At 40.5% G+C, this 121,896-nt stretch overlaps 1 protein-coding gene across 2 annotated transcripts; it reads left to right on the forward strand.

The window, feature by feature from the left end:
* The first annotated feature begins 5,944 nt into the window (after positions 1-5,944).
* On the forward strand, positions 5,945-121,125 carry CRB1 (crumbs cell polarity complex component 1). 2 transcript variants are annotated; one of them, XM_037404485.1, is made up of 12 exons: positions 5,945-6,257; positions 40,854-41,438; positions 47,338-47,533; positions 51,006-51,145; positions 52,377-52,559; positions 76,330-77,283; positions 80,855-81,405; positions 81,774-81,939; positions 84,736-85,642; positions 87,247-87,375; positions 90,358-90,484; positions 114,506-121,125. In XM_037404485.1, the coding sequence occupies exons 1-12, from the start codon at positions 6,182-6,184 to the stop codon at positions 114,719-114,721; spliced, it is 4,230 nt and encodes a 1,409-aa protein (XP_037260382.1). In that variant the 5' UTR covers positions 5,945-6,181; the 3' UTR covers positions 114,722-121,125. The 2 variants fall into 2 exon arrangements, with proteins under 2 accessions (XP_037260382.1, XP_037260383.1); XM_037404486.1 differs by having other exon boundaries at positions 114,588-121,125.
* The last annotated feature ends 771 nt before the right edge of the window (positions 121,126-121,896 follow it).

The raw sequence follows: 121,896 nt of genomic DNA on the forward strand, positions 1-121,896 counted from the left end.
AAACTGGGGAAAGAATTAGTCTCCTGGCCCCCAGCCCAGTGCTTGGCCTGTGAAACCAAGTAGGTTGTCAGCTTTCTCTGTTTGTGAAGACCAAAAGTTGAACAACAGTTTCAGAATCACCTCCTCCTTCCCAGTCTGTCCGTATGTCTGTAATTATAATTCTTCCCTGTCCCTAGGATGATTACAGTATTCACCAGAAGTAAAATGTTTACATATATAGTGTGTGTTAAACTCAACCAACCTCGGTTACTAATCCTCCCTTCCTGGTTCTTCCTCTTTCTCCTCCTCTACTCTGTTGTCTGCTGGAGTTTTTGGGTCTGAATTCCTTCTGAAACCACTTAGTATTGATCAGGTGAAATGATGCTACATACTAACTTCAATCTTTCCCAAATGCTGTTGAAACTGTTGCTTGCCTATACAACTACCTTCTCTGAAACAGATTAGTTTTTCAAATTAATTCCAATACTTACAGTTTTAGGACTTTCTGCTTTGTTGTATGAGTTATCTCACTCTGAAGGAAAGAAAAAAAAAGAGAATTAGAAGAGTATTTGTAAGTCTGTTAACGTCTACTCTGCTGAAGTGAAAAACGTAGAAGTAAAAAGTACATTTACAACCCATTTAGCATTTAATATATCAGTGCTTTTGTAAAAACACTGCCTCATTTTGTCAAGCACTCCTGTAACCTTGACACTCAACAGGAAGATTATTCGTACAGACAGAAACTTCCTGATTAGACGGTTCATTAGCAGCAAGGTACAGAATACTAATTGCAAATTTTCATCTGCATTGACAAGGCCTGACCTAGCATTCATCTGACAGTGGAATTGCTTCCCTGGTGATATCAGCCACACACAATACAATAAAACCATGTTATTTTGCAAAAATTCATCAAAGATGAGGGTAAGTGAATCACACGCTATTGAGTTCTGCAGGTCCCAGGGGAATCTTGTTGTACCTTACAGAGTCACTTTGTTTTGCCTACTTAAGTGTATAATACTCAGGAGAGACTTCATATGAAAAACCAAACAGCTTAAACTCCTTGCCAGAAATGCAATAATTTGAACAGCATGCACCTTAACTAGTACCTGACCATGAACAAGTGCAAGGTGCTAGCAAACACTGCTTGAAATTCATGTATTTGAAAATACAGTTGGAAGTGGACGCTGGGTTATCACTCCCTCTATTTCTATCATGTCCAAAACCAGATATATCTGAGTGAATCCAATTGACACTTCTGTAACCTTTGGTTAAAGAAATGAGGGTAGAAATCCCTCATTAGTCAGCAGGAAAATGGCTACATGGAGAAGCAAAAAAGTAATCATAATTTCAAAAATTTAATTACATTTAAGGGAGTAACAGACTTGTCAACTCTTGCAAAATAACTACGTTTTCAGATAAAGCCCCTCAGTTTCATAAAAACATTTATAATTTGTAAATTGGCAGAACTGGAAGCTCATGCTCTGCTGGGTCATCTGGAAGAGAATGTTCTGCTTTGAAGTTCTACTCAGGCTGAGGAAGGAATAAAAATAGCCAAGCAAGAGTTCATTTTTTAAAAAAAAAGATTTGTACATCCTAAAATCAATGAAAAAGAAGCTCAAAAGAAGTAATACTTGTAGACTAATACAAGGCATTAAATATAGTCGTAAAATATTTATCTGTGGCAAAGCATGGGCCAAGGGAGTTTCCAATTGTCTCTTGTAGGCAGTTAGCTTTGCAAGTGTGGGAAATCAATGCACATAGTTGTTCTTGTCGCAAGTTGCCTAATTAAAATGCAAATAGATCTATAGCAGTTTTGTTAACGAGGTAAACAACTTCCTGTTACAATACAACTCTCTATCCACAAAACCTTTTAGTCAGCCCTTATTCACATTGGTTTGTCCATTGTCTGTTGGTTTGTCCATTCAAAGAGCAAAAAGCTAAAAAAAATACACACTCTATGAGCTGCTTCATAAAGAGGGTACAAGTACCATAAACAGGAAGATGATCTAGTCAGGTCCATTGTTCTAGCAAACTCCATTGTCCTGAGTTTTCAATAAATATTTCAGAATGTATTTTGAGCGTCCAAACCATGATGTCAGACCACAGTGACTTCATGCTGTCACGCTCCATAGTTTTTTGTAAAATGAAATTCTCCCAACAGTGAGCAGTGGCACATATCTGGTGACGAAATCCAGCAAGAACTTAACAGAAGGTGTAAGCAAGGAGCACTGCTGAATGCCAGCAAGGAAAGCCAAAGGCCCTAGGAAAATACAAGCACTGGTTTATAAAGCAGAAGCTTTCTGCATTAGGTATACAAAACTGGGGACTGAGCCAATATAGGCTGACACTTGTGCAGAAAATATAATGCTATATTCAAAGAATCACAGGATCGTATGTGGGTCTCTAGTCAAAGCACCTGCTCAGAGCAAGTCTAGTTTGAGCGGGTTGCCCAGGACCTTGTCAGGCTGAGTTCTGCATATCCAAAACCTCTAGGCGATATTATCCTTAGCTCAGTCACTCTTCCACTGCCATGAAATCACCCACCTGCTCCTGACTAATTGTCAGTGGTTTAATTGCCAGTGAACAAAAAGGTTTTAATAAAAGCTTTAGGTTAGTCAGCCACGAGCATTTTGTAAACCCACCATCTTATACTTGCAAGGGAATTTGACACTTTATAGGAATTATTTAACTGCTCTAATTTCTGTTCATTTTGTAGTTCAGATTAAAACTACCATAAGATTTTACATACTGGAAAAGAAGTACCAGTTAAGGAAATCACCTATAAACATATTTGACCTAGAAGGCACAGGATGCTGTCAATAAAAATTGCACTTTAAATTGGAGCAACATTGAACAATCAGAAAACAACAGGCCTAGCAGTGAGAAGCAGAAGATACACAGTACTGCTGTCATCTGAAAGTTGAAAACAGTGCTTATATTAGGCAACAGGAGATGTTAGATGATGGAGTTTTCTGGCCAGAGTTGCAGTAAAATATTTTAGAGGACTTGACACTGACGAGTATAGTCTGATATGATACCACACTGTAATTATTGCAAAGAAGCAATCAGAATGGAAAAGGGAAGCACTTAAGTGAAAGAAAATGGCAACACGAACCCTTTCTCCCTGAGAAAATGGCATAGCTTCTGAGATATATGACTGAAGAACCTCATCAAAGCTAAGCTGTGCTGAGAAATATGAAAATTACATTAGATGTTACGCTTCACTGAGTACAAATGATGTTCAGGAAGTGCCAGTGCTGCAGAAATCGAACCCTTTCCTGTAGGCAACTTCAAGGAATTGGGGCAGTGTTAAGTTAGTTTGTTCCCCATTAATTCTGGGATATGAATAGCTCATGAGGAAGAAGAAGCATTTGAAATAGGTATTGCGAAATACAGAGAACAGTTTCAAACAGAGTGAAAAAGCAGCTCTTTTGGCTATCCTGAAAGCAATTACATTTTAGTAACTTTCCAAAAGCCTAGGATTTTTCAATATACTTGCTATATTGGCTTGTAATAACTACAGAGTTACTTGGCAGATCAATTTAAATATCAACACATGTTTACCTACAGTATATTCTCAGAGTGGTGGCATATCTTCATGTCTGAGGACTGGTAATTTTGTTGAGGGAACAGATTTTACACATGCTTGTGTAACTGTCAGAAAAACATTCCGATTTAATAGATGTAACTGCTTCCATGCAGTACTTACCATATATTCCTCAGAACTGAAAACTTCATCTTCTCTTATCAAGAATTTTGGCTCTTAATTTCTGAATAGTTGAAGGATTTCTTTTTTTAAATTGGCTGGTGTATTGAACCTGTAGGTCTTCAGACCAAATATGTTCTAACAATTGATGGAAGTATGCCGCCTTCCTTAAACTTCTAGATCAGTGCAGTGTGTTTCCCTAATAAAGGTGAAGTTAATTTAATCAGCAGTTATAATCACCATATGATGACATATCAAGATCCTGTTAATGGAGACTATTTCTACAAAAACAATTTTAAAATCGTTCAAAATTATAATGGGAAATCTTGTTTCTTTAAGTAAGTTACATAGTAACAAACTTCAGCAATAATGCATTTAAAGCAGAAAGTCAGCACTGAGCAAAACTGCATAGTTTAACCCAATGGAAGAATTCCCACATGGTAGAATAGTATTTTCATGTTTTTGTTGTAATGCTTCTATATTTTACTAGGTAGTTTTAAACAGAAACTGAATAGACAGATGGCAAGGAGAGGACAATATCCGAACAATTCTAAATGTACATATACTAAAAGTGAAACAGCTGAAAAATACAACTAGCCATTTAATTGTATTTAACTTTATAGTTATCTAAGGAATTTCCAGTAGGAACCCAGTTCCTTCTGACATTCCTAGCTCTTGACACTTGACCAGGAAATCCAGCCTGGGCTGTCATGGGAGAGACCAGAGCTCTCCGAAGCCCCTGCAGGACAGCAGGTGGAGCGGGGAGGCTTGAAGGGGCTGGAGGGTGGATGCCCTGAGAAGCAGAGGTGATAGAGCTGCTACTGCCAGGAGAAGCGAAAGAGTATCTGAAAAGATGTGCCACAGAGACCAGGCGGGTGAGTGCAGTTGCACATGAATGAGGTGGGAGAAGAGGAAGGGCCCTGCAGCAGAAGAAATGTTAAAAGTACTCAGTTCACTGAGCTGAAAGAGTGGATGTGAACGTACCTTCCCATTATAAACAACTTTTAAACTCATGTTGGCATCAACAGTCTGCTCCCCACTCACCTCAGGGCCTTAGGCATATGCTTGGCTGTAAGTCTGTGCTTGGTTCAATTAAGCGTACAGTGAAGTTAAATGTATTACCAAAGGCTTCCTCAACTGCGGATTAAGATTCCACTGAACTGGGGAGGACAAAAGACAGCACCAGATTTATTGCACGTTACCTGTTTTACGGTAGTGTTAACGTAGCAACAGCTGAGTGGATTTTCAGGGCTGTTCCCGGGCTGGGAATGCCTGGGCTCTGCGTGGAGGCAGGGAGGGCAAGTGCGAAACGCTGAGGGCCAGGAAGGCTGGTAGGAGCAAAGGTGGTGGAAAGGGACAGATTCACTGCCAGACAGGCAGGCTGTCTCTTTCTTGGCCTCATGGCCTGAGTGATGCTGTGACAGTCATTGTTATGGCGCAGCTTAGCCATAGCAGACATAGACTTCATGCCTGGATTTGTGAGGTGCCAGAAGGCCAAAGCTTGTACTGGGATTGTGGTACCTGAACACAGCTGCTGGGGCAGGTTCTTCTTCCCTTCTGCCAGCCTAGACCAAGGCTTTAATATCTGTGGACAACGTTGTAGTCAACAGTTGAGGCATTAGACACTGAGACAACTTTCGGCAGCTGGGGAGGCTCCTCTAGCTACGGGCAGGCTGACTGCACCTGCGGCAGCCACGGCCGTCTAAAGGCCAGCTCTGGCTAAAGAGAAACGCTGCCATACCCTGCCCCCATCCCCTTCTCTCATCCATCATACTGTGTCATCTCCTGAGTCTGTAAGTGACTGGTTCCTCTAGGAGCAGTTCAAAATTAAAGACAACCTGACGAAGGTCAGAGGACCTGTGCCACTTCCCAATTATGCTTTTTAGCAATGGCAAAAGCATTTAAATCCAGCATAAACAATAACAACAAAAACAAAAAAAGATTGTGGAAGAGAGCAGGCTAATATCTACTTACAAAAAAGATTGAGCACATCTTTTTACTTCATGTGCTAATGGGGTGAGAAACAGAAAGTGTTTGTTAGCTGACTTTATGCAAGAAACATAAAGTGTTTGTGCTGTGAATCAGGAGGAGTGTGATGTAACGGAGGTTCAGTAAAGGGTAACGAGTGATTTGGTTTGAAAGGTTAAGGGTGCTGTGCCTTATGTGCTGCGCAGTGCCAGGCAGGCAGAGCGCACCGCTCCCAGCACGGTTCTGCGCCAGAGCCAGGGGAAGACTCCAGTCCAGCTCGCAGACAAATCTGCACCAGGTTTGAAAAATCACTCGGACCTGCTGAAGTAAAACCTTAACAAGCACCACTGCCTTTTGAATCAAAGTCTGTATGTTTGCAGGGAACGGGCTGATGAGGGGCACAGGCAGAGATGGCTGGTAGGGGACTGGGTGCCTTCATTATTACCTTCATTTCAGAGATGAGAAAGCAGTGAGGATCAGCACCAGCCTTTGGACAACAGGCAACTCAGTGGAGAATGTCCTATCAAGATGAATATGGCTCATTCAAGAATTAACTCTCTACTCATCTTCTACCTCAGTTTTTTGCTGCTCATCCATTTAAAAAGTAAGCTTTGCGCTTTTTCTTATTGTTCTGACATGTCCCCTGGGTAGATGGCTAGACGTGCACCTCTAGCAGGAAGCTTGTGTTGTCAGAAGGCTTTACAAATTTGATGGAGATGCCAAAAAGATTTGGTCCATGAAACTAAGTTGTATGTACTCGTCGCATGATAGCTTTCCTGGTCTTCATGCTTCAACTTTTTATTTAAATGAGGAATTAAAGCATTTTTAATACCTTGCTTCACATACTGAAAGTGCCATAATAAAATATTATGTTAAAACTGTTAAAGTCTGCATTTTGATAGCATTCATTCAGTAAATTTAAACCTATGTGATTAAAATCTAGGCTACTTTATCCATTGCTAAAGCTGTTCATGTTATATATTTCAGTAGCACTCATTGCTTTATCATATAAGCTTTTGTAATTACAACCTCTAAAGAAATCAGTTATTAAACAACTGCAATATATTTGGTGTTCTAAATATCTCCATTATGAGGGAGTGTAAAAGTCCAACTATTTTTATAGAGACAATATTCTCAGCAAACTTCCACATAAACAGAAGTATGCAAAATATTGGAAGTCACAATGGGTTTCCTTGATAATTGTGTCAGATGGTTGAGAGTAAATACAAGCCAAGGAGGCTAAATGGCCTCAGCTGGTGAGGCTGATATGTGTGTATGAAAAGCAGTAGCTCTTGAACATGTTTAAAAGAAAGACAGGCAGGATGTGTGTCTGTCTGAGGAGGTTGTTTGATTTGTGTCTGTTGAATGTGAATCACAGTAAGACAAAGCTCTGAGCAGCTGCCATTAAACAAGAAGATTTGGCATTAGCATACAGTGTTGTGTAATCTGGGTCACCTTCTGTTGCTGCATCACTCAAATTGTTACTTGGACAGTTTACAGCCCAACATAAATTAAAGACTGAAAAGCAAACAGATGCAGTTGGATCAACCAGTACTGAAAAAAAACCCCATACTTCAAGAAGATATAGGAAAAAATACAGAATATCACAGAAACATTGTTTTATCCTAGTAGTTTTCTTCCCTGGGGATGTACTGATGTGAATCAGGGGAGCCAAAGTGTTTTTTCTAAATTAACTTACCACAGGACATAACCTGAAAAAAGAGAGGCTGAATCTTCCACTTTCAAAAAGCATTTTTTAAAGTCTGTATACTGTAGGATGAACGAGAAAGTCTCTGAGCAAGAGTCTGCTATCTAATTAAAAGAAAGTAACAGGAATGGGTTTAGTTAAGAAAAATTCATTTATATGTGAGGCAGGCAAATTAGAACAAAATTTAAAATCTTTGGGAAAGAGAATAAAAAGTGAAGTGCTTATAAAATTAAAAAGGACACATTAAAAACATGACAAAGAAAGCATTCCTAGAATGTAAACAAGGAAAAAAGCCCCCCAAGAATCAGTTAAAAAACAAGAAGGTAAGCAGAAGTTTGGCTTTGACCTTGAGTGAGCTTTGCTCACTGCAGGATACCAAAGGAAGGAAAAGTAGTTGTATGTCATTTTGTGCCTCTGCCTTAGCACAGTTGGCTGGGATGATGTTTCAGAGGTGGCCTGACTTTTCCCTGGGTTATAGTCATATGACTAGTCTCAAGGAAGAGGCTTTTCAGTCTTGGAGGACTCTCTTTTCAGGTAGATTTGTGGCTGTTGCAAATTGCTGTGATAGAAATTGATATACCAGGATGGAGCAGCTACAGCGGGAGCCATAATTACAGATTCAGACTCAGGACCGTATCTGTGTCTATCGATGCTGCATGTTTAATGATCTTGATAGATATTTTCTCTCAAGAAAGTTTGTACACCATTTGAAACTGCTAAAAATTTCTGTTAATAAAAACATAACTGTGAACAGATACCACAGAAATAGAAGCAGAAGACAGACGGAAATTACTTCCTTACTTAAAAATTAAAGCTGAGAAAGACCAAGATAGAAAACCTGAGAATGAAACAGAACAGAGACGACTGCTGATATTTATAAAATTTACATCAGACATTATAATTTTAAAATCGATTTACTGGACTTGTCGTCCCCCAAATAATTCTAATCTTAGGTCCTGATTGACACCTTCTTTATAATTATTTATTCTAAATAATTTGGGAAATAAATAGTATTTAGAAGCCAAGACTTTCTAAAAACATATCTGCATATAATTTTTTCAGCTTGTCCACTTTCCTGACGCGCAGAGAGGTTTGCATGCATTGAGAAGTGTCCCATACAGACAGTAGGTCTTTTAGTAACAGTTCCAATGAAATTAAAGCATTTTTCAGGAATGTTGCCACATGAACACAAAATATTCGAATATAGCATAAAATGAATAGCTGAACTAAAAACAAATACAAAGTTGTTCAACATTATTAAAATAATTGTGTGCCCTCTTATTTGTAAAATAGCGTGTCATGGGTACTTTGGAATATATTATGAGATACTATCCTTTAATTCCTGTACGACACTCAGTTGTTAGACTTTTAATAAAAGTCTTCTGCCTGCACATAAATCTTCCATAAAGCTGAAGACTAAGGTATTAAAGAATGTAGTCCTGTCCCTTGTGGTTCCTTTTGAATCTCCTGGATAATTAAAAGTGGTATTTTACCTTTATTGTCACCAGTAACAACACTTAACACCAAACTGTACAGAGTGATGGGCATTTCAACCTGTAAATCACAGCCTTCCTACAAACGATATATGATTATTATGTTTTATTTCAATTGTATAAAATGCTTTTGGAAAGACCATTTGTAATTAATTTAGTCTACTGGAGCCCCAGCTGATATGTGATGCTGGCAGGTGCAGCACCTGTACAAATATGAGTATGTGCACTCAGAATTACATGTACTTGATAAATAAAAGAACAGGTATAAGTTTCATCCCGCAAAGATACATTTCCAAAAAGATTGTGGGCTTAGTCCTGTCTTGGAACAGAAAAAGGAGCCTGTTGGAAAGCCCTTGATGACTTCTGCTTTGTACACTGGCCTGCCTTGGGGCAAAGGCATCAGTCAGGTTATTCTGATGTTGCTGTCTGTCCCTGGGGGGAAGGGGTGCTGCTGGGGCAGGTGTGGCTGTCTGCTGGCAGGCCCTCTTCATCCTCATATACATTCTGTCTTTGACATCACCACAACTACGCTACAGCACAGCAAGCCTGTGGAAAGGTGTGGGCAAATGGTTAGAATCTAGCCCCAAATTCCTGTGTTACACGTCTCCTGGGGCTCTGCAAAACACATATTCCCCAGGCTGTTCCCTTCCCATACTGGCTTACCGATGGAGCTATGAATCAATTAAAAGAAAACTGTGCCTCCTTTTCTTAATTATCTTGTGCCTCTTTCTCTGTTGGAACTGTCTGGTTTGTTTACACTGGTAGATTTTAGTCTAGTGGGGCAAAATTAAATCAGATAAAATACACTAATTATCTTTCCATTGCCGGCCATTACTTTCTATACCAAAGAGTTTCTCCAACCCATAGGTGATCAAGTATTATATATGGTAGTGTATATATCTTTTTTTATAATTTCTAGGTTGCGCACTCTCTTTTTTTTTTTTTTTTTTTTTTTTTTTTTTAAAAACCCCAAAACACAAAGATATCAGACTACACAGAACCAGTTATTTTTGCCTAGGGAGTCTCTATGAACAGGGGGAGTTTGAGGATTTCTCTAAAATTGCAATCAAGTGAGTATGTGAAGTAGCACCTCCACTCCCTTAATGAGAAGATAGTGGTACAGAGCTGCAAATTCATTTATGTCTTGTGCCCATGGTTCTGAGTATTGTATGCAAGCCCTCGATACAGGTTGGTTTTATGTAGTGTATTGTGAACATAATTTGTTGCCACAAAATATACCAAATGAACTAATGTAAGATTAATCTGGGGGGGCATCTAGAGACAGTCAGCTCTGTATGGGGAGGGACCATGGATCATTACCTACAGCAGCTGACAGGAGGCATGTTCCAAATCCAGGACAACGTTGGTAACTAATTGCTGCCATATTACTGTCTAACAGAAATTGTTATCAGTATATCAGTATATAACTCCAGGCAGAGAGTTAAGAAGAGCAGCACTGGAAATTATGATAAATACAGGTTTATTTAGGCATTGATCTTGGAACTGATTCTGTCTAGGGTCACGTACAAGTTCAGAATATTTTATCTTAATCCAACAACTCTTTTTTTATTTTTTTAACAAGCTTTACAATGGATTATCTATCACTAATGCAAAATTATCTTTTCCTTTTGTCAAAAAATCATTAAAAATAAATCTTAATTTCAAAACTATTTTCCTCCATTTTAATGACTTCATGATCCTTCAGCAGAGCTGAATAAAAGTACTATTTACTTCATAATAGTTCGCCCAAATGTTCATAAATTAAGAATAAAAATTAATCTAGGATTGCTGTTAATGTGATCAAAATATCTGAGCTTTACTTGCGTCCTTTTTCTGCCCCTCTGAGATGTTAGCACTATGCAATTTTTCCCCATGGACAAGAACATTTAATTTCCTGCAACTATTCCCATTACTCACACAACTTCTAATTACTGCTTAATTACTGTGTTAGGAATAAAGGTCTACTTACAAAGAGATCTGTGGTTTTGCTCATAGTTAGTGCTCATCCCTCACGGACTCTCAGATGAGGCAAGTAGCTTTCCAGCAAAGCATTGTTAGGATGTGCATCTGCTGAGCTCAGAGCAGATTTGGTACCTCAGCAGAGCCTCATTAGCCTGTCAGAGCGGCGGTCAGCAACGGCTGAGCACCGGCACCAGGAACCCTGCAGCTTTCCCTCCATCCTAGCTGTCTCACAGTGCATCTATATTATATCAAAAATGAAATACCTTTTAGATGTTTGCCTTCGTCTTAAGTGAGTTTAAAGCAACAGCTTCTTGACCCAATTATAAAGGTGTTGGGTTTGGGTTTTTTTCCTTTTCATTTATATATTTTATTATGGATATCATTTCCATCTCTGGAATCAAACAAAATCCTAGGAACAGAAAGTAGTAATACAATAATTTTTAAACAAGAAGGTAACTTCTGCAAGGTGGATCCATTTGCATAAAAGTGACATTAAGAGCATCCCAACACCACCTGTATTTGAGCCTTTCAATGCAAGTTCTTACAAGGCATCCTTAAGGTGCTACACCTACCATTGCAATAGCTGAGCAAGACTGCCCAGTCAGAGGACCTCTCTGCTGCGTACTTCGTAAAATGGGAACCGTTGACACCAGGTACCTCTGGAGGTTAAACACTTCCCCATGTCCTCTGTTAGTCATCCAGAAATTACAATGCAAGAAAATTTAGCCCTCAAATGACACTGATTTTGGCAATATAGGATAAAACACAATGATGTATTCACAGTCGAGAAACAGAAAGGGAATTCTGTAGCAAGGATCAATCTCTATAAGCGGGTGTTGTTTGTGACTAATGACCTATTATGAAAGAGTCTGATGGGAAAGAAAGGAGGTTGAACAGGAGGGTGTTTTATCACTCATGCTCAGCCAGCAGCAGAGACCTCACAGGCATCTTGAAACACTGATATATTGTGCAGCGTCGGTGGTAACGTACTGGAGAAACCGATGCTGGAATGTTAAAGCGTGTCATACAAGCAGAGGACATAAACCTGATGTTTTAGTATATACATAAATGTTTCAAAGGTATCTCCACCCAAAGTTTATATCTCTATCTATGCACAGGCTTTTTTCCCCTGCGCTGCTTTTGATGAACCCGTGACACTGCGAGAGCCCTATCCCTGTGCAGCGGTCTGCACCTTTTCCTCTCTGCAGGAGGAAACTCAGGAAAAAAATAACACTGTTTAAAGAATGCTCAAATCTTGATGGCCAAACTGAGTACTTCCCTATTGAAAAGTTATATGGAAAGGCAAATATTTTGCTGTTATGTGTTGACAGGAAAATAACACATAAGATGCAGGGGAGTAATCAATCTGCTATTCAGCATGGGCTATATCCAGTTCTGAGTGCTGCTCTGAGTGAGAGGCTGGCAACTGGGAAAATGCTGGAAAGGGACAGCAAAAATAGGCAGATATTTAGAAAGATATGCCCTGTGAGAAAGGGTCATGGGAAGAGAAGCCTGAGGGAGGACGTGATTACAGCTTTACCTCCACAAAAGAGAACGGTAATCAAGGAAGATGATGAGATCACTTGCTCCCCGTGACCTTTGGAAGGGCAGGCTCTGCAGAATAATAGATTCCACATGCATCAGGGAAGACTTGAGTGAACTTTCCCAACTGAAGGATAATTACATCTCTATATCAGAACTTTTTAATGAGCAGGTTAGATAAATATCTGCCAGAAATCGACTAGACTGCTGTTTTGTAGCTGGCGTTAGACAGATGAAGGGCAGGCAGCACCACCCTGGGGGTGATCAGTGAGGATCTGCGGTGATGGGCTCCCAAAGGAGCACAGGTCCCTCCCTGGCCCGAGGGCTGCGCTGGCACCGAGGCTCCAGGGCAGCTCAGCAGAGCTCTGGGCTGGGCCAGCAGCTGGGTTCCCGTCCCTCCTGCACCACCAGTGGGGGTTATCTGCTGTTCAAAACAAAGGCAGCCCTGAACCCAGCCTCCTTGGTTGCATTAACAAAATTGTTGCTTTAATGTCAGTTTGAAAATAGTTTACTCTCATTCTTTGAGACATCAAGTACCTACTCTTCCTTTTTTGGTGTCCTATGCTTTAAATAAGCACTTTGGCTATTGAAGGCACTCATTATGATGGGGATAGATAGTACCTCCATGCTAGAGATCAAGCAGTTTGATTGCCAGATTTTGGAGTCAAGTCACTTATATTTTACTTGCAATTTGAGTATACTTGATATATTGACAGTACAATTCAAGAAAATATTAACGAATGGATTATTAATAGTATAAATTTTATGGTAAAAAAAAACTAAAAAGGAATGGAAAACATGGATTACTTGCTGAACCTAAATTTTACAGCTAGCTTCTCCCTCCATATAAAAAGGAACCTACTACACCAAAACAAAGATCAAGAAATTTCTAGGAAACCCTTTTAAGTGGCATTTCTGGACATATTATAACAAATTAACATTGTTCTAGGAGCCTTCACTGTGATGCTTCATCTAAGACAAGTTTAACATTTTCTTTTTATGACAATAAAAATCACTTATTTATAAAACATTAATGTTTAAAAGAAAAAGTATATATTCTGCCAGCTAGCAAGCAATGAAGGGATATGCATTAGTCCATTTTCCTTAGCTCCTGATAGTCAGCATGTTCCCTCTAATAAATAAGTTAGAAAAACAGCAATCTAAGCGCATTTGATCCTGCCTACAGGGGTTTGCAGCCAAAGACCTCTCAAGGATACTTCTACTCTTTGGGGTTTTATAATTCACACCTCAGCATTAAGAAAATAATGCCTCAGTCTCTAGGCAACCTTGATTATTCTCTTTGTGGTGGTCCAAAAAGGAAAAAAGGTCCTGATATTTACATTTTCTAAGGGAAGCCTTTAAACCTAATTGACTCATCTAGAGTCACAGAGAGTAAGCAGCAAGTAGATAAATGATACATATCATTTTCTAGATTGATATTACAGATTAATTTGTTGGTTTTAGAGACTGACATGTTTCATCAATTCTCACTGTACTTTTCTGTTTCCTCAGCCATTCGTATGAAAGCCCTCTCACGCCAGCAAATAGCAAAAAAAAACCCCCACAAACCCAACCCAGATAAACCTTTCTCCAATGAGATTCTTATGTTTACTTTATATTGATTATATTTTATTCACCCATAAAATGAGCCAACAGGAAATTGCTTCCATCTTTTGACAAATACCCCAACTGACAATGCTTCTCTGCAGCAGCCTGACAGGCGGTGACACACACCACGCAGCTGCCACTGGAGCTCTAAAGGTCTCCTCCAGGCTGAGCACAACGCGTTCCTCTCCAGGCATCAACAAAGCAACGCTGCAGTTGCTGCTGCAGCTTCAGGGTTAGGGCAGCTTCTGCCAGCCTGAAATCTTATCAGCAGAGACAGAAATCAAAATATTTCTGGGGCTAAATATTTCTAGAAAAGGGGCATGGGCTGCTAACCCATTACATACAGTGTCCCCGCTCCAGCAACCAAGGATCAGGGCACTTGTCTGGTGCATCCTTCGGTGCTGGGAAGTGCTGTGCTTGAGTAATTGTGGCCTGGGTGGATGCTCAGGGTGAAAGGGGGGGTGGGGTGGGGGAAGAAATTCCTTGCTTCTTTTTACTGCTCTTGCTTGCTTGCCCAAGGCTGAGCATACTGGAATCCTGTTCTCTTAACCTTTCATTGAATAGAGACAGACAAAACATCTTTAATTGCATTAGTCAGGGAGTCCGCAGACAGGTTTCACTTGTTCAAAGTGCCCAACCCGAAGTACTCAGGCATCGACACAAGGGCCTGACATGTCTCTTCGGTGACGGTTCCCGAGGTACCCCTATGTTCCTGCGTTGTGGGACTACCAAAGGCTGACTGTCCTCTAAAGCAGTTAAGACCAGAGCTGCTCTGACTCATGTTCAGACTGCCAGGCGAGCTGGAGGAGCAGCTGAAAGGCAGCTACTTGGTCACACTTCCCTTGACAGTTCCTGTTTTCCCTTGTTGGGAAACAGTTCCTGTTTCCCTTCTGCCATGGCTGGCCATCCATGAATGTGAACATAGTCAAATGTCCACATAGCTGAAAGAAAAGATCAGGCTCTGTTACCAGCAAAAGCCTGCTGTATAACACACCATCCTCGTAACAGCTGGTGAGAGAGCTCCTGAGAGGGTATCTGAACTAACACGTCGCCTTGCTGCTGCTTGGACATCAGCCACCTCCGGTGCAGAAGTGGTGTAGTTGTGCTAGCACTGTGCTGGCTCAAAGAGCGCAAAAAGGAGTTTTGCCTGCACCCATCTGCCTATACCTTGTTATTTATACAGGCATCTTTCCAAGATCTCTTTCCTAAATGCCAGTTGGCAATGCTAAATATACCACAGCAATCTGCTGGTGATCCCATTTTGGTGGGTTGGAAGAGTAAACGGGAGTTGAGAATTACATACAGAGTTCTGAAAATGTTAATTATGGGCCACATGAGATGCGATTCAATTGCAATGGCCGAGATATGGCCACAGGGTGTGTAGCTCATCTTTGAGTCTGCTGACTCCAAGAGCTGCAAGAAGGGCAAAACCACTGCTGAGGTCTAACAGAGTGTAAAGAAGTCCTAACTGTACCTGGTCTTCTCCAGCAGCCCCTGACCTCCCCTTTGATAACCTCATGGATAACGTACAGAGACAGAAGGCTCCAACCTTGTAAATAAGCAAAGAGAGGCTGCATAACAGAAGCAATGACAGTGAGAGAAGAAGCCAGAGGATGACACTGTTATATCAGAGATTACATCAGAGCTATTGAATTGGATGGAAATGTGTAAGGCCCTTGTAGGCTCTACCTGTCCCTGTTCAATCTAACAAGCAGAAATGAAAACAATGTTGAAAGTAAAATTCCACTGGTTCCTACCTTAAACTGCAGGAAAATACAAACAATATGTTTGTAGGAACGATAATCCAAGCCTCTTTGATCACTATCTGTCTACGGATTTGGAGCAGGACATATCATGACAGCAGAGTACAAATAGGGGCCTCTGCAATGCAACTGGAAAAAGAAAATATTTGGCCAATATTTTGTAGCACCCACCAATTCAGACTTCCTAGCTAAACCCATCCCTTCTATCACATTAAACACAGCTGACATTTGTAATTCTTTATTCACTACTAATGGTACTGAACATTTGCAAGCCTCAGTCCTTGTAAAAACGCTCTCTGCTTGATATAACAAGAACTATCTGCTCTGTTTTCTCTAGAGTATGTCTTAAATGTCTAATTCAATTTAGTCTAACATCTACCTATTTTGGAGCTCGTTGAAAGGCACAAGAGTAGAGTGACTATAATCAGTTGCCATTTTCACATCCAAAAGGGTGTTTCCAAAGAACACTGGATTCCCTGAAGAACAAGTAGACAACTCAGAACTTCCACCACTGACCATGGTAGTGAAGTAACAAGACTGAGAGGTGTTTGGAACAAAACATTCATGGGATTAAACAGGAGAAGGGAGGATTGACACTGAACACCTTTGAAGAATCTGGATAAAAGTCTTCCCAGTGGACTGATCTAATGATCTGATAAGCAATGGAAAGAAGTAAGAAAGGAAGAGCATCCAGTTCTGTGCTCTCAGCAGAACAAAACCAGATCTACTTCTACCATAGCCTAAAAGCAGTGAACACTTCTTCACATTCTTACACATTTTGCATTTTGTTTAGGGAAGTGCCCACTAGTACACAGACTCATGTGAACAAATTTCTGTTCCCACAGATCTCTGTAAGCATTCTCACTGCCCAGTGACTGAGTAATAATGCTTACAGTGGGCCTGCTGTACCCCCAAGCCGTCATCTCCAAGCCGACAGCGGGTTTGCTGCAGTAAGATACAGATGTGCTGTAGGTACTTTCAATAGTCTACAAGTAGCGCTCCACAAAGTTGATTTCAGTTTTGTTTATTCTAGTTCAACTTTGTAAATCCACTCATTTCAGTGAACATGCTGCTGTGCTATGTCCAGTCAGGACCAGCATGGCTTTGCTTTATGCAACCAGGAAGTCTGTGGTTGTAATTAAGAGTGGTTTCTTTTCAAGTAGGTTGAGAATTACACCTTTTGAGATACTTGGGATGCACCAGAAGTAGGACTATATTCTTTAATCTTAAAGAATTTGATTGGCTGGCAACAATGACCTCTGCCCATTATACCCTAGCTCTTAAATTAAACTTGAGGCAACTGCATTCTTCATTACTACTAAAAGCTAATGGAGACTTATTACACTTCACAGGGATTTTTATGTAATACAGAAGCAGCACTGAAAAAATGTGTTTGCATCCTGAGTTCTTCTTCAGGCTAGTGTAGAAACATGTTGTTGTAGAGGAAACCCACACGACTTGCCAGTGCTGTTTAATTCTGCCTCAGTTTCAGACATGCTGAGTCAACTTTTCTACAAACAGGCAAACCCTTTCCTTACTTTTATTAACATAAATGCAAACATCCAGAGAACTGAGAGACCAGTTTTCCTGTCTTTTTTTAAACCTGCGCATCTCTTATGCCACAGCTCTGAATCAGCCTAAAGAATTCCAGGTCTTCATGGGTGACTGCTTCTTTTCGGCGCTCACTGATGAGCACCAACACTTGTAGTGACCACAGGCATGTGGTTACACATGCTTAGAGTAAACCTGGCTTCCCGAAAATGAGGTTTTTATGAAATAATTATGTAAAGCACTGAGAAGTAAACATATCATAAGTAATAGGTGCTGAGCTTTCTGCTCTGGTTGATACGGATTTGAGCAAGTGGGTTGGATTAGATTATTTCCAGAAGTACTTTCCAATCCTGTCTATTATATGAGCCATTTTTAGTTTAGCTGAGCCCATTACTACAGTGCTGGTAAAGCAGTCACTTTAGGGAGTACATTAGAAGTGCTGTCCAACCAGTTCTGGAACATTATTACCATTCAGTAATGAAAAGATCATTAGAGTTTGTGGGAAGCTGGTTAGTAACAGGAAAAATTGGGAGGTGGAAAGTATGAGGAAAAAGTCTGCAAAGTATACTTCAGACTCCATTTGAAAAAAAAAATGGACAGAAAAATCAGTTACTAGCTTCATAAAAAAATTAAAAATCTAAAATCACCACTGTGCTACCACTGTGGTGCAGACTTGGTGACTTGATCCCTTCAGGACGCCCTGCAGAGCAGTAGGAACATGGACATGGTCCTGAATAAGACCCCATGCTCAGAAATGTATCTTGATATCAAGGATGAAAACAGTCTTAACACAGAGGAAAGTCCTATGTGCAGACCTGAGCTTGAATGTTGTAACGAATGTTCAGCTGCCACAGGAACATCTGCAAAACCTGTCACTTGCCTTAAAAAAAATTCTAGTGTTTTTAAGTCCTTGACCTCAAGGAGAGGTCTAGTGATTCAGCCTTTCATACTGCAGTCATGCCCTATTCCACCTATTACATGCCTCACTTCTGTTAATCTTCTCTAATTAGCTCTGCTTCTCAAGTGAAGTCTTGGAATCTAACGTTCTTCTGTGCTAATAGTGAGGGCTTTGCTTTCATGTTCAAGGTCAGTCCAGCATTTCATCTCGTAAAACTCGTTTGTCCTCCTAGCAGTTACCCTTGTACATTGAGTTTAAGTTTAGATATCAGTTTAGAGACGCAAATACTTTTATTGACTTTAAAGTTCTGTTAAAGGTGTGATTGTGCCCAAACCTGGCAGTTGTGCCAGTGTGGAGGAACAGGCTCCTTTTAGGTTCTCCCTCTTCCTTGAAAATGAGCAGAGAACTTTTTTTTCCATAAAAATACTTTCAGCTTTTCCATCGTGAGGTGTATTGCATGTTTCACAAAACGTAAGCAGATCAAACTCACAGCCTGCAAGCCGGTATTTTACAGACGAGAATGCTGAGCTGGAGAAGGGCAAGGTGAGTATCTCGCTTGCAGTGAGAGAGCTGTGAATACAACCCAATTTATCTTCCTGTTCAAACCACTAAATTCAGATCTTGTGTTTCTTACTTCGTGTTATACACACAAATAAATAGATTTATTTATTGGGGGTAGGGGGCACAAATTTTTCCAGATTTTTGCTGAGTCTGAGAAATCCATAATATGGCAAGTATTATTTTTTAAAAGATAAAATCATTTAGCATTTATTCATTCTTACAACTAAGGTAGGCAGTCTTTGTATCTGTGATTTCCACTGCTAACTGTAAGGATTTACTTTGCATATCACTCCTTTTATTTGATAACTCTTAGCTAGCTCACTTTTGTGAAGGGATAAATAGAGTCTTTGGAGTCACTGACTCGCCATCCACTATATTTCCCTTTGTGAGGACGGGTGAGACCCGGCAATCACCAGAGGCACATGATGGCTGAGGTGTGAGCGCTAATGGGAGGAGGCGTCTGAGCCACAGGCAAGAAGCACGCTCTTCTCTAGCTGATGCTTGACTGAGAATAGCAAACTATTTTCAGGTTAGAAAAACTTAACTGGGCAAGGAGGAAAAGTCAACACTCCACAATATATAACTGAGACTACAGTCAGTTTAAACAGCTTGCTTAGAGCACTGCTGCTGCACCTATGGATAAAATTTTCAGTTCATCTGAAAAAGTCACCCAAGTTTTATGATTTTTAATTCAATGTTGTCATAAATTGCAAATAGGCATAATACAGGAATAGGATAAAGAGAGGATAGCAAGTATTTCTATGGTTATTTTCAGTTCTTTCATAGGCAACAAGTAGGAAAATCTGTTAACTAGTCAACTTACTCAAACTAAATGATCATAAATGTGAATGCAATATATAGAAAATACTTAGCCTTTTCTATTTCAAATAGTTAATAACTGATTCTTGTATCTGAAAATACTACCCCTGAAGTATTTTGAGGAGTTTATGGTATGTTATTTCCTGTCAACTATTTAGAATCATTTAGGATGGAAAAGACCTTTGAGATCCAGTCCAACCATTAACCCAGGGCTGGCAAATCCATCACTAAAGCACATCCCTAAGCACTGCAGCTACATGTGTTTTTAAACACCTCCAGGGATGGTGATTCCACCGCCTCCCTGGGCAGCCTGTTCCAATGCATCACCTCCCTGTCTGTGAAGACATTTTTCCTAATATCCGATCTAAACCTCCCCTGGCACAACCGGAGGCTGTTTCCTCTTGTCTTGTTGCTTGCTGTCTGGGAAAGACCAACCCCCACCTGCCTACAGCCTCCTGCCAGGGAGCTGCGGAGAGCAGCAAGATCCTCTCTTCTCCAGACTAAACACCCCCAGTTCCCTCAGCTGCTCCTCACAGACCTTGTGCTCCAGCCCCTTCCCCAGCCTCGTTGCCCATCTCTGGACACGCTCCAGCCCCTCAGTGTCCCTCCTGCAGTGAGGGGCCCAGAACCAGCCACAGGATTCCAGGTGCGGCCTCACCAGTGCTGCGTACTGGGGGACTATCGCTTCCCCAGCCCTGCTGGCCACACTGTGTCTGGTACAAGCCAGGGTGCTGTCGGGCTGCTTGGCCACCTGGGCACACTGCTGGCTCCTGTTCAGGTGGCTGTTGATCAACAAGCTCAGGTCCTTTTTGGCCAGGCAGCTTTCCAGCCGCCCCTCCCCCCGCCTGTAGCGTTGTGTGGGGCTGTTGTGCCCCAAGTGCAGGACCCAGCAATGTTCCTTGTTGAACCTCACACAGCTGGCCTCAGCCCATCAGTCCAACCCCCCTGCAGAGCCAGCCTGCCCAGACCCCCCTGCAGAGCCAGCCTGACCTCCAGCAGATCAGCACTCCCCCCCAGCTTGGTGTCCTCTGCAAACTCACTGAGGGTGCACTCGGTCCCCTCCTCCAGATTGTCAATAAAGATATTGAACAGGACTGTCCCCAGTACGGAGCCCTGGGGCACACCGCTCTTGAATGGCTGCCAGTGGGATTTAACTCCTTTCACCACCGCTCTCTGGGCTCAGCCCTCCAGCAGCTTCTAACCCAGCACAGAGCACACCCGTCCAAGCCACGAGCAGCCAGTTTCCCCAGGAGGTGCTGTGGGAGATGGTGCCAAAGGCTTTACTAAGGTCCAGGTAGACAACATCCACAGCCTTTCCCACATCCACTAGGCGGGTCACCTTGTTGTAGTTGTAGAAGATCAGGCTCGTCATGCTGGCTGGGCCTGATTCCCCGGTTGTCCTGCAGGTGCCGTGTGATAGCACTCAGGATGATCTGCTCCATAACCTTCCCTGGCACTTAGGTCAGACTGACAGACCTGTAGTTCCCTGGATCCTCCTTCCTGCCCTTCTTGTAGATGGGCATCACATTGGCTAACCTCCAGTCTTCTGGGACCTCCCCAGTTTGCCAGGATTGTTGATAAATGATGGAGGGAGGCTTGGCTCCCTCAGTACCCTCGTGTGGATCCATCCAGCCCTATAGACTATTGCACATCTAAATGGAGCATTAGGTCACTAACCGTTTCCTCCTGGACTGTGGGGACCTCATTCTGCTCCTCCTCATCCCTGTCTTCCAGCACAGGGGGCCGGAAGCCTCCCCCAGAGGGAAGCTGATCTGACTACTAAAGATTGAGGCAAAAAAAAGCATTAAGTATGTCAGCCTTTTCCTCATCCTTTGTGGCCATGTTCCCCGCTGCATGCAGCAAAGCAAGCAGGTTATCCTTGGCCCTACTTTTGTTTCTAATGTATTTCTAAAAACATTTTTTGTTATCTTTTATGGCAGTGGCCAGCCTGAGTTCTAGCTGGGCTTTTGCCTTTCTGATCTTTGCCCTGCATAAATTAGGAGTTCATTTTTCTTAAACCTCTTCAGTGGCATTTATGAAGTCATTTAGAAGTCACTAGCAGTGGGGTGTTTATTTTTCCATAATTGCAACGATATTGACCAACACATCCAAACTTTTATATCTGATTACCTTGATGTTCAGTAACAGAACAGAAATAGTAGGACAATCCATCATTCTTACCTCCTGAAGGCTGAGGAGGAAAGCACAGCATACATGCACAAAGAGCAAATTCACAGACTTGCTGCAAGACCAATGCTTAATTTTAAATCCTAGAAACTGCTTTAAAGACTCACTCTGCACGAGCCTTCAGCAGAGCAGAAATACAGAGCTTTGGTGCCAGAATTTAGTGCCATATGAGATGTATGTCTGTCCCTTATTTGCCCTTGTGAGAATGTGCCTCCTTTCCAAGGATATTTCAGAAAAAATAAACACACTGTGGGGCTGAATTCAATATGTGCCTTAATTCTGCACTGACTTGGGAGCAGGATACTCAGCACCTTGCAGCACTGAACTCTAAATGCATCCCGCTCTAGACTGTTGCCACAATCATGGTGTGCCACAAGCAGAGGTCATCGCTCATGACATCCAAGAATGTATCTTGGAATTACATCAAGTGGGAAAACCCCTCCACCTTTCTGTAGGTGGGTAGTGGAATCTCTTTCCATGCTAAGGTATACTGTTTAGACAGAGGAAAAAAACCCCAGATTTCTGAATCCCCGTTTGACTTTCTCAGAAATGTTCTTGTTACAAATTAGTATGCCAGAAGCTTAGATCAGAATGATGCCCTATTGATAGGATATTAGGGACTGGAACAATGTCTAGAAGATAATATGGGACAAGAGTTAGGGAGGAAAGGCAGCCTTGCAAATTGCTTTTTTAAGTCCTTCTTAAGTCCAAGTTGTCATCTGGACATGTTCATAGTGCAGTGACTTAAATATCTCCACTTTATTCTCTCTGTCTTGCTTAGTGCATGATGACAATGGTTTCATCACTGAAATATTTTCTCTATGGAGCACTCTGAGTACTGACAGCTCTTTTCTCTTTCCCTCCTTCACAATGTCACCTTTCTATACTCGCCTTGACACTGTCTTCACATTGGCTTGACACTGTTCTGACAGTTATGAAAACTCAATCACCGCATCAAACAGCCATGACAATGCAGAGAAGAAAACAGAAGTGTTATGAAAATTGTTAAGGAACTGCAAAGAATTACAGACCAGTGAAAACAAGATCTTTCTTTTTCAAAGCCATATTCCTAGTGAGGTTTTATTAAAAACTGCTTTATAAAAACTTCAGCCAAGGGTGGCAAAAGCCATTTCAGAGAAGTCGCTGACAGTTAGGGATTCTGTACCTGAAATTCAGCCATTCCTAAATGACAATCCCTCTTACTGTCATGAGTTCAGGTCTTTTACAACAGCTACTTCGGCCCACCTCCTGGGGAGGGGGGCACGCTGGATTACTGTGACATGCTGCCTCTAGGGCCTCTCTAGCTACACTTTCTCCTAAGTATGCCATGTGAACTGGGATCCCTTTGGGGAGCAGCCAGGAGAGAAAGGGGGCAGACAAGGAAGAATATTTCAACAGATTAACTGAATTGGTACTTCCCTTTGCTAATAATAACATAAAATTTTGTTTTATTGGTTCACAACTTGGAAAAGAGTAGCCTAGAAAGAAAGCATCACTTCCGAGCGATCAATCAAACAAATTATGAGTATTGTGGTAACAGGCAAAAAATGCAGCACAAGTGGGGTAAGTTTGGGAACTGTTAAGTGTTCCTCTATTGAATTAAAGTTCCAAGCAACTTCTTAACTGTTTTGGGATAGTAGGGACACACTGAATTGCTCAGACCATGCATGTACTTGACAAGTTAAGCTTTTTTTGGCAGATTGCTGAATCACATTGTTACTGATTTGAGTAGGAATTCTGAAATTCTGATCATCAGGAACCATATAGAGGGTTAGGGGTTTTGGTTGGGTGGGTGGGGTTTGGTTGGGGTTTTTTTTGTTGTTGTTGTGTTGTTTTGTTCTCCACCCCTCCCCAAAAAGATGTGCCTGCATATATGCAGTTTTGATGCTAATCCAGATTCTTGGTACTTACAAGAATACCTAGGTGTTACAAAAAATACTTTTAGAAACTACTTTATATTACATTTGCATGCATACAATCTTACCTGAAAAGCATAATGAAAGTGCATCCATCACACAGCAGAACAGAGCTCATCAGTAGGGCAGACTACGCTGCTCCACAGGTGATATGTAGTGGTCCCTGCAGATCAGACAAGCACTAGTTCTCCAGAAGGAGCATACTTGTCCTGCTCTTGCTCCGTTACTGCCAGTTGGCTTTCTTCCCCCTAAGTTAATTAGGGAAGGAAGACAGCCTGAAGCTTGTTCCCTTTGCTGCCAAGCCCCAGGCCTTCCTCAGAGACCCTAAGGACAGCAGGGCTGGTGGCCAGGCACTGAACCTCTCCCCACAGAGTGCAGGCGCTTCACCAGGATCTCCTAGACTGCAGGACTAGGCTGGCAGCAGACACCCAAATGATGTGGCACAGACTTGGGCTCCAGAGCTGCAAGAAACCTCAGCCCACCCCTTCTTCAGCCCCATTAGGTCACTAAGGAGCCATGGAAGGGCAAGGCGTTAGAGGTGCTAATTTGTAGTGCTGATGGCTCTGCACCTGGCTCTGTATATCCACCCCAACAGGAGTCTGACTCACATTGCTGGGGAGCTAATTTCTGCTTTTTCAGATGTAATCCGTGAATGCAATACATGGAAAATACAGTGGTTCCTGCATATGTCTCTAGCACATGTAGTTAAGATTGCACGGTGAAGAAAATGTTAGTAAAAGCTTTTTGTGGCACCAGAACTTACAGAAATAAACCTCTCTCAGTCAACAAATGTAATTTGTTGGTGACAAGAATGAATCAACATATCTAATAATGAACACATGATGCTAAGGGTAAATCGAGCATGCACATGTACAAACTCATGCTCATCTGATTAATTTTGTGGCTAATTTTGTATGTTCTTTCACATTGACTAAAGCACTGGTAAGACAAAAACTGAACAGAGGCAAAATTAGCCAAAAGAATTATTACCAGAAACAATGTGCTTCCATTTATCCAGAGAGAAAATTAAGCTTTAAATGCATCTGCCTGACATCACTTGATAAATCATGGGCTGGATCCAATCAAGAAAAATGGCACAAAGGAGGGGGCTCCACAGAAGTGTAACTGCTTTTGGGCTATAGATGATAATCCATAGTCTAAATGCTATATTGGACAGTTATACTCCAAGTGCCCTAGCAAGCTGAATAACAAACATTTTGGCACTTCTTTCCTATGTTGTTATGCCTACAGGCTCTCTTGATTATTAATAGAATATATGTTACAGTAGGTTACCACAGTCAAATCAATTACGAAGTATCTTGAAAAGACACCACAGCTGAACCTCTAATTAAGTAAGATATTTTATTCCTTTTAAATGAGACACTGTTTGAGTAGTACAGTAACAATGCCTGGTTCTGTTCAAGGCTATCTATAATTAATAATCCCAATGATCAAAGGAAATGTGATCCTAAGAGAAAATTGCTTTTGAGAATCCCCAGGTATTAAGTACTGAGAATTACCTCCCAATCTGTTCTGCAGTCTCTCAGCACAGTGTGTTGTATGATGCCCTGTGGGATCATAAAACAAGCCCTGCCATAGAGCTCTCTGCAAAAAATGCTCCCAGCAAGATAGGCACTAGATATTTATCATGTATTCATTATTGCCATCAAATCTTATTTTTTTCCTGGTCAGACTTTTAGTATTGCACAGATCTCATTATTTATATAGCATAGTTTAATACAAAGCAGGGTCGGCATGCTGCCCTATATGTAGTCTGTACTGGTAAGTCTAGACAAGTATCATTGTGAGGAAGGTCTCTTTCTGGTATTCTTTCTGTTTTTTCATCATTGTATGGCACCAAAGTTTCTTCAGATAGAGAAAGCTTCTCGGTGTCAAGCTGTGGAGGCTTTATTTCTCTTGCTTGCTAATCTTATCTTCCACTCCCCAGCTACTACAGCACCAACATGCTGAGTTCTCCCTGTGTCTTCAGAGCAGATTTGTTGACACAAACTCTACTGTCACCACAACAGGGATGGCTAAAGCTTAACTCCAGGGGAATAGCAGGCCAGAGTATCTTTATTGTTCTCTGGATCATTTTGTGGAGTGTGAGCGCTTCACAGCTCCAGAGGCATCTGTGTTACCCTGTCAAGCTGGTGCCAGGAGTGACCTTGTGTCCTGGGGCTACAATTACTGCAGACTCACCTACCAGCCATACAAAGTTACTGTGACTTCCCTTTGCTGCCCTGTAAATCCAACTCTGCTTTGGATCAGGCCTCAGAGGAAGAAAAGAAGAATGCATGGAAAAAATCGAAGACGTAAAAGTGAGAATTAGGAAGGGAAGGAGACAAGGAGTGAGATCTACCTCTTACATAAATTAAATAAACAGAGGAAATAAAGGAGAATATTAACAGGGAAATAGAACAATTTTTTTAAAAAATAAAAACAACTCCAAGAAAGGAGACCAATATACTGGTTGCTACTGGATAGTGTTTATTTGCTCCTGTTTTTATATTTTGTACTATTTTACTGGCAAAAGCCTTGCTGATCTAATTTTGGTGAAAGCTTGCTGGAAACCTCTTCATTCGTAACAGATATTCCGTGCCCTAGTGGCAGGTGTTTTGGCTATAAAACACATCACCACATTAGGCTTACAGAAACAATTTGACTTTTAGTGATAATCCTCTAATACAAGAGAATTATTACTTAGTGTGTTCCCCAAGGAAGGCTCCTGGGCGTACCCTGATGATGGTGAATATTCTGCTTTTGCTTTATTTCTACAATGAAGCACCTTACAAAGGTCTCAGAGAAAGACATTCCTAATTACAGAGTGAGTTTTCAATACCTACTCTTGCTCTTCCTTCGGGTCACTCCTTCTCAAAGGAGACATGCACACTGGAGACTGGGATTGGTGCTGCGAAACCAAGAGATTCCCTGCAAGATCTCTGACTCTGCATGGCTCAGGCGAGTAGTTGATGTAATTCTCCCGAACCGTAGGATTCTTGCACACTGCTTTGAGCATGGAAAGTTCTTTGAAAGCACTAATACTTCAGTGTAACACTTAAAAAAACCCTCAAAAAACATATTCTTCATTTCCATGTCTGGCACACATAGTTTTGGAGTTTGAGATTTTATTATATTAAGTGAACAAAACCAGTTCAATCTGAAAGGCACAGCCAGGGAGCCACAGGTGTGGGCTGCTCTGCAAGGGAAGGGAAGCTAGGAGCCAAGTATGACAGCAGAGCAGTCAGGGCAGTGGCTGTACCTTGAAGAGATCAGCCCTAGTGGACCTGAGCAAGGCAGGCAGAGCAGGTGATGGCAGCTGGGGTCAGCCACAGTCCAGTGGTTGCCAGACAAGTCTGTAGTGATGCTGCAGTCAATCAGGCAGGATCAAAATCAGTTCTGGGGCACAGTAACCAGGGTTAAGCTGTGGTCCAGCGACCACCAGGCACATCCATAGTGAGGTCAAGCCCAGGTCAGGGTCCAGGACTGGATCAGTGGAACACATGGCCAAGCAGATACCAGGGGTGAGAGCCTGGACTTAAAAGTAGCTTCCAAGCAAAGGAGGGGCAGGTCCCTGCTGAGAATTCCTAAAGCCATGGAGCTGTCTGGTCCTGGTCAGCCCTGGCAGCCAAATACGCAGGAGAGGGGACATACTCTGTGCCCGACACGCAACAAGTTTCAATAAAATCCTGTACCTGAGTTGTGGACAACCACAAAAAAACCCCAAAAGATGAGCTTGTGATCCATCACCTCAAGTGAAGTCTGGGATAGAAGGTCAGTCCAACATCCTGCTTTTCTGTGAGGAAAGGCTCCTGGTACTTTGCGTTAGAACAGACTTTGGTGTTGTAGAGACATAAGCTGCCTTAGAAACAGCTTTGGCTATGGCTATACTGCTAAATGATCTGGACTTCTAGGGATGATGTATCGCATTATTGAACTGAGTATTTGTTAAAGTTTAAAAAAATCAGGCATAAAAAGGGGTTTGTGAATACATCATAGCTCAAAGGTTTTTTTCTGTTATTGTTATGTAGGAGACAAGGAAGGAAAAGTCACCGCAGTAGAGCATATGGACTAGTGTGACACATACAGCTTTGAACCCTCTGAGAAAGTCATCAAGTGACTCAGCCAGCCAGACAAGTGCTATGAGATAAAAACATGCCAGGATGGGTGAGAGCAGGAGATCTACAAGCCTCCTCTGGCCTGACAGTGTCCCAAGCTCAGTGCACTCTGCTGTGGTCACCACTACACAGACGAGTCATCGTGTTCTGCTGCAAAGCGAAAGGCAGCCAAATGAGCTGCACAAATAACCATGTGATATAGCCAGCTCCTTATCTGAACAGAATGGTAAATGTCAAACTGAGGAATTCTTTGTAGATACCAGTACAGTAAGAATTCTGATTTTCCTAGCAACCTTCAAAAATTCATGAACAATTCTCAGAAAAATAGTTTCTATTATCCCACAAACTCAGTTCAGTCCAAGTTTTCATATGACAGAAGGCAAGGTGACCTGCAGCTGCTATTCTCTTGGCTTTTGTTTAACTTTCCTTCTTTCATTTGGTTACACTGCATTGCCTTTGGATACAAGTGACTTCTGGGGTGTTATTGAGCCAGAGCTTGGCCAGTCCTCTCTAGGGTTGTAGTATGGACAAGCAGGGAGTGGTGGCTGTTAGGGAGAGGTGGAACAGCAACTCTCCAGGCTATATGTTGTGTTGGTGGTGGACACAGAGCTTTGCTATTAATCAGCAAACAGTTCTTTGAATCAGGGGAGAGGAAACTATGGTGGTCTGTGGACTGAGACTTGTAATTTCACATCATGTAGCTTAGAGTGTTATTAGGATCTGCTTCTGAGCTTACTCTGAAAATAAAATGTTGTAAAACCATGAAACAAACTAATTCTTCCTCTGTTACAAGTGAGTAGATTTTTTAGAATGCTACAATACGGTCTGTTTGGAGGTCAGGAAAGCTACTGCAGACTTTGTGTCAGAACCATGACCATGACAGAACTTCAGTGTTAGATGAAACTAGCATTCAAAAGACTAACCCTCTGTAAAAGTTCACAATATAGCATCCTTCCATTGGGCCTGTGGCTGATTTTTATCTGTATGAGGTCAGTGAGGGCAATTTGTGCAGACCATGGTCACATCCTTTGTTCTTCACCAATCTCGATGTGATGCCCTCGGCTCTGTCGGTAGCTGCCAGCAGGAGAGCGGACTGAAACTGCTTGTGCCAGTTCCCCGTTAGGCTCTAGCCTGTCCCAAAGTACACGAACTGCGACTTTCCCCAAGCAGCCTCTAAATCCCAATTAGTAATTAGCTCAAGCAGAGCTAATTGTAGGTGATTTCTATTGAAAATAATTTAGTAAATAACAGAAAGGCCTGGAATGTGAACTCTTCTACAAAGTTCACATTGGAAAAGAATGACCTTGCTTTCTCTGCACTCACTGTGCATTGTAGCCACACTGAAGCTTTCTTCTGATTTCTGTGGCATTTAAATTACCGTGCACTGTATTTCCAGCAACATAATTCTGATCTGCCACAGGGCTGATTATTTTTTCAGTCTGGGGAGACAGGAGAAGCAGCAGCATGATTTTGATATGAGAGTACTGTTACATAGTATGAAACTGAAATTGTGTGAGAAAAGGACTATGCATTCAGCAAGCCTGGAGGGACAGCATGCACTCCGGTGGCTATGGATATTAGTGTGATGCTAGTCTGAAGCTGGAGCTGATCTTGCTGTTCTGCTGCATTTTGTTGGCTTCAGCAACATTTAGTTCTCAGCTGTGTTACTGAGAACCTACTGGAGGCAATCTCAACATCTGCACACATCAGTACACATCTTTGCACCTAGAAACTTTAAAACATTCATTTCCTTACAGACCTCAAAGCAGAGCATAGTAAGCCAGCTGGGAAAAAGAATAGTTCTATAAAAACCCTTATGTGTTTTGTCATAGATTTTGCCCCCATCCTAATATGTTAGAAAACATCATTTTATGAACATGCATTTTGTTGCTAGAGATTTTGCTGTGCAGAAGGGATATGGTGCATCTGATATGATTTGCCTTGAAGGGATTTCTGGTTATCCAAATGCCATAAAAACAAGTGCTTATGGAGACTATGTTGAACTGGGAGTCATCAAAACCTGGCTGTGAACATAAAGGCTGTGTGATACACCACACCTGACAATAACATTTTCCCTGTTATTTACTAGTATAGTATGTTTGACCAATGAGCATATATACACGTTTTCTTGCAGCCAAAATTTAAGCATGACTTACAGAGGGGAAAAATCTAATTTTCTGAAGTCTGTGACCTGCAAAGTGGAGGCAAAAAATATCCCTCATCAGAAAAGAAATTCTTGCCTCATGTTACAGGTTGGTGTGATGCATTTCTAACAATCAGGGCTTTAAACCTGTTCAGTTTTCGCTCACAGAAAGAAATCGCACTTGGGTCAATGTTTCAGACATTTAAGGCTGCTTTAAAATCACAGCACCTTCATATGCTATTGTATATTGGAATCACTGCTGTATGCTGTTCTTGTATTATGAAAAGGACAGGTAATGAAGTAGAGGGCAGAACCACAGATAAAGGAGACTGAAGAGGATGCCGTCTAACAGCTTTCAGAAGGAAACAACACATGGACACAGAATTTGGACCTGAAGTCAATTTTGGACTCAATTTTTAGCCCCTGTACCCTAAACTCTGTAGATTAAAAGATTTAGCAGCAGTTGGCAGCATTTCTGACTACTTTTTCTTTCCCATGTTAGCAGCTGAGCACAGTGGTAGCGTGGCTGCTTGCATGTTCTGACCTAAATGAAATTTCAATGCTGCAAGTCAGTGGTAGCTGGTCTGCATGAGGGGCAGCATCTCCCAGTTCAGCCAAGCCCCAGCTCCTTGCCTGAGGCTGAATTCAGTGGGAGCCAGGAGCTCAATGGGAGCTGGGACCCTCTGTCTTACACAAAGCCAAAGTGCCATAAACTCTTGCCAGACGCCAGGGAAGCTGTGAGACCTTGTGTCTCTCAGGGTGAGATCTGGCCTCTTCGAGAGGCAACAGCTCCCTTGCTCCTTATTTTCCACTATTTGAAATTCAAACAGAACCAGGAGCAACTGGATTTCACCCAAACTCACTGACAGTTTTATGCTGTGTTACTCCCTCTGTGTTCCTGAAAATCCCCCCCCCACTGATGCAGAGAAGAAGCGAGACCACACTTTGGTCGTTCTGCAACCCTTTTCATCTCTGGCACCATTTTCTTCATTTTGCCAGGTGTCTGCTTCCAAGGTGTACATTTTAGTTGAGCCTTCCTCCTTAGCATAGTTGTGAACACAAGCAGTATCTTTCCAACTGACAGCATTGCTTTCAGTTTTTTCCACTTCCCCAGCACCACTTGGACCCCTCACCAGGTTCTGATATCAGGTTTTGGAATGCCAGATTATGCTTCCATTAATTTTAAAAGGCTTGATGCTGCCATGCTTGTACCTCTTGGGAGCAAGGCAGGAGCAACACCTTTCACAAAAGTATTACAAATCCACCCATCCAAAGAAGTTCATCTAGGCATGCTGAGAACTTCACTAAGGGCAAGCAATACAGGATAAAGTAGAAGACATAATTCACACTGCTAACTAATTCACCTAGGATGCCTCTTTTTATTTCTCTATTTCTGCAAAACCTTTTGTCTCACAGGACAGATCTTTACACACACGGCTCTGTATCCTGAGTTATATACTGAGGATGTCCCCAGCTTTAATGAAGCCCTAAGAGCAGTGCAGGCAGGAAAGGTATTGACTGAATCCTTGGGACAAAGGCATTTAACCTGCAGAATCACCAAAACTTTCCTATAAGCAATCACATTTATTACCTAAATAAATCTGTTTCAGATTTTGAGCACAACAAATTTTCAATGTTCTTTGCCTCTGAAGAGCTGATAGAATAAAAAACCTGAAGCTGGCCCCCAGGTTCCTACCACCCTGTATCACGGTTGTTGCTCACCTGCCTATTTATCTCCCATGTGCCTGTACGGAGAAATCCTGTTCTGTAGGATTAAGAATAAATTCTGCTGTGTGAATTAAATGAAAAAGAAATGTCAATACTTCTAAAGGGAGAAGGAACACCACATTACGCTCACGTCTTTATTCTTCTGCAAACTTAGAAGATAAGAATGTGGAGACATGTCATGAAACCACTTATGAGGAAAGTTATGTTCAGATGAAGCATATACAGTAGCACAGTATACCCTATATACAAGGATCCCTGTATACAGGGATTGCACAGCAGAAGTCAGTTTGGTTTCTACATCAGTGTCTGCATCATTGACTGTAATGGGTACCAGCTGCCTTCTGGGCCTTATCAGCCACTGTCCTGCATTGCAGGAGGGGGCCTGGAAATCAGGGCCATAAGTACCAATCAGTTAGCTGAGGGGAATGTGCTCGGGCTTGTAGGCCACAAACCCTGGGAGGACAAGGAGGGTGAATAGATAACAATCAACAGGGTGAGTCAGGCCGAGGAAAGATAAGGGAGTGAGGAACAGATGACACCAAGGAGAAGTAACACCTTGCTGTTAATTGATGACTGTAAAAACTTACTTAAAGTGTCCTTTGTTTGTAGTTAACCAATCAGGGATGGCCTAGTATGTAACGCTTAGCTTAAAGAACCAATCTGTTTAAAGCGCGCAGCTTCTGAAAACGTATATAAACTCATGATTGTGTACAGTAAATCGACATCTTGCTTGCATCAAGCAGCGTCCTGTCTCTTCATTCACCGCACTGCATCTTACACAAATAAAACTATCTTGTGCATAGTAAAAGTACAGTGATCATTATGTACTATCAACTTAGACAGCAGTGCTGTAGTCTTAAATGTAAAGGTAAAGCAGCAGTGGATAAACTCTTTTATTCACATTAGAAACCAGTCTGCATTGCTGAAGTCCAATTGAACTAAAAATCCTCCAAATTCAATCTGTAGAAGCCCTGTGGGGCTCCCAGGCCTGATTCTGCTTCTGTTCCCAGCACAGACACTGGGGTATGATCCAAAGGAAAGCAAGAACCAAATAAGATTTACTTTCAGAAGTAAAGAAAATATTTACCTCATTTTTGAGATGCTTATTTTTCCACTGCTGACAGCACACCTCACAGGACACTGAGCTTCACCCCGCTCTCCTCTTTTCTCTAGCACTTTGCGCTGGCTGCAAGGCAGCCGTGTGTGCGTGCACGCCAGGCAAGTGCATTGGAACTAGCACACCTCACCGCAACACGATAAACAGCCATTGCATGGCTGCGTTGTGGGAAAGCCTGTCAAATTGTTGCTGCGTTTAGGATAACCAGTCGGCACTGCTGTAAGGACTGTGGCTGCTGAAAAGTGCTCAAAGGTTAAGGAAGTCTGGGGTGGCACAAAGGCAAAAGAGAGCAAAGGAAAATGACAGCCAAGAGTAACCGCCTTCATTCTTGGGGAGCAGCACCAGATCAGTGTGAGCTTGCAGAAATGTTTGGAGAATAGTGAAATGAAAACATTAATTTAATAACCAGTTCTGTAATTTGAATCACAGGTATTATTTATTTATATATATATATATATATGTCTTAGGGTGTTTCCTGAACAAATTTTAACACTGCAATGCTATTCAGTTGTTACTCTTACACTATTATACAATACTTCTGCCTCAGCAAATTTTTTAATTTACTTTCCTTGGGTTTGTCAATATAAATGTACTTGAAAACATAATTGGTTTTTTTGATAGAAATGGAATATTTGTGTAACCACCTTTTTTCTTTTCTGCCTGTGTGCAGTGGTGGTTACTATGGTAATAATTGTGATTCAAGATTTAAAGCCTGAAATTGGTTTCTATAACAACATGCTAGGATGTTTTGGACACACAAATTAAGTTAAAGATTCAGGATTAACCCTTTATGACCACAATATTTGTAGGCACACCGACAAGTGCTTGCTTATTTGGCAGAAGTTTGTTTGTGCCTTCGCCAGGGTATGCTTTTTCACTGAGCGGACTGAGTAATAATTCCAGCTGTGGATAGAGCAGGTTAGGTGCTAGGGCTGGAGCTTCCCTCTCAGGTGAAGCCTGCAAAGGAGAAATGGCACCACAGTAACTACAAGCTGCTCATTACATTAAATAAGACTGTATCCAAATGCACTGTGAGATGGGAAGTGCTAGAATAGCACTATTACAATATCTAAGAAGTTTGAGACTTTAGTCTGGAAATCAAAATGGCGTGGAAAAACTGAAATTATTTATTCATAGAGATCTCAATGGAAAAGCTGTTTTGAGGGCTAAGGTAGCCCCTTTCCTGGCTCTGCTTTATCCAGAACGGCATGTTTTCATGTCCTTTTCTTCCCCATCTGCCAAATGATGATCCATGAACAGCATCTCTGCCTTTCAGTCCATGGTGAAGGTATCTGATCCTGATCTCTGTCACTGCTGATTATGCAGCTGTGCTTACCTCTTCCCTAGTTCTTCAGGATACATCAAAATTGAATATATATGCACAGCCACAACTTTCTAAGACCGTCTTTGCAATGATGTTATTGTCATAGTGATGAACTGTGTCATGGTGTGCTGCAGATAAATGGAGATACACTTAGTTACACCAAACCAAGCGCTTCTCAACACAGCCCTAAATGCCTTGGGCAATATTTTTATATTTCTAGTTAAAGCTAGTTATTTCAACATCTTACTAAAGTCATAGAGCTTGATATTTCACTGACAGAGACTCACACACTTGTTTTAAAATCCCAGAGGTAAGTTTTAAACAAGAATGAACACAACCGTTGAAGTTTCTCATTTCAAACTCCAGACACTGGGCTATTTAAACCCTTGCTACCATCATGTTATCCCATGACTTATTTGATGAGTTTATTTGATCATAAAGTTAAGTCTTCAATTGTCAACAAATGCTGTATGCTGCTTTTGATTCAACAGAAGACAGACTGAAGTACTAGCACTAAGAGAAGCAATGATTGCTTCATTTATCCCAATGAAATTTTATCTTTCTTGTAATTGATGTCTTGGTTGTGGTCAACCACAGAAGCTATTTAAGCAAATTGAAAACAACAAAAAGAATCCTATTGACACACATTTTCTGGGTTTTAGCTTTTTTTTTGTTTTTGTTTTTAAAGAAGAACACATTTTTTTTTGCTATTGTAATTCGATCATTTTTTTTGCTTAGGAGTATTTTCAAAGTTTCATTTCTCAACTCATAAGGCTATCTTATTGGGGTTTTGTTATATATGAATTAATAAAAAGTCAGACCTTGCTGTGAACTGCTTTATCTGCATTATCTGGCATAGCTTTTTAGCTTTAATTCAAATGTGTGAAGTAATTACTTTTTTTTTTGCAAAGAGTTAAGAAATAAAAGAATGAAATCCTCCTCAAAGCGCAGTAAACTCATCAATGTTGATGACTATATGGGTTTTAAGAAGTTCTCTATCTTTGCATAGATTTCATAGATTTTCACCACTGCCCCCCGCTCCCCCCCCCCCAAGAAAAAAGTTTGGCTTTGTTAAAAAGGTCAGAAAAATCTCTGCAGCATATGTAATATGTAAAAGACTCTGAAGCCGTTAGTGTTAAAAGCTTCTGTGAAGCTTATAGTCCTCCTTCAGGGGAACAAGGCACATTTGAAGAATAGCATTGCAAATTACAAGCAGCCTTCAGGCGCGATGAGATGATTAGAAAATACACACATGACCACAGTCAAGTGAACTCCAGTTCATAACAATGTGATTAGCAGTGATTGAAATTTGATTTTAAATTCTGCTGCTGATTGTGATATTTCACCAACTTGTAGGAAGGGTCATGTCCTGAAGGAGATTTCTGACACAAACAATCCAAAACTTTGGCAAGTTTGCTTGTGGGCTTTGAACGGCTGAGATGTCTAATCAGATTCTCAGAATTGGGGACCATCAATTCACTTTACTTTTGATTTTATCAACTTAAGATAACAGAACGTTTAAAGAAGCACACATGAACCCTCTAGGTCTCCAATTCAAACAGGATCTAGAAAAAAAAAAACAAAAACAAAACCAAAAACAAAACCACAAAAACCCCCAAACCTCCAAACTGCCAGGAAAGATATACAGATGAGCTCTTCAAAATGACCTGCTTAACTGAGGAATGTTAATTTCCTCATCAAGAGTCAGAAGATCTGTGCCAAATTGCTCTGGCCCTTTCAGAACTCCTGCCCTATTTGTGTTAACTTTCCCACTAATTAAATTTTTCCCTCCTATGCTCATTGTCGTACATTTCCAACATCCTAAAAATTATTTTGTATCACTACAGGGGTTTCTGATCACCAAGGAGAAGAATTCACTTGTCAAAATCACGCATTTTTAGTGCTGATTAGCTACACAATCTCAATTATTCATACACTAACAAGATTACTTTAATGACTTTAAATAAGCTTATCCAAGAGGACAAAAATTACTGTCTTTTTCTTGACTTTTCTTATATGTAGTAGTTCGTGGCAGTTTTTGCAAAGGATGCAGGTAGGCACGTTCCCGGTAGTACTGACGATTGGCCAGCAGATGGCAAGCTTCACTGCAAAGAGATTTACTGCCACACGGCCCATCTGCATCAGACGGCTTTAACCATGGGGTATAATGCTTGGCACCAATTCCTCTCGCAATTAGGTTAATGTACCAATGTTTATAAAGAGACTGATAATTACTCCAAGCGTCAGTCAGTGTAAATCCAAAGTGATCAGCGTTTTCTTTCCATTTTTCTAATGTTACCGGTTTAAGACTCTCTATCAGGAGAAGTCACTGCTGAAGTGACCTTAATTGCTTAAGAAAGAAAATGACTCTTCTGCATATCTGAGCTAGAGCATGAGGCCTTCTCAGGTATTCCTCTGCAACCTCACCAAAAACCAAGCTTCCCAAAACACTGAAACATTTCCATCCCTTCGAGCTCTTTCTGCAAACATAGTAAAGAATATTCTTTAGCCATCAGCTCAGAGCCAGCCTTTGCACCAAACACCATCGCACTCTGCCACATCACAGAGCATCCACGAGCTATGATCTTCTTCCTCTCTCATTTCCACATAGCTCTCAATAGGTTCCCAAATCCATCCTTCCACATCACTCCAGAGTGGCAGGGAAACTGAGTTTCCATGGGACAGGAGGGGAGGTCGTATAAATAACTGGTCTCAAATAGGTAAGAAATGGTGCTCTAACTAGCAGTCCAGGATCTAAGGATTTTCTGAAGCACTCCTGTCATACAGGAATATGATTTTTCTCAAAAAAAATCATGGGAATGTCCTGGTGAACTGCATGCCATTTCATAACCACAGTATGATAATTGCATACCCTGATGAACACCTTTTTTAGACTCAGTTTTGCTGTAGGGAAAAAACTACTGTATAGCACCCCCCTAACAAAAACTCTTGGTCCTAGCCTGCAAATCACAAGTAAGCTAAAACTCAGCAGTGATTAGGTTTCTGTTAAGACCTTTGTAACTCCTGTGTTCCTCAAGAATGATACAAATAATAAAAACCATGGCACAGCACATTAGAATGAAGATAAAACTCAAAAGATTTTATTACTTTGCTGTAAACTTGTGGTACAAATCAGACAAAAGCATCCTCTAGGGAGTATTGGATTTATTAAATTGTCTGTTGGCAATTTCTGCATAAGAAATTTGTTTTATGAAAGCCAGGAGTTGAAATTAAGATACTAGTTTAGAAAAATCCAGGAAAGGTTTTCTGTTTCATGTTTTTCCCATTGTGGTGTCACCTTGGAGACAAATTGCTTGCCTTTACTACAGACTGTGTTTTTAGGGCTTTCTTTCCTCTTCTCTCATTTTCCAACCACTGTTACTGCCTCAGAGAGAGCTATGAAGATTTTTAACCAGTGCTCAAAGCTAGTATGTCACTATCAAAACTGCAGACTGGCAAATGTTTCAGCTTCTCTCACACCAGTCATTACAACAAATTGAGTTGTTGCATGCAAATTATCTCCGGAAAAGTAGTAATAATTAACTAAATTCCTTTTCATGTCACAGTGGTCCTACTTAAGAAGCATTTGAAAGATTGACATCACCTCTTGTAGTTTACACAGTACAATAGTTATAGTTAATTTCTTCCAATTGGCAACATTTCTTCAAACATGCACTTTTAATGAATTTTAAGGAGGTAGACAGACTGAAAGGAAAGCTCTTTAGAGTTGTGCAATTCCAAGAAACAAATGGGATGCAAAAGTTCCTAAGGAATGCAGTTGCAGTTTTGCTTATTTTAACTGTAATTAACAGATTGCAATAAGCTCTGTAATTTTCCAGGCTAAAGAAAAGAAAGTAACTACATGGGTAATATAAAAAATTATGTAAGCTAGGACATCAGAACATACATGAGGGTGAGTTGAGGAAGAGAAAGGTAACATCACAACAGTAAAAATAGATCAAACAGAAACATTTATCAGGTTTTACTTATACCTGCAACACCCAAAAGTAAGCAATCAAAAAACTATTTCTATGTAATATTTAAGGCCACTGTTAGTTTGTTTTAAATCATGATGTCACTGTTACTATTGATGTAACTACAGAAATCTCTAGTCTGCTTGCTCAAGCAAGTATGTATTAGGTATTTGACTCAGTCAATGTACCTGTTCATGAGCATCAAGTTCATTCAGGTTGGTGCTTTTTATTCTCAGAGGCACTGCTGCTCCTGTGTACAGTCCTTCTTAGGCTGGCAAAGCCGCCTGAGTCTTTCCTCCTCCACTTCCCCTTCCTGGGAAAAAATGGATTAAATTATATTATGTATTAAAATACACATAATGAAAATGCATCCTCACAGTCAGTTTATATTCTGTAGCAACACCCAGTAGCTGGTTGTCATCCTCAGGTGACCAACCCTAACCTCTCACTTTCCCAGCCAGACGGGAATCTGTCCCAGGACTTTATCAGCATCGGTTTAGCTCCAGTTACCCATAAGCACCTCTACACGCCACTTTCTTTCAGTACCCCATCTCCTTCTCTATTCCCTCCAGAATCTCAATTCCAAAACCCAAGAAGAAATCAGAAACTGTTGGCAGATGGGTCTGAATTTCTCGGAGAAGTTAGCTCATCCACAACAGCCTGCTTGCACAAACATACACTGTTCTGCCATTCAGTTTCAAGTAATTGCTGTAGAAGATACATACCCTTCATATTTCCAAGCAAAACTCAAAAATAAAAATATAAACTGAAAGAAGAAAATAGGATGTTTACAGGACTAATGCAACTTTCATTCTCCAGCCCACTGGTCTTTCCCTTCTGAATCATTACCTTACCTCCAAAAGGAACATTCAGCTTTATTTCATAGATTCTTGATCAAGATATGACTGCTTTTTTTCCCTCCTGTGATACAAATAATTTTTTTTTCTCAAGCAATATCTAACAATTTGCAAAATATTTGTTCACAGTTTTGCCCTCATATTTTGAGGAGCATCACATCATAATCACATTAGAAGTCTGGTAGTATTCAGATGGTTGCTATACAGTAGAGGATTTCTTACAGTGAAAATCAGTTGCAAAAGAAAAAATCGTACTGGACAAAACCCTCCTTACACTTCAGATCAGATTTTCCAATTTGATTAGTAGGAATTAAAATACTATACATGCATTTGGCTTTTCAGGTCAGTATTTATATGGTCCCTCTCTTCTAATTGTTTTATGTCAGTAAATAATTACTTGCCTTTCTTCTCTCCATTAATCACTGTCTATGAGGTTTGGTCTGACATTGTTTCATTTTACTAGCATGGTATTTGGAGGCAACTCCATGATTTCTTCCACTAACCTCTCCTTAACATTCAAAAGCTTGGCCTTTAGACCAAGATAGAGGTCTAGAGCAAGCACACCATTTGCAATCATCCCTTTTGGTCTTACCATCTCCACAGCCTTGAGTCAGTTTATATGTGAGTAACAAAATTCCCAAACATTGCAGGATGGGTGCTGATGATAACTCCATTTCCACTGACCCATACTGAACGCGATACTGTGAGAGGAATTCAGTGTTCAGTGGAACCCCATTGCACTCCTCACCTATGACTGTGCTGCATTTGGGAGACCTGATTATAGCAGACACCAGTGCACAGGCTCCAGTCTAGCTCACTTGATGTTGTTGGCAGAGAAGCTGTGACTGGGGAGGATTCAGCCCAGGCCAACATACCTACCTCAGGCACTCAGTACTTGGCACCTTGTTGCTATTGCTTAGTATGCCTAACAAGGAGTTTAAGGCAGCAGGTATATACCTACATATGTATGCTGTGCTTACCCGAATACAGCCATTTATTTTGTTACGGAGACAATTAATCATGATTTTTAAAATTATGCAGTTTCATGGAAAATTCTTGGGTTTTTTTACTAGAAAGAACATCTCTCACTACTTTCACTGCTTTAAACTCGATCACGTTTCTCAGCTGCGAGTTATGAGCGAGGCTGGTAACACTCCTTGATTGGGAAATGAGAAGTAGCTATTGTTGTTGTTACCCACTCTTTACAGCAGCAAGGCAACTAAAGTGGCCTTCAACTACTGCCAGGAGATCAGTTCCAGGAGAGTAAGGAACATGTTTACACCATGTTCACCATGCCCTTCCTCTCGGAGGATGGAGGGCTCTTGGAGGGCTATTTTGAATCTCAGGTGTTTGGACAATTCTCTGTGGTGGAAATGCTGCACAGCTGTCAAATTACTATTTATAATCAGGAAGTGAAAATCAAAGTGCATGATGGTTTGAACCACTTGAGCTATAACTGCAACCAAGTCATTTATCTTTGTTGAAATCTAATACAAAAAACTTCCACCACAAAAGAATATAAAGTGGTATTGAACTGAAAAATGTGGTTCAACTCCTTTCTCTAGTAAAAACAATAAATTTGTCTTAAATATACCTAAATGCATTCCATATTGTTGGATATCTGCTGACAACCGCCAATACTGTTGCAACTGTACTTGTAATATAGTGTTAAGTGATCCTGACACTCCAGGCCATGGTTGTTGGAAGAGGCGAGAACAGGAAATTACAACCCACTCCTATTTTCATAATTGTTTTCATTTTACATTTATTAGTCTACTAATATGTCACACAGTTACCAGCCCTGTTTTCTTCTCAACAGCTAACGATTGGAGCTGTTGGGTTTGAAGTACAGTTGTATTGAGTTGTGCTTTCACTCTTGGTTACTCCCACTGCTGTGGAAGTCCTCAGGATTTTTTGTGTTTCCTTTCTAGAGTCAATTTGCATGAGGAATGATTCCAGGTGCCTGTCAAACTCTTGCCAAAAGAACTCTACATGTGTTGCTGGTCGTAAAGACGATACTTGCCATTGTGCAGACGGGTCAGTGGACAGCAAGGAGGAACTCTGCAATAAACCCTCTGATCCTTGCTCTTCAAACCCTTGTCTCCAAAACGCTACCTGTTTAAGCTCTGCTGGAAACCTCAGCTTTACTTGCAAGTGCCCTGCTGGCTATAATGGACCTACCTGTGAAATAGTTATCAGCGTGTGTGACACAAACCCTTGTGAACATGGAGGCACCTGCCAAAACGGCCTGGCTGGGCCCACCTGCCTCTGTAGTGCAGGATACACAGGAGCACTCTGTGAAATGGACTTTGATGAATGCATTTCTGAACCATGCCACAACGGAGCAGTGTGCAGGGATGGGGTTGATGAATACTCCTGCTACTGTGTCCCAGGCTACCAAGGCAAGCACTGTGACCTGGAAGTGAATGAATGTGTGTCAGATCCCTGCCTGAATGGGGCAACATGTCTCAACCAGATAGGACAGTACGATTGCATCTGTCCATTTGGGTACACAGGTAAGCACCGTTAGAACAACTTTTTCTTTGCATCATGGAGAACCGTCATAATTCATGTTCCAAGTTCAGCTCCTCCACCTACACACCACCTTGCCTTCATCCACCATCACCAGTGTCTGTTGGTGCATCATGCGTTACCTTATCACTGTAAACTACTGATATCACATAGACAAGGATTAAAGAAATCTCACATTTACCAGAAAATACAGAGCAGTTTTGTGAACATCAAGCTATGTCACAGGGCAGGTTATCTTTCCTTTTAAAAGAAACATTCTCAAAATGCATCTCCTCAGAGTGCTGTACATAGTTTTTGGTCCTCAGACAAAATCTATCTTTGACAGGGTTAAAAATTAGGCCTAATTAGACTTGCTTGATTTGCTAATCGTGACAAACTGTACTCTTAAACCTAGACATTTCACGTAAACTTTCTCTCTCTACCCTTCCCAGAAACAGAGGATTCATTTCCAACTAGAACATTATCTAAGTTAAATAGAAAGAAAAGTATCATCAGGTTCCTAAACCGCTCATTTTTTTATAATCCCATTTTGTGTGACTTCATTTTTAAGGTACGGGTGTGATTTTTCTTGCCTACTTCCTTTACTGGAGAGCTTATAATCCTAGCAGGAGACAGCTCCCTTCAAATTTCAAAGCCATATTCAGGGATAGGACTGCGAGAGATAGCACACTGAATTATTAAAAGGAGAAAAGGGAAGGCATTTTAGTGATAGGTTGCCAGTCAGGTAAGCAAAGAAAAAAAAAAAAAAAAGTCATACAGCAAAGTGTGTGTGTGTGGGGAACAGCTATTGCTTCAAGTGATCCAAATGAATAAGAAATGTGGTTTACAGCTCCATCCCCAAATCCCCATGCAGAAGGGGAAGTCAGGGGTAAAAAGCAGCTTTCCTGTGTCTGACACAGCACTTGTTGGAAGCCAGCCCTTGGTTAATATCCCTCATGAGCACCGAGAATGTTATTTGAAGGAAGCTTGTTACCTTCCCGCCACCCCGCTGCTGCCAGCGGGTGTCTGAGCCCAGGCCAGCTGAGGAGAAAACTACACAACTGGGGGAAAGCCGAAGAGCAGAAGGAAGGAAAAACCTATTAACAAGCAGCATGGTTACTCTGCAATGATCAGACTCAGCCCAGACCTCCTGTTGTATTCAGGAAACTGTATTTGTTTAACTGGCACTGTTAGTGGGGTCCAGGCCTGGATCCATACCATAGCCCGGGAACTCAGTTTGAAAGAGACAGAATATATACCTTAGAGACAAAGAGAGAAAACATAATAAAATAGTAAAGCCCAAACAAAAAGAAATGAAAATTTAGATCAACACAAACTGCTGGAAGAAACTTGTTCTGCTGGAGTCTCTCCACTTTCATCACAAAATTCTGCCATTTCCCAGGCTGATGCTCTCTGCTCTCAACAAAAATCAAACTGTCACCAAGTGCTCCACACTCAGCACAAGCAGAGTTAAGAAATGAGGAGAGAACCAAAAAAGGAGAAAAGGTCTAAAATACAAAACAGAAGAGGCTGCAGTGTTTTGACATACAGCCTTGACACTGCTTCCAGGAGCAGAGACTAATCGTAATAATTCTATAGAGGAGTAGCAGACTGTTCCTTCAGCAGTAAAACACCAGCTTATAAAGGCTACTTAACAAAATGATTTATCAGAAGCATTTTTTTTGTTCTTTTCTGCACCTTGTTGTGAGTTGTGCTAAATGCACAAGTCAGAGGGATTACTGGATGAGAGCCCTGAGGTGGCCCACTGGTAATAAAAACTCTCATTTACTCTGTCAGGGGATCTTGCCAACCACTATTATCCTGGCCTGACACCGTGAATTACTGTGGGAAGTCATCCAGCTTCATCTCATTTCCCTAAGATGTTAAAAAGGTTATATCTCTTGATATGTAGGTAGAGAACATACAGTAAATCTACAGCAGTAATGTTAACCAAATGCTTGAGTTACTGGCTGCAGTTGCTACTTGTTTCATGGACTATGACTGCTATTTTGTATGATTGGTATGCTGCAGCACTTCTTAAAATAGCTGAGAAATGTCACACATAATTCTTACACAAATGGAAGAGGTTAGAATGCACCAAGAGCCAAAGACTGGAAAATTTAGCATGAAATCTGCAGTTTCTATGATAATGTTCTGCATGTGTGAAATTATTTACAAGACATGTGTCACACAGCTGTTAAATAATGAAGCTCAATTGGTTTGTTGAAGTTTTGCTGGCTACCTTAATCAAATGCATTTTTTCCTCCATTGCACTAATTGCACTTGCTTTTAATTCACCCCGACAGAGAACAGTGTAAGAGCCTGTTATCACCCACGGCTAGGTACATTAATTGTCTTGCTGGACACAGCTGAAGACAGTCTTCCGTGGCAAGTGAGAATTCTAGTGTGAACTATCCAGGGTGTGTGGCAGTTCCAAAACTCAAAACAGCAGCAGGAGAAAGTATTTCAGTGACAGACAAAATAGGTGCAAAATTCTTTGTGCAATACCTTTTACTATGATGCAACCATATCTGGAATGAACCCTACAAGATAAGGAAATTATTTCTGGTAGATTTTTAAGTTCTCATGCAGTATGGATAGACCATGCAAATATTTAGGGTAGATGCATCATAAGTCTTAGGCACTTAAAGGCAAGCAGAGGCACAGCAGCTTCTACCATGGGGATGAAGTACCTCATGTACAGATGTCACCTCCCAACAAACTCAGGACAGTATCACTGTAGGTATCAATAGCAAACAACGTTGTCCATCCAAGGGCATTTCCCAAAGTGGAAAGCCTGTTTCCTTCCTCAGCTTTCAGGTTTCAAATCAGCACTCCTTGCCTTGTGCCCCAGCAAGCCTGAGCAGAGGATTCAGCCCAGGTTATCAGTTCTGCTGAGATTCCTAAGCACAAGACTGTGACGTGAGAGGAGCCCAGCAGTATTGGCCACATGTCAAAGGGTTTTCAAAATAAACATTAGCAGAGGGTGCATACATCCAAAGCATGCTTGTCACAGTTCATAATTTCACAGTGCTGAAACCTTTGATTTAGCGTCACTGTCCTCTTGCAATTGTGCCTGCATAGTGCAGTATTGTAAGACCTGTAACAACTTACATCTGTGCATGTGTAGACCTGCACACAAAAGGGATGAGTCTTGCTCCAAGAAACTGAGCTCTTCCCTCTGTCTAATTTTTGATGGCTCTCTCCCTGGCCCTTCAAAGCTGGTGCCTAGAAAATAGCTATCTGACACCCTCCATCCAAATGACAGCAACCAGGATTACTATATACAGATTGAGGAGCGTGGGGACAGTCCTCTCTACCTGCTATGCCCGAGCACAGCGCTACAGCACATGAGGGCAGAAGAGGTGACCTGGAAACCAATTTCCAGCCATACTAAGAACTTGCAGGTCTTTCCGGAACTACACTGAGCCTGCAAACCGTAGTATCTTTGACCAGAAGGTGATTTTACAATATATCTGTAGGCAGGCAAGTTTGAAAATGCTGGCTGTATTTCTTTCATCCTTGTCTGCATTTACTTTTTATTGACTGGGGCTGTACAAAGAAGCGCACAGTAGGACTCATTTGAAAAGCAAGCAGTATAAGAAATAATCTTAGCTCTTCAAAGAAACAACAAGAGGTATAAATATCACTTATATCCACCTTCCCAGTCTTTCAATTCAAACCACTTGCGCTGTTCAGTGTCTGCTGAAATACTCTGCCTGCTCTAGGGTGGGATGCCTTTGCTCACGATGCTATAGCCCCATGCAATAACTGTGGCAGGGCTTGTTGGTGCTCTTTTTCCTTTCTGGCATATGATATTTGGCATAGAGCATATTTATGACAGAATGTTAGACTGAGGTGCAAATGCAGATCTAATCTTTTCATCTCTCTTCTTCACATATAAGAAAGCCTGACAGCACACTCAGCAGAGGCTAGGAAGGAATTCCCCCCGTTTGCATGGCATATCACATTGGCTGGGTGCATTATACAGAGAGAAGTTTTCTTCTGAGGCAACGTTGCCGAAGGCAGGTTACTGGGCTTGATAGATTAAAGACATGAACCAAAACAACAACACTATGTTCTCATGTTAATTGTCAGGCTGTTCTCAGGCCTGTAGTTTTGAATTTGGCTGAACTGAGGATCAGTTGAACAGGGCTTGTTTTGTCACATGATTTTTAGTGTTCACAGTAAGCTGTTAACAAGCTCTGGCAGATTTACGGTCACTAGACATACTTCTGCAAACACATTGTTTATAATTACAGTGAATTCACAGGGCAATGACCACAGAGGGATTGCTTACTGTATCTTGATGTAATGTACATTACCATAAAGCCATAACAGAGCGTTCCTGTGCTAGGGTCTCACAGCAGGCTCTGCTAAAAGTAGCAGCTAGATCAGTGAACCTTCATCTGGAGGCACAGAACTAGCAACTTCACCCGTCCAGCGTTCTATACATAGTCTCAAGGAACTGTAAAAATATATTCTCTATCATTACAGCAGTAATATTTCTCAATGACTGGAAAGGTGAACTTGCATTTTAATGTTTAAATACAATGAAAAGTAGTTATAATTAGCATACTCAAATTTTGTTTTGGCATTTTAAGATATTTCCCAGTGTTTAACCATAATATGGATTTTTTTTTTTAAAAAAAAAGTTGTCACATTCAAAAGGGTGAAAATAAATTAGTAATCAACAGTGCTAAATATTAGCAATCTCAGTGTTTTGAGAAAGAAATTCTGAGTTAGAATGTACAAATTTCACAGCAGGACAGAGCTGGCAAAAACAGCATAAGGAAAGAATTAGAGATGAGCTCCTAAATAAATTGCCAAGATAATATCCATCATCAAAATGTGTCTGCTCCCATCTTTTGAAAGCCTGCCCCATCATCTTGTACTGAAAACTTCACCTCCCCCCCCCCAAAAAAAAAAAAAAGGAACTCAATCTCGGGGCTACAGATTCTTTTTCAAGTAGGAAATTCCCCTGAAAACTATTTACAATATTTTGGTAAGCCAAATAAAGAATACAGAAGTACACTGAAAAGCGGCCTCTTCATTATAATTTGCCATTTTGCATCTGGTTTGTGGCTGATACCGTAGCTGTTAAAACAAACTGACTTGGAAGGTGAAAATTATTTTTAAACTATCAGTTTTTACTAATACTAATAGTATCAGTAAAACTATTAGTATTACTCAAAATACTAAATAAATGCATAAATATGCAAAACCTTTAAATAATCGAAGCAGAAGCAGCAAAACATTAAGAAATTTTCTTTGTGTCTCCTGGACTGTGCTAGAGATAAGAAAAAAGGAGTGTACGTTTAACCTGCCGACTATCATAAGTAGCTGTAACTAATATTAGAACTGATTTAGTTCCATTATTTCTAAAGAGCAGCTCTGAGATTCTGACCTGTTGCAAACATGGCATCATAGACCAATTTATTTACACATTGCTAAACCTTTAAAAAAGTGAAGCAAAAGGCACAGCTAAACTGGCAACTTTCCAGTGAATTACAATGAACTGTGCAGCTTTAAATGGACTCTTCTGACATCATTAAATTACTAGTCACTTCTGTGTTATACAAATAGGACTGTAGCATGGTTTGAATAATCTGAAAATTAGTTTGTTCTGTTTCCATGTGCAAGCTAACATAAAAAGTTATTCTACCTGTTCTTGTGAATAGCAGCTGGTTTGTTCTTTTTTAAATCCTCCCAAGCCTTGAAAAAACTAGTCTTGCAATGCACACTAAAGACAAAATGTCTTTTAAAAATAGGCAATTGCTTAAAAAAACCCCAAAAAAACCCCCAAAGATTATGTGAATATTATGCTTAAAACATAATTCCTTGCTGAGATCTCCAAAACTATTTGCTACGTCTGGGGTTTGCTTGTTTTCTTTGCTTTTGAAGGTACAAACTGTGAGCTGGAAATAGATGAGTGCTTTTCACAGCCGTGCCTGAATGGTGCGACCTGCCACGACTTCCTGGGGAGCTTTGCCTGCTCCTGCGCGCCGGGCTTCCTTGGTGACCTCTGTGAAACAAACATCGATGAGTGCGTCAGCTGGCCATGCCTCAATGGGGGCCAGTGCATGGACCATGCCAACGGGTAAGTCTTCTACAACTGGGTAACGCTAATTTGAGTTGCTATTAGCTCCTGTGTTTGCAGACAGGAATGCTAGGAGAGCCTGCACTGCCAGGTAGCCGATTGCATTTCAAATTGTGGATTTCAGTCCTGGATCCTCCACTGATTTCGGTTTAAATTTAAAAAGGGTTAAAGAATGTAAGTCCAATGTCAAAGCAAATAGGACAACAAAATATTTATGGCAAAGACTGACCAAGAAGTAAATTTTCTATATTTATAGTTACATGTTGATCCTCTGGCCCTGAGGACTGTCATTTAGAGATTAATTCTGTTTCTAACACTCATCAAACTTCAGTTTCCAAGAGAGATGTGACAGTGTATAAAATTGAATTTGCCAACAGCAGCTGCTCACACCGATGGACAGAAGCATTAGAAAAGAGAGGCAGAGGAAAACTGTAATAATAGTAACCATAGTAATAGCTATCATTAGCTGATGTGTCAGGAACTTTACAGGCGTATAGGACAACAGTTCCTTAGTCAAAAAAACCTGCAGTCCATGGGCAAAGAAAAAAATAAAAACCACCCACAAATGAATAGAATGCAAGGCAGCACAAAAGTGAGCTTCTCCACCTACTGTTAATAACCCTACACAGAGGTCCAAGCATAGCCTAGGCAGCCAGAGCTCTGGCATTCATTCACCAATACCGACTTTGCATACTAAGCATGAGATTTCCAAACTGAAAATACATAAGTATAAGCTCAGTCTGAAGGATTACAAGTGTATTCATGCAGATGCTCCTCTCACCAGTATAAGATTTGTCCTCTATTGTGTATTTTCCATTTTATAAAGTGGTTCTGAAGATTTTGGTGCCCCAAAAACCAGTCCAAAAGTCACATCAGCAAAAGGCACGCTTGCTTTGAATGAGAAAGAAGAGATCATGTTCTGGGAATGAACTTTTGTACAGTGTGGTGACATGGCACCAACCTTGCAGAGTTCCTTTTCAGCAGCGCTGAATGACTCTGAATAGGACAAAGAAATTTACTATTTTCCAGTGTAGCTAAAGCACGACAGCAGGGAGAGGGAGGTCACCTTGCACCTGACTAGTTCACAGCAGACCCATTTAGTAACCTGCATGCCTTTTGAGAACACACACATGAGGTGAGCAACTGGGATGCTCATTCAGGCCAGACTTAATCCTACTCATTTTTCTTCTAGCTGCTAAAGCTGAGATACATGTAAGAGCAATTTTAATTGGCTTGTAATACTGCAGGATATCTGCAGAATGATTGAAGCTCTTACCACATTCGTTACATGATGAAAAAGGTTTGACAACAAAGCAATTCAAAACAGAAGGGTGTCTAGCAGTTTCCTTTCTTTTGTGTATTTTTGGGGTTAAATGAAGAACTGTAGTCTTTAAACAGTAGTTTTCCTTTTCTGACTAATGTTACAGTACAGCTGAGTCTTTTTTGTGTGCCACCAGCTCTCACAGAAACGTGTGAGGTGGCAGATTTAACATTAAAAGCCATAAATACAAATACTGAATCAAATTCTCCCCCAAATTCCAGACTGATCTTCCAATGATATTTCATGAATGCAATAAAGTAGAACTTGACCTCCTAAAAAAAGTGCTTCACATTATTGAACATTTCTTATTTAAACTCAGTAACTTACAGAGGTGCCTTAGATGGACTTACAAAACCTGGTGTGCATAGGCACAGAAGATGCCTCTGCATGCTCCAAGCCTTTTTTCCATAGGAAATATTCCCAGGACCTCCAATGCTCTTATGATTACATAGGAAAGAACATCTGCACGTATTGCTTTCTGCATATTGTGAGAACATCAAATAAAACCCCCCAAAAAATATGTTAGGTAGAGTATCTAAGAGTATCATTCCTAATAGAAAAAACCCTCTGCCTGCTCAGTCATAGCCTGCCCACAAGTAGGGCACCCTCCAGAATCCCTGAAAGTCAACAGCAATGTCAAACACTTACAGATACCCGAGAAAAAAGTCACACAGGTGGGGCTTCACATTAAGTAGCGAGTTGTAAATATTCCTCACTGCTCTGTGATTCTGGACCAGAGGGAAAAAGAAGCATGGACTATGGCAGAAAAAAAATATCTTTCACCACAAAGCTGAACAGCACCAAACCAAAGGCACATGGAGGAAATGTGTGAGAAATACAGCAGAAGAAAGAGACTTCTGTTTTGAGAACATACCTTGGAATGAGAATAATTTTTCTTATTCACATCTTCATTACTTTTTATATCCTAAATTCATATGCCACCTGATCCAAGTAATCTCTGATTTTGATTTAAGAATAATCCATACACTAGTAATAAAGTGGCCTGACAGAAGTTTCTGCTTATGTACACTTAAACAGCATAGTAAAAAGTTTACACTTTTTGGTCTGTTAAAGTGCAGGAGCCAGTTGTTCTCTGTTGTTCCCTTATGTTCAGCAATTTTGCTTTCTCTCCATGTATTTACTCCAAGTCTAAGACTTGGAGAGTAAACACAGAAACTATAAAATAAGTATACTTATCTCTTGTTAAGCAAGATTCCTCATGACTTCAATTGTACAATAACCAGTGTACCATTTTAAGGTAAAATAAAATGTAACAATAATTTTTTGTTTCTGATAATTATTAGACAAAGATCATCCAAGCATGCATATTTAACATAAGTTACCATGCAAAAGCCTATCTTTTCTTATGACATGTACAAGTTAGCCTTATACCTTATGACCTAAGCATAGGAGTCATACATTTTATAATAATTAGCTGACTTGGAAAAAGAAACCAACAAAAACACAACAAAAACCTCCAGATGTTACTGATTATCTGCACATTGTTGATTTATATATGCTACTTTCTTTACTTCTAAACCCATAATAGTAACATGGCTATCAAAAGGTAGCTCTTGTTCCTGTTATTTCGTGGAACTATTCAAGCAATTGACATTTTTGTTTGAACCTAACAGTAAAATATTGTTTTTCAAAGAAAAAATATCACTCAGTTGAGGAACAGAAATGACCTTATTGTTTTGCCAATTAAATTTCAACCAGCCAGTCCAAGAGAAAGGGATGCTAACACACTTACTGCCTCTGCCCTTTTCATTTTGTGAATAATGTTAGGCCTACAAAGATTGCGTTGGAAATGACAGAAACTTTTTTCCCCAAAAAAATTAAAAACAAAACAAACAAAAAAACAATAAAAAAGAAGAAAAAAACCCTTCAATAATTCTTAGAAAAAATTATGTCAAAACCAATTTGAAATCACAAGCGAGATTTTTCCCCAGACAAACCACATATTTCAGGAAAAAGCTCATTGTTCATTCCCAGTCTCTGCACTTTCTCCTAGAGCACCAGATGGAGATCTTGAGCCTGGACTCAATGCCAGCTGCTAGCCAAGGCTACACAAGCAGCTGCGCAGGTCTGGGAACAAAGCCCAGATCTCCTGACTTCCAGCTAGAGTGAACATCGCATTCTGTGTTGCAGGTACAGCTGCAACTGTACCGGTACCGGATTTATGGGCCTACACTGTGAGACCTTAACTCCCTTATGCTGGTCACAACCATGCTACAATAACGGCACTTGCGAGGACAACGCTGACAATTACACATGTCACTGTTGGCCAGGTAAGGTCGAAGTTTTCCTATAAACACTCTCTTTCCTGGTGTAGTAAAGTCCTTTTTTTTTTTTTTCTTTGCTGATACAATAAAATGTTGAAGCTGCGCAATCTTAAAAATACTCTATGGGCTTGTGTTTAGGTGGCCTTCACTCACCACGGGTCAGAGCCCTATGGGCAAGTTGCTGCCTTTTCCAGGCAGGGATTGATTTCCCTGCACAGCACAAGTGGGCAAATCCAGAAATGCCAGTACTGAGGAGCCAAGACAGGAGATAAGTCAAAGTTGGGATCCATCTCCCAGTTGCTTAATACTTCAACCTGTATGATATCTGAATCACTTCTGTGGCTGACCCTTTTTTAGTCTTTATTGCCATGACCTTTACACTGTCTAAAATCTTACTTTTTCAATGCAAAATGTTGTCTGAGTAAATTTTAAACTAGACGTTGTGTTGGAGAAACTGGTCTCTTTCTTATCACCAGTGCAAGTTGTTCTGTCTAGAAGCATAGGGTGAAACACGCTGGGCTGTGTTCTCTACTGGCAACACTTGCATACCCAGCCATTTGCTAAAAGCTCTCAGACCCCTAGCGGGGGCACAGACCCTGTGAGACTTTGTAAATCTTTCTTTCAGTGTGAGGACTAACTGCAAGAAGTCTCCCTGGAAAGTTTAATGTCCACGTCCTCATTGAGGATGCACGAGCGCAGCCCACTGTAAGGAGCCACAGTGTTGGACTATGTGGCTCTTGGTGCATTAGAAATCGAGAAGTTAGGCATAACCCTTAGCATTTTCCAGAAACTGGGGAGTTTTGTAGCACTTTTCAGACAAAGCCCTTCACAGGCACCAAATAATTTATGCTCCCTGCCCTCCTCTGTCGTAGGGAGGTGGTGCAAAAGCAAATGAAAGCATCACACAACTGGAGAGCATATCTGTACCACAACACAGCGCCTGCTTGTCCACACAGATCCCTACGTTATTTCCTAAAAAAGGACGAGACCCCAAGTCCGCCCAGCCCAGCTAGCTAAGGCAGAGTAGCCTGTCAGTGCCCTGCCGCTGAGCCTGGGCAGAGCGCCGCAAGGACACGGTCACGCTTGCAAGCGGTGGAGGACACCTGTTAGCACGTGACAGTCCGAAACCAAGCACACCTAATAATATTCACAGCATTCACTCACAGTAGTATTCTCGGGTCTGGAATGAAATGAATAATGCATCAGTTAAAGGCATTCTCCTCACGGCTCTCCACAGGCTACACGGGCGCCCGCTGCGAGGAGGACATCGGGGAGTGCGGCAGCAGCCCCTGCCGCCCCGGGGGGCACTGCGTGGAGCGCTCCTGGGCCCGCCACTACGGCAGCGTGCCTGGCCTGCCACCTGCCTTCAGCTTCGACAAGGCCGAGGGCTATATCTGCAGCTGTAAGCCAGGCTTTACCGGTAAGATTCCTGTGGTGAAAGCTTAGGAAATGACATACCGCCATATCCCGTAGTTGAGGCCTGGCTGTCAATCAACCTTTAAAACCAGTTGTGTGTTTTAAGGTGCCATAGTGCAAAGGGTCCCTCTGGTTGGCCACCATGCCCACGGCCAGTAGCCATTTGTACGGCACCAAGGGAGTTGGTTGCACGACTTGTAAGCGTATGGAGAGAGCGGCGGGCCCAGGTAGGGTCCCAAGGCCAAGGAGAGCCACCAGGCCTCTGCCACCACCCGCACAGCTCCGTCACTCCTAACCGCGTTTGCCTGAGCTACGCAATACGCTTCAGTGAGCGTCTCTTTCATCACGAGCTTGAAATTCACTTGTGCCCAGGGACTATATTACATGAATGAAAACAATGAATACTAGGTGAGAGAGTATTTTCATAAAACATCCATGAAGCAGCCCCTGAAGCTCCAGGCATTTCTGTGGGCACGCTCCTCGGGCAGCCCTGCACCGCAGCACCAGGCGCTGCCAGGAACACCCCTTCATCCGAGCAACTTTTTGTGCAAGTTTGGCAGCGGAGCGTGTTGGTGGTATCCTACAGCTTAAGTCAAAAGTAATTCCAAGTGGTGCACATAGCTGTGCTCTTAAGGGAAAAACCCTATCAAAGTTACAGACAAACATAAACCTAAAAAAGATGGGGTAAGATTTCCATTTAACACAGACTGCACTATTTAGCACAGCTGTAGACAAGTTTGGTTTGGATTGTACACTTCCAAGTCTACAGTGTTTTTTCTGTCAACTCCGTTCCCATGTTCCTCCTGAAGGAAAAAATAATTAATAGCTGGATTAATTTAACCAGCCTTCAATTTCTCATTCCATTCATCTCCTGAACAGCTTATAAACTTCTGTGTGTCTCCCAGTGACTTGTATGACTGCTGTCTCCAACGTAGTGGGTACAAAAGTATATGAAGAGCACAACTTTCTCTCTGAATTCCCAACTTGTTTTTCTTCAAAGTGGCATTGGGGCTTTGTTTGCTTTTGTTCCATCCCTTCCCCGTAACTGTCTTTCCCTGTCCTGTCACTAAGTGTTGCTGTTGTTCTTTTGTTCTGCCTAGGAGAGCATAATGTGAGGCCTCTACTAAGGCTTGGGCTATCCCCCAGGCTGGGCTGAGCACCCTTACTTCCTCACATGCCACTGCTTCCTCTTTGCTTCCTTCCAGTGATGACCAGCTCTCAAGTTTCTTTTCCTCCCCTCTTGCCCTAATTTAAAAACTTGTATGCTCTGTCAGACAACCCAGAAGGTACCTCCTTGTTTATTCATCATCCTTTATCCTCTTATTTCATTATCAATTGCCTTCACCTGGCTTGTTTGCTTGATTTGGGTCATGATACTGATTTAATTCACATGGAGTACTCCTTTACTCTCAGGGAGTACAGGCAGACTCTAACTGATCTGAAAAAAGTGTCAGAATCTATTTAAATCTATTAATCTTAAATCATTTTTTTCAATATATAAGCTCCTCAATCACAATGCAAGACTCTCCAAAGCATGACTGAGAAAAGCCTTGGAGACCCTGAAATTTCTGCTAATTTCATATGCAAATTACATTACATTTTTCAAAACCTTATGTAAGTTTAGTTCTCCATGTACCTGTTGGATGCTATATATAACTTTCGTTATTAACCGCACCCCCCTGCCCCCCCCCAAAATAGTTATTCTTACCAAACAGCATGCCCAGACAGCTGGAGGCAGGAAGAACACAGTCTTTAACAAGGATGGTTGTAAAAGCTGCATGTGAAATGTCATTCAGTAACATGCTGAAAAAACATGGTTAATCTTGCTACCCTTTTCAGGTCCTTCCCTGCCTTTGTTTTTCAGGAGGGGCTAAATATTAAACTTCTTTTTCTTTTCTTTTCTTTTTTTTTTTTTCCCTGGCCTGTGTAATGCACAACTTTGTCAAGCAATTTGCATATTTATTGAAAAAACAGCAGGATTGTTTTCACAGGCACCTAGCATCCTAGGCTCCCAGACTTTGTTCTAACAGCCCTTAGATATAATGCAGCCAACCTCCCCAGGACACCAAGTAACGCTGCAGATTTCTCTCTGGCCCTTCTCCTTCCTCCAGATAATCTGGAAGTAGAAAGTGCTCAAAAGGAGCCTCAACCTCCTTGTATGTCAGAAGCTTTGACACAAAAAGCCTATAGGGTGGAGTGGAAACATTCACTTCTGATGTTGATAAGTAATTTCTCTAATTATAGCCAAATTAATAATAAGTAAACCTCATGTTTTAATGGGAATTAAAGAAGATTTAGGATTAGAGTCGGTAACAGTAGTATGAGTCAAGGTAGCAGATGAATCCCTGGTCAGGATCTCTCAATATATGGGTGCTTATCTTATGTGTATGAACTAACAGTCAGCTGGAAAAAAGGTCAGATCCTTTCATCTGAGTATCAGTACATTTAATGAACAAAGTCCTACATTTGTGTGACTGTAGGTCAGGAGTTCTTCCATCCCTTACACCTGAATTGTTGTGTGTGCTTTAGATATAAAACCCCAGATTCCTATTGAAACAGGATGAAGATTTTCTTTAATAAATCATATTCAGTATTTTATTATGCCTCTCTCCTCAGTAAAGCACTCACAGAACATCATAATAATACTTCACTGTTCAGGGTAATATGAAGAGATAATAATCGACATACTCTGTATTGTTAGGGCCCAATCCAAAAGCCATTGAAATCAATGGAAAGGTACCAATAAATTGAGGATGTTTTCCAATTTTGTAACAAGCATAAAATGGCATCTTTGAACTTACTGGATAAGATTGAGAACAAATTACTGTAATTCAACTGAAAAACAGAATATCTACCTTTCAGACTACAGTTTTAGCCCCAAGGGCAGGAGATAATAGAGTCTAAACACATGCCTCTGTCAGGATGAAATATTTCCTTACCCAGCTGAGAGAAAGGAATAAATATTATCTGGCAGTATCTTGTTATAGACAGTGATTGTGCAGGTGACTTGAAAAATAGTCAGTAGTCCTACCAAATGTCTTGGAAAGAACAAATCTGCAAACAAAATTATTTACATAATTTTCTTCTTAAAAATAAAAAATAAAATCCCAGTCTGGAGACCTTATCCCAACTAGAAAGTCTTTGAGAGCATTGGTTATACGCCTTATCCCACATCCAAGATAGAAAATTTCTGCACAGGTTCTACAAAGGGTTAAACTTCTTCAGCTCTTTTTTAAATCAAAGAGTTTGGGGATACTCAGATTTCAAGAGGTCTCAGTACTTCTGTGGTAGCAAGCCCTCGATTTTTTATATTACCTTGGTATGCTGGCCCCCTAGCACAACAGTACTTTTAATAGATTGGGCTTTCGTTTAAAGGGCTTGTGATTTGTTACTGCTAGCTAAAGGCAATAGTTACCCTAGAACTGTGTCCCTTCATACTGTGGATATATTGTATTGCTCTAGCACTGCACATTTTTTAAAAAGATGGCTATTTGAAAGGTTAAACTTTTCACTTTGCTTATGAAAACACGTGGGAAAGGAGGAGGGCAGAGCTATGGATTTGGTAGTGACTCATTTCACCAGATTGTAATAAACTTCACACCATGTCAAAATTAAAGAGCTTCTGAACTTGCAAGGTCTATCAAGCGACACATTCTGGTGCTGAACTGAGCCCAGAAGCGGTAAGTGTGCAAGTCAGGCAGGTGCTCCTCATGCCTCGAAAGCAGCACTGCCCACGGTGCCCAGGTGGGTGGGACAGTGCTGCCAGCAGGGATGAAGAGCATCCATTTAGCTTCAGCAGAGTGTAAGAGGAGTAGCGATCACTAACCCGTTTTTAGGCAGGGTGCCTGCTGATGTGCAGACAAGTGCTGGCAGCTGAAGGCCTTACCACTTCTGGTGTCTTGTTATGCACTACGTGCCAGCTGTGCCACCAGCACTGCTGCTTGCTTTGGTATCATGAATTCCTGAGTGGTTTTTGGCCTTTTTGTTTATTTGCTTTGTTTTCTGTTTTTCCCTTTTAAATTTCCTTGGCCCCTTTCCCAGCCTGTTGGACTGTAGCAAGAGAAAATGATATGATGAGACTGGTGTTGTATGCATATTCAATTCCTGGCATATGCATGGGGGAAAGAAACTGTCTCCTGGAGCCAGAAGATGAGGCAGATAAATGGCCAGTATGGGAGAGTACTGAACACTCAACTAACTAAAGAAAACCTAACCCAGATACTGAACTGTGGACACCATGGGGTTGGTGCTTAAAATTTGAATCCTTTGGACTCTCACTCCACATTTAAACCAGGGTGAAAGTAACACAGAAGGACACAGGGCATTGGGAATCCATTTCCCTGCATATCTTTAGATGCTGCTATAGGCAGACCATCCAGCAGACAACAAAGTAGGCTGTCACAGCCAGCCATACTCCTCTCCCAGCCTGTGACAGTATTACACAGCTATAAATATTATTTATGACTAACGGGTACGATAGTAGGCACATTATCACTGACTTGGGAAGCTTAAAATACAAACATATATTGTTTTGGTTTCTTTATTTTTTAAATCCCCTTCTTAATCACCAGTACAGTGATCAGAGCTGCCATCTTTCTTAGATATATAAAGTGATACGAGTCTTGCAAAAAAGAAATTAAGTAGGTAAATAGCAAAGTTATCACCTTGCCCCCAAACTCCAAGTTTTATTTTTTCGTTTATTTCCTCCTCTGTCCTTCAGCTGTTCACACCTAGGAGTCAATCATTCCTCCATTACACTAGGTTAATTAATTTTATTTCGTGGCCTGTCATCACAGTTTACAAGGTTATTTTCTCTCGATTCTGAGACCTTAGAAGAAGACAAGACTGTTCAAGAAAAGAATGAGGATTAAAAAGGAGGAGATACAGAGAGAAAAGAAAATTTTGAAATTAAGAAGGTTTCAAGGGCACCAATCATCTTTTCAGTGGGACTCAGGCTTCTCCCACAGGCAAGGCAGGCACTCAAGTTCAAAATCAACAGGTCTTGGAGGTACTGTTAGCTAATTATTACTCCTGCACAAGCAAGGGTTCAAGAAGAAAAATGCTGCTACTCTCAAGCACCCATTCAAGGTTAGCTGATTTAAGGAGAAATTCCAAATACAACTACTACACATGTGAATTGCTGAAAAACAGAATTAGGGCTTGATGTATGTATAGGCTTCTTACCACTCTGGAACTGCAGAAAGGCTGTAACTGGGATGCAAACAGCTATCTTTTCTGCCTAAGTTTGATTCACAATGAGTACAGCATCCCTCTTACACTGTGAGACTGCTGTGAAAGGTTCCCTTACAAAATCAACTTTTGTGCCGGGCAGCTGTGCAGTAAAACATAAAAAAGTATCGCTGTTCTCTGAGCGTGGGGAAGAAGTTACTGCTTTCCTAGAGATATTTCTATAGTGCTGCCCTATCTCTGTTCCAGACTCTGTGATCTCTGTATATTCCTGTTCAAAAGCTTAGGGGGGAAGGAGTAGGAGGACCTTCTCTCACTGCTCCCAGCCACTCTTTAGCAGCTCCAGCATTTGGAGACCAGTGCAGGCAAGGGCTGCACCAACACAGAATGCCCTCAGGGCCTGGCAGGCACTTGCTGCCTGTAAAAACCCTATACAAAAAAGACAATTAGCACGTTAAAGTACTTTTTCCATCTCTACTAAAGCCTCTGATCTTGAAAGAACTTTTGCACAGGCTTTTCATGATTTTATCCAATAACATTATTTAACATTTCTTCAGTTGGTAGCATCCTGGTAAGGAGAGTCATCAGAATTGGTTCCTTCTCAGTTTCCCCCTCCTCCTTTATTTTCGCACAGAGTTCTTACTTCTCCTCTTTTTTTTTAAGTTTTGGAAACGGTCAGGATATTCTCTTTGCATGGCAGAGGGCATCCTTTAGGCCTGGTCTGTCAACTACTCCAGGGAAAGAGGCAGACAGCTCTGCAAATGGTTTCAGGCTCTGAGAATGCAGCATGCTCACTGGTTTCTTGCTTGCTTCTTTATTCACTATTGATCAAACTGCTTTCACTGCAATAAGCACTAATCATTTCTCACGTGCTTAGCTCCCAGACCAAATTCATTGTTAGGTTAGTGTAATTAGTCTTTTTCTGGATAGTCTCCCAGAAGGCAGGCTGAGATTGAACTCACAGTTTGCACACCCTATATCGTGTAATGGTCATATGAAGGAAGCATACCTCAGAACATTGACGGCAGCACTGAAATAAGCTGTATCTGGAAGAATTTGTGAATTTGCCATTCCTTTATCAGTTTCCATTTCAGAATTCATGAGACATCTCTACTTCATTTCTACTGAAGGTAGTGCTCCTCTTCAACAACTGTGAGAAATACCATTTAATGCAAGAAGGTGTAATTTTTACATTCTTGAGCCATATAAATCACCACAGCAGCTAAGACTGAATTATGTTATCCATGACAGCTCTTTCCTTAACAGCCTGTATCTTGAGATACTTTGTGAAAACCTAATAACATCATTTGCAAAAACTAATCTTCTTAGGACTTAAGTTGCCCCCCCTGCATAGCAGCGGACTGTGAAAGCAACTGTTTAAATGCACCAGCTCTAGTTGTAATGGCTACCTAATTTTTAGCACTGGCTAGAGAATTCCAGCTTAGTGGGAGACACCAGAAAACACCAGCATGTATCTCTAAGTGATATTGAAACCACTTGATAATCTTTCTATATTTACCACAATATTCTGCAGCTTGGGTTTCACCTCACTAAAATCTGAACATTTCATGAATACGAGCAAATTCAGTTGTATTTGACATATGACTGTAAACTACATAAGTATTATCCTCACTTCAGAAAAACAGAAAAAAAGACTAAGGTCCAATATGATCATAAGGTATGCCAATACCTTATAAACAGTGGAGTTTCACAACAACCTGTGAATGATGTATTTGTACATCATCAGATCCATTTACCATTTTTAATGTGCTCCAAGTAGAGACTGAAATAGTTTCATATCACAGGTACAAAATATGAACCTAGCATGGGCACTAACTATGCAGAGGACTCCTTTTAATGAAATAAAACTCAGTTTTGTTGAAAAGTTCAACTTGTCCCTATTATTCCTATAGTACAAGGAAACCTTTTGACCAAAGAGTATTTTCACTGGAAATGACAATCTGTGTTAAAATTTTGTAAAAGCTAAACCATGGTCATTAAGAAAGGAGTCCTTGAGTTTTTCATGACAACACCTTACAGAATTAGCCCCCAGACCTGACAATTTGTTTGCAACTGTGAGGATGATACTTAGGGTCCTGGTATACCTTTTTTTTTTTTATGAGAAATATGTGTTATTATGAGAAATAACTCCTTGTAACAAGTCGCAATGGAAATGCAGAAATCACAGCCATCACTTCTGCATCATTCAGAACCAAAAGAATGCACAAGTATCAAGATAGTTTGGGGTGTTTTGGGGTTTTTTGTGTTTTGGGGTTTTTTTTAGTTAGAAATATACAAAATTAAAACACTAGGAAGCATCTACAAATACTATTTTCAGAACATGTATAGAATTTAATGCTTTAAAATTTGACAGCTGAGCCATCATTACTATGATCTATTTTCTCTAGTTACACTGATATGTTAAGTTGTGTAATGTAGTCCAACATGATTGACAGAGCCTGCAAGCTGTGGATATTTTGAATCTGGCACATCTCTCTGTGTTAAACAGTGTTGCACATAAACACTTTTTAGCATGAAAAGCTTTTTTCCTTGAAGGGAAGGAGAAGGGGATGAATGGCCTTCAATACATAAGCTCCCAGATCTTCCAACACACAGACAGATGTCCTTAGATTTAAGGAATCTATAAGTCCAGAACCTGCAGAAAGTGCCTTTTTTTTAAAAAAAAAAAAAAAAAAAAAAAGGCAGTTGTATATTATTTGGCAGCAGGAATAATGCTTTTCCAGGCACCTATTATTCTCCTGACATTCTTTCCTGGTAGATCATTCCACCATATGATTGACTACTTGTTAAAACGAATCTAAATATCCAGTCAGAATTTTCCTTCTGGGGCCTTCTTCAGGCTCTGCCTACTTACCTTTTTGATTTCTTTCTTAATACTGTGAATAAACCTTTCCTAGCCTTTTTAATTGGCATACCTCAGATGTTTATAGTCTCCTACAATTCAGTTTTGCCACCTCTTGGCTGAGCTTTTGAACCCACTCAGTTCCATCTTACCCTATTGAACAATCTCTTGGGCCTTTTCATTTCTTTGCTCCAGCCCAGCAACATGCTATGCAGTCTGGAACCAAACAGGACTCATTTTGCACTACTCTTCCTGTTGTTGAAAAACCAGTAATCCTCATTTCCCTACTAGAAACAGAAACTGCTGTATATCTCCTGCTATACATCCTAGTGCTAGGTCTGCGTGTCCAGAGCACCTGGGCATTACAGATAACCCTACACGTTTACTAAAGAGAGGCGTTTCTTGCATATACAGATACATCCAACGGCAAAGACAATCACTATGGAAAGCAGAGTTTAGCGCGTGATCTAAGTGATAATCATGCACAAACCCTGCTGAAATCAAAGGTATTGGACATACTAAACTGGTAGCAGAGCTTCGCTCAAATTCTTAAGAATTTGATTGTCCACCTCAGGAGCTACTATACAGCATATGCTTTTTAGCATCATATTGTATAAACTTACATCATTCTGGTTGAATTACAGTCAAATTGCAAAGTCAAGCAGATGCACAACTTGTCCCCAAACAGGAACGAACTTTGTTTAAAGGTACACATTGTATAGTTTTCACTAATCTGGAGAAAAGGCTTAGCAAGTAGACAGTGAAGAGAAGACTTGTGCTGTGGGACTAATATATTTTACTTCCTCAATACATCCTAGTTTATGGAATATTTAAGGTCAAATGTCAAGCGATAAAATGGCCCAGTTTAGTAGTTCAGTGTTTTACTCAACAGGTGATTTCGAAAACAGCTTTAATAATCTCACCATTGTGAACCCCATTAAAATCCTGTTTATTGGAAATACAGTAAATTATACAACCAAACGTTTAAGAGACATTACTTCTCTTTCCCCCTCATAACGGAGGAACTCAGGATTGACTTTGGAGAAGTTGGAGGAGTTCAGTCAGAAACAGCACATGGACAAATAGTTCTGAACCATATGCATGTATGTATAAATGTGTGTACACATGCGTATATGCACTAATACACGTGTGTGTATATATATATGTAAACACATGCATAATAGCTGCTTCACAGTACTTTATTGCTCTGCTTATAGAAAGCCTTTCTTTGAACACTTAATTGAAAAGGTCCACAACTTTCATCTTTTCTATTTGAAGTGTACAGTTTGCTGGCTAGGTTGTTTTGTGGTAAGAATGAAAGGTTTACCTTCATTCCTTTCTGCAATATTTGCAGCTTGCCATACGTATGCTTGTTAATAAACAGAGTTTATGTTAGTCCTCATTACTAATTAATTATTGTAATTGCATGGCTTCTAACAGTGGGAAATGTGTGATATTTGCATGCCAAACCTGTATATACATTATGAAAACAATATTGGTCTATATTCAGATAAAAAGTCAAGATGCATGAGTGAACTTATTTAAGATTAAAGTATGCAGGCTGCTGTTAGCTTGCTATAGCATCAAATATAAATGGTATAATGCCATTCATCACATCAGTCTTGTAGAGGTTATGGCTTTTATGTAGCTTAGCTACTCTGTTTTCACATTCACAGATTTTTATATGCCTTTGAAATACCATTTCTCGCATATAACCATCCCCAAATAACCCATAGCAGTGGGATGGCATTCTCGTTACTTGGTAAAGGGCTTCACTTCGTAAACTGCTATTTATATTACCCAGCAAAAAGATATGTTGCCCTATGCAATTTATTTGAACTAACATCAGCATTTAGGTACCCCCAGAGCCCTGAGAGATCTAAGAGCTCTTAGAAAGCCAAGCTCTCTGTACTCCTGCTGTACCTATTAGCCAGTAGAGGGAGTATGAAATACTATGTGTAGCATCTGCTACACATTAGTAAACTAGTTTTAGCTGCTATTTCAATGCAGTCATTAGACCCTGATCTGGAAGATGCTATTTCTCAAAGACTTTGTGATGCACTGGTTTTTAGTCCAAATTCTTAACATCAATTTTTAGCTTTTGCACCACGCAGTTTGATTAGCAGAATCTTCCACGTGGAGTTCAGGAATATTGGTCTTTGGCCAGTCATGTAAAGTGCACTCAGGGCTATAAGAGCTATGGAAAAAACAAGCACTATGGTTTTAAGCACAGATCTGATGACCCAGATTGGGGCTATTCCTAGTTAAAACCTGTTAGCACCTTGGAGGTCTGGCTCTCACACAAGAAGAATAACATAGTTTTCCATCACAAAGTATTGGGCTTTACTAATTATGCCAGTGGTCCTGCTGACGGAGCTATTGGGGTGAAAGGAGGCATTCCTGTCCTGCTAAAGGCTAAGCACCCACAGCGAATTTTGCACCCTCACATGACAAAAAATATGTGTTTGGCCCAAACACTGTGCAAAGTAGTCATGCTTTCCGCTTGATCCTTAAAATACCAGCAAAGGACTATTTCAGACCCTTACATAAGGTTCCCATAATGCCAGTGGCATAAACGACATCAGTTTTTAAAGCATAAAAGGCACCTCATCTAGGCTCAGAAATGTCAGTAGTAATTACAAACTTTGTTTTCAAGTATAATCAATTCTTTATTTATGGTGTGAAATGTTTTTTACCCTTTTGAACTTTTGCTATTCTAAGCCAAGCAATATTGTTGGCATGTTCCTTTAAAAATAATTGCTTCTGGACTGAGAAATTGAATGTCAAGTTCCAACTTGATGTAACTTAAATGGGTTACATTAATAGTCTGGCCCATGGTAGAAGTGAGTGTTTCGATCCTGGGTTTGACTTCAGGACATGACCTCTTGATCACACAGGTCAGCACAGATGGGAAATACTGAAGAGGTACCCTAGGCTGATGTGGGGAAGAAAGTGTCTTGTACTGATGTATCACAAACTGTCTGATCTATTAAATAGAAGCAATGTCAGACTCCACAGAGAATAAAGCTTAGTTGTCATAGGTCATTATGCTCTTTGAAAACAAAAAAGACTTGGAAGGAAAATCACAATGATGGAAATCCTCAGGGCTGTCATGTACACATAATCTTCTAAACTTTCCTGAATTAACACTGCCAAGCCTGTATACAAGGCGAATGGAGTAAAGAATCCAAATGTTCTTAACTTTTACAGTACAAGTATGTCTCAGATTTCCCACCTGTACCTGTCATAAGGGTTTATTTAACAATGTACAGCATTTTAAATTTAAAAGCAGGATGTCTATATAGCTGAACCTCACACTTATGTGATCAGGTCTTAAGAAGAATTGCATGCATGAGAGCAATCATGTTTGCAAGAGCAGGCAATATGTAGTTCTTCAAGGGGAAGGAACAGGTGAATTGGGGAGGTTTAATTTTTTTTTCTTTGAAATGGTATCTCCTGCCTTTACAATTTACTTTCATTTCAACTTCTGAGCAACTCCAGCTTGCTCACCCTCTCCTCATGACAGATTTTCCAATCCCTTAGTCATCTTCACAGCCCTTTGCTGGACCTGCCTCAGTATGTCCACTTCTTTTGTGTACCTGGGGAGCACAGACCTGGACTTGATGTGGTCTCACCTGTGCAGAGTAGAGGTGAAGAGTCACCTCCCTTGACCTGCTGGCAACAGGTTTCCTAATACAGCCCAGGTGGCTGTTGGCCCTCTTTGCTGCCGGGGGGCACTGCTGGCTCATCTCCAACTTGTTCACCACAGTGGCTGAGCTGCTTTCCAGCCAGCTGGCTGCCAACATGGGGTTATTGATCCCCAGGCACAGGGCTCTGCAAACCCCTTTGGAGAAGTCCATGAGGTTCCTGAAGATTGCCTATTGAGGTCCTTCTGGATGGCAACACAGCTCCCTGGTGTATAAAGAACTCTTCACAGTTTTGTATACATGTATCCAATTTTAAATGTTAATAAATAAAAAAAAATTACTTTAATGATTTTGTTGGATTGGACTCAGGAGTTATAGTTTGCTGGCAATTAACAATTATTAATAATTAACAATTATAAAATATATTATATAAGTGAATATATTATTATATATTCATTTTATAATAATGATCACTGATGAGTGATCTAAGGTCTAAGGTCTTCTCAATTGCATAGGGTATGTTTGGACAGCGAGTAATAAAGATAAGCTGGTAAACTGAGCACCAAAATTAATTTTATGTGATATACTACATAAAAGCTCTTATATGAGTTGTTCCCTGTAGCATCTAGCTCTTATTTATTCAATGCTTGCTAATAGAACGAAAAAGTGATAAAGCCTAGTATTTTCATGCCTTCTCTTTTGCACTGTTTGAAATAAACTCTGAGGTGACTATAGTAAGGCACAACTTGCTTCTCTTTAGGTACCCGGACTGATTTTTTGGGGTATAAGGATAATTTCAAACAAGGTAAATTAGCCTTTTACTGATCATTTGAGTGCGGATCCCTTTAAAAAAAGATAATTCTTTGGAATTAACTTGGAAAAGGACTTCTGCTGACTGTGTAGGGAGAATCAGTTTAAGGAAAGAATGCTCTTTCCCGGCTGACAATTAACTTTGCATTTTCAATAAACTGTCTCAGAGAGAAGAACAAAAGCCTAGTATAGACAGCTAATTTATGCTGATAATTAACTGCTAGAAGTAGATTCAGTGGATCTGATTCAGATTGCTCTCCCAGAGCTGTAATTTTCCGAGTCTGGCTGCGTTAACAACACGACACTATTACAGACAATCATAAAGATCAATACAATTATGGCTGTAGTCACTGTCCTATGGGCACTATTTTCTTCTTAACAAACAGGGGTCAGGATCTGTTATTAGGCATGTTTGTGAGGCCAGAACATCACGGTAAATCACTACCTTATAGCAACAAATAAAGGAAACTATAGAAATGCTGTACTGTGAACGTGTCTACACAGCTACCAAAGTTAATTGTACCATAGAAAGACATACAAAAACTAGATTTAATCTAGCTAAATCACATACCCATAGTATGATGCAAGAAATCCTGTAGTAAGATAGCCAGCAGACCATGGCAAGCACGCACAACCTCAGCTGAATTCCATGCTGTCTCATTGCCATTGGGATTGTTACGTGACCAGCTTCAAGGTACGTTACGCATATGGAACCTTGGATAAACAAAGCCATCGTTTAGATGAGTTTTCAGACTGCAAAAGAACTGACATTGCAGGGAATGACAGAAATTAACATCACTGCTGAAGTGAAAAGAGATATACCATCTTCTGCCATTCCCACTAATATGGAGCTGGACTGAAAGATCTCCAGTCCAAAGCTTGTCTTCTGTATCTATGTCTGCTTTATAGCAAGTCACAGCTATTTACACAGGAAAGAATACATACACAAGGTAGAGTAATTGTCTTACCAAAAAAATCTAAAGTGGATAGCTTAGGGTAAAACACTTGTTTTTCTGTATTTAAAGTGATATAAAACCAGGTAGAAATATATACTGTAGGAATAAAGAAGTGTAGTTATACACAGCATAAATACAGATCATATTCATGTTAATTATACAGCTACGCCATGCACAGCTCAAAATACACACAGCTTAAACATGTTACACATGTTCACACATTCATATTTTATATTTTTCTAGTCTCGGGTCTCCATTTTCAGCTAAGGTCTATAGACCCTATTAAAACTATGATTTTCTAGCCTACTGGCTTTTTCAGTTTGTTTCAATATGGACTGACAATGGAGTTATGTAAATACAGTCACTTTTGTATGCTGAGGAGATTCACATTAGTTTTAACAAAATGAGAAATCTTGCAAATGACCAAAATTTTTCACAGCACTGTTTCCAGGGCAGAAGCCATTTCACACTAGACAGCACAGGGGCTGTGCTTGCCTACCTCAGTTATAACAAATAGGAAGCAGGCAACAAGAGACGAGGTAGAAAATCCCTTTTAGGGGAGACTAGACACAGCATACATTTCTCAATGGATGTGTTCATCAACAGCAAGCACTCTTTTAAAGCCCTTAAGTATTTGTAGGACTGAAAATTAATTTGTTTTCCAATTCCAAAGTGAATCATATGCTCCAAACAGATTTTCAAGTCAATAAAACATGACCTTGTATGATCTAATTAAACAACTCAAAGGTATTGGTTGTTTTAAGATCCCTCTGGATATACTTCAGTTTAAATGCACACACATCATCCGTATGTACAAGCTCATAAATCTACAAAAAATGCAAATCAGATCATTAATGCTGTGAATCTGACAGTCTTGACACAGTTTTCTAAAAGGTAAAACATGAAAAATTCCTGAATTATATATACTCTTTTTACAACTTCAAGAACACAGGAAAAAACATACTGGAAGCAGAACATCAGGTCTCTTTCTTTGGCTTCCAGATGTCTGGTCCATAATCAGGTATAAAATAACCAAATTCTCTGAAACCCACTTTTCCAATTTCTTCATTGGATGATGACCTGAGCCTTTGAGTGGTGCTTTGGACTAGATGATAGCCTTTGAAGGACTCTTTCAATCTAAATTTTTCTATGATTCTATCTTCCCTACATTTTGTGAATTGACTTTTCTGCTCCAGTGCATGTGACTATCTTCAATGACAAAAAAAATCTATGACCATTTTTTTCCAATTTTTTTTCAGTCTTTTGTCTTTGACATTACTTCTGTGGTCTCCTTTCTTCACTCCCAACTTTAGCTCAGAGCTCTGTGTAGACCTTACCTCTGATCTGCAGTCTTTCTAAGCATCCCTCACATTTCCTATATAGATTAATGGTCATACACTTACATACTTACTCCTCTTACTACCCATGAATGCCTGTGTGTCTAACAAGAACACTGTCTCAAATGCCAACACAAGTATCTTCAAGGATATCATTGATTCCTGTATTCCCATTTCCTTTTTTCCATTCACATTTTTATCTACTTTTTCATCTGTTTAATCTCCAAAACCTTACCTGCTATTTTCTCTTCTTTCTTAATGGTATCCTTCATAAATCACCTTTCTCCACTTTAACCTGTCACACCCGATAATTGTGCCCAGCCTCCTCTCATTGACCCTTCCTAGCTCATATCAGTGATGTGGCCACAGCTACAGACATGTTCATGAAGCCAGAAAACCTGCTTAGGAGGGATTCCGCCTGGGAAAACTGGGCTGCCACCGTTTGGTTTTCTTTCTTACCACCATCAGTCAAATGCAACAGCAGCTGCCTCTTTTACCTATATATAAAGCTAACTCTAGAAGTAGGGAAATTAAAGGAAAATGAGTGCCATGCAGGGACATATTTCTTCACCAAGTTTTTCTTTACCCCAGATTCAGACCCTAATCCTACAATTGGATCCACATGGCTGGCTGTGTTAATCGAAATATGGGATGAAGGTGTAGGCTACAAGCAACAGTTTTGCCATGCTGCCTTTCTGGGACATGGCCCCTTGCCATCCGCGGGCTATACGTGCCTGACCCCTGGCTGCGCTGCTCACGCAGCTTTGCCCAAGGAGCGCGCACGGTCTGCAGAGCAGCCTCATGAAAAAGGCTGGCTGATCTACCCAGAAGCTGAAGCCAATGCTTAACTCAGTCAGCTGTTTCCAATATTTATAAAATAAAATAAACACACCAGATCTCACTAAACAACTAATCACCTACAGCATGTACATGATTTTCTTTCTTTCTTTTTTTTTTTTTATTCAAATGAAAACTATTTTAGGTGTGACAAAATATGTGAAACAAGTGGAAAAACATTTCCAAGTACTTTTGCTCTCAGAAAACATTTAATGATTGAAGAGATTAAGGGATTGGGAAGTTTTACTACTTTAAAAAAATCAGTTTTTACTGAAAATTCAAACTACTCTATGAAGCTTCAGGCCAGCAACATTTAAAAGGGTTGAGTTACAGCATGCCATTCTGAATGTAGCACGTTATGAATTCCATATCCCTCAGCTAGAGTGACATATTTAATGATTAAGCCAAGTCACTCAACTCTATTTCTATTTTATTTTTTTTTCCTAGCCAGTATTAACTTTATATGTACATTTCAAATGGCAAGAGGAAAAATAGCAGAATAGTGAATTTGTCTCCAGTAAAGGAATAACTACCAAGGTCTCACGACTTTACAAAATTAGAGTTCTGTGTGAAAGGTATCATGTGCAAATTAGCCCAATGTTAGCAAACGCTTATTATCCTACTATTTTAAAGTATCCAGTTTTCCATGTGCTCCAGCTCTGCCCTGTATTCTGTCCTTCATTTTACATGAGCTTTTCTTGCTAAGACAGCAACAAAAATTGCCACACTAAATCAGATCACTGGTCACATTAAGTTCAATATACAATATAAGCCAGTTCTTTACTGAAGAAAATAGGAGGAAAAAAAAATCCATTTAAATGCCCCTCACTTGCTCTACACTGATGTACATAAGAGTAAAACCAACTTCCTGACCTTCATGACAACTGATTTATGCCCAGAAGCATGAGTTTTAATTACAAGGACATAGAGATGGTCAATTTATTTCCTTGCGCTTACTCACTCATGAACGTGCATTTCCTCCTTCCAGCAAAGAGTAATTATCTCTTTGCAATTATCAGCACAGATGTGGCAAAGTTAGAATTTTCGTTATTGTCTGCTAAGACCTGGAGCCCTGAAGAATATATGCTCTGCCAGATCTTTCCGCTGGCCTCAGGATTAATGAGTCCCTTGAAAAAAGTTGTTTCTGCCCGAGGTAGGATTTTGTAACAGACATTTCCAAAACTGTAAAAAATAGGTGGAGGAAGCATTATTGCAAACTCTTTGTCACCCATAAAGCATATTCTAAAGGGTATGCTACAGTCTGAGTTTCTCTAAGGTTTACTCCTACTTGTATAGTTTGACGCATCTACAGCTCAGTTGCTGGGAAATGTTTTTTTCAAGGAAGTCATAGAAATATGGAAGTAGAATTGGAAGGGATAGACATGCAGGTATCATTTGGGCTATCTATGTGTCTAAGATAGGACCAGCTGACTCATGTCACACTGCACTTTCGTCTCCAAACTATTTTTAAGGATCCAAAACAGACTTTATGGCTCCATAAGTGGATACCTTATGCCAAAGTTTTGTTGCCTTATTGTAATTAGAAATGTTTTCCCAAAGTGTGACTTAGATCTTCCTTGGTACAGCTCAAACCCATGACCTCTTCACTTGCTTACTGTGGTCTCAGGGAATGGTGTGTTATCTTTTTGTATTGCAAGACTTACTGAGTTCCATTTCCTCTGATTGCCTTTCAACCAAACAACCCTACTTTTTTAGTCTCTCCTCACAAGCCTTATTTTCTAGACCTGCGATTATTTTCCTTGCTCTCCTGTGAATTCTTCCTAACTGATCCAAATCTTCCTTGCAGTGCAGAGCTAAAAATGGACTCAATATTCCCACTAAGGTGTGACCAAGGGTTTGTGAACTGAAACTCTTGTTCCACCTGATTGCTGGCCATTCTGGCCTGAGACCGTAGAAAGCGAACAAGTTCTTCCAGAATTTAATCCAGTCAGGCCTTTTCTCCAATTTCTGATGCTCACCTATAAAGGTAATTTTAACACAGTCAAAAGTTTCACTTAAACCTGCTTTATCAGACAACGTAATAAGTGAACCAACATCCACACCTTTCATGAAAATGGTGACCAGAGCAAACCCAGGACAATCCCAAAACATAATCAACAGAGGCTCCTGGTTTGACAGAAATCCTCTGACAATTACCATCTGGGCAGGATTACGCAGGTTTTATACCCACTTTATGGTGGTTTCACATAGATTTTTCTGCTTGAAAATGTTATTAAAGACAATATCAAACCCTTACTGTAATTAGAGTAACTACCGCCTTCTGAAACCTAGGTTGTTCTTGACAGGTTTGTTCCAAACACCTGCTGGCGGTTCTGCCATGGCCTCAGGCCCTTCGCTAAAAACCTTGGTATGAAGTTCCTCTGTCTCGGCGTGTCACCAGCTCCGTGTTTTCACTGAGCTGTAACAGTGTATGGCTGTCCCAACTTGTTGACAGTGTGTATGTTCATAATCTTACCTCGGAACATTTATCAGAGTCATATTGCAAAAGGACTGACAGTTACCAAGAACCTCCAACTTTCTTTTTATGTTTTCAAAATAAAAATGCATATTAATCTTCAGGCTATAGCACGAGACATCTGATAAGCACTACTAATAAAGTCTATGCACACTAACTTATCAACATTAACTTCATTTTGTTTAAGGCTTGTTTACTTACCTTTCGAAGAGTCTGGGTGACATTCTTACCCCATGGTATTTGAATTTATTACACAAAAAATCACCCAGCACCTGTATCAAAGGCTTTTTTCTGAGCGTCGCCATAAAGGCAAGAGTGAACTGTAGATTAAATGAATCCAAAATTGTGTCTGAGTCTTTTGGTGAACCGAGAACCAAATTTGATACAACATCAGGAATTTCCCAATTAATGAATAAATGAGTGAGGGAGAAGAAGGAATTGAAAACCGCATTTGCTACAAATCAACATTTTCTTGGGGATAGGCTGAGAGAGACTTCAGGGTCCAGTGTGGAATTTTACAATGGGAAACTGCAAAAACAAAGATCTGAATCCACAGTTTGCCATATGCCAATTGGATGGTATAAATACCAACCCCGGGAAAGACTCTCTTGTTTTATAATTATTTCACTAATTATACAAAGAGATATTGCCCTAGCAATATTTTAAGGAATTCATCATGTAAATAAAGTATAATAAAAAGAAGAGAAAAAAAAACCCCAAAAAAACAAAAACAAAAAACGCTGCTACTTAAATTATCACACAAATAAGTAGTTCAATCTCCTGAACTCTGTTTTCCTCCCATTAAATTAGGTCCAAATCAAAATGTCTCGTTTAAGAGCTGAAGAAAGAAAATGTTTTGATAAATTAATTTTTCCTGTCTTTAGCACATTTAAAAATATACAGGCATGAATTTCCAGTAAGTAGGATAATGAAAGCCAATAGAACAAAAATACTTTATAAAACAATGACATAAGAAACAATTTTAGGTCTTTTATCTGTTTGTTGTGATGTACAGTTCCTCTGAATGACAGTGACTGTGGAAGAGTTCATTTGGATTAACAGACACCTTGAAAATGAAATAAAATATGGTCTTAAAAAACACCTTGCAAAACCACAAAAAGTGACAACTCGGTTTTGAAGGGATGCTAAAAATGTGCCTTTTTGTGAAACATAATCAAAGTTAATGTGAGCACAGTCGGACAGAACATGCTGAAAAAGAATTTATGTAGAATACATATCTATTGCATAAGCAGTTTAATGAGTCTTACTTTAAGCCTTGTTGATCTGGCTTGGGCAAAACACACCATCAGCCTCCATCAGCAGGTACAGAAGTGGAGCAAGCTAATCCTGGAGCGGAGCCTTTGCACCAAGAACTGGTTTGAATTTTCAGAAACTTCCTTGGTGGACTGCTTAAGTGCTAAATGATCTTTTGCATTCAGAAAAAGATGGTTGCAACTAGGATGCAAGTTTACATCATTTTAATGACAATGTTTACAGGTAAATATTTCTTTTGTGAAATTGTATGTGCACTTAGACTGTATTGAATGGGTAGTATCTATGCCAAGTGCTTGCTTGTACTTGTTTGATATTTATATAGTGTCAAGGAACTGGAAATGCAGAAGGCTGTAAACAGATTTCTAACCAAAGGTGTGTATCAAAAGTGTAACGTGGGTGATAATTTTATAATTGTTTAATCAAGATGAAAATTAGTGGTGTTCAACAGAATTATGCCTGAATAATTGCTTTTGTCATCCTGCTTCTGCAGGAAGCCTTTGCTGCTAAATTTGAAACTGATAGTTTAATTAAGAGGTTAACAGAAAATAGCTACCCTGTAGTAATTATATGTAAGTGAAAAAAAGGAGACAGATATGAGTGGTGTTATCAAACTGAGTCAAAGGAGCTGTTTCATTTCTGTTTTGAATACTTCACAGGAGGAAAATGTAATCATTATCTATAAAACCATGATGAAAATATTCAATTATCTGAAATTTTAGGTTGATGTGTAATATATTTAGTAGAGAAAATGCTGAATGATTTAACTTTTTACTTTAAAACCACAAGTATATTTAGCTGAACTAATGCATGTAAACACTGAAAAGAAAATAATAGTTACCATCACATTTGCTTTTGGTATGTTATATCTTTTGAGCATTTTTTTTTTTTTTTTTACATTCTAAACTTCTCCTCCAACCTGAGCTATTTGAACTGCTTATACAGTTCTATAAATATTGACTAATCCTTTTATCTAGAGTGCTTTTATCTTGAGTGACAGTGGTCTTTGCTTGTATAGCAACTGGCAGATAACAAACACTGCTTGTAAGAACAGCTGATTTATGCTTGATATGAAAAAAATGGCTTATTATTTGTCTTTTGTTGTGACCTATATTTATGTTTGTGATAATCTTTTATGAAATAATAGGCATGCAGATGTTAAGTGTATACATGTGTGTGTATATATACACATAACGGTACAAAATAATTATTTTGCAACATATTATGAATATTATTACTTTATAATTACACATTGTATTCAGACACTGAAATGCTTATGAAATTACACATATTTAAATGGCTCTATGACAGTCACTTTGCATTTAATAACTAGTGCTATTCATTTTCTATAGGCAAGGAATACACTAACAGCAACACGTGTACCTCCTCATAAAACTAATTTCATTGCTTTGTTAGACATTGATGCTTTTGTTATCAAATGTGTTTTCTAAATTTAAAGGTAGAAACATATCTGATTTCCAAAGAAGTTTAGCATCCTTACAAAATCGTTTCACTAGTTTTATGTTAATTTGGTGAAGCAAAGAACAACACAGACAGTAAACATTATTTTGTAAAGTTGGTTTTAGTTTATGTGTCTGTTTCATCCTTTCCAGAGACAAGCCACTAGTGCAAGGTATGACTCAGACCACAAGCTACAAGCAAAGGTTATACCTTGCAGGTTCCGTGGGATAATTAACTAATATACACAGAGTCATCACACATTACTGAAAATGCAGCGACTAAGTGTCTAGCCGTTCACTATGCTGATTTTTTCTATGAAAGTTTTTATAGGGGCTCCCCGTCTGTAAATCCTTAAGCGTGTTCTGACCATTCAAGGCTAAGTACATCCCTGATCCTACTGCTTCTTGGCTGCTCTAATTTTTATCTGGGACACAAAACCCTAAAGAGACCTTCATTTCTATAGCTGTCACATTAAGACCGAGTTGTATACAAGACCTGTGGACACATTGTTCTCAATGTCAAAGCAGGGAAGGGAGCAGTATCAGGCAAGACATGGATTAAAACATTGACCAGAACAGGAAACAGCTCACGGTAACTTCACTTCTCATGTACTGATATAGCAAAAGCAGGACAAGTCACTAACACAGAAATTGCCACAAACTGGGCAAAGCAGACATCATTCTGGCCCCCAGTCAGTAACAGTTTGGAAAGTGCGCTTCACTTTGAGAAAGTCAGTCCCAATGAGTCATATTTCTGCCAGATGCCACTACACATTAAGGTACACATAGACATCTTACATCAGAATAAATATGAGCCTGGCTGCAAAAGAGAGAGAGAATGCTGCTGTAAAACCCCACTGCCAGACCTGGAAGATAGCACTAGGTGTGTTTGATAATCTGAGGCTTCAAGTGGAAACTGTATGCTATAACTGAAGACTGATGAGTGAGGGGAATCGCTAGAGAGAGGCTTTTATATACATGCTATGACCAGTTCACTCTGGCTAATCTTTCAAGCAAATCACAACCAATTCTCAGTTCCCTTCTGGCTCTCCTGTAACTTACTGCTCTCCGAGATGGGGTCTAGTTACAACTGTGATTGAATAAAGTGGACAGGCAAGGAATTAGCCTGAGTAACTACATTTATCTACTGCTATTTGAAGCAATTCATTGTGGCTGAATGCTGCTCTGTAATTTTCCATGAAAAATGGCTGTGTTTTGCTGTAAAAATAAAGCTCAATGCAAATTTGTACGTAAAGCTGAATGTGGTGCCTGGTACCTAGTTGCAACTCTGTGAGTCTCAGCATACCTCATTATCTAATTTACAGGTACCAGTTTTGCTGTGGGAAGAAGAAGAGGCATAATTATGCCTATTAACTGCTTTGTGCTGACGACACCAGTTTGAAAACTGACTGCAAAGCATTTCTTATTTTTTTCTAGAATAACTATGAAGGGAAGTGGAAGAATTAGGAGTTGCACTTAGCATGAGTTTTCAAAAAAAAGTATTTGGATATTTTGACTGCTTCCGAGGGAGATAAGAAACAGATTTTCCCTGATCCATTGCATACATATCGGTCACTTGATTGCTCAAGGGAGAAGTTGCTATAATTACTTTATAGATGAACAACCGTGCAGAAGGATAAACAGATTAGTTTTACAAGAGGAACAGATTTGTTTTTATTTGTGACGCCTGATCCAGTAGACATACTTAGGTCACATTTATCAAATTACAATTAAGTTGAGATTAGGAGCTCTCCTTTCACCCAGTATGTCAGAAGCCAAGCATTACACGAAAGCAGAGGAAATATGAGTCTGTATTGTCCATCTCCTATGGAATTGCTGTCATCACCAAGCTCTCAGACACTTGAGAAAATATTCCTTTCATCTTTTCTTGCTTTACATTTTCTATATAGGAGAGGTAAAGAAAGTTCCACGGTAGATACAAGGCAGCAGAAATATTCTGCTGGGACGTACAGGTTCAACCCCCTCCAACAGCTTCTCTCAGATCCTCAGATCCCAAGTGAACTCTCCTCCGAGTACGAGACCATGGCTGATGGACCAGAAGTCACTGCTGTCTTGGTTTTGGAAGAATTAATATCAGCTGTTGATTTGCGAATAACTGCAGTAGGCACCTAACCCTGAGCTGTGGCATTGCCCACTGATTGTGGCCGGGGTGCCTCTCACTGCCCAGACCGCTGGTAGGGTGTAGGTTTAAGCGCTTTGCATTTCTTATTATCACACCACGCAGCTCCCTGCTGTGAATTTCATTCTTCAGATAGCCAGCTTGTTGTACATACATTTTGCAGGGATATTCACCTACTTGTCAGCCTGTCCTACTATAGCCCATAGTGCTTATAAGTCTTGTGGCTCTCAGTAGAAGGTTGTTGCTCCAAGATGTTTCATATGGGACCAGGAATACTAGTCTGTAACACTTCTACTGTTTGAATGAATGTGAAAAAGGAGAAAAGACCAGCAGACTGTACTCCAGCTCATCAACATACTTCATTATGAATATGAATTAAGCAACAATTGTTGCCTTTTATATGTGATAAATAATTCAGCTCCTCTCAAAGCATTCTAGATTTCTACCACAAGATAGGTGGGATACAATTACTTGGTCACATCTTTTGGAGATGATGTTTATCTCAATTTCATCACATTATCCATGGCAAAACTGCCACTTACTTTGGTTATTTTCTCCAAAATGTGATTATTGCTAGGGTGTTCATATAATACTTTGCACAAGAAAACTGTAGCATGTGAATGGCATTTTTATATTTAACATATTTTAGACTTGTGAGTCAGTCAATCATCTATTTCTCAAGACACTCCCCTCTAATTAAAGATAATTTAGCAAAACAAGTTATTAAAAATGTCATTCGGGGCTCCAGTTATACAATTCAGAGTGTCTAATTCTTTGTTTATTTTTCAGGTACTCACTGTGATGAAGACATCAACGAATGTTACATGAACCCTTGCCAAAATGGTGGAACCTGTGAGAATTTTCCTGGGAATTACACTTGCCATTGCCCACCTGCAGACAAAGAAGGGATTTATTACGGTGGCTGGAACTGTACAGAAGTTCTGCATGGCTGTACTGATCAGCAATGCCAAAACAATGGAATATGTATCCCACATTTAAAAAATGGCCAACATGGATTCAGCTGCATATGTTCACCTGGGTATACTGGAACACACTGTGAAACCTTAACCACATTTTCATTTCAAGGAAACAGTTTCCTTTTGTTGAAGAATCCTCCGGCCCCTAAAAAGGAATTTTTCTATAGTATAAACCTGAGGTTTCAAACTGTGCAACCTACAGCTTTTCTATTTTACCGAGGGGAGAAAAATACATTTGCGAAGCTGGAGTTACTGAATGGCTACTTACACTTATCTGTGCAAGTCAATAACCAGCCACAGGCTCTTTTGCATATTTCACATAATGTCAGTGATGGAGAATGGCATTCAGTGGAGGTAACCTTGGCAAGAGCTGTTACTCTTAATTTGCTCGACAGCTCTTGTGTAGAATTCTGTCTCAATAAAACATCTGTTATGATAGAGAATGATCACGTGATGCTTGCATTTCGGAGCATGTTTTTGGGCAGCTTACCAGTGGGGAACATTAGTGGCAGCTCTCTACTTAACATCTATAATACACATTCTGCACCTTCATTTGTAGGCTGCCTTCAGGACATTGAAATAGACTTGAATATTATTACTCCAGAGAATGTGTCACCTGAATCATCTTTCAATGTCAGGACAGGATGTACTAAAAAGGACTGGTGTGAAAGCCACCCTTGCCAGAACAGGGGCCGCTGCACCAACCTGTGGCTGAGCTACCACTGCGATTGCTACCGGCCGTACACGGGGCCAAGCTGTGCAACAGGTAAGGGAGTGCTCCTGGCATTCGTGTTTTAGGTGGTTGCTGAAAACATGATCATAAACAATCCTGTTTAGCTGGTGATAAAGCAGCATGACCCTTAGGATCTCTGGAGCTTAACGTCAACTGGTAAGAAAGTGCAAGAGGTTAGTAGTAGCATGCCTTTGTTATTTCCTAGTTACTATCCCAGGAAGGCTGCCTTTCAGCCTGACAAAAAAAGTCAGGCTAAACTGGTGGATTCCACTCTTCCAGTTTTAAAATCTTCTTAATGTCTTAGCATGCCATAAACTCTGGAACACTAGTTCACTGGAGGTTATGCACCCCGAGTAAAATTTAGAAAGCAACCAAGTCACTCAGAGTTTAAGTTACTTTCAAAGCATTCTTTGAAAATTTTATCCTCCAGCTCTCTAGCCTTTTATAAAGAAACTCCTTTAAGGCAATGAAAGGCCAGCATAAGTACTGCAAGTTAAAAAAAGATTCCAATTTTTAAAAATGAACAAGATTATACTATTAACTTAATCTGATTAGCTCAAGGAGAAGGCAGGGCTTCAGAGGCTGCAAACGGGGCCCATTCATCTCCCAGCTGCTCCCAGGGCAGCTCTGGACAATCACTGGCAAAGGTGTCCGTTACCAGGGAGCTGTTTAGTGGCCAGAAGCGAACAGGTCCATGTCTCGGGAAACAGGTCAGTGTCTCAGCAAACAAAAGAGCACATCTCAGCAAACAGCCTCCCTGGCAGTGATGAGCAGGAGTACAAAAGCTGCAGATGCCCGTAGTGCTTTCCCTGCTACGAATGATCTTTCCAAGTGCAGGCTGAGGCAGAGTGGAAGGACAACAGGAGGTCCCTGCCCAGTTCCTGGCTGTACCACATCTGGTATGTGAAACCCTCAGGGACTGTAAATACAGAACCCCTCAGGAGCATTGTGGAGTGGACTCTGCAATTCTTCCTCAGCAAAACTTCTAAGGATTTCAAACAAGCAGTTATGGTTAAGAAAATTGTACAGGACTGAGTCTTCCAAACAGTGGCTTTGCCCCTGCTTCCCTCTCTGCCCCCTTACTAACCATCCACGCATGGTCAATCACAGCAATGCTCAGGGAGGAAGAAATACATACGTACATACACGTATGCATACACACATATATTTATGTACATATATTTGCCAAGTGGACTGGAAAAAATGAAGTGCAACAGCAGAGCCATGGTCGGATTGGAACGGACAGATCCTAAACTGGTGTAAATTGGCGTGGCTGTGCTGCCGCCAGTGAAGCTACGTTGATTTACATCAGCTGAATGACTGGCCCCAGGGGCTTATTGAATGCATTGCAGCAGAAAGCTGTAGCTTGAAATACATTTCAAAATGTTTAAATACAATTTCATTTTGTGTGCTATACTTAATAGTTATCAATACTTTTCAATAGTTTTTCTTTTTGGTTTTATTGCAAAATGACAAAGTCTGAGAGGTAATTGTAACAGACTTCTTTGAAGTCTAGCTGTAATTTATCCAAAGATTTGGAAAGCAACTTTGGAGTATAGGACAACATCTGGTAAATATGTTTGCCTCCTTATATGAAGCAAAATTAAAACCAGTCAGGGCCAGGAGAGGCTTATACTGGCATTAGAACTGTTGAGAATGATTAGAAAGCATGCTTTTTTTTCTTTTTTTTCCCCTGCTGACCACAATATTCCTTGAAAATCATGGCACCATGCCATTTTGATACATAGGTTCTAGCTATATGCCATATTTAAAAGAATGTGGCAGGTTTCTTAAAAGCCAAAGTGGGGGAGACTTGTGGTAAAGGATAATGTAAGAAATGCTAGTGTCTTTTTGAAGAAAAGTTGCTGCCAAGTATTTAATTGACAAGAGGCAATATTTTCTCTACATATACAAAATAACAAACAGATGTTGACTCATTTTGATCAACATCCAGATGTTGTGACCTAAGAAGTTAATATTGACGAAGGTGATACTAGCCATCTCATCAAACAGAAGATCAGATTGATGACATATATATATATATAAAAACAGAGAGAAATGCAACAAATTGTAAACACAAAATACCTTTTTTAAGATCGATGCTTCTTTCTAATGCTGCAAATGTGCAATCCTCATTCCGGCAGAAATTTTCTTTTTACCCTCATGAAAAAATGTCTTTCTCTAGTACCACCTTACAGAGAAGATATAACATAAAGAGATTTAATGCCTCAAAACACCCACTTCAACAAATATTTATTTCTACATACCAGAGTTTTAACAAGCAGATGTAGATATATAGGTAATCTTATTCATAGAATTAAAATATTTAAAATTGAATTTATTTATGAAATCCTCTGTTTAGGAACAAGTAAGGGATTTATTCCTGTTGCTAAATAATATTGCTGCACCACATAGCAGTGCAGTGTGATTATTAAGGGCCTGTTGGGGCTTCACAGTCAGTCCCCTATTTTCATTGTGTTTTTTTAATGTAGTCATAAAAAAAAGTAGTGCTGCAGGCGGAAACTTGGCCGATGAGGTCTCGCTCTAGGAATTTTACTGCACGAAAGAGGACTGACTCTTTAGCTGTGCGAGCATTTCAAAAAAGCTTAGTTTATTCTTTCTATGAATTTGATATATTAAAAATAGCTCTCGAAAGTGTTTAGGCAGGAAGTCAATAATATTGAAGACAAGATCACGAAACTTGAAGTGTAAAAATAGCAACACTTTGTTGTGCTTTAACAAGATGATTCATCAGAATAAAATACAGTTTGGACTAGATATTTTGTATTCTTACAAGTCTGAAAATCATTACTGAAAATAAAGACTAAGGGAGAGAGAGACAGATGGTTTTGGTTTAATCGTTTTAATTGATAAGCACACACAAAAAACCAAAAGGGCTTACTCGATCCTGGACCCTTTTCCTGCTGTGACACCACAGCGTTGTGGGCACTCACAGGAGTGAGCAGGATTCGTAACTGTATACGAGTTAATGTACATGGTGCGTGTTTAGCCCCAGCCACAGAGAGTATGTTGGAGAACTAGGGAGTCCTTACAGTGTCAGATAGGTGCCCTGTTCAGAGGTTTTACGGAAGAGAGGTTTGCTGAGGAGCTTTCGGCTATTTCTACAATTGGAATCAGTGCAAAAAATATCAAAAGTTCCAGAATTATGTTAACTTCCATGGTCACCCTAGGATCAAAGCAGCTAGGTTCTTTTCAAAATGATCTTTCTGAGGATCAATCCAGGAAACTATAGAAATCTGTGCTTGTTTAACCATTTGAAAACACCATTACACAGAGCATGATAAAGGGGAAAAATATGCCCAATAATACAACATCTGGTCCTGTACTGGTGCTTAATGCTACAGCCATGGAAGCCAACGGGACTTTTGAAATAGAAGCTGTTTACAGCTGGATCAAGTCTTCATTCATCCATAAATACCAGCACAGCTTAATACCATACGTAAATAATACCAGAAGTAGCTATTTAATCATTGCATTGGCTCCTTGTCATAAAGTCCTAACTATGTTATTTCTCTCCCTCTTCTCTCTCTCTTTTTTTTTTTTTTTTTTTTTTTAAATCTTTTCCCATTTCTCTAACCTCAAGAGTATGTTCCAGCCCGGTTTGGATCTGAGGACTCCTCAGGCTATGCTGCTTTTCCTGTTGATGCCACTCAGAATGAAAATTTGAACATATCCATGTTTGTCCGAACACGCAAATCTTCTGGTTTGTTACTGGCTTTGAGAAACAGTACTTACCTCTATGTAAAAGTCTACTTGGAAGGTGGGAAACTCACAATGTTAGCTCTAAATTCCATTAAGTTGTTAGGGAAACACTCCATGAATGATGGAAATGTTTACTTAATAACACTAAAAATAGAACCAAATAAGATGGAATTGTTCCAGTCCTCTCAATACCTAGGCTTTATTTCTACTCCAGTACTAACCATCCAAAGGAAGGATATTCTTTTCATAGGGGGTCTACCAGGTAACACAGAAACTGATAGAAACGGCAGGTATTTCAAAGGCTGCATCCAAGATGTAAGAGTGAATAATCAGCCACTGGAATTCTTCCCCATCACCAATCCACTGAATTCTCTTATCAACCGAACTCTGATCAATGTCACCCAAGGCTGCACTGGTGACAACCTCTGCAAGGTAAGCATTGTCACTTGTTTATAATGGGGAATTTCTTTTAATGTTTCGTATGTTCCCATGCATTATTTGATGATAATGACACCTTGGGAAAATATGTAAAAACGCTAGAAAGAGCAGATTTTGTTGAGTTATGCTACATATGATAAATACCAGCAGCAAGTTGTATTTGCATTGGGGAGAATTAAAATACTTCAGGGTTGAAGTACTGTTTTTCACCAATTATTGAACATGCTGTACTGTCATAGTACTGGTCTTTATCACTTTCCATGTAAAATAAACAGAATTATTTTTGCCAGTCACCCACCCTTACAGCTGGGAGTTCACCAGCTTTTATTCATACTTAGGCTGTCTCCTCTCTTCCCCCACAGTCCAACCCTTGCCACAACAGTGGTGTGTGCTATTCTATCTGGGATGACTTCACTTGTACGTGTCCCCCTAACACAGCAGGGAAGGCATGTGAGAAAGTTAAGTGGTGTGAGCTTGGGCCCTGTCCTCATGAAGCGCAATGCCAGCTGGTGCACCAAGGATTTGAATGTAGGTACATTTCAGTTATTCCTATCATCTTTGGAGATTAGAAACAATTGAAATTTTCATCAGCATTTCCTTAAAACTCAATATTCACTGCCTTTAAAGTTCATTCAGTTGTTACTTCTGTATTAAAATAATAATAATGTCAATTGTAATTAACATTAATGGGAAGAGCCTGCCCTATGAAACCCAGAAATTTTCAGCCAGACCCCCTGACACAGACACCGATGTTTACAGGACCTTTTCTTTTGACTTATTCAGCACAACTTGTCGAGGTTGTACAATAGATAAGTACATTGCCAGAGTATGAGTGCATCCCTCCTACTTCCACCACAAAGAGATAAGAGGATATCCAGTCTTGGATTAACCTTAGGATGTTCTCCACCCTCCTGAAAAGACAAGCTACATGACGTACCTTGCATCATTTGATTTTCTTAAATGTTAAATATCTTTGAAAAAAGTCACCTTAATACCAGCAGTACAGTTATTTAACTAGTATCTCCATACGAAGCACCTGCACACTGAGCAGCCTATCTGCAAATGGATGACCATTAGCTGTCTTAAGAACATTAGCTACTCTGCATATCTCTTTCCTTCTCCACTTTCCTTCTCCTTCCCACCCTGGAGTGGAATTTAAAATGAAAGGAAGGATTTTGAAGCAATATTTTTTCTTTTTGCTATCAAAGAAAGCCCTAAGAATGCTGTGAAGGAAGATAAATACACACACAGTCTGATGGAAGCTATTAGAATGGCTGACCCTTAGGAATGAGAAGGTTGGTCAACAAAAAATTTCTATCTTAGACAATTTGCTGACAGACCGATATGATGCTATTTTCGTTGAGACTGTTAGAATCAGCATTGCAGTACTTGTAAAAATTTATAACTGAAATTAAAATAATTGCACCTTCTCTAATAGACATCTTTAATGATAACATCAAAATATATTCTTTCATAAACTTTACTGTTGCATATTATGGTACAACATAAACACACAGAGGGGAGTGAAAAGTATCTGAACTGTTTCCTTTTGCTAAACTCAAGGTCATTTACACTGTTAGATTACCTTTAGATTTCTGTTCTGTTCTATGTGGCAATAGTGGGGAGTTTTCCTAACACATATGCAAAAAATCCTACACTGCAGACCTGTATTTTTAACTGGTTGTTTTCTTAGCTACAGCATAGACTACTTGCCGTTCAACACAGAGTAATGAAAAAAAGGAATTTTCTTGGCCAGTGAGCTCTCTGCCAGCCTGGTATCTTATGCTCTGGATACCATTTTAAGCTAAGGCAGAAAAAGAGCTTTTTTCCAGGGGCTGTGTCTATAGTTCCACCTGGATAGCTACAATTAGCCAGCCCTTTAGGAAAATATGCACTTCAAAAAAACAAAATAAAAAACAAAAAAAAAACAAAAAAACAAACAAACAAACAAACAAAAAAAAAAACCCAAAAAAAGAGAAAAAGCCAATGCAAAAAGGTGATGTGGAGAATATTAAATAACAGCAAAATTGTATGCCCGGTGTCACAACTGAGAATAAAAGCACATTGAGATGGCTTGCTGTGCTCAGGACATGAAGTTCTACAGTATTTTAGCTTTATGAGCTTCGAAAAGTCAGCTTTGTGAGACTTAAAAAATGAGAAATAATTTTGAAAAGCTCTGAGTTTTATTTTTAGTATGGTTTCCTCTAAGACAAGTTTTCCTATGAGTAAGGTACCACATTTGATGAGCCAGGCAGTGTAGTTACAAACCCGCTGCCTTAGTATCAGGATATACAGTCAATAATTTCATGCTGGGATTCCCAGGGGGTCTTTTCATTAAGATATACTGAGCCCAGAGGTAGTTCAGGAGCCCACCTTATCTCATTGCTAGGATCTTCCAAAGCTAAATTTGTCTGAAATATAGAGAGAAGCCATTCCTTCCTGTCCCTCCTCCCTGTCTATAACCCTTGTCTGTCTCCAAACGTGCAAATTTACAGCCCAGCGAGTTAGTGCATTTTAGTAGAACCCATGCTAATGAAAGATGTCAAATACCTTTGTGAAGATGTCCATAAAACTGCCACAACATTGCCCATCAATTTTCACTCACAGCAGTGCAAACTGAGTATTCTGCTGTCCTCCCAGTCCCACCAGCACCAGCTTGGAGCCGTCGGTAGGGCTGTGGCAGTGCATACCCAGCAGGAGAGTCTGGCTTTAAATGTGACAGGCACGCCTCTTCTTACAGTAATTCTGAAGGGGCTTTTGGCCAACTGACTTCAATTAAATCCACCCTTTTTGCATCAATGATAGTAAATGGGGATCCAAGCAAATGCTTTCTAAAAGCTCTTCAGTGCTTTACCTAAGAAAAGAGTAATTGAGAACAAAGGTTCAGCCCGTCCAGATCTGTCATCAGAATAACTATCCGCCCGTACTTAGGCGACAAACATAAAATGACAAATACGTATCTTCTTTGAAATACCCTCTCAGCCTCAGGTTTGAGATGTATACAGTCATGATCACCTCCTTCTCTTTGTCTAAAGCGGAAAAAGAGAGATAACTCTAATGTACACTTGTATCTTTAGAACGATAACTTGAGCTGGTGAAAAGCTGCACACTTTTGATGTACAGATATCTGGTGCTGGCGCTACCCTGTAATTTCTATACCCGTAAGGGGCAGGCAAGGATAACGGAAACACTGGTGGAATTTGACTGTTTTTAAGCAAACCCAAGAGGACTTACATGACAGGGAGCAGGGGGAACTGGAGAGACATTGTTCCATGTGTATTGGTTTAAAGTTGGCCTGGTTTCTCAATTATTATCTTTGCACAGGTCTTGCTAATGCAGTGTTTAATGGCCGAAGCAGTGCGATATTTTACAGAAGCAACGGAAAAATCAGCAGAGACCTCACCAATATCATATTTGGCTTTCGAACTAGGGACACTGACGTGATACTGCTGTACGCGGAGAAGGAGCCAGAGTTTGTTACTATCAGTATTCACAACTCCAAATTACTCTTTCAATTGCAAAGTGGCAACAGCTTTTATAAGCTGACCCTTGCTAGTTCACTGCCTGTGAGTGATGGGAAATGGCACCAAGTGATGGTCTCTATGGTAGAGCCCCTGTCCCAGTTCTCTAGGTGGCACATTGATATAGACAACAAGAAAGACACTGCAACTAGCACAACTGCCACAGGAAGCCTCAACTTTTTAAGAGAAGAGACAGACATCTATGTGGCTGACAGGGCTTTTGACAGTTTGGATGGCCTGCGAGGATGTATGAGCACCATAGAAATCAGTGGCATTTATCTCTCGTACTTCGAAAACGCTGACATCCCTACTAAAAAACCTCAAGAGGAGCAATTTCTCAAAATATCTGCAAACCCTGCTCTTACTGGATGTTTGCAGGCAGATTTCTGCAGCTCAGATCCCTGCATGCATGAGGGGCTATGTGAAGACTTCTATACTTCCTACCATTGCATATGTCCCAAAGGATGGACTGGCACTCATTGCGAAGTCAACATCGATGAATGCTCTTCAAACCCTTGCATTCATGGAAACTGCACTGATGGCATCACCTCTTATGAGTGCAGTTGTGAACCTGGTTACAGAGGGGTAAACTGTGAAGAGGACATAGACAACTGCCGTGGCCACCAGTGTGCAAATGGGGCCACTTGCGTTGACGGGATTAATGGATATTCTTGCCTGTGTGCTGCTAACTTCACTGGAAAATTTTGCAGGTACTATAAACAAGACAGATCCATATAATCTTGTCAGGTTTCTTCTGAGTTATTACATCACTAATGTCTCCATTTTAAACACAGATGTTATGCATCCATCTATATTTCAACCATGGCTGCAGAATTATTATAAAGAGTCTGCAGTATAGAAAACTGTACAGATCAATTAGATGTGGACCCAGGCAGTGGAGAGCAGGCAGCTCAGGCAGCGACTGGTGAGGCAAGGCGGCAGGGAACAAGGCACAGCCCCACTGCCCAGCTCTACTCCAGCCTGGCTCCTGCAGCTCTCTGGTAACAGTATTACAAGTCTGCCAGAGCTCAGAGACATGCGTTACATCTTTGTCAGGAAAAAAGGACTTTAAGAGTTTTGAATCTCCAAACCTATACATTATTAGAGTAATAGAGCTCTAGAACTATAAGTAGAGAAATTCAGAGTTGGTGGTTAAGAGAAATAACAATGGAAGGGCTTGCAAAGACATTTTTCTCTCCACTGACAGTACCTTTTCTAGGAGGGTCTTTTCCTCCAGGCTTTCTCTCTCAGCCCAGCAGTTCTGGTGGCTGTAAACACCACACAGCCCACTCTTTCCATCACTTCTGAGACTCTTCGTATGCCTCTATTCTATTCTTCTCAGACACTCCTCTGTAAAAGCTACAGGCTCTTCCCTGGCCTGTCTCTCCTTTAATTGCCCTTCTCTGCACACCATAAACTTCTCCCTTCTCAGCATGTCCCATTGCTCTCAGAGAAGGCAAAAGCCTCTTTATCCTCCAGAGGACTCCAGAAAACCCAGTCTGCTGCAGCCTGAAGGATGTAGATAGGCAATTGTCTTCATCCTACCCAACCACAGTCTTTTAGGCTATAATTACACAAACGCCAATTTTTGTTGAGTTTTTTTTTTTTTTAGTGGTGAGGACATCCTGAGATTTGAAGATGCCTTATATTGGCCTGATATGGTCTTTCTTCTATGCTAGGTCTCTCTGAACTCTTCTACTAAGTTGTCCCAGTATCACATAGAGCCACATCAGTAATGTAGGTAGAGTGTTGTCCCTTTCTTTCTTTTTTCTTTTTTTTTTTTTTTTGCTTGCTAAGAAGTGAATCATTCACTTGCCAGTAAATACTTGGGAAAGGCCAAATTCAACAAATTTAAAAAAATAAGCAAAACATGAAAAACCTCAGTTCCTGCTGTCTTTCCTTTGGGTGATACCCCAGCCAGTAACAATGTTGGTCCCCACTTCAGTTGCTGCCTGCCACCAACTATAAGCACCCCAAGTACCGCAGGCAACAGGCATGTCAGTGCATACAGATGTGAGGTTTCCTTTCCAAGGAGGCACTAAGTATGTGCAGCCCTGAAATTGTGTTCATTTACAGGTAAAATGTAATGCCTTTCCCATTGGTATTGAGTAGTATTTGCCAGCAGGAGCACTGCTGGATATTATTTGGATACTAACAGTACTAGATTCTGCATTCAAATAACAAAATTGGAAGGACGATCTAAATATTTTCCACTAAAGCAGTGGACTAGAGTCAAATGAAAAGCTGAGAGAGCACGAGACCTCTAGAAACAAAGAATGTGCAAGTAACTGCCCTTGCCTTCTTATTTACCTAGATACAGAAGATTACCATACACAGTTTGTGGGAACGAAGAGAGAAACCTCACATGTTTCAACTATGGCAACTGTACTGACCTCAGCGGCGAGCTGGCATGTGTGTGCCTGCCAGGATTTGCTGGAGAACGGTGAGATGCTTCGCCCAGCAGATCTTTGCAGAGCAATTCTTCCAAAAGCTGTTCCAGAAGGGTCCAGAGGGTAATGGCCACAGGGGTTTTGACCTCCTGCAGAAATACATACAAAGCAGTTGTTTAGGTTCAGCAGTTCCTTGTTTGACTGACTTTGATGATCTGAAAGTATAGCAGCTTTACTTAGACAAAAATCACAAATCAATGCAGCAGGATTCGATCCAATATAGCACCATTAACTCCAGTGCAAGATATTTCTTAGCGTTATAAGCTTGCTTCTATTTGCCTGCTTTTGGGCTTCCATGCCTATTTTGTATATGACAAGCTAAAATGTTATCTTTCCATAGGTGGGGACACATAAACACACATATTCTGCTCATATATAAAAATCAGACATGAATATACAAAGCTGTTTCATTTTCACATGCATGTGCTGAGAATATGCAATCTGTTCTTTCACAGGGATGGTATGAGATGAAATACCTGGTGGTATTGCAGTTTGTTACTTTCTTACTGAATGCTGAAACATGAAAACTAAACTCTTATTTCAAAAAGAAGTTAAGAGATACTTCTTACGTGTTATAGTTCAGCCTGAAACAGAGGGGCCTTCCTCCCAGTGAAATTTGTGTCTGGTAGCATACTGTCGCAATTCACACTTACCATGATAACATTCTACAAACAGCTCTGGAGCAGGGAGGCCTGACAGCCTCAGGGCATTTAGGTGCTGTAGAAATGTAGGAAGACATTGTCCCAGTCATAATATAGTCTGAAAAAGTAAGGGCACCTTTTTGGATAGGACAATGGAAATACTGTATGTGCTTTTAGTGAAATTAGCATTACACCAGAGTGTGATATCCAAAAGTTCAACAGGATCAAGGTATGCTGGCTCTGCAAATCCAAAGAAGTTTTCAACAAAAGGTTTTCTTTCAAAAACTTATTAACCCACTGATCTTTTGCAAACAGTACAGTAAACTATAAAGGATAGATGAAAATTTCTACCTGCTCAATCTACAGTGTAGTTGGCAGACAAGTCTGCTTGTACTGTTTCACTCAGCCAGAAGGTGTGTGTACCACCTCACAATATTAAAAAAAAAAAAAAAAGAAGAAGAAGAAAAAAGATTATTAAAAAGTAAAAGCATATTTTTAGACACTTCTTTGCTATGTATATTCCTTGGGACTTCAAAGTAGGTAGAAAGTACATTTCCCTTCTTCCTTCCCCTGCCAGGCAACTTGCTAACTGCAGCTTTGGGAATGAGCCTTCCTCACATCCATCCCACTGGCTGGCAATAATCTCTATTTTATGATTCCCATGATTCTCATATTGAACAGCAGCCTTGTACCAAGCGTGCTGCACTTTAACTGACTGTCGCAGCAAGGCGTTCTTCTCCAATGTCTAAAATGGACTATTTGTCCTCTTTTCCTCCAGGCTGCCAAACCATAAACCAGTAGTACTCCCATGCTTGTAGAACTTAGTACATCAAATGAGAAACTGTCACCTCTTCTTTTTTTCAGAACGAATGCAAATGTATCAGTTAATAAGTAACCAAAACTCTTTGTATATTTATGTGTTAGATTGATAAAGCAGGCTTTTTCCTTTAAGACAGTATTTCAAACCCTCAGAAAGCCACTGATGCACAGTATGCAGAAAATAGTATCCTTCTCTGCCAATCTTGGGATCACAAAAAAAGAGCCCAATAAACTTAACAGGCAGAAAGGAAAATGTGAAAGGTTATTCTTCATTAAAGGAGATATAGCTGTCTCTTGAAAACAAAGTTTTCATTCAGTTCAGGCCAGGATTTTCAAAATTACCTAAGGAGTTAGGCTTTTAAGTGTCCTGAGACTCAGTTGGGTTCAGGTGCCTAATTCCCTGAAAGATTTGGGGAGTTGTGTTGTGGGGGTTTTATTTGCATAGGTAAGTTCATAGCTATACGATTTTTATACAATGCACAAATACTTTAATTTAGCTTTGGGAGTATATGAATATAATTTACTATTGAAGGGAATGGTTGAAACACTTTAGAGATTAAAAAAGAAAATCAGATAAAATGTGTAATATAAAGAACTTCTTTTCTCTAATGGAACACTAAAAATGCATTACATGGTTGTGAATATGACTGAACAAAGCAATTCCTTAAAATTCAGCGGGTGTTTCTCACATTCTTCTTCAAGAATAAACCTGCTTTTTTATCTGGAAAGATTAGGATTAACTGTTAGCACTATTTGAAATAATGGAGCAGTGAATTGAAAGAGAACATTGTCAGAGCAGAAAATCACCAGATCATTGCTAGTTGTCAGACAATCTCACACATCCCTCATTAACGTGCAGTTTGTTGTCTTGAGAAATTATGAGAACTCCAATTTCCTTTATGACCAGAATTAACTCAAAAACATTTAGCAATACATATTTAAGCTTAAAGACCTGTGCTGCACCATTTTCACCATTGTTGGGGCCCATCACAGAGAGTCCAAGTAGGATATTATGCTGGGATCTATTGGCATTTTGAATTGGGGGTGGGGGGGTGGGGGGGAAGCAGGTGAATATTCCCAGGAGCTCTCAGCTGGGAAAAACATGCATTTGTTTGACTTGCATCCAGACTCCTGAGAAGGAAAATGTGCCTTCAGCTCCCGGGAACAATGAAAATGAATAAGCAAGCTGTCAGCAGGACTTGTGCGAGGTCCAGCTCTGAAATCATACACAAACTTTCATTTCACCTTGCTAAGCACCATTAACCATGAAATGCTTTACAGAGTTGAAATTTCCAGCGTAACTTTTTGTGTTCGAAAAGAATACAGGAAGTGCAGGATTTGAGTGTGGCTAATCAGGTAGTTAATAAAATCATAAACACATGTGGAAATAAACCACAGGTTTCAAATAGAGCATCCTCCTCTTCCGTCCTCCAAAAGCTTCTGAATTGAAAATGCACCTGTTGTATGCATTTGGCTTGTGGTTTGAGATGCTCACTGCTTGCAGTCTTTCTTTAGGTGTGAGAAGGATGTTGACGAGTGCAGCTCCAACCCGTGCCTGCACGGGGGCCTCTGCCAGGACCTGCTCAACAAGTACCACTGCCTCTGCGACGTGAACTATGCTGGAGACCGCTGTGAGATAGATGTAAGCGACCTCTCCTTTTTTGTCTCTTTACTGTTGTGGCAGAATCTGTTTCAGCTTCTCTCCTATCTTATTCTACGCATGGATGACGATCCAGCAGTCGAGTGGGGTGAACAGGAAGAGTATTAAGCAGGCTTTAAACTTTTGTATTTTAATGCAGCAGAAGATGCCTTGACCAAACAGCTTAGCAAAGCAATACAAACATCAGTGTTTTAAAAGCTGTTTTATATTTCTTTGAACAATTTCCTATGCGTTGCTTTGAATCTGGTTGGATTCTTTCACTTAATTTTAGAACAATCTGCTAGCAGATCTTAAAATGTTTCATCCCAGCTCCACCAGAGCATTTCACCGCATACACACTGCCAGTGGGCAACAGCGGGACACGCCAGCAGGCAGTACATACTAATGAGAACTGTCAGATTTACCAGTAGGGACATGCAAGCCCTACTGCAATGAGTGGCGAAGACCCACTGCCTTCAATAAAGGTAATTTTCCTTTAAATCTTACAGATGGTCACTATCTTAGCACCACATACCATGTTCATTGCTGAGTTTTTAGCAGTTAAGTCTCACATCTGTGAAATCACATTGGATATTTTGGGATAATGAGATAATGGCTTGGATTAGCAATTGGGAATATGCTGAGGACACTCTCACATCCATTTGAATTAGTGTCAATCCTGCAGTGATATCACTAATCCTGAATCTCTACTCCAGTAGCCCGTACACCTCCAATATATTATACTGAGATAAAATACAGCTGTCTTGATCTTCATCATGAATCCTCTTTCAAGAAAGGCCCAGTAAGTATATCAGACTATGAAAATCACGGAGTAGTTGTTTATTCAAAGGTTTCTACAACTTAGTAAATCAATGTTATCCATCAATAATTCTGAGCATCATCAGACAAATATATGAGATTTTTCCTTCTTAGGAAGCAAACAGGGTAATTCAATTGAACGCTTGTCCATGGATTCTTTAAAGAATGAAAATAAGGGGCCTAAAAAATATGAGTACGTGAGGTTCAGCAAAAAATATTACAGGAAAATATCTGTATAGTTGCCTTTGGGAGTGTAGACACAAATGAAGTACATTGTTAAATACAAAATAGTAGTAAAAAGTGAGTTTTTGTTTTTCTGAACAACTCGTTAAGGCAAAAATAATTTACAAATGGTGCAACCATTTCTTTGGGCATTCGAGATCGTATTTGTATACATTCTGTACGCCTCTTACCTTGAGTGATGATTCAAAGAACGACTAAGTATAACGTGGTGTTTTATTATTAAGTGATATGGCATGTAGCAGAGTTATAGCAAAGACTAACATTATATACTAACACTATACAAGGTTTTATGACTGCAGAGAGAACAGCTGATCTTTTGCAGAAGTCCTTGAGCCCACTGATATGTTTCCCCCACGTTAAACCTGACCCCATTTCTTCAGTCCTACCCAGCTTGCTGTGGGTTGGACTTGGAGGGCTCGTGAAGAGCAAATCCCACCTTTAATTCTACAGTTGCATTAAGACACCTTAAAATGTGTATAAGCGAGACATTAAGGTTCCCATTTTGGCACAGCAGGATATAGCAGAAGTCACTGCCTGGGGATCAAACCTCAATTTTTTTATTTCCTGCCTTTCATAAATGTCCTGAAGTTATTTTTTTTAATATCATTTAGTGCATAATTGCAGCAACACTCATGTTATTAAAAAACGTACTCCTATTTTCAGAGGGAAAAATCCCGAACACACACATTGTTTCCACAAATTGTGGACAAAATCATGATTAATCCCTGTGGTATGTCACATATTCCTGTCTCGAGCACCTGCCTTGGTATGAAAACTGAAGCACAATATAATTACTTACAATAATTGTATTACATAAGCATAACTTCTCTGCTGTCTTTACCATACCAGTAAAAGTGATTTGGGTTGTCTTGTTAATCTCTTTAAAATAAAGATAGTAAAAAGATATTTTTTTTTTAAATGGTTCGGCTAAACAATCCTTTCCTCTTTGTAAGCAATCAATAAACACAAGATGGGAATGCATGTTCCAGCACTAGGATGAAATTAATGTCGCAGTGTCAGATACAAAACTGTATACTCTATCAGAGGTAGGGCTTAGTTTTCTTGCTGGGAATCGTATGTAATATTGTGAATGATATAACACAGGCAAAGACAACAAAACAAAACCAAACTGGATATCTTTTTTCCAACGAAAATACAGTTTTTGAAAATTGTTTTTTACTCCAGATAAATACTGTAGTCAATCTTACAGTGTCAGAGGAAAAGATTATTTTTTTTTTATTAAATCAATATTTGTGTGAAGTGTTTGCATTTTGGTTTAATATTTTAAAGTAAGACAAACCAAAATGAAAACATTCACCTTATTTTGAGTTAAAATGTCAATTTTATTTCATATGGAGAAATTTAAAATAATAAACAGGATATTATGTTGGATATAATATTCCAAACTGTAATTTAATCATAGCTAAAAATGTTACTTGGTTCAGTATTATTGAAATGAAAAATGAAAAATTCAAACACAAGTACTTGAAATAAAAGCTATCATATCATTTTAGAAAGCAAAGAAATAAGAAAGTTTGAAAATTCAAATGAAAAAACTGATATTACTAACCAAAGCTGTTCAAATCAAGTTTTTTAACAAATTTAAAATTAAGAAAACCACAATAAATTTTGGGGGGTAGTTTCTCACTGGGTTTAGTTCAGCTCCCACTTAAGTAAGTTGAACTACTATGTACTTTAAAGACTATATGCTACAGGATATACTACAACAAGCAAAAATTTCACCCTGATATTAATGTTGAAGAAAACTAGAAAGCAATACATGTAATAACACTGTCTGACATACTATAGCTATATGCGTAATACAAAAAACCCCAAAGAATAAATCTGTATAGAGATTCCAAAACTCTTTATCTTCAATAGTAGACACTTGATATAAGAGTGTCCATACAATATTAAATACAGGTTTTATATGGATTTACAGCAGTATGCAAGTTACTAATCTAGAATATGTTAGCAGAGTATAGGTTCACTCTTTCTTTCACTGAATACATACCTGTAATTGAATTCTTTCCTTTCTCTAATGCCTTGTCATCATGAAACATCCCCTGACTTCAGAAATGCTGCTCCTTTCTTCTTTGTACTTCTGTATTCTCAACCACATTGTGCACGCGTACATAACTTTCCTACCTTTATACACAAAATAAACCTTCTGCCTTTGTCTCTATATGTCTGCTCCTCATTTTCTGCTAATGACTCTATGCATTCGCTTTAAGTGTGCCATGTTTTCTGAACATTTGCACTTCACAGGTACTTCCCACAAGGAGTAAGGTTGCATCTTTCCCATGTGTTCCCAGGAGCACTGACAGTGCAGGGCCTGGCAGCAGCTTCCCAGGGAAGTGGTTCAGCCGCTCAGACCACTTCAGCTGCACTCACGGGTGATGACCTCTGCTGGGTACCTCTCGGTACCTTACGGAGCACAACTAAACACACATGCCCCCCGATCAACAGTTCAGAGAGGAAAGGGCTTTATCCACATGGCTTAAAGTGCCTCTCATTACTTGGGTCCTCCTTACGTCCTGTCAGTGCTTACACAGCCGTTGGCCGTGACAAGGTCTCTGATGGCATTTTGCTGGGTCAATCCCTTCCACTGAGCTACCATAGCCCATAGGCTGGACCTGTCCCACGCACAGGTCTTCCAGCACATCCAGTGGAACACAGACTTAATATTTCTAGATTAAAAGATTAAAAAATAAAGAAACAAATGCCAGATTAATTAAAATAACTTTCTTGAATATAGCTTTTTAAAAAAGAAATGCAGGTGCAAGACATTTAAAGGGAAAGAGTTATAGAAGCAAACATGAAAAACACAGCTGGATGAATAATCACACTGATTTTTTTGCAAAACATACAATTGCTAAGATTTTTTAGAACTCAAGGGGTTAATAAAGTCATTATCCATGTCTAATATTAAGGTATAACAGCAAGGTCTTCATACATCTCCAGTGTTGCAATTTTATTGCAATTTTTTTGATACTTGATTTTTTTATTTAGAACACAAACTCCCAGACAAGTTTCATGGTTTTGTGAAAATCTCAGTATTCATGGAGAAAAAAAAAAAAAAAAAAGACAGTATAAAAAAAAGGATCATACCACTTTGGGTGTTAAGAAGAGCTTGGAAAACCATGATCTCGATATGCTTAGAATTAGAGGAGGTATATAAGACATGCAAATGAAAGAAAGTAAACAAACAAGGTCGTGATTTTTGGAGGTATAGCTTGTGATGCTGAATACTGATACTATCTGTAATGGATCCCTCTGTATTTTGATACTAAGATTCAAATTGTTTTTCAGATGCCAGTGACTATCATTCAGAAATACAGGTAATGAGAAGTAACAGTGTTAGGGCTTGAGGCAGAATTAAGATTTCTGAAAAGAGGGGAAAGACAGCAGTGATAGAGGTACTGGAAGGGAGAGAAAAGGGATTTACATGAGCTGTGGGGTGAATGAAAGTGTAGTCTTTAATGTGTTTGGCAAATACATGACAGTTATTTCACTGAAGAAGTATTCACAGGGAATGACAGATTTGCTTTATTGACCATAGTTCCTACTTCTAACTCTTAAAAAACAGGCTCTGACTGATCCTCCTCTGCAGGTGCTTTTATGCAATTTGGACTCTGCCAGCAGTCTCCTATCACAACCCTAACTACAAAGAGCCCATGTGTTTGTGAATTTGAAAATATCCTTGATGTTGTATGTTTATTTGGACTCTCTTACTCCAAGAACTTTTAATTTTTAAGAAACTAGATCCAATGCTCAATTTACTGAGTGCATGTGACTACATGCAGTGAAACTGAAAACAGGAGGAAAATCTGCTTCAAACTGGCAGTGCTGAAATCAGGTTTCATTCCTTCATTGCAAATATTTTTCCTGGCCTGAGAGTCAAAAGTTCATCCAAAGGGACACCTTACTTGTATCTATTAACTTTTAGCACCTGAATTCACATAATAATATCTTGAGTTTGTAATTATCTCTAAAAATAAGGAAACTTTTGTTGGCAATAAAAAAAATCTTCACAATTTCTACTTCAAGGACCACAAAGCATAGTTCTCAGAACTATAAACTAAGAAGGCAACAAAAAACTCTAGTAAGTCTTCTGTGTTAGATTACTATTACCTGAAATAGACCTCCAAAGACAGAAAAAAAGAAACAAAGCGCAGAGACTGGTTGGTCACGTTACTTTGAGTTTCAAGAGTGCCCTGAGGCCCCATTAGACTCAGGAGCACATCCTGCTAGTGCTGAGTTCTGCTTGTGCTCGCAAAAGGCAGGTGCTTCCCTGCACCGACGGGCCAACAGCTCCATCTGTACTTTGAAATTGTTTCCTGAACCAGCTGCACCTGTGGGACAGCACTTCCTACCAAAGCACACCCTCTCCTGTTGCGCATGTGAATATACATGAAACTCGAAATTGGCGGTGGATTTTCATGCCCCAGAATTAAAGTTCTGGTTAAGGTAGCTCCTGCTGTGTGCTCTGATGTGCACCACTGCTGCTTTCATACCCTCTTCCAGCTAGTAGCATTCCATCCTCCCGGGTGCAAGGACAAGCATCATGCACCGGAGGTTATGATTCACAGTTAATGTAATTAAAAATACACTGATAAGCATGTAAGATACGTTCAATATTGAATCTAAATTCAATAAAACTCTCTCAGGCTTCCATAGCACAGACATACAGAATTTTGATTGAATTACTTTACAACGATTAACTAATGTATTCATTAACTGCAAGGGTTAGTAATATGAATGTAGCAAAAGATACTTAATTACAATAATTAATGCCTGGTGATTCATGAATAATGCATTCCATAGCTATTTACATATTCAGACTTATGAGGGTATTAATGGATAATTATCATTTGACTGAAAGATGTGGACATCGGGAATGTAACAATGACACCATTTTCCCACAATCTCACTGTGGCTTTACCTGTTTGTCTTGCTCTTGTATACCTCTATCTTGCCGCTATACACAGAAATATAAACAGTATTTTATTTTCAAGACCTGTAGAGCAATATAATGGCAAATACAGTCATGCAGGTTAGTTTTCATGCTGCACCACTTCTGAGCCAGTACTCTCATCAGTTTATGCCCTGAGGTTGTAAAACAATTTAGAAGACTTTTAGGATATTATTTGAAAAGGGAAAAACAATGTTTCACCTCCTTTTTCCAGTAGAAAATGTCTCAAACATTAGGAGATGGAGTGCAAGTGCAGCATTAGCATTCTGCTTCTTCAAATGTAAAAAATAGAAACAAAAAGTTCCAAAGACTTTTACACACTTGTAAGGGAAAGTATTTGTTGAAAGAACTTTGCTGTCTTTGTCATCAGCATATAGTTGTTCTTGCCCTGAACTTATGCTCTTTCCTATCGCAGATAGTTAAGACACTTCCATACTTCAGACTTTGTTCACTTGTGACACTAGGGTACCAGTATTGCCACCTTCAATCTGGACAAATGATTCTGCTCTAGACGGATGGCATTTATGCCCCAACACACAGATTTCAGCGTCCATGAAAGTAGATAAGTCGCTAGCCCTCCCAGGCTTGGAGGAGACTTTAAGAGCCACAGAAAGGCGCGCACCCCCCCCCCCCCCCCCAATTATTTTAAAAAAATATTTTTATCTTAATATATAATTGTTTTAAGGCAATATAATTATTATTATTATTAACCTAAGCTTGAATGCTCAGTGTTGACAACACTAAGACAATAATATTTAGCTGCCAGCCTCAGGAGTGTGGTAAAATGCTGAAGTAGAGCTTGGTAAGTCAAGTGAAACTGGGAAGGGCTACCACCCCCATTTTCAGACAAGCCACTCACTGTTTCTCCACAGCATCAGCTGAGGAGCTGTGGTTGCTCTGTGTCACTGGAAAGCTTATACCAGTGGTCATAACCTGCAGAATGTGAACAGAGGGTCTCCCCATATGTGGGGGTCAGCTCCAGGTTCCCCTCGTGGTGTGGCTGAGCAACTCATGACTCCAGGCAGCCAGATGACATCCCCAAGACATTGGGGAGCATCAGACATGTCTTAGTAAGTGAGCACATTTTTACCTCCTGTGACTTTGGTCTTCTCCAGTGTTCTCACAGCCTGTTGAAAGAGACGAATATGTACAGTAAAATATTTTCAAAATTAAATCATTTTGCTGAAATTCCCTGTCCTGCATAGCTAACTCCACTGTTGAGGTCCTTACCTCACACCCCATAAAATCAGAGGTATGTAAAACCACTCACTCACATGATTGAAAATCATCCTGAAGCTGGCAGTGCTTGAGGCCAAAGGAGGGAACTGAACCCCTGTTCAGAACTGATGCCCTCAGCCTCCAGCAACCGCAGTCGGCACAGCCAGCCCATGGCACGCTCCTGCCGGCTTTCTTTCCCAAGTGGGGAGCAAGCCATGGGTCAGAAGAACTGTCAGTGAGCAGAAGCCAGCTCTCACCTATCAGCGTTCTTGATGCCCCTAAGATCTAGGCAGGGAGCAGACCGTGGGAAAGACATAAGCCGTCTGGTCAGTATAACCTACGTGACATAAGGCTGCTGCCAGGAGCGTAAAGGGTATTCCCTGATACTCCTGAGTTACTCTCTGTAGCACCTTACTTCAAGAAAACCCTCATCATGTCAACCATTTGGAGAAAAGGGCTGTCCAGCACCAGTAACGATGATTAGTTTGATGATACAGTCTGATGATAGGTCATTGAAATAATATTATTTCGTCAACTGAAGCAAGTTTTTGCTATTATTATTAGCCTAGCAGAGCCAGTGTAACTGAGCTGGGGGAAAGATGGAATTTGTTTTCACGTAATTCGCGTGGTTGTAAGATCACCCACCGTGGCAGAACTGTTACCGCTGATGGTAGAGGCCAGAAAGCCCAGCTTTATTTCTGTGCCAGGTCAAACATGGGATAAGAACAAACACCTTTAGATTTGTACAATGAGCAGCTCTGCTTTGGAAGTAATTGGAAATGTCACAATGCCATTTTTACAGCTGTTTTTCAGAGCAGAACAACCTCTTAATATCCTTTGCTATTTTCTATTAGTCTGCATTCAGAACACAGGATTTAACTAAAACTTCTAAAAGGATATTGCAAGAAACACATTTAATATGTGTCATAACATAAGGTACAAAAACATCAGGATGTAAAGACAATAAGGTTATCTGACGTGTCTTAGCTGGGGAAGACAAGAAAGCTCCTCACAAGGCCAGCATTACTGCACGCATCAGTGAAAAACAGTTGAATATTTAATGTGTATGGCAAATTTAAGCAGAAAAGGGAGCCCAGATGACATATGACAGCATAACACTGCAGTATAGGAATCAGCTCAAGTACGGTATTCACATAACACGTTCAGTATTCAGACTAACACGTTTTGTCTGTATACCATCCTTTATGTTGCAATGGCATTGTTTTCCTTTTCTCACCTTCTGACGTTTTCCCTGTGGGCTCACATTCACATCACATGGGCATTTACTTCAGTCATTGCTCACTTTATAACACATTCATGCACTTCATGCCTGCATTGTTCAGATACTAATTTTTACATTTTTTTTCATACGGTTCTTGAGACTTAATGTTCTTTTTAATCTATTTTTTCTATCTTCAAATAATGCAAGACTGAGGCAAGGTATTCTGAAAGTTGCTTTAAAACAATTAACTCATAAATATAAAAATAATACTCTACTTTTACTTTTATTTCTTTTTCTTTTATTTCTTCTTTTTTTGGTAAGAGCAGGAACAAATACTCCTGTCTTTGAGTTATCCCTGTAGATAAAAAGTGTAACTCTGATCTCATCCTAAGAACTACCCAAATGCAAACAAACATTTTGGTAATTCTGGTATTTCACCGAATCACAGTATGGACAGGGCTGGAAGGCACCTCTGGAGACCTTCTTGTCCACCCCCCTGCTAAAGTAGGGTCACCTGGAGCAGGTTGCCCACAGTTGCGTCCAGGTGGGTTTTTAATGTCTCCAGAGAAGGAGAGTGGCCAGCCTCTCTGGGCAGCCTGTCCCACGGCTCCGTCACCCTGAAAGTGAAATAGTTGTTCCTCATATTCAGGTGGAACTTCCTCTGTTTGTGCCCGTTGTCCCTTGCCTGTCACTGGGCACCATGGAAATAGCCTGGCCCCATTTCTGACTATTGCTGTCATCTCATGTGGAAACTGCACATTTCCATTTGCTTCTTAAAATACAATTGGACCAAGGTGACCTGAAATGAAGCTCGTTCACAACCATTACAAGTAGAAATACCAAAAGATACTCACACCTTAGGTATGTTTATATATATATATAAAAATATATATATACACACACACACAAAGGATGCCAGATAAAGGGTAAATGTGGAGATTTACCAGGTACTACAGTTTAAGCCCTTCAGAAAATCTACCCATATTTATTCAGGCCTGGATGGGAACCATGGTCCTCAATTGCAGCCGCTACTTTATATACACAGTGATAGCGCTGTAGCTCCTTAATAGTGTTGACATATTAGCTCATAATAAATACGTCTTGTAGGCTAGTGTTAATGACTTAGAAACTAAGCATATGCTTAAGATTACTATCAAAGGTCTATGACATGACAGTGTTTCCAGACAAAACAAGGCCGACATGTTAGTCTGCCCACATGTCTCTTGATGAACTCTTAAAGTACATTCTTGTGCAGAGCATTTTTCAGTTCTTGTTATGAAATTCTCTACCTAATAATGTCTGAAAAAAAAATTTGCACTATTTACTAAGCTTATAGAATATTTTCCAGTAAAAGCAATAAAAATAATTCCTGTTTCTGAGGATCTGAGAAATATTTTTGTTTCCAAAGATCAGGAACACTTATCTGTTTTGATACAGAGAGCCATTTAAATGAGAGGCAGAGCTTGTTACACAAATCTCTAAGCTTTCTACCAAACTAACTGTGCACCAAATACAACAGTCCTTAAATGTATTCAAACAATATTTGTTAGAACAGATTATTCACTTTGAAAGAAGAATAAGAGCACTGAAATACAAAAGCCATGCAATACTGCTGTAATTCATTGGAAAGGACAGAAGAATCAGCAGCTTTACAAATGTTTGTAAATTATTTAGAGTGAGCAGATTCTGCACCACTGCAGACGGCTTTGGTAGTTGTTGGACCCTGTGAAATACTGGGGTATTTATATATATATATATGAGACTGTCGGGCACATAAATAGTGTCAGGTCTATTTTATCCATTGCAGAAATAAATGGAAATATTTCTATTTCTGTCTGGTGCAGCACCAGTAACATTCACATGCTGCATGCACCCTTCTTACCTGCAAGGGACAGGCCCCTCTGTTCCCCTTCCCCAGGCAGTAATCATTTGGGGGTGAAATCAAAGAGGCTGCTGTTTCCTGATCATCTCATGACAAGATTTTTGCTCTCCCGTTGACTTTTTGCCAGTTATCTAGGAAAAGGGTGCATGGGCTGAACACAGTAAGCCTGGCTGACACCTGGGAGCTGCTAATCCTGAAACACAAAAAAGCCCCCAAACCTGCTCACAGTTCAGATCAATGAGGAGATAGCAAGTGGGCATTGGGGGGGTGGGGGGTGGGGGTGGGCTGGCAACATTATGTCTTCTCCGTGGCTACTTTCAGTTTGTGTTCGCAAACACCAAAACGTAATGTTCGGTCCTCTTACCTGGGCTGGCCCAAATCCCTCAGTGAAATGCAGGCATACATCTCCTCCACAGAGTTTGTATACTGATGTAACAGTTACATTTGCTGTCCCAAAGTCTGCTATTTTGTGAACTGATAAGGTATATCACACACGAGAGCCACACAAGACTCTGTGCTGTGTCTCGTGGAAAATTCCATTTGGTCCTTTCTTACTTTGTTGTTTCCTTTAATCAAACCCAAAACTCATTCAGGCCAAAAGAAAATGCTTGATTTCTATACATACGACACTGTAACACGTCCTTCGTGGTAGACCTAACCCCACTAGTGAAAGGTGGTATCTTCTGTTGCTTTCTACAGATCTGGAAGTTACCATTCCCATAAAAACTTTTCTCCATCCCTTGTCAGGGAACCTCAGCGGCTGCTGAATATCTCTCTGGAGAAGCCAGAGCAGAGATGAGTCCCAAAGAAAACCTCAGTGCTGTCAGTGTTGCCTATCATCCCTGGAAGCCATCCAAAAAAGGTGGTTTTGGAGGAGATCCTGGAGGCAGAAAGAGATACTGAAGGAAACTAAATTACACAGGTAGTAAAATAGATTTGTGGAAATCATAGAGACGGGGACAATACTGAACACTTGGGCTGCATCCTAGCTCAGTAAGAATGCTTGTGGCACATCTGTAAGGTACAGAAGTTTTGTTATCTTGCCTTTACTAGGAACTGAGCAGAGGGAGAGAGACCACAGTCTACCCCAGGATATTTTAACCACGACACTTAAAAAAACCAAAAGCATTATTGGTATAACCTGATGCTAAGCAACAGTCACTGAAACAGTGAAGTATTCTTCCAGAAGAAAATACTGATGTGTGACACTTCCGCCAAAACTATACATAACTTGCTTGATTTCATGGTTACCTTACTGACCTTGAAATAAGTGTAAGACTGGGAAAAATTTAAGGAAGCATGCAAGTTATCAATCAAAAGAGTTACTTGGAGACATAAAGAAGCATCTTGGAAACCACTGATTAACTTACCAGTTGAATTAAATAGTTTGTGGTATAAAAAGTGAAGACAGTGAACAAGCAAAGCATCAGATCTGTGGGACTTCAGAATGGGATTTTGGCAGAGGATGAGCTATCCCCAAATATTGCAACACAGCCACAGCCAGGTGCTCTGACAAAATGGGTCATCACTGGTTTGAGGCACCTACAGGCAAAGACAGTGATAGAGTTAATCTGTTCAATATCTGAGTATTTAAAATCCAAGCAAGACCCTTCAGTCATTTGTAATCTGTAATGGTCCCAGAGGCATGGAGCTGAGCCCTGGGGCCCCAGCACGGTGGGGCAAGGTCTGCGCTCGAGGGTGTTTGCCTGAGGGGAGCGACTGGCCAGCCAGCCTGGGGAAGAGCATCTCTCCTGGTGCTCAGACAATAACTAATGGGTCACTCATTGTGGACATGGGAATTTAGACTGGTTTCAGAACGTAAACCCGTAATAGGTGCCTACGAATAATGTATTGCTAGTGTAATGCAATACTCTTGCAGTTTAAACAACAGAGAACGCCATACTTCAAAAAAAGAACACTTGTACAGTAAAAATGCCCAATTGCAACAGCTCCATAAAAGTAGACCCATCAGACTCAAGTTTTCTTGCCCGGGGCTTCATGCCTCGGTGTGCCAGCAACTGTACAAACACCAGGCCAGTGACAGTGCCAAAGACGGAGACTGGGGGGTGATAAACCCTAAGCCCGACCTTGCTAGTTCTGGTTCTCAGTGGGGGTCAGAGCCCAGGCAGGGCTGCACCGCCCTGACACGACTAGGGACTGCTCACAGGCATTGTGCGGGCAGCATTTGGGCAAGACATCAAATCCACTTACCAATTCCACCATGGGTTGCCAAACCATCATAAGCCAATGGTGTTGCTAGTTTGTGCTTCAGTTTCTCTCTCTGACAAAAGGATATTGGCCTGCTTTAAAGGTAGTCTCCAAGCTGAAAGGTACTGCTTCAGAAATGAGACATCAAGGGTGCAGTGAGAGGGAAGAACTGCTGAGGCTGCCTGTTCAGGAGGGGACAACTCTGGTCTCTGAGAGGGGCCGAATCAACAGGAGGGTTCTAGCAGAAAAAGCTTTCACCTGCAGATAAAGGTGGATTTTGACTCAACTCCACGCACTGTACAAAATGCTACTTTCAGCCTGTATTGAAGAGCCCCCAGATGTAAATTAATCATCTGGCTAGAAATGGGGTTGAGTTTCACATGTAGCCAATGCACCTTGCCTTGGCCTTGGAGGACCAGGGATAAACTCAGTGACATAAACCAGCAGATCTTTTACTATCTCTAAGAGGTATGATCTTCAAGAAAATCTTCTGAAAATGTAGAAAATCTTAAAAGAAAGACATTGATAAGGCTGCCATTACTTCCTAGCATCCTAGAGTAAATCTCTCTAATCTGAAGTACAATGTATTTTCTGTTAGTTATCTTTAGGTGGCAGTAAGGTAAAAGCATGGAGTAGAAAGTTAAATTTCTAACACATTTTTAGAGACTTTTTCCTCATGTTCTATGCTAGGTATAACATAGAAAGAGACTTCATAAACCACTTGCGTCTTCAGCACATATCCAAAAAGCAATTATTAGAGTTGGTGTCATTCAGATCACATTCAGATGCAAACCTGTTGAATGCCAGCAACATCAATACAGTGGGTAGATACTGCACTAGGTATGCAGTCCTTGATCAGGAATCCCTGAGGACAGAGGTAAGGTTCACAGGTAGAGACACGCTCATGTGTTCCTATCAACAGGATGGAAGTACACTTAAAAAAGAAGCCAGAAGACAAAATACCTTCACCAAAAAATCAAAGGTCTAGATCAAGATGAAAAAAGGTTTTAAGGAATAATTATTGACATAGAGGTTTATAAATATTTTTTTCCATTTAGCTTTTTTCATGTATGCATCTCTTCCAAAGTCTTTCCTGAAGATAAAACATAATGTTGTCTCTAATCAACTCTCTACTAGAAAAAAAGCCAGTAGGATAAAAACATACTCAAAATTTTTATCAAGGAATATAATTAGCTAAGTAACACAACAGTGTCATGTAGCGTGCTAAGGCAAGTATTATGTAGCCAATAAAGGTCTATCTTATACCATTAATATTTACAGTTGGAAGCAAGAGATGGCTGCAATCGAAGTGCTGCACCCAACAAAGGCTAGCTGTTGACTTGATAACTTGTTGTCTGACAGTGTGAAACAGTCAAATAGCTACTTACTTCATCACCACTTGACAGCACAATATTAATGTTAGGTAGCAACACATGGCTGTTTTGTAGGCTCTTAGCACCAAACAGGGAGAGGAATTTCATGGAACAGTTTTAAGAGTGTAGGCCTAGCTTATTAGCAAAGAAGTAGGGATGGAAAGTGTCTGGCAATTACAAAATAAAACAGAAATCAGAACCCTGGCTCTGCTATACCGAGCACTGCTGACCCCTCTATTAGGCGCCACTGGACAGAGCTGTTCCATATTCTCATGGCAAGACTGACAGTTCCAGCACGGGCTGCACCAATTCGTATGGAGAACCAGGACCTGGGGGAGACAGACAACCCCGCTTCACGTTGTCACAGTCAGGGACCAGAGCCCACAGAAGGTGGCTGCATCTGGAGGTGATGCTAGTCTTTGATGGGGACCAAAAATTGGTGCTGTTCTCAGAAATAAAAGATCTACCACTAGCATCACTAATCAAGGAAGGGATCTTTAACCTTAACTGTTGTGTGCTGGAAAGTAGAGTTTTGATGAACCAGTTATATGCCCACAATTCAGAGTGTGTAACTCTATTAAAGTTATTCAAAAATGACCATACAAAACATGGGTGAATCATGCCTGGTGAAAACAACACACGTGGAAACACATTAGTGAAGACAAACAACATACATACAGGTATGCACTTAGATAGGCTTTGTGCTTCCAGATTGCAAATACCTCAGCAAAATTTCTTTTTTCCCCCTGATACAGAAAAAAATGGAATCTAGAAGGAGAATGAGAGAGAAAATATGTGCAAAATTCAGAAAATGAGAAGTGTGCATTAGAAATGGTTTAGCTTCACCCTTGACATAGCTGCTGATAGCCTGATATCATTCCCTGCCCCGTTCTCTTAGCAAAACACTATCAGCCCCATCTTGACTGTTACAGCATCACCCTTCACATGCTGCTCTGCTCAACACCTATGCAATCAACGAAGAAAGCGGGTTTGAAATTAGTTCTTCTTACCGTTTTAACTATTCCACTCTGTCTACTGGAAGTCTTTTCACCATTTTCCTCAGGAACTGTCCCACCCTCATCTTCCGTGCTGTAACTTCTTGTCCTATTCTTCTCTTGCTTTTGCGTTTAACCTCCTGATCCCCTCCCATCCTCTCTCCCATGACAACTGGAGCGGACTTCCTCAAAAGTCCACCATGGTGTGTCCTTGCAAATCCCTCTTCAGGAGTCATTCCTACCACGGCAGCTGTGGGGATGCAATTAACACAACCTGGCTACATGCAGGGCAATGACAGAAAGTTACTGTTCTCAGTGATAGTCTTTTGATTTAAAATATCATCCTTTCCTTCCTGCAAGATGTTTGCCTGAAAAGGCTTTTATCCACCACCAAGATTTATTCATATCAAATCTGCTGTCTCAAAGCTGTAATGCAGTTATCCCCTATAGAGAAACACCACCTGATACACTGCGCCGTTATCCATGTACGAAAATAATTCTGTATGATACCCCAAAGCATTTCCCAAACTGGAAAGGGATGTTGCACCCCAGAGACTGACACCTTTACTAAAACATTTGTCTAGTCTACGCTTTAGCAGCTACGGGACACACTCCTCCTCAGCATAGTTTGCTGGATTTGCATCGGCTATAGGTTTTCCCTCTTATCCTTTCAGACTGCAGCAGATGGTGAAGTTCCTATACCAGAGTCTGTCGATAGAATTTTAAAAGGCATCTCATAACAACACATTGGAGCTGCACATCTAATCAGTGCTGCATCACCAAGAGGATCTTAAAAAGAGCTGGAGCACACTTACAAAATTAGCACTGGCAGTTGCTACAGAAATGCCATCAAGGAGTCTTCTCAAAGACCACAGTTTGATGGGAGCTTGCCTCCCAAACTGCCAGCCAAATCACTCCTCTGTGTACAACCAACATTCTGCTGTCTAAGAGAAAAGGCATTTAATACTCTGTCTTGTGAGATATTGATCCAGCAAAATATCCGATAGAGATTTCAAGGGGCTACTTCTGGCTTTTTGGGGTTCATGGCTCAGCTCACGTAAAGCACAGTGGCCAAAACCAGAAATATTACTTCTGCCTAAGGCAGAGCATCCCAGACCTACCACCTGTTTTCATGGCTGGACCACTTCCATTCAACTGTTGACGTAAGTTAGATATCAATACGACAAACAGTTAAAGAAAATACAGTTACTGAAAGTAGTCTGTTCTTTAAAGATTAATTCCTAAAAGCGAGTCTGTGAGTTTAGAAAGCTGCTCAGCCCAAGGGCTAATGCTGCCGATGGAAGGCCATCTGCACCGGGCATTCCTGCAGGCACTAGCAGTGAGGAGGGGGCAAACTGCTCTGATTTAAAGGCAGCACTGTTTCCAGGTAATCCAGGAATGGTCCTGCAGCTGAATGCGGGGAGGAGGAGGTCTGCGTATGCCAATCTGACTGGAAGATCAATAATGTGAATAACACCTTTGTTTAACTGGAAACCTGCTTTACAATTTAGTTGAAACACTTTAGAAAGCTCCATCTCCAATCTCCAGTTTCTTGCTTCACTATAATAAGAACAAACTTCCTCGTTAACTTCTGTAGTGTCATATCAGCGCAACTTCACGTGCCAGGAGGGAAGCTGTCAGAATTTCTTAATGAGGCACTTTCCTTGCAAGCCCAGCTAAATCCGAGACTTCAATCATCTCTGTCGTCTTCATTTTCTCACAAGACACCAGAGACTTAATTCTTCCTTGATAGCAAAGACTGCATTTTTCTGATCCATAACTGGTCAAGCCAGTTATCATTATAGCTGCTAAGACTAATTCCCTCTACATTGGTGCTTTGATTTAAAGAAGAACTGTCAGACAACTAAAAGTTGACATTTTCCAGGCAGGAATTCATTCAAACTGTCACATTTCAGCTAAGATAAATTATCCAAACCACATTTTATAAAAAACATATAATAGATAGAAGTGGTAGCAAATGTAATTTCTTCGGAGGCATAGAAAAAAATATTCAGATAGCAATATCCACCAAAAAATAGAGAAATAAAAAAAGATTACTTACAATCCTTATTCCTCAAGGTGAGCTGCCTATGTAAATATATATATTATACTGTGGATCTTCTGCACAGGTTGGAAGTAGACACCTCATTTTGTGTTGAGCGATGCCCACAGAGCATGTACAGCCCCCAGGGTCTCATTCAGGCCTCCAGCGGTGGGACCTGCAGATATCAGGAAAACGACTCAAAGGCTGATGGCAGAAATGGCAACGGCAATGATGAAAAGTCATTATCTACAGCTCTATATGTAGTATAGACAGATTTTCAGAGAACTGCAGACATAGGCGAGGGACCTGCCTTCTCCCAGCGGACACGGTGTCAGAGGGAGAAGTCCCCAAGATGTGGGGAGAGCAGCAACCACGCTCACGCTGGGGTGGCACCTGGCACACAGCGAGCAGCGCTGCCTGCGTCAGCACCAGACCCAAACATGACAAACCCAGCCTGAAGTGCAGCCACGGGCTGGCTGGTCTCAGGGAGAAGCAGCCACATCTCCAGGCCCCAGAGATCTTCACCAGGTGTTCAAGGCTCTGTGTCTGAATCTGGTCCTCCTACAAGCCAGTCTTGTTCTTATTCGCTAAGGAAGGAAAACTAGAGAGAAACGCTCCACCAGTCTTTCTAGGTCTGGGGTTTTTCCTTTTGCTTTCTGCTTCTCCGTTTCAGAGAATTCAAACGCTTTTCTTACCAGATAATTGTGAGGCTTGTTAGGCACAAGGTCTGAAGTACAGCAAGCATCACGCCCTTCAGGAACAACATCCTTCACAGAGAGGGGCAACAAATGGCTGGGCAAAGTGACTGCCACAGAAAACACACTTCTGAAGCCCGCAGCACAAACTGGAGCTGTAAGGTGTGCAGGGGAAAAAGGAGCTGGTGGCCTGACTGGCAAGAAAAGGTGGAAAAACAGCTCAGGTGCAGCACAGCCTCCTCTGCTGCCACAGGCACCAAAGTAGGAAGGAATAAATTATTCTGCAAAAGGTGAGTGCCCACATGTGCAACAGCACAGAGCAGGAAACCAGGATAAAGCAATTAAAGGAAATAGGTGATATGCATGGAATCTGGAAAGTAGTTTGCATTTCCAGTGGCCTGTGCAGTGTTTGGCTCAGTGGGAGATGAATCTGTTCTCTTTAAATGAGTCTAAAATGATTAGGTGTTCAACTCGGCAGCCCAACACCGAGGTCAGTATGGCTCTCAGGACCCGACGGCTGGCATTTGGCACAAGCAGAGTAGCTACTTTTTACAGATGATGCGAGGGAGAGCCATAGGTATTTGCTTGTGAAAGTAAAAAAAAAAAAATCATGGAAAAAGGGGCTTCATGTGCTGCTCAGTCAAGGTACTTTTATTGGAACAAAGTCAATCTATAGATTTATGGCCACTTTACTGCTGTTGAAAATAAACTCTAGTCCCACAAGCTGGGGTTATCAATGCATCTCATTATAACAGATTTGTGCATGACTGACCGGATTTCTTCTTGAACTACTGGGATTCTTATTTGAATTCAGCCTGTAACAGAAAAAAAGTCCCATAAGATGGTTGTAAATCCTCAATGAAATAAACTCAGCGTATCTATGGGCTTTTTAATCGAGTTGATGGCTTTTCTTCGGCTGCTCAGTGTTATCCCTATATGCCCCCAAATCTTTCAAAGTAATTCTGACATGGATTAGGACCACGCAAACCAATTGTCCCTCATTACTATAGCAAATGGTTTTGATTTTGAGGCAGTAAATCTGGATGGTGTGGATCAGATGTTCTTACCATGAATGAAGTGATAACCTTGTGAGTGGTGTCAGGACTCGGGATCTGGGGACTTTGCCGCCAAAAGCCTTAGTGCACACAAGCAGCTGCAGCATTCCTGGACAGCCCAGCATGTGGCAGAGAAGGGAATTCTCCGGGGTTTGGCAATCCTTGTGTTCTAAAGCTTGTGCTGATGTCTCTGTCTTGCGAAGCATCTAGAATCAGGCACGATTCTATGCGAGGGCCGACATGAAGGCTGATTAGCTCCTAATCCCCAGCAGCGGAGGCAGGCTTCTCCTTTCGGGGCGCGGTGTGCCTTTCACACCCCGAAGGCACCCCCTGATCCACGCCACACTTTCACATCAAAGCTTGTGCCTGGGTGGCAGCGTCCCAAGGAATCTCACGCTACTTCTCCCGCACCTTCAGTGACTTCTCCGCCTGCACTGCAGCTCACTCTTCGCTCTCCCCGATCTGGCTCAGCCTTTGGTGCCTGTGACCATAATTCTCATCCCCTGCGTCAACATCAGGCAGCACTAGATCAGAGAAGCCATGCTGATGTAAAACACACAGGAGGAAGAGGTCCTGTGCTTTTTGCTGGCTCCCTTGTGCTGTGCCACTTGCCTTTCACATTTGGCACACATGGAAACACTCATCTACAGTAAATCTCTAGTGTTCCCCTCTCAATAAAATAACTGTTTGAAAGACAGCTTGTTTAAAGGTAAGCATACCTATACTAGATTGATAAATGCTGCCGAGCTTTGACTCGTGAAGAGGGCCCTCCTCATCCAGGCTGTTCACCTACAGAGCCAGCCAAGGAACCAAGGCACAACAATCAATCTATTTCAATAACCAAATGAAAAGCAAAACCCAGCTTTACTATGCAGTATCACTCTATCTAATCTAAACATTTAAAATCATATTTAGTTAATAAGATTAAAAAAAAACTAAAAAATTAATCTACTTTGAAATGGACCCACCAGCAAAAAGCCAGACTTTGTTTAAAAAAGAAGACAAAAAAAGATTTTCTGCATTTCCTCCTGTCTTTGCAGATGAAGCTATTCACTACATGAAAATTAAATACAAGAATATTTTCTTTTTCTTCCCCTTTTTTTTAATTTCGCCAAAACAACTTTGTCTTGCTCTAGCTGACATCCAAAGACATATAAACAAAACATGCTACATAAAATATCTTGGGGAGAAGCAAATTGGCCTTCTAACATTAGCAGACTTCCATTTTGTCGGTATTACCATGACACATGACATCATCTTGCCATCAGCATCCATTACCATTAGGGATACAGCTTCTACTGACAGCTACTGTATATTAGGGGCAGGGGAATCCCCAACTGTTCTGTCACTGACCACCTTGTAAACAGGCTCGTCAGATAACTCAGGTTGGAAGAGCCCTCAGGAGGTCTCCCAGTCCAACCTCCTGCTCAAAGTGTGATGAGAATCTCTGAGGCATTGCTGGTATCGCCAGTCAGTATATGAACCCTTCTTCAGTTACCCTACATGTATTTAGTTACTCACAAGCAGTGCTGAAGTGTAGCTGCCATTGCCATCTGGTATTTATTAGCAGGAATTATTTCTGAAGGACTATTGCAGCGTATGGGGCTCTCACAGGCTTCCTGGGCAACAAAGGTCTTAGCAAAGTCTTAACCAGCAAAGGTTAGCAAAAAAAACCCAGGAACTTGTTTTTCTTCATAGATTTCCAGCTGTCCTTTGGCTTTTTTGGTTTGCCCTGAGGCAAAGGTTTGTCTTGCTTTGTCCTTTGCTTTCCGGAGCTTTCCCATTCTGCTTTTGAAGCTCTAGGCCACAGAACACCCCTTGCGTGGAGCTCTGCCACGGCTTTGTGACAAATGCACCAAAAAATTGCACGCTCGCCACAAGCGGCCACCTCCCCAGCAGCCAGCTCATAACCAGGTCTTAACAAGCCAGCAGGGGAAGGGCGCAGCAGCTTGCGTGGTGTGAACAGTAAAGCGATGCCGCAGAGCGGTGGTCCATCGCGACACCAGCTGGGCATTGCCCACTGTCCAGCCCACGGACACAGCCACGGGTGGCCCACCAGGCTGCCAACATTGGGATGAGCAGCTACACGTATGGGCAGTCCCGCGGCAGTCAGGGTGGCTCTGAGCTTCAAAACATCGTCGAGGTCCACAGCCTAGATCCAGCTATGGTGGAAGAAACAGGCAAGGACTTACCAGAAGAGCCTGAAGCAGTGAGTGGGGCTTTTACATTCAAACTGCTATTTGTAAGCCTACTCCCTACCGTTCCACAAGATGCACAGGAGGGTCAGTAGCAGAAAACCTCTTTTCCCCACTGTCTCAGCAGCACTATGTTTCTAAAAATGCTGCTCAGTCCTCTTGCTTTTCAGGATCACCATCCATCATCACCATCGAATAGTGCAATGAACAGACTGAGATGATGGGGGACAGAACTTTTCAGATTTGTTTTTTTTTTTTTTTAATCAGATCAGCCGGTTGATTTTCCAAATTAATTTAACAGTTCAGCCATTAATTACTAAAGAAGGAGTTGATTTTGATGGGACCAGACTGCAGAGCCTTCTGGCAACTCTTGTTATCAGTTCAGTGCTACTGCTAAGGGGGTTACCTATATTGTAAGCTTGAGCAGCGATCTGTGGGCTGATCAACCAGGGGACAGCACTTGAATGGTAGATTTTTTAAAATTTTTTTTTTAGCAATAGAATCCACCCAAAAAGATGATATAAAGGCCTTTTCTTTTCGTATTTAGAAATCAGAAACAACATAAACACAGAAATAAAGTTATCTTATGTATCTGATCATGGTAAAACCCCCAACTCTTTAGGTTTTAATCGGTGGGGTAACTTTTTTTACATACTGGCTCAAGAGGAAGTCTTTTGTCCAACATAGATACAGGTAATAAGGGGAATTTTAAGTAGTTTTTTCAAGTTCAAGTCACTGGCTGACCAAGCAAAATCCAATGAATGAACAAAAGTTATGGAACAGAAACAAGAATTGGAACAAAATGGGTAGTGGACTGCTATGGTGTGCTGTGGGTAAGGTTTCTGCAACAAGTAACTATTGCAGAAGAAAAAAATGCCCTTTTTATGATGACTTCCACTTGAGAATGATATGTGTTTAGATACGTGACTGCATCTTAACAACTTACAGGAGTTTTTTCTCCCCAGTTCCTTTGCATAAAACTTTTCTTTAAGAAATAAAATGAATTTGAAGGATATCATAAATGAAAATGTCTCCATAGGTACAGACATACTTACAACACGAATGGAAGGAGCATGGACTGGAAAATAGGAGAGTATGTTCAGAAATTTCACATACCAGGGACCAGGCAACACCACCATTTCCTATGGTAGTGAATGTCTTTCACATATGTCCTGTTCAACCCTAGGATCAAAGTTAGACTATCTTGGTCCTCAGTTTCCCTGATAATGAAACAGATTATGAGATATAAACAGAGCAGATAATGAAAATAAAAGACAGCTTCTGAGAATAAAAATTCCATTAAAAATTTGCAGCCTCTCTGAGACAAGAAGAACAAAATTCATATAGTCTAACACAATACAGAGAAAAACTAAGATCTCAAATATAACTGTAACACCATCTAAAGATTCAATGACCATCCCACACCAACAGAATTTAATAGACGGACATGTTTCATGCCACCTTGTTTTAGGGATGGAATCATGTGGCCTGTCACCTGCACAAGTCTATTTCAATTGGAAAAAAATGTTTTTTAAAATCGTAGGAACCATATATTTAACCGTCAAGAACAGAGGAAAATATCCTAGCCAGGCAATGCATCCCCTAGAGAGAATCCCTGAGCCAACCTTGCTTTTATTATTATAGTAGGACCTTTTATATCAGTGTGGAGGTGGAGAGAGGAGAGAAGGAGGGTTGGTTTAACATTTCCCCTCTGGCGTTGCTGTTCAAAGGCATGAGTCCAAGCAACGTACACACAGCAACAGCATCCACTTACACTACACCCATCACTGAATGCAGAGTCGTCATCGTTCTCGGGGCTGTAATTGCACTTCCTTAGAAATGCCAAGTAAGCAGGTCACTAAAATATCCTGTATCATGCAGTGCCTAACCGGGAAATGGGCTTTGACCTGCTGTTTTCTGTTTCTTAATATTTGGGGATTTGAAAGTTCAGCCTCAAGCACACATTCATCTGTGGCAGTTCAGCTGTCACTCATAATACCAATCAAAAGATGATGGATGGCAGAACCTGCCCAGAAGTTCAATCCCTGCTAGGGTCATCCTGTCCGTACTGGCCACTTTTCCACACTAACCACATCGTTTCATTGGCTTACCTCACCATAAGCATTTTTTACACATAAAAACACATATGTAGATGTGTATAAAATGTTCATCTACCAACTTTAAAATTTCTCTGGTCTAAAGTTTTTCAGCTGGCAGATTTGTTTATGCACACTGTGTCTTCTGACATTATGTTTCCCACTGCCACATGAAAACAGGAAAAAAAAATAAAAATCAGAGTATCCTTACGTTCATCCTGTACTGTAACACTTGTGTTTCTGTAGATGAAGCTACAAAGCCTGTATGTAGAAGAAGAGCTGGATGAATTTTAAATGGATGAATATTTTAAAATATATTTGTGAAAATATACTGATTAAGTTTTCCCTGAATAGATTTCAGTTGCACTTTTGTGCAGCCTCTGTACACTTATTTCATGCAAACATGTTGATAGGAAAATTTACTGGCAGGAATGCCTGTAGAAATGGTACATTTTACAAAAACATTTACAGTAAGCACATTTTCTATATATAAGTACAACTATTCACATAAACTTGACTCCTCCAGCAAGAGAAACAGAAATGTGACTGAATACATACCCAGTCGAAACAGCTCGTGTTTAACTTGCAGTAGCAAAGACTAGCAATAGCATGCTCACAGCCAAACTAGGGATAATGAATTATTATTAAAGAGATTAAACAAATAATTGCAGAATTGCCACTACAGTCTGCAGACATATTAACTCACAGGCTATTTTCAAACAGGAAGGAAACTGTCAAATGAAATGGGTCATTATGTGAAATTCATCCAGCTCAGCCTTGTGGATTAAATATCCGGCACCACGTGCACAATTTTCTGAAGGTTCCAAAGACCAGAATCTGGAAGGGCTGATGTACTTCCCTACCAGTGAACGGTTCCTCGGCAGTAGCTCATCTATGCAAAACCCTGTCCATAGAATGGTTTGTGTTTTCCTTCCATGGTAGCTCAAGTGTGTCTCAGTATTCTTTCACCATAAATTATATTGCGATTATTTCAATCCTTCCAGTTGACAACTGACTTGATCTCGAACATATTCACCTCCATTGGCTCAGTAATGCTGGCCTTGTTATTGATCCTCTTCTTGGCAGTTGTGGTTTCAGTCATCACTGCCAATAAATGGGCGACTCAAGGGACCTACAGCCCCAGCCGGCAGGAGAAGGAGGGATCCCGGGTGGAGATGTGGAACATGGTGCAGCCACCGCCGATGGAAAGACTGATTTAGAAGAAAGCACTCCTCCATCCTGGAAGATGGCTGAAAGGAGACAGTGTACATATGTTAGATATATTAATTTCTGTTCTGATACCAGGAATACTTGTTAGAAAGATTACAATGACTTTGGGCTTTCAATATTTTCACTGTTTTTCTTTTAAATTCAGCAACACTAAAATTCTCTTAGCATTTAAGTGAACGAATGCCATTCATCATCGCTTTGGGCCAACCTGTCCAAGGACAACTTTATTTGCACGGCAAACTCCAGCCTTGATAACCAGCAGTAGGCATCACAGAGAGTAGTGACTCCTGGGATATATGTAAGTGCCTGTCTCGGATGCAACATGAATAACAGCTTCTCATTTGGGCTTTCTTTTGACTGTCTAGCAACCACTGCTGCAGAAGATGATGCAGGCAAATCAAATAAGCCTGTACAATAAAGACATTGCAATTCTGTTATCAAAGGGTTTAGTACTAGAGCTGTGTCTCAGCATATCTACTTTCCTCTGTTAATCAGGGATTAAAAGCAAGCTGTGCAAAAACTCTCCAAAATAAATTCTTCAGACTTGACTGGTTTTCTTTCCTCCAGCTCTCGCATTTTACCTGCTGCCCCTCCACCTTCCACTGAAAAGAATTTCAGTTTCCACAAAAGCACGTATTTATCTGAGTACGAAAGAATATATATATATATATTGCCTAAGATATCCAGTGGGCACAATCTGACCTCTTAGGATACAGGGAATCTAAACATCCTAAACAAATTCTGTGCATCCACACTACTGCTGTTTTCTTATTACAATATTACCTGACGGTCCATTTTTGAAAACCATTGCTTCTTACATTGCAAACATTTATCAGCTGCCAAAAAGCACACTCAAAAAAGTTTCCTAAAGCTCATGGAAAATACCAAGAAAGAGGCAGAAGTGGCCTACAGGTAAAGCACTGGCTTGGAAATAATTACAACAGACTTTGTGCTTCTCCTGGAGCTCAGACTTCTCATATAATCATGGGCAAATAAATTTTTATGCCTCAGTTTTCCTCTCTTAAAACAGGGATAATCCCATTTAACTACCTCATAAACCTCAGCAGAAAAAGGATCACAACTGTTGAAAAAGAAACAAACACATAAAATGTAATGGAATAACAGGAGAAGTTTGGAAGAAATCCTGTAATGAAACAGACATTTGAAAATCTTCAAGAGATTTAATGATCATTCTTATAGTAGTAAAGGATGTGCCAAAAATACACCCAGGTCAAAGGGGTTTCTTGAAATGTAGAGGCAAATTTTAGCAGTAACTCATCCAGTTAATTTTCACATGTAGTCAAGAAATTAAAGCAGAAACATTGCTCCCACACAAACTGAATGCACAATAAAGAGGCAACCGAGTGGAAAGTCCATGATGGCATTTTTCTTCCTGCAGTTCCACTTACATGTTCCCACAGCTGTGAGACACTCCAGATAGATGCATCAAACCCCAGATGGTTCTTCCAGGAGTTGCATAATAGAGCACGCACACGCAGTATCCAAGAGTTTAACTCATCTTTTTAATTAATGATCAATTCATAATTCATTTTGAATGAACCCCTTAAGGGATTACTGAAGATCAGTGTCACTCATTTATTTTTGTATTAGATGATTAGCAGTAACTATGATAGGAAGCACATTTTGGATTTTTTGCAGTCCTCACCAATATCTTTCAAAACAAGGCACTACAGAAAATGTAAGTGGATGGCAGGATTCAAACTGAGTTAAAAGAGCAGAATGTAGTCACAGCGAAAATGCACAACAGATTTTATTCCAGCCCAATTTACAGCTTCGGTACTGACGCTTATTATTGTGAAAGCAATCACTGTCGTACAGCTGCAGTGTAAATCCAGAGAATTCAAATGGCAACTAAGGAAATAATGGAAAAATAAGTTACCAGGAATATGATGGGAGATAAGACATAGCAGAGATTCAGGGTAGATATTTTCAAATCATGTCATTATGTAATACAGAAGTAATAGGTTTTAATTGAAACTCTTGGTTTAGCCCAGTATTTGCCCTGTGAGACACTGCTAAGGCATAATAAAGAATACCATAAGGTTTGTTAGGTGTGATCGTTTCTAGAAAGTTACATAAATATTGGAAAAAAGAAGAAATTGGCTCAAAGAGTGCACAGTTTGAGGTAGCAAATGTTTAGCAAATGAGATAGCAAAGAACAGCACATGAGGACGAGAGACCACAAGTGAAGCAGGAGTGATTTGTGCAGGTTCTTGCATGCAGTGCTTTAACCTCGGCCAAAAAAGCTGTGAGACCCCCAAAAGCAAGGCCATCGCTGCCTAGAAAGTGGCAAAGCAGGCAAGGACACAGGAATCTGTGATAACAAGAGGGTGGGCAATAAATCAATGGAGAAGAAGAGCTGTCAGGCTGCAGGCTGGGGAGGGTTTGAGGACAGAGAACTCTTGAAAACCAGGGCGAATCTAGAAGCACAAACTGGGCACAAGCAGGAGCAGCAGCAGCATTGAACTAGTAAAGCAGATGCAAAGAAGATGCTTCCACACCTGCTTTGTGTTCTTGGATTTCTGGTCAATGAGCTAAAAGGAGCAATAAAATTGATGCAGATCGCAATGAATAGCAGAGATGGAGAAAGAAAACCAGAAATTAGTTCATAGCAGAAACAGCAGTAGAATGGCTATAATAAGGATCCAGCTTTGATGTTTGCCCTTCTTTAAGCAGCAGGTTGGACTAGATGACATCAGCAGGTCCCTTCCAGTCTGAATTATTACATGATTCAAAGAACAAGGACAAAAGAAAGCAAGCAGCTGAAGATAGAGGCAGTTTGCATGCAGAACTAGAAGGAAAGCATTATTGTTAATGGTGAGAGACAGAGCAAGCCAGTGCCTGGAAAGGAATTCTGCTCTCAGTGGTTTGACCTGGATGAAACTGGGGGGGCAGTAGAAGACCGGTCTCTACAGAGGTAATAAAATACCCGAGAAAGTGTTGCCACACAGAGAATCTATAGGGCTGAGCAAGATACCCAGGACCATGTGCAGGGGAAGGAGAGGCAGAGCAGATGAAAGCCTGTAAATTTTCATGCAGACCAAAGACAGCTCTGGAAGAATATGCACCTAAAGAATTAAAAAGACACCCATAAAAGCACAACAAAGGGAAGATCTCACAGTGGGGTATGAGTGTGGCTTGTGGAAGGTAAGTCAAGGAGACAGAAGGCAGGGGAAAAACCTTTAAACTAGGATTAAACTGTGATTGCTGTCAGTCTCAGTGGAGAGGAAAGGATAAAAATAAGAGAAATGTGAAATGGCAGAAATTCGTGCAGAAGTGAGAGAAGAAAAGGAAATGAAAGTGGATGGCACTTGAGGAAGGTGGAGGCAAAAGCTGGACTGCAGCAAGGGGAAGTTGGGCTTTCAGAGCAGCGAGGCCATAGGAAAAGGAGGGAGGAGGATGGTGAGTCAGGAGTGAGAATTACCTACCAAAGCAGATCTGTGTAAGACGAGTTAGAGGGAGCACGTTTTGTTGCAAGTAGGGAGAAAATGTGGACTATTCAAAACTCTATTTACTGGACTATTCAAAACTCTATTTACGATCTTATAAGAAGGAAATAAGAAAAAGCCCAAAAGGCAAAAATGTCTGTTCTAAATACACTTTCCGAAAAGCTGAATTAACAAATCAATATCCAAAGAAGCAGGGAGGCAGATGCTGCAGCTGGAAAAGCTCAACAGCAGCCTGCAGAAGCACAAAAAGTCCCAAAGCCGCCACTATATTACCAAGCTATAGTGATGGTGGAATGCATGCTTAGGAAGGCTGACCCTTCTGGGGCATATCTCAACCAGGGACAACAGCTAAAACAAAAGAGAATACATTACAAACAGCGTCTAATACCATCTTTGCTGAAATTTAAACCACAGATTAAGACTGATATAGCAGATTTCAAGCTATTTACTGCTTCTCAGCCCAGGGGTATAATAAAATGCATATAGAAGCACAGACATTCAGGGAGGAGCAATAACATCTAAGAGTTGTGGAGACCATTTGTGCTGCTATAAGGAAAAAAATAATCAAGATTAGCTTCATGTTTCCCAAAAAGTACTCATAACCTCTGTTAATATGGAGGTGTCTCCACGCAGAAGACTTACCCTATTTCAAAATTACGTTTGTTGTATCTATCTTGTTATTTGCCTCAAAAGCTGGAAGTAAAATAATTTATTCATGATCACTTGCAACCTGCCCATTGAAGAAAGAAACGCACAATGTACTTCCAAACCTTAAACATTTAAACTTTCTCTCCATGTCTAACAGCCTTCTACAAAGAAAGAGAAGGTGCTAAGTTAGAGCACATGCTCTGCAGCAAATCCCTCTGAAGATACTCAGAAGCAGGGGAAGGATGAAGCAAGATTTTTCCTTTCACAGTCCATTCCCTTTTCCTTTGGAAAGGTGACACAGCCTGTGAAACGGTGAGGTGTACCTTCAGAGTCCCAGGAACATTTACACTAGGCAGAACACAAATGTTGCAGCTGGAATTTGGCCAGCTCAACATGATCACAGTGTATCACTGCATTATGTGCCTTCTCCATTTTATGTAAAATTAACTGTTCCTTCTCTGTACATACATAGTATGTTTGTAGTTTAGCTGGTGTATTCATATTACTATCTTGCTGTGTACACAATCAAAATGACCAATAAATAAGGACTATTTTGAGCCACATGCAACCTACATTTTGGGGTTTTTATGGGATTATTTCATCATGCAATTACAAAGGAAATTATCCCCGGGCAAGAACTATATTTGCAGTTTAAAAAGTAAAATTTGCCATTTGGAATCAAGTGATCAAGAAACATTTTCCACACTTGGAAACGAGATGAATGTGCTTTGTGCTGTGGTCGGGGCTGCCAGCATCTGACTACAGCCACTTGTCCTGCGACCATCAAAGGGACGTGCTTTGTGCCAGGACCCAAGGTGGCATGAATCCATACAGCTTCACTGGAGCTAATTTATACAAGTTGAGAATCAAACGCTCTGTTTGTTAAATTACTGCTGTCATTCCAGCACTGTGGATGCGTGCAGGCAGAAAAATGGCAGAGCAGTAAGAATTTTCTTCGCTTAATGTAAGTCCCATTTTCACAAGGGGCTTTCTGCTCACTTCAGAAGTTTCTGTGTTACTTTTAAAGATCAACAATCTCAGAAACTAAGAGTCCTGTTGTCCCAAAGGTGTCAGCTCTTTGTAACCAAACGGGTTCCCTCAGAGGACTGCAGCTATAGCGACGCTTGCAGTGATGCTGCAAGCTCCCCCAGCCCGGCTGGCGGTGGCTGCAACCCCAGACACCTCCGGATAAGACACTACTGCTGCTGCCCTCCCCCCCAGGCGCCTTCCCCGAGCAAGGCCAGCCCTGCCCCCGCGGCCGTCCTAGCAGCTGGCTCCCCCGAGCAGCACACAGCCTTCGCCAGGCACCGCTCCGAAGGAACCACTGGCAACAGTAAGATGATGCCTTGCGACAAGGGACACCAGCCCGTTCTGCCTCACTTCCCAGACTCCACAGTCTCTCTTTCCCAGCTGAGATTTGCCATTCCCACACCTCTGTCCTCTGGCCCCCTTAGAAGGGGCACCTGGGCTCCCCCCCCAGCCCCCTAAAGGACTGTCACGAAGGTAAGCAGGTCGCTACAAGTTCTCCTAGCAAGAACAGCTCATTTTGCAGAAGTGATGCAACTAGGACAGTAGGCAACCACAACCTGTTGAGGGAGAAGTTACGTCCTCCACTTGTCGGCATGTAACCAGGCAAAGCCAGCACAGCTGCTCTGCACCCTGAGCAGGGCGCTTGGAACACCTGCCAAATAATCACAGGGTACAACCTGGTGAATCCAAATACACCACATCGAGGAATTACTCTTATCTCCTCTTTTCATAAGCGTGCATCAGCCACTATTGCCCCATCACATATTCCCTGGGAGGAACTCTGTTCCAGGGGCTAGGTTAGGTATCATCATTTGTTTTAAAGTAACTGTCCATTTTTTTTGGTTTTCAGAAGTTTAAATAAAAGTTTATTTATTCTTCGAAAGCACAAGTGGTGCGAAGACTATTTCACTGCTCAAATCAGTAGCACCTTCTAAGCCTGCACCTCAGGAACATAACAAAATCCACGAAACTCCTGCTTTGCCATTACTTTAGTAACTGGGTGCTGACCTCACTCTCCCAAGCAATTGACATGGATCATCATTGTGGGTTTTAAACAGAAAACATCGCTTTCCTGTGTTCTCTGGAAGATGGCCACCACCAGCACCAAGGGTTTGTGTTCAAAATGCTGCAAGGAAGCTCAAGAGCCCTCACTTGTTCAGCAATATACGGTTATCTTTCCAGTTTGGTACAACTGAGTGATTTGAAACGTTGCTAGTATATGGCTTGCAGCTCTGACACCACACTAGTTTTCCAGCCATGAGAAGCCATTCTCAGCAGATGGGGGGAGTCCTTTCCCTTCCAAGGTCCCCAAAACTCATGCCCCCTGACCCCTGAGGAAGCAAGAAAGCATCTGGCCCATCCAGCTTTCTGGTCAATGAGAAGCTAAGCCACAATTTATTATCATTGTCTCTGCCTGAAGTCTCGCTGGCGATTATCATTCAAACATACTAATTAAAAATAAACTTCATATCAATTACAGTATTAAGAACATAGTTGATAATCTTTTTTCAATGGCCATAATAAATAAATAAAGTCCCGCAGCAGAAAGCTTGTCTGCAGGTAAGAGACAGCTAAGGTTTTTTTCCAGCCAAAAATTTCTGTACTATGTTTTATTTAACATAAGCTCCGAGTCTCCTGCAAATCTCACTGCAGGACAAACCTTACACGTGTAATGTCACATAACGTCAGGAATCACGGATCAGAGGATTCTGGCCAAGTTCCTTCTCCTGTGCTATTCAATCACCTCTCAGCTAAAGAAAGCTGACACCCCTGAAAACAATTCAAAAAAAGAGCATCAGATTAGATGTTGTAAGTCAATAAACTTGAACAGCAAGTAGCTGACAACACTAGAATTTTGCCTATTGCGATACGTCACAGTTGAATGAATGGATGGGGCTTTCATGCCCTAGTGAGGCATGCTCAGGCTTCAAACTACTGGCATGTGTCAAGATGCTGCAAAACCTAACATTTATAAAAGATGCACCTGGTGTATATTTACCAGGAGCAGAGTAATGTCT

The sequence above is a fragment of the Falco rusticolus genome, chromosome 11 (genome assembly GCF_015220075.1).
Source record: "Falco rusticolus isolate bFalRus1 chromosome 11, bFalRus1.pri, whole genome shotgun sequence".
Taxonomy (NCBI): domain Eukaryota; kingdom Metazoa; phylum Chordata; class Aves; order Falconiformes; family Falconidae; genus Falco; species Falco rusticolus.

What these genes read in the sequence shown, in the direction of transcription:
- CRB1 (XM_037404485.1), top strand. Translation starts at nt 6,182, where the DNA reads ATGAATATGGCTCATTCAAGAATTAACTCTCTACTCATCTTCTACCTC. An exon ending in TGCATGGACCATGCCAACGG is followed by an intron (nt 47,534 to 51,005) that starts GTAAGTCTTCTA and finishes TCTGTGTTGCAG; the next exon opens with GTACAGCTGCAACTGTACCG. An exon ending in CTGGTGACAACCTCTGCAAG is followed by an intron (nt 81,406 to 81,773) that starts GTAAGCATTGTC and finishes CTTCCCCCACAG; the next exon opens with TCCAACCCTTGCCACAACAG.